General features: G+C 55.5%; 4 protein-coding genes and 1 non-coding gene across 10 annotated transcripts; 3 read left to right on the plus strand and 2 right to left on the minus strand.

Annotated features, from left to right (window-relative positions):
• The first annotated feature begins 4,015 nt into the window (after positions 1-4,015).
• On the plus strand, positions 4,016-34,967 carry SDHB (succinate dehydrogenase complex iron sulfur subunit B). Its single transcript, XM_078452323.1, has 8 exons — positions 4,016-4,148; positions 14,464-14,591; positions 25,076-25,161; positions 27,689-27,825; positions 28,457-28,573; positions 29,671-29,772; positions 31,004-31,126; positions 34,746-34,967. The coding sequence occupies exons 1-8, from the start codon at positions 4,074-4,076 to the stop codon at positions 34,821-34,823; spliced, it is 846 nt and encodes a 281-aa protein (XP_078308449.1). The 5' UTR covers positions 4,016-4,073; the 3' UTR covers positions 34,824-34,967.
• Positions 34,968-41,331: 6,364 nt separating this feature from the next.
• On the plus strand, positions 41,332-60,544 carry ATP13A2 (ATPase cation transporting 13A2). 4 transcript variants are annotated; one of them, XM_060626113.3, is made up of 29 exons: positions 41,332-41,597; positions 47,953-48,047; positions 48,149-48,331; positions 48,667-48,725; positions 48,894-49,008; positions 49,270-49,349; positions 50,520-50,597; positions 50,778-50,847; positions 51,614-51,748; positions 51,838-51,904; positions 51,993-52,124; positions 52,958-53,113; positions 53,589-53,699; positions 53,798-53,844; positions 53,930-54,118; positions 55,017-55,223; positions 55,720-55,815; positions 55,895-56,054; positions 56,154-56,274; positions 56,419-56,543; positions 57,264-57,424; positions 57,549-57,665; positions 57,792-57,871; positions 58,183-58,314; positions 58,424-58,520; positions 59,328-59,551; positions 59,634-59,785; positions 59,878-60,047; positions 60,141-60,544. In XM_060626113.3, the coding sequence occupies exons 1-29, from the start codon at positions 41,588-41,590 to the stop codon at positions 60,273-60,275; spliced, it is 3,504 nt and encodes a 1,167-aa protein (XP_060482096.1). In that variant the 5' UTR covers positions 41,332-41,587; the 3' UTR covers positions 60,276-60,544. The 4 variants fall into 4 exon arrangements, with proteins under 4 accessions (XP_060482096.1, XP_060482097.1, XP_060482095.1 ...); XM_060626114.3 differs by having other exon boundaries at positions 41,333-41,597; positions 51,641-51,748; positions 58,183-58,335; XM_060626112.3 differs by having other exon boundaries at positions 41,334-41,597; positions 58,183-58,335.
• On the minus strand, positions 47,716-47,849 carry LOC132674086 (small nucleolar RNA SNORA16B/SNORA16A family). Its single transcript, XR_009608398.1, has one exon. It is a non-coding gene; the product is annotated as a small nucleolar RNA SNORA16B/SNORA16A family (small nucleolar RNA).
• A 3,802-nt stretch (positions 60,545-64,346) lies between the features above and the next one.
• MFAP2 (microfibril associated protein 2) lies at positions 64,347-70,408 on the plus strand. Its single transcript, XM_060621150.2, has 9 exons — positions 64,347-64,478; positions 66,720-66,795; positions 67,830-67,919; positions 68,144-68,170; positions 68,268-68,348; positions 68,462-68,506; positions 69,301-69,388; positions 69,578-69,651; positions 69,893-70,408. The coding sequence occupies exons 2-9, from the start codon at positions 66,759-66,761 to the stop codon at positions 69,994-69,996; spliced, it is 546 nt and encodes a 181-aa protein (XP_060477133.1). The 5' UTR covers positions 64,347-64,478; positions 66,720-66,758; the 3' UTR covers positions 69,997-70,408.
• A 1,145-nt stretch (positions 70,409-71,553) lies between these two features.
• On the minus strand, positions 71,554-117,798 carry CROCC (ciliary rootlet coiled-coil, rootletin). Of its 3 annotated transcripts, none has more exons than XM_078452326.2 (37): positions 117,148-117,798; positions 116,428-116,569; positions 115,023-115,177; positions 110,347-110,532; positions 110,167-110,250; positions 110,006-110,067; positions 109,748-109,913; positions 109,032-109,138; positions 104,509-104,745; positions 103,708-103,804; positions 102,951-103,034; positions 102,279-102,512; positions 101,336-101,535; positions 99,263-99,445; positions 97,790-97,934; positions 97,001-97,147; positions 96,328-96,558; positions 94,955-95,148; positions 94,556-94,683; positions 93,237-93,406; positions 91,243-91,422; positions 90,357-90,491; positions 89,894-90,037; positions 89,235-89,473; positions 88,383-88,542; positions 86,711-86,878; positions 84,673-85,045; positions 78,521-78,690; positions 78,283-78,403; positions 77,816-77,979; positions 75,983-76,198; positions 75,103-75,327; positions 74,579-74,728; positions 74,064-74,264; positions 73,727-73,858; positions 72,911-72,982; positions 71,554-72,089 (listed from the first exon to the last, which is right to left on the minus strand). In XM_078452326.2, exons 1-37 carry the CDS (start codon positions 117,205-117,207, stop codon positions 72,003-72,005), a joined length of 5,949 nt encoding a protein of 1,982 aa, XP_078308452.2. In that variant the 5' UTR covers positions 117,208-117,798; the 3' UTR covers positions 71,554-72,002. The 3 variants fall into 3 exon arrangements, with proteins under 3 accessions (XP_078308452.2, XP_078308451.2, XP_078308453.2); XM_078452325.2 differs by having other exon boundaries at positions 72,803-72,982; XM_078452327.2 differs by lacking the exon at positions 110,347-110,532 and having other exon boundaries at positions 71,554-72,982.
• Positions 117,799-122,232: the final 4,434 nt, after the last annotated feature.

Below are 122,232 nucleotides of genomic sequence, written 5' to 3' on the forward strand. Positions count from 1 at the left end.
CAGTCTTCCCATCCCGATTAGCATAATCTCTTCTCTCTAATAATTCAAAGCTCTCTTCGGCCTCTTTTATTCCCCCAGCTGGGCTTCCTACTGCCAGTTTAAGGCTTACACTTCCTTCCAGATACTAATTCATTTACTCCTGCCCATGAGACGACCATGATTCTCTCCCCCCATTTTACGCCATAGGAAAGTAATGCACCGAGACACTAAGTAAGTTGCTCGATGTCACACAGCAAATGTCTGATAAAACAGGATTTGAACCCCCAAAGGCCGGCAGACTTAAACACTCCCCCTCCTTGCTCTCTAGAAGGTCAAAATCGCTTTTAAGTTTCTTCACCCCTCTGACTTGAGCTGTTTGCAGTAAGCCAATAAATAGTCACTACCAATGAATATTTACCACTGATTCCTTTTTCTGCATTTCATTTACACGGCTCTGTCTCTGATAGAAAGAAGTGTTCAAACTTCAGATTCGGCTGGAAAGGAAGTTGTATCACGTATTGCGTTTACAAAGCACACACCCACACACGGCCCGAGGACCAAATTAACTGCTAATTGGAGACTACGCTGGTGATGGGGCAGGCAGACAGGAGGGGGACAGAGGTTAAGCAGGGTGGGTGAGCTCTTTGTGTGTGTGCATGTGTGGTGTGTGCTGTGGTGTGATGCTATAGGGCCCAGCAACGTGACAGTCCCCAGAAGGCCCTGGGCCACTCGCTAAGTCCCAGCAGCTGAGCTGACTTCAGCTGTGCGAAACGCAGCCCCATCTGGACTGGGAGTGGCTCGTGACTTTTGCTCCGGGAGTTCCACAGAGGCTGCTCATGAAATTGGAGAAGTCTGTAGCATATGATTGTCCCCATCCCACTCGGAGAGAATATTTTGAGAAGTCTAATTATATGGTGGGGTTTGGAGGGAAGAGGGGCTAGATAAGCCCTTTCTAAGGGCAGGATGAAAAGGGCTATTAGGGAGGCTTGGGCAGTTCCGTGAGGCAGGGGCCCCCTCTGCAGGTGGACCAGACACAGTAGCTGCAACCACTACGTTCCCAAGAGCCCGTGAACCACTGTGTTCCTTGGGTGGCAGGCCCAGAGCCCAGCCGTCTCTCTAACAGAGGATACCGACCTGACCTCCCGGCTGTGTGACTTACATGAGGCGTTGACAGTCTCTGAGGCTCAGCTGCCTCAACTTGAAATGAAGGACATAAATCCTTACCTCGTGGGGTTGCTGTAATGATTAGACAGAGAAAACGTCCCCAGAGTGCCCTGCAGAGGGCCTGGTACACAGGAGCAGCTGTGCACCTCTCGAGGTGGCCGCTGACCTGGAGACCTTGGAGGCCATGCTGGGGGTTGGTGGTTGATTGGATGTGGCAGGGGGAAGAGTCAGGTGCACACTAGGTTTCTGGCTTAGAGATTGGGTAGACGGTGCTGAAAAGAGAGATGTGAGCGCCTCAGGTGGTATGTATGATTGGGGACAGGTTGAGTTTCAGAGGCCATTGGGACACCCAGACAGATGCTCAGGAGACAGCTGGACAAAGGGCGGGAGGGGGTCAGCCAGAGAGATGGAAGAGTGACAGCCCATTGGTCGAAGGAGCATGAAATCCTAAATTTTGGATGGCACGGATCCTAAGTCCCACCACAGAGATGAATTGGGGTGAGGTGGGTTTTTCTTGGAGACAAATAACTCTCCCAGGCAATAAAATTATCTGATATTTCTCCCCTAAATCTTACCTGATAAATCTCTTTTGGGGGGTGGGAGGGCGGGGAGGGTGGGTGATGGGTATTGAGGAGGGCACCTGTTGGGATGAGCACTGGGTGTTGTATGAAACCGATTTGACAATAAATTTCATATTTAATAAATAAATAAATATATATATATATATATATATATATATATATATATAAAATAAAATAAATCTCTCTTTAATCCTTGGCCCTCTGGTTGGGGGTGGGGGAGGGGAATCAGTGCAGGTTGCCCTAAATCACAAGACACTAGAAATAGAGTTGATCGTACAAATGACAGTGGATACAACACAATGCTCTTGGGGTTTAATTTTTAACTCTCGAGTGGATTTCCAGCCCTTGGGAAAGAAAGCACTCCTGATGCAAGATTCTCACCCCAGATTGCTCACCTTTCTCATTACCCAAAGACTAAGAAAGTCTGTAAAATGGGGGCGGGGGGGAGGGGGAGGAGTTATTCCAACTGGAAGGGTTGTTATGAGGACAAAGCAGACTGTTTATGTAAACACATTTGTAAGCGATGAGGTTCCGCATAAACTTAAAGTGACTAGCCAACTGTTGAAAAGCCATACTTCACTCGCTAGACAAATGGAAACTGAAAAGAAAAAAACCTTGGTTCTCACCATGAGGATACCTAGGGAAGATCTGTCAGGAGCTGGCCATGAAAACCTCTAAGCCGTGCAGCTGTGCCTTTCTGGAATCCCAAAGTTCAGGGCGGAGGTGCAGCCGCCCAGGAATTTGTTCCTCCATAACTCTGAGCTCCCCAAATCCCCATGAAGCCCAGGAACGATGTGACTGCAGGGCGCGTGGGCCCATTGGCACCAGGAGCCCCTCCATAAATCAAGGTCTCACTTCTGCTGGCCTCAGATGGCTCTTTCCAAGGTGACCTGGGTACAGTAAAAGAGTTATCACTTATCTAGGAGTAGCATCGACCTTGGAGACAAGAGTCGTGAAAATGCCAATGGGCCCCATTCTTTAGGAACGCGTTCCTTGGAGGGAGAGGATGCTCTCCCTTCATCTCAGAAGACGATTCAGCCAGGAGGAGTTAGAGAGAGGGTGATAATCTTCCCATGATTCCATCCAGGTTGGGTGGCCCAAGAGGCCCTGGGGCAGACTTGGAGAAGCCCTATTCCAGTGCTGGGTCAGCCCCAGTGGAAAGCCAAGGTGACCTCAGCCTTGTCAATAGTCACCGCCAAGACAGCGCCCCAAGACAGTCACATGAATCCCAGAACCCTAAATCAGCTGGCCCAACACCCTGATGCTACAGGCAAGGAAACTATAGGCCAGAGATGGGGAGGGACTTGTTCAAGGTCACACAGCCTTGAGAAGATTCAAGGTTAGACCCAGGGGTCCAGGCTGTTTCTTGTGACCTCACTACACACCTCCTTTAATGAGATCAGACAGCAGTGTAGCTGGCTGGTTCCAGCCCAGGGCTCCAGAAACTTAGCCCCAACAAACCAATTTGCCTGGCCATCTTAATTTCCCCAGCCGCATCTACATGAGCTGTGAGAGGAAACCAAAGACTATGAAAAGATGCCCTTCGTATGTCACAAACAAGCAGGCAGAGAAGGGAAACATCATTCCTGACAAACACAAGTACCTGGAAAGCTAACTACCTGCATAAACGCCCCAGGTGACCCAGGAGACCATGTGACTCGGAAGACTGAGGTCATCAAGCCCCCAGAGGGAGGCTGGTCCTGGGATGAGCCACGGAGAGGTTGGGGAAGGCAACTGAAATACCCAAAGTGGAGACTTCATGCACAGACCTCTCCCGTAAGACTGTTTTGGGTCTTAAGTGAGATGATGGATCCCAATGCTAGGCGTATAGCAGGTGTTCAAGCAATGGATTCTGCTGCTAAATGGCTAAGTAAGCCGTGCTGAAACCAGGACAGTCTCGGGCAAACAACACCGCGTCTGACAAATGTCTGACCAAAGCCACTAAGCTCATCACTAAGAGATGAGTGATACTACTGACAAATTTTCAGGAAGAAGAGGGGGCTAAATACGGACTGCACTCCCGATCGGGTGGCTCCTCCCCGCCGTCCTCTCAGCCCCACCCGTCCCAACACTCCCCGTCTCCGACTCCGCTCCCTTCTGGGAAGGTCACCTTAGGAAGGCGGGAGGTTCATTAGCATGCGCCGCGCACACCGCAACTGCGCACGCTCGCGTTGGCTTTCTCCGCCTTCCCTCCTCCCACCGGGGAAACTGGAACCGCCTCCCACTCGGCGGCTCCTGCCCGGCTAGCGGGGCCTCGGTGGATGCCGGCTGGGCGCCGCGGTGCTCGGCGGGACGACGGCGGAGAGCGACCTCAGGGTTAAGGGGTGGGGCTTGACGTCAGGAGCCAAGATGGCGGCGGCGGCGGTCGGAGTCTCCTTGAGGCGCCGGTTCCCGGCCACGGCCCTTGGCGGAGCCTGCCTGCAGGTGAGCTGCGGGGCCGGAGGAAGAGGGCAGGCATGAGAGTCATGGAGGCAGCCTGGCGCTGAGGGGGCCGTGGAGGAGGGCGAGGGAGCACAGGACAAGGCCACAGGGAGTGGAAGGACCCGCTCCCGCTGTGTCGCGCGCGGGTTTGGTCCTGGAGCATCCCAGTCCGTTATCCTTCTGCGCCTCGCCGCAGCCCGGGAGTTTATCAGGGCGGAGACGATTTTTTTTTTTAAGTTAAGGGGAAAGTATTCGGGGGGGGGGGGGGTCTTGAGGTGCCCAAGGTCATGTGGCAAGCGAGTGACTGTTGTAGCCGAATTCGAATCCAAACGTTTGGGCTCTAAGCCCGTTCTCTGTCCTCAAACTAGCCTCTGTGGAAGACACAGGGCTGCGGGAGTGGGAGGAATGGGAGCTGGGAATCGAGGTCTCTCCTCCAGGGTGCAGGGTTGGGGGCTCAGTAAACAGAGACTGGACCGGAATTAATAAAGGGCAGAGGAAAGGGAAAATGGAGGCAAATCAGATCCCTGAAGGATCTGGGCCCTTCCCGGTGGGGGTGGGGGGCTGCGGGAAAGGTGCCTTAAAGCAGCGTCGGATGACACTGACTCAGTGTCCCTGTCTGTAAAGGGCTTACGACCGTACCAAGCGCAGAGTTTTGGCATGGATCCCATAGGAACTGAGCCTGGTGCTGCCCTTATTTACTACTCAGTTTGCGGTGATAAGTTTCCCCACACCCCTTGTATTAGGACTCTACACAATTATCTCCATTCCAAATGGAAGATTTATTTGGAAGGGGAAGGGAAATTGGCATTGCACACATAAGGAACTAAGAATTTACAAATCCTTTTTTTTTTTTTTTTTTAACGTTTATTTATTTTTGAGAGACAGAAAGATGGAGCATGAGCGGGGCAGGGGCAGAGAGAGAGGGAGCCACAGATTCTGAAGCAGGCTCCAGGCTCCGAGCTGTCAGCACAGAGCCTGACGCGGGGCTCGAACTCACAGAGCGTGAGATCATGACCTGAGCCGAAGTTGAACACTTAACCCACCAAGCCCCCCGGGTGCCCCTACAAATCCCTTTGAAGTCTGTCTCCTCCTCTCAGCTCCTCAACAACCCCTGCAACGTGGGTGAATAGTAGTTCTTACCTCCTTTTTAGAAGTTTCAAAACTGAGGCCCCAGAGAAAATTTTTTTACTTGCTCAAAATATCACAGCTGCAAAGTGGTAGATCTAAGACCAAAATCCAGCTTGTTTGTCTGTTTGTTACATAATATGGGAAAAACTCTTAGCCCAGATCTGGGCACAGGGGAACCAGAAATACTCTTGCACTGACACGAGAATCTCTCTCATTTTAAATACAGCCCTGGCTGCATAACACAGTGCATACGGCCTGCCTTCAAATGCTAGTTCTTTCCAATGTGCTGTATATGAACTTGAATGAGTCATTTTATAGTCTTTCTAAAAAGGGGAGATAGGGAAGGAGGACTGCCTATCAGAGCTGGAAGTTTGTATCCGCTGAGCATATTAATGAGTAGTAATGACCTTGTTTACCAGGTCCTTTCATAGTTGCTGAGCAAGCAGTCAAGTTGTGAGAGCCCCACCAGTGAGAGCGAGTTCCAAAGCTCAGGTCCCTCTTCCATGAATGAGTTGAGCAGAAGGTTGGTTTCAGGTGAGGCCGTTGCAGGGCCTCCTGAGGCTAGAGAAATAGAGAGCTGCCTCCTGTCCACTCCCCCTCGTAGCAATGTGCATTCATACCCACGAAAGTCACCTCATAAGAGTCCCGAAATGAGCTTGGTGTATTATCTGAGTGATGTTGAGGTTCCTCGGACTCTAAGACACAGTAGAATATGGCTCTTCTGAATTCCTTTCATGCATTAGTCTGCACTGAACCATAGTTCTGCCTATAAGTGTTTAGCTGTAATGTATTACCTGCAATTGTATTGCCTTATTTCTTCATCTAGATTGTGAATTCCGTTAGGGCAAGTACTGCCCGCTTTCATTTGTGTGTATCATTGTTCTGAGCACTGGCAGGTCTTAGGATGCCCATCTGCCAATCAGAAACTGATGATATTGCCAACACTGAAAAGCAGAAATTATTTTCTGGGCTATGCTAGAAGGTTGACTCTCCAGTTTATAAGGTAGATATTAATACTCCCTACCCCTATACAAAAGACGGCTCTGTGGGGCGCCTGGGTGGCTCAGTCGGTTAAGTGGCCGACTTCGGCTCAGGTCACGATCTCGCGGTCCGTGATTTCGAGCCCCGCGTCCGGCTCTGTGCTGACAGCTCAGAGCCTGGAGCCTGTTTCAGATTCTGTGTCTCCCTCTCTCTCTGACCCTCCCCCGTTCATGCTGTGTCTCTCTCTGTCTCAAAAATAAATAAACGTTAAAAAAAATTAAAAAAAAAAGAGGGCTCTGTGCTGCCAGCATGGACCCTGCTTGGGATTCTCTCTCTTGCTCTCTCTCTCTCTCTCTCTCTCTGCCCCACCCCTATTGCTCTCTCTCTGTCTCAAAATAAATAAACATTTAAAAAAAAATTTTTTTTTAATATCCACCTGGATATCTGATAATACATCACAAACTTTGTTGGCCCAAAACCCAGCTCCTAGTACCTACCCCTCACCACACACAGCCCCACTCTGTCCTTCCTTCTCAGGTGATGGCACCTCCATCTTCCATGGGGCTTGGGCCAAAAAGTGCAGTCATCCTTGCTCTTTGCCCCGCTGTCACATCCAGTCTGCATGGAAATCCTATCAGTTCCTTCTTAAAATGTATTCAGAAACTTACCACTTCTAAAAAAAGGCAAAAACAAAACAAAACTTACCGCTTCTTACCATCCACAGCCACCAGCCTGGTTCAAGCTGCCAACATCCCTTAGCTAATTACCGTATACTGTAATTCTTGTGTGGTTTTCTCACTTTCATCTTTGATTCTCAACACAAACCAAAATAATCCTTTCAAAGCTTAAATCTGACTCTGTCACTCCTCTGCTCAAAACCAGTATTTTCTCATCTTACGGTAAAAGCAAAAACCATTACAAGGTCAGGGCACCTGGCTGGCTCATTCAGTACTGCACGCGACTCTTGATCTTGAGGTCATGAGTTCAAGGCCCATGTTGGGCATAGAGTGTACTTAATTTAAAAAGAGAGAGATAGAATATTCTCCAAAGTTGGAATCTCAAATATACAACTCATTGAGTGCATTTAAAGAAATTTGCTAGGGGGTACCTGGCTGGCTCAGTCGGTAGAGCATGAGACTGTTGATCTCCGGGTCATGAGTTCCAGCACAGAGATTACTTTAAAAAAAGCGGGGGGGGGGGGGGGCGCCTGGGTGGTTTGGCCCGTTAAGCTTCCAGCTTCAGCTCAGGTTATGATCTCGTGATTCATGGGTTCGAGCCCTGCATCGGGCTCGGTGCTGACAGCTCGGAGCCTGGAACCTGCTTCCAGATTCTGTGTCTCCCTCTCTCTCTGCCCCTCCCCTGCTCATGCTCTGCCTCTCTCTGTCTCTCAAAAATAAATAAATGTTTAAAAAAAAAAAAAAAAAAAAAGAACCTTACAGGATCCTATGTGATCTGGCTGTCCCATTAACTTCCCGATCTCCTCCCCCATTCCTGCCCCTGTAGCTCACTCCATTCTCAACTACACTGACTGCCTTGTTGCTCCTCAAACACATTTTCACCTCAAGATTTGGGCTCAGTGTCCCCTCTGCCCAATTTGCTCTTCCCCTGAGTTGGGTATGGCTTACTTACTCACCTTTCAGGTCTTTGCTTAGCTGTCACCTTTTCAGTGAAGAGTTCCCTGACCACCCTCTGCATCGTACTTATCACCCCCTGACATTACTATAGATCTTATTTGTGTGTGTCTCCAGTCACCATAAGCTCCATAAGGATCAGAGTGTGTGTGTGTTTTGCCCTGATCCCCAGGGCCTAGAACAGCCCTTGGAACATATTAGCCACTCTGTAATTATTTATTGAACAAATAAGTGAGTGTGTCTGGGCCAGCTACTGCGCAAGATCTTACTAATTGTATGAATTCAGTGTCCCTTGGATTTGTTTGAGGAAAGGAATTATCTTTGTGCTCTTCAGTATTGGATTTGCATTTTCGCCACATGTATAATGGGTAAAAGGTCGGGCTTTGGAGATTAAAAACAAAAACAAAGAAACCTGTGTTTGAATCCTGGCTCTTTTGGTCTATGATTTTTATTTTATTTTTTATTTTTATTTTTATTTTTATTTTTTACGTTTATTTACTTTTGAGAGATAGAGACAGAGCATGAGCGGGGAGGGAGCAGAGAGAGAGGGAGACACAGAATCCGAAACAGGCTCCAGGCTCTGAACTGTTGGCACAGAGCCCAACACAGGGCTCAAACTCCCAACACCTTGAGATCATGACCTGAGCCGAAGTCGGACACTTAACCAACTGAGCCACCCAGGAGCCCCTGTTTTTTATTTTTATTTTAGAGAGAGAATGAGCAGGGAGAGGGGCAGAGGGAGAGAGAAAGAATCCCAAACAGGCTCCACACTCAGCACGGAGCCAGACGTGGGGCTCAATCCCACAACCCTGAGATCATGACCTGAGCCAAAATCAAGAGTTGGACATTTAACCAACTGAGCCACCCAGGCGCCCCATTTTAATTTTTTAATGAGAATAATAAAACTTCCCTTTGTAGAGATGTTATAAAGATTAGAGACAATTTAGTACAACATTTCTTACACGGTAGGGGCTCAGTGAATGAAAGCCATTATTATTTTTTTTTTTTTTTACTTCTACTAGAACACCGACATAACAAATGTTCACGTTTCTCTATTGCATAAATGTATTTGTTCTTATCACAGCTGCCATAATCCTGTGGATTAACTCTTAGTGCAGCTCAAGACAAGCAAACTCCTTCAGTTTAGAACCACAACCACCTCTGGTAATTTTTATTTTTTGCATCTTCTCTCCTCATTCCTGTTAGCCGCCCCCCCCCCCCCCATTATCCCTCCAAGTGTTGTGTAAAACATGTTTTTAACTCAAAATAAACTTAAATTAGGTGTTTTTTAAAGAATGAGTTATGTGTTGGGACACCCCAAAACTTACATTTGGGGTTCCTCATGGTGCTCTGTTGTGATGCACCCTTGTGGTTTCTTGCTCACATCGTTCACAAGATAAGACTTCGTAAATGATGTCTAAAAAACCTAATCACTTTTGGGAAGATCTGCATGATCAAGTCTAGACCTTTGTAGTTTTGTAGAGTGGATATGAAGCAGACATACATATTAGAAAGAGTTGTTAAGGTGAGGACCCGTTGCACGAATCCACGGTCACCTTTGGCAGGTTTTGTGGGAATGAGACCAAGCTTGATAAGGCCGGATGCCTGTTGCCCTCAGACAGTACTTTTAAATCAGGCTTCACGGCCACGAAGCTGTAATTGACAACCTCAAAGTCCCAAGTTTTTTTGAAAGTCCAAGCTTTACCAATATTTTAGTGTAAAAAAAAAAAAAGTTTCTTTTTTAAGGAGTTAGATATTTTTTTAAATGCATTTTATTTTTCTCCCTCTCTCTACCACCTACCACAGGCAAGGCAGCCACCCACTCTGGGAAATAATTTGGTTATTTTGTAAAAAAAACGAGATATGCAGCTGTCCTGGAATCCAGGAGTTACCTTCCTGGGCATTTATTTATCCCAGAGAAGTGGAGATATGTTCACACGTACTCGTTATAATTTCATTCATAATAGCCAAAAACTGGAAACAGCCCCGAGGTCCTCTAGTGGGAGAATGGCTGGACAAACTAGGGTCCATCATACCATGCAGCACTACTCGGTAGTAAAAAGAAACTACTGTTGACGTGCACACAACTTGGATGAATCTCCAGAGAATTCTGCTGAATGGAGAAAAACCAATCAAAAGGTTCCATACTAGATGATTCCATTTATATAACATTGTTGAAATAACAAAATTACAGGAGTGAGAGACTAAGGGGGGAGGTATGAGGGGAGTGGCTTTGATAAAGCAATCCCAGGGGTCTTTTCGGGGGTGGGAATGCTCTGTGTCTTGACCGTTGATATATCAGTGCTGATGTTTTGAGATGGTGCTATAGATCGGGACTGTTTTCATTGGGGGAAATTGAGTAAAGGGTATGAGGGGGTCTCGTTATTAATTCTTAAAAATGCATGTGATTCTATATCTCAGAATGGAAAGTTTAATTTTTTAACAAAGCAACAGACTGGATATATGCGACAGCATGAGGGAAATCCAGAAGCATTATATTAGGTGGTAAAAGCTAGACCCAGGATGCACTGTCTGATTGCATTTATATGAAATTCTGTAAAAGGGGGCAGGGGTGCCTGGGTGGCTCAGTGGGTTAATTGTATGACTTCAGCTCAGGTCAGGATCTCGCGGATCATGAGTTTGAGCCCTACATCAGACTCTCTGCTGTTACCGCAGGGCCCACTTTGGATCTTCTGTCCCCTGTCTTTGCCCCTCCCCTGCTCGTTCTTCTCTCTCAAAAATTAATAAATATTTTAAAAAATGAAATTCTGTAAAAAAATCTGTAGTGATAGAAAGCAGATCAGTTGCAAGGGGGAGGGAGTGGGCACTGATTGTAAAGGAACACTAGAGAACTTTCTAGGTGGAAGTGTGCCGTCATAATTATGGTAGCAGTTATACCACTTTATTAAAACTCTTCAAACTGTACACTTAAAATTGGTGAGTTTTATCATAATGAAGTAGACTTTATCATCTAACCAAAACGAGGTGAAGCACTAAGCAAGCAGAAGCCTGCTGGAGTATCTTCAGTGATCTTTTCTTTTCACTTCCTTCACTTTGTCTTAAGTGCCACAAGGTGGCGTTAGCCAAATGTTCCTGTTTTACAAAATGGAGTCCCTAGGGACGCCTGGCTGGCTCAGTTGGTGAAGGGAGCGACTCTTAATCTTGGAGTCATGAGTTCAGGCCCTGCAGAGAGCTTTTTAAGAATAAGTAAAATAGGGGCGCCTGGGTGGCGCAGTCGGTTAAGCGTCCGACTTCAGCCAGGTCACGATCTCGCGGTCCGTGAGTTCGAGCCCCGCGTCAGGCTCTGGGCTGATGGCTCGGAGCCTGGAGCCTGTTTCCGATTCTGTGTCTCCCTCTCTCTCTGCCCCTCCCCCGTTCATGCTCTGTCTCTCTCTGTCCCAAAAATAAATAAAAAACGTTGAAAAAAAATTAAAAAAAAAAAGAATAAGTAAAATACAGTAGCATGGAATAGAATCCTGCTAAAGAAGAAAAAAAAAAAAAAATGGAAGTCCCTAATGGAAGATGTTCTTTTGTAGAAATGACTTTCCTTTTATTGCTGACGTTAGCCAGCCTGGTGATAAAGGAAAAATCTGCTTTTCTCTTCACCTTCACTTTCATCTTCCCATCTTTCCTTTTTTCCTCTTGGTAGCTGATGTTTATATTTTCAGCCTCACTTAATTTGGGACGTTTTTTGCCGGCAAGTAAGAAACACCATCGCACCTCTTGTAATTACACCATTAACCTCCCCAGTTTTGTCTGTTTTTACCAGTTTGTAAGAGAGTTAGCTGACCTGGGATATAGTCTGTGTGTTTCTGCATACAGACCAGGGGCTCAGCTTCTAACTGCCGTTGGACTGACAGGATCCCTGCTCTGCTCCCAGGGTAGAGCCAGCGGTGGCCGCCTTGTGTGTTCACCTCGAGGGAAAGGTCTTCAAGGACTGTGGAATGGGGACAGCATGTTTGCATTTGCCTAATGCTCAATTTTTGCTTTGTACTTTTTTCTTTTTTTTTTTTTATTTAATTTTATTTTAAATTCCAGTATAATTTCTTGCGTGTGTCTTCAATTTTTCCTAACCACGAATTGAAATGCTATACACAAAGGCCTGGACCAGGTATGCTAGAAGATGCAAAATAGAACCTGTTCCATTCTGTGAATGATTAGTTTTATGTGTCAGCTGGGCCACAGGGGGCCAGATAGCTGGTCAGACATTTTGGGTGTTTCTGTGAGGGTGTTTTTAGAGGAGGTTAACATTTAAATCAATAGACCCAGTAATGCAGATTGACCTTCCTGATGTAGGTGGGCCTTATCCAATCAGTTGAAGGCATGAATAGACCAAAAGGCTCCCCTTCCTCCAAATAAGAAGGAATTCTTCCTGCCTGACTGCTTTTGAACTGAAACGTCGACTCTTCTTGGGTCTTAAGCCTGCTGGCCTTTGGCCTAGAACCACATCATCGGCTCTCCTGTTCATGGACCTTCAGGCTTTGACTAGATTTACATCATTGGCTCTCCTTGCTCTCCGCTTGCTAACTGCAGCTCTTGGGACTTTCTATCCTCTATAATCATGTGAGCCAATTTCTCATAAAAAAAAAAATCTCTTTTTATGTATATGTATATGTGTATATATACCTTTCATATGTATCATGCATTTATATGGATAGACACACTATTGGTTCTGTTTCTCTGGAGAACTCTAATACACATGCCCTCAAGGCATTGAGACATAAAAAGGAGACAGAGCCAAGAAGAAACCTCCAGATATTCACAAATGACTAGTACAGTGTTCAGGAGCATCGGCTCTGGGGTCAGACAGACTTGGGTTCCAGTCATAACTCCTCTTGTCAGCTGTGTTATCATGGGCCCATTGCTCAGTCGCTGAGCCTCATTTTTCTCATACAAAGACTCAGTGGAGTAATTAGTATAAAGCATTTACTACAGTTCCTGGCAATAATAAATTGTGGCCTTAAAAATGAGTGTGAATTGGGGCGCCTGGGTGGCTCAGTCGGTTAAGCGACCGACTTCAGCTCACGTCATGATCTCACAGTCCATGAGTTCGAGCCCCGCGTCAGGCTCTGTGCTGATAGCTCAGAGCCCGGAGCCTGCTTCAGATTCTGTGTCTCCCTCTCTCTCTGACCCTCCCTCGTTCATGCTCTGTCTCTCTCTGTCTCAAAAATAAATGAACATTAAAAAATTTTGAAAAAAAAAAATGAGTGTGAATTTAAATATAAAACTTTTGAGCAACAGCACCCTTTTTGTAAATATGTTATGGGGAAGCTGTTCTGGTGAAGGACGGAATTAACCAGAGACCAGCCCTCTTAACCTGACCCTCTCATAGCAGCCTCTAAGGTGGTAGCACTCTGGAGTTGCTGAGCTCACCGTGTGAGACCCACTGGCAGAGATGTAAGTGTCCAGGAGATGGGATAGAATCATCATGGAGAACAGGACTCGGGTGTTGGTTAGTTCCCTACATGGGTTCTGTTTTACAGTATTCTTCACCGTCTTTCCTGCTGCAGTGCTGTGAGCTGAGCGTTCGTGTTCCCCCAAGTTCAAACGTCGAAACTCTAATCCCCATTATGATGCTATTTAAAGATGGAACGTATGAGAGGGAATCAGGGTTAGATGAGGTCATGAGGGTAGAGCTCTTACGATGGGATTAGTGCCCTTACACAAAGGGGAAAAGACGTGAGATCTGTCTCTCCGCCACATGAGACAGCAAGGAGGTGGCCATCTGTCAACCAAGAAGAGGGTCTTCGTCAGACACCAAGTCTGCCTGAGACCTTGATCTTGGACTTCCCAGCCTCCAGAACCGTGAGAAATTTGCCGTGTTTAAGCCACCCAGTCTTTGATGTCTTGTTACAACAGCCCAGACTGATGGAGACACCTAATCTAGAAACACCGGCATCTCGTTTTGACAACCGCAGTAGCTTTCTACTGGTCTCTCCGCGTGTTGCCTGACAATTCTTCCTTTGTAGCCAGTGATATCATTCTCAAAAATAAAAATGATTATGTCATCCACCTGATAATTCGTTCTGGCTTCTCATTGCTCTTAAGGTAACATCAGAATCTTGACTTCCTCACATTTCCCACTCCTCCGACCTTACTCAAGCCCCCCTGACTCATATTCGACTTTTCTCCCAGATGCGCTGTGCTCTCCCCCATCCAGGCCTCTACACGTGTTGTTCCCTCAGTTTATAACACTCTCTAATCCCTACTCACCCAGTCTCAGCTTCATTATCATTTATGGGGCCTTCCCTGATCTCTTGTACTAATGTAAGTCTTTTCTGTATTCTTCCCTCTTTATACTTTATCATAAATATTTAATTTCTCTCTTGCTTAAAGTAGATTCCGTGAGGGCAAAGACTGTTTCGTTAAGTGCTATTTCACTAGCCCCCAGCACCATGTCTGGTACATGACGTGCTAGGTGCTTAATATTTGATGGCTATTGAATGCCTGTTGCAAGAAGACAGTAACGTGTGGGTTTATAGCCAGTGCTGTAGTTTATAGCACCAGCTAAACAGTAGGATTTGTCTTGCATTTTAATAGCTTTTTCCCCCCCTTCTTGTGAACCTTTTCGATTTCAGGCCTGCCGGGGGGCACAGACAGCGGCAGCCACAGCTCCCCGAATCAAGAAGTTTGCCATCTACCGATGGGACCCAGACAAGACGGGAGATAAGCCTCGTATGCAAACTTATGAAATTGACTTGAATAAGTGAGTATCTCTGTGAGAGCTAGATGTTTGCTAAGTGAAGGTGAGCTGTTGATCCGAGTCAGGGACCTGCTTTTCACATCCGCGGAAGGTTTAAAAACAGATCACCCAGTGGCCCTGGAATTTATCGTCTCTTTTTCATATGAATGAGGTAGGCACCTGATTCGAAAAGATAATTAATACCAGGAAGAATAACTTTTGTAAAATTCCTTTCCTTTCCCCAAATCAGAGGATGACAAATTTCTTTTTTTTTTTAAATAAAGTTTATTTCTTTCTGAGAGAGAGAGAGAGCACGTGCACATGAGTGGGGGAGGGGCAGAGAGAGATGGAAAGAGAATCACAAGCAGGCCCCACACAGTCATCGCAGAGCCCGACGTGGGGCTCGAACTCCCGAACCATGAGATCGTGGCCTGAGCCGAAATCGAGAGGTGGACACTTAACCGACTGAGCCACCCGGGCCCCCCCAGAGGATGACAAGTCTCTAGGAGTACTGGTAGAGCTGGAAGGACACCGTAAATGTCTCTGGAATGGTAATATGACAAGATAGCGATGCAGTTAAAATAGTAGCAGAGATCCATACCTCTGTATTATTTGTCTTTCTGTCATATCAAAGTGCCACAGACCTAGCGACTTAAAACGCCTGGATTTATTACTTTTCAGTTCTGCATGTTAGAAGTCTGGGGAAGGTGTCATCAGACCATGGGTCAAGGTGTCAGCAGGCCCTGTTTCTTTCTGGAGACCGGGGAAATCCGCTTTCTGTTCCCTTGGGCTGTTGGCAGAATTCAGTTCCTTATGGTTGCAACACTGAGGTCCCTGGTTTCTTGTTGGCTGTAAGCTAAGGGCCGCCCCCAGGTTTTAGAGGCCATGCACCCCGCAGCTCATACTCCCCGTCTTCAAAGCCAGCGACAGCGGGGTGAGTCCTCACCTCTTTCTGAACCACTTTCATCATCTTCCACCCCGGAGGACCTCCACAGGCAGCCAAACGGAAGAAAATCTGGTGAGCTGGGCTCCCCAGCTCCCCACTGCACCACCTCTCCCCTCTCCAGTGTAATCAGAACTGTCCTATTTCATAATCTGTTTTATTTGTAAATGAATAAGGACTTTATGTGTTTTGAACAAAAGCTTCCGTGGCACAAAAAAAAAAGATTTGAAAACTATTCTAAATGCTTTCTTTGACTTTACCAACATGTAAGTTCTATTAAGCACTAGAGTTAGTTGATATATAACCTTGTCAGACAGACACTTACCAAATACCCAACAACCAAAAGTGATTAGTAAAATGCGTGTTAAAAACAAAAAACTCTAACTACTTGGAAGTTAAAAAGCACTCTTTTAAACAACTACTTTTATTAAGGAATCATTTCAAATATTGTTGGATACTTGGAGAATAAAAACAATGCAAATCAAAACCTACAGAATGTGGCTGAAACTTCAGAAGAGTTAAATTCATAACTAACTTTTTAATGTTTATTTATTTTGAGAGAGAGCACAAGCAGGGGAGGGGCAGAGAGAGAGAGACTCCCAAGCAGGCTCCGTGTTGTCAGCGCAGAGCCTGATGCAGGGCTCAATCCCGTGAACCCTGAGATCGTGACCTGAGCCGAAATCAAGAGTCGGACACTTAACCGACTGAGCCACCCAGGTGCCCCCATAACTATTTTTTGACGCTAAAAAACGTAAAGAGTAATTGCATTCTTCTCCGGTTACGGCAGGGTAGCTTTCATCGTACTAACCCTCAAGTAACAGCTATAAACTCTGGACAGAAGACAAGCAGTAATGACCTACAGGCACAGCAGAGTGACCAGAGACACTGGGAATGAGTTGACACTTGGAAGAACAGAATGTTACTGGGTTTTACACTCTGTGACCTGAGGGCAAGCCCCAGTGGAAGCAGAGGTACAAGGCCAAAAACACGGTAAAACCACAGTCTTACTTACTAGCTTGATGTTGTATAGCTACCACAGTAACCAGTAAACGAGGGGGCAGTCCTGGAAAGAAACATAGAGGGGGAGCCCCAAAGTCTGTTTGTGAACTGCCCAAGTCTGAAGTTCAGCCCATAGTAATTACTGCTTTAAAAAAAAACACAAAACAACTCAGGGGCCCTTGGCTGGCTCAGTCGGTAGAGCATGCAACTCTTGATCCCAGGGTCGTGAGTTTAAGCCCCACATTGGGCATGAGGTGTACTTAAAATAGAAAACTATTTTAAAAGGATTTTTTTTTTAAATCGATACTCTGTAGAGAAACACAATAAAATCCAGAGTTGCCACGTCATTTATTCACAAAGTCCAGCACATAGTCCAGAATTACTAACCATATGAAGAAACAGTGAAACCTGACCCATACTCAAATGGAAAGACCAGCAATGGAGGCCACCCAGCCCTGAGCAGTCCAGGTGTTGGAACTAGATGTGGATTTTAAGGAGTTATCCCTATGCTCGTAGATAAAGGAAAAGATGCTCACGAGCTAGAAAATCTCAGCAGGGAAATAGAAACTTGTAAAAAGAACCAAATGGAAAATCTGGAACTGAAAACAGCAATATCTGAAATAGAAAATTTACCGGATAGCAGATTGAAGACAGCAGGAAGATTCAGTGACCCTGAAAATACATTAACAAGAATCACGTGTTCTTGAGACTAAAAAGATTGGAATGATATCAGAAGGTTTAACATATGTCATTGGAGTCCCAGAAGGAGTGGAGAGAGAGAAAGGGCAAAAAAAAAAATACTTGAAGAGCTAATGACCAAGAATTCCCCAGGCTGGTGAAAGACATAATTGACACATTCAGGAAGCATGAACTTCAGACAAGGTAAATACAAGGAAAACTACACCCAGGAACATCATACTCCGGTTGCTGAAGATCAGAACGAAAGAGGAAATCTTGAAAGCAGGAACGATAAAACACATTACAGCCTGGGAAGCGATACAAATGATTGTTTACTCAATAATTGTAGATGCCAAAGGACCATGAACCGCCATCGCTTCATTACTGAAAGAAAAACACCGTCAGCCAGAACCCTGTACTCCGCAAAATGGTGAGGATGGAATGAAGACATTTTCAGGTAATAAAAAATCCAAGAATTCACAGCCAGAAGACCTGTACTAAGTGCAGTGTGAGAAGTTGTCTTGCCTGTTGAGAAGGAAGAAAGGAGAAGGAACGAAAAGCACTAGCTATGGTAAATAGGAAACCATTTTTCCTCTGAACTCCATTAAAGTATACATATGACTGTTAACAACCTAATACCGTGTTGTGTAACAGACCGCTTACACAGATGTAATGTGTGTGATGACCAGCATAAGGGCTGGGAGTGGGTTGACCTGTAAGGTTGGAGGGTTCTTACAGTACATGAAATGGTACAGTATTCACTCGAAATAGGTCGAAAAGTTAAGGACACATTATAATTCTAGAATAACCATTTATTAAAACGCAGAGTGAGATAGCTAAAAGCCAATATATAAATTAAATGGAATTCCAAAACTGCTTACTCCATCTAAAAATGCTACTTAAAGCAGGAAAGAAAGAACAGGGGCAAAAATGTTGGGACAAATAGTAAAATGAGAGAGCCAAATCCAACCTCATCAATAATTATATCATTAAAGGCATTAAACACTCCAATTAAAAGGCAAAGACTGTCAGAATAGATAAAAAGCAAAACCCAATTTCATGCTACTTATAAGAAATACACTTTAAATATTGTTAAAAACAAAACTAAGTAAAATTTAAAGATCTTACTGGCATGGGGCACCTGGGTGGCTCATTCTGTTAAGCGTCCAACCCTTGGTTTTTGGCTCAGGTCATGATCCCAGGGTCCTGAGATCGAGCCCTGAGTCAGGCTCCACGCTGAGCATGGAGCCTGCTGAAGATTCTCCCTCTCAGTCTGCCCCTCCCCTGCTCACACGCTCATGCTGTCTCCTTAAAAAAAAAAAAAAAAAAAAAAATGGAAAGGGATGTCTGGGTGGCTCAGTGGATTAAGTGCCCAACTCTTGATTTCTTGGTTTCGGCTCAGGTTAAGATCTCACAGTTTGTGAGTTCGAGCCCACATCAGGCTCCGTGCTGATGGTGCACAGGCTGCTTGGGATTCTCTCTCCCTGTCTCTTTGCCTCTCCCCTGCTCCCACACGTGCTCTCTCTTGAGTGCACACGCGTGCGCGCTCTCTCTCTCTCTCTCAAAATAAATAAATAAACCTTAAGAATTTTTACATAATTTAAAAATAATTTTTTTTTAACTAAAGACAGATCATCTGAACATTATCAGTCATCTTGATCTAATTAATATTTTTGAGACACCACACCAAACAGTTGTAAAATACATGTTCTTATCAAGTGTGCAGGGAACATTCACTGTGATGCTGGGCCATAAAACAAATCTCAGTAAATTCCAAAAAATTAGGATCTTCTAGAGTGTATTCTCTGACCACAATGGAATTCAAATAGAACACAGTAACAGGGGGCACCTGGATAGCTCGGTTGAGCATCTGACTCTTGATTTTGACTCAGGTCATGATCCCAGTGTCCTGGGATCAAGCCCCATGTTGGGCTCCATGCTGAGTGTGGAGTGTGCTTAAGATTCTCTCTCCTGTCCCTCTCCCCTTCTCATGCGCACACTCTTTCTCTGTCTCTCTCTCTCTCAAATAAAAAGAAAATATGAATAGTTCTGTATTCACTATAGATATGAGATGCGTTGTCAAAAACCTTTTCATGAAGAAAACTCCAGGCCCAGTTGGCTTCACTGATGAATCATGAAACATTTAAGAAAACTCCTAATGCCTGTTACATCCTTTCAGAAAATAAACAAGGAATAATCACTTCCCAGTTCATTTTAGGAGGCCATCAAAACCTGACTCCAAAATCTAATGGAGACGTCTCATTACAAAAAGGAAGGCTATGGATTGGTATCTTTCATGAACATAGACACAAAAATTCTCAAGATTTCAGCAGATCAAATCTAACCATCTATAAGAAAAGGATAATGCCTTAATAACCAAGTTTGGGCTTGTCCCAGGGGTGCAGAGTAGTTTTAACATTGGAAAATCATGGGTGCCTGGGTGGCTCAGTTGGTTAAGTGTCCAACTCTTGATTTCAGCGCAGGTCATGATCTCACTGTTTGTGAAATGGAGTCCACACCAGCCTTCAGGGTCCGAACTGGGTGTGGAGCCTGTTTGAGATTCTCTCCTCTCTGCCCCTCCCTGCTCACAGTTCCCACTCCCACCCCCACCTCTCTATCAAAGTAAGTAAACATTTAGGAAAATTGGAAAATCAGTCCGTGTCATTCACCTTAGTAACAAGATAAAGGAGAAAAACCAGAAGTCTGCACACTTGAAAAAAGAAGGGGAGCTTCCTCGACTAGATAAAGAGCATCTATGGAAAATCGACAGCTCACTATGAAATAGTTAGTGCTCTGCCCATAAGGAACATAGCAAGGGTGTCCACTCCGCTTCTGTTGAGTGTTCTACGTGACATTTGAACAAGTGCATTAAGGGCAAGTTAAAAATAAAGGGCATGAAATTTGGAAAGGAGGAAATAAAACTGTCACCAGTCACAAATAACATCATTGCTTACATAGAAAATTTGAGGGAATCTACCAAAAAAAAAAAAGAAAATTCCAGGGAATCTACAAAACTACAAGGACATAAGTAAATTTAGCAAGGTTGCATGGTACAAGGTCATGCAAAAAGGGGTTTTTTGTTTGTTTTTTTACTAGCATCAGCCATTATAGAATTTTATTGGAGGTTCTAACCAAGGAAATTAGGCAAGAGAAAATAGAGCAAATTGAAAAGGAAGAAGGAAACTCTTCATAGATGACATGACCTTGTATATAGAAAATCTTAACAAATCCACACCAAGAAACTATTAGATCTAATAAACTAGTTCAGCGAGGATATAAGATCAGTATATAAAAATCAGTTGTATTTCTATAAACTAGTCGTGAACAGTCCTTAAATAAGAAAATGGTTCCATTTACAATAACATGAAAAAGAATAAAATGCTGAGGATCCAACTTAGCAAAAGAAATGCAAGACTTGTACGCTGAGAACTATAAAACATCGGTGACAAGAAATTAAAAACCTAGGGGCAACTGGCTGGTGCAGTCTGTTGAGCATCCGACCCTTTTTTTTTTTTTTTAAGATGGTATTATACATTCCCTTTTTTTTTTTTTTTTTAACCCTTATTAAAGAAAGAGAATGCAAGTGGGGGAGGGGCAGAAAGAGCAAGAAGCCCAAGCAGGCCCCTCACTGTCAGTGCAGAGCCCACTGCAGGGCTCCAGCTCAGGCTGTGAGATCATGACCTGAACTAAAAATCAAGAGTCAGATGCTTCACCGACTGAGCCACCCTGGGTGCCCCAAGTGTCCCAGTTCTTGATTATGGCTCCAGTCATGATCCCCAGGTCAAGGGATCAAGCCCCACACTGGGCAACACACTTGAGTGTGGAGCCTGCTTAAGATTCACTCTCTCCCTGGGGCGCCTGGGTGGCTCGGTCGGTTAAGCGGCCGACTTCGGCTCAGGTCATGATCTCGCGGTCCGTGGGTTCGAGCCCCGCGTCGGGCTCTGTGCTGACAGCTCAGAGCCTGGAGCCTGTTTCAGATTCTGTGTCTCCCTCTTTCTCTGACCCTCCCCTGTTCATGCTCTCTCTCTCTCTGTCTCAAAAATAAGTAAATGTTAAAAAAAAAAAAAAAAAAGATTCACTCTCTCTCTTTGCCCTGTTCACTCTCAAATGGGGGGGGAAGAAAAAAAGGAAAGAAATTAAAGACTTAGATAAATGGAAAGACATCCCATGTTTAAGGGCTGGAAAACAATTTTTTTAAGTAGTCTCCGCCCAACGTGGGGCTCAAACTCACAAGACTGAGTCACATACTCCTCCAACTGAGCCAACCAGGCGCCCCTGGAAAACAATCTTTTTAAGGTGGCACTGCACCCCTAAATTGATTTACACATTCAACACAATTACTGTCAAAAGCCCACCAGTCATTTTTGCAGAAATTGACAAGCAGATCCTAAAATGTATATGGAAATGTAAGGGACACAGAATAGCCAAAAAAATCTTGATTTCTATGTAAAAATGTTATTTGCATCTTTGTATATGATAAAGGAGAATTTAAGCAAGCTAAGGGTCCTTCCATAGGAAAACAGGTGATTACTGTCCTTTATTGGAGATGTTGAATGAAAAAAGCAAGGTGTTATTATATATATTGCTTTTTTTAGGTGTGAGAAAAATATACCAAACTCTTTAACAGTCCCTAGCTATTATGAAATTTAGCAGGAGAGATCACTTGAAGGGAGGGCTTTGGCTTTTTAACTTGATATTTGAAATTTTTGTAAAAATAAAGAGGATTGCTGCCATTTAAAACATGCCAGGACAAGAATAGACAGATCATTTGAATTTTTTTAAGTTGCAAAATAAACTCTACTTCAGTGAAATTCTGTTACAGAATACCAGAAGGAAGTACCATGAATCAGAAGCAAAAGAAGGTTTAGTCAGTCAGTGATTTGGGGCAATTGATTAGCAGTTTTTGTAATTTGGGGGGAATAATTTTAAAATGCATGGGGTGCCTGGGTGGCTCAGTTAAGCTTCCAACCTCAGCTCAGGTCATGATCTCACAGTTCATAAGTTCGAGCCCCTCCCCTGCTCGTGTGTGTGCGCGCGCGCTCTCTCTCTCTCTCTCTCTCTCTCTCTCTCTCTCTCTGTCTCTGTCTCTCAAAAATAAATACACATTTTTTTTTTAATGTAAAATCTAGAGGGAAATTCTAGTCTTGAAACGTCAGGAAGGGGTTTAATCTTTTTAGATTTAAAATTGATAGTACTGGGGCCCTGGCTGGCTCAGGCAGAGGAGTGTGTGACTCTTGATCTTGGGATTATGAGTTCAAGCCCCATATTGGGTATAGAGATTATTAAAAAATAAAATTTTATAAATACATACATACATTAAAAATAGTGATAGTATCATAAGGGGAAAGGGTGGTCAACTGTAACATGTAAGCATTTAAATCTGTGTGGTTTAAAAGTTCCATTACCAAAATTAGAAGTCAAATAGCCAATTGCTGGTTATGGGCTGGAGGTGAGGGAGGGGCAGGATTCGCCACTGATAGAGTAGATTGGTGGTATAAATTTGGTCTTTTCCAGGGTTTCTGGCTCCTAAAACCCTTGTGATCCAAAGTGATAAGAGCTATAGGGTCATCTTTTGTTATAATAGTTTTGGTTTTGTTCCCAGTTCCTGAAATAGCTCCGGATAAATACTGAAGGTGAAATGGGCTTGTATTTTTTATTCATGACAAGCCCCTTTCAGCCGCCTGAGTTTACTCTAATGAGGTGGTTTCTAGAAGTCTAGATAACCACAGGTTGGGTTGGGGGCTGATTACTAGGGAACCAACCCTGTGTTTAGACTGTTGGAACCCTCTGCCCTACCCCTTGACCTGAGAGGGAAGAGAGGTTAGAGGTCAAACCACCGACCAGCAGCACCATGTAATCAATCATGCCTGTGCCGTGAAGCCTCCATGAAAGGACCCGGATTGTGGGGTTCAGAGAGTCTGGGTGCGTGAACTCGTGCAGGTGCAGGGAGAGGGCACGGAAGCTCTGCTCCCCTTCCTGGGCACCTTGCCCTGTGCACCTCTTCCACTTGGCCATTCTACTAAATCAGAACCTAGTAAATTACCTGTTTATCCAAGTTCTGTAAGCTGCTCTAGCAACTGTCAAACCCAAGGGAGGGGATCATGAGAATCTCTGATCCACAGCCAGTCTTCCAGGGGACAGCCCGAGCTTGCAGCGGGCAGCGGGTGTCCGAGGACGGTGGGGGTGGGGGCCGGGACCGAGCCCTTCAGCTGTGGGATCTGATGCTGTCACCGGCCAGTGGTGGTGGGGCCAGATTGAGTTACACTGTGGGGACACCCAGCTGGGGTTGCAGGATCGCTCGGTTCCGGAAACCACACGCCTGGTGACCAGGAGTGTCAGAAGTGAAGTACTGGGAATGATGAGTTTTGGAGCTTTAAAAAAGATTTTTTCCTTTAAAAACAATTCCTAAGATCTCCTAAACAAAGAGGCAAAGAACATGGGTGGACCGAGTCTGTAGCATAGTCGACTAGAATGAAGGTGCCTCGCGGGCAGGGTTTTCATCTGTTCTCTGGTGTATGTCCAGCAGCCAGCGTGGAACCTGGCACAGCACACTTCCAATAAGCAGCTGGAGCGTGAAGACACATCAATGGCTTTATGACAGATACTCAACCACTGAAATACTCAAAGATCTCAGATTAAAACGATAATACTTCTCCATTCTCAAAATAGCAGAGGTTTTCAAAGGGTGGTTCCCAGTGTTAGCAAAGATAGGGTGACAAGGGTACTTGCATCTTGCTGATAGAAATACAGATAATGCAGCCCTGTTAACTAATCTTGTTGTGGTGATCATTTCACCATATGTACCTAGGGGCGCTTTTTTTTTTAAGTTTATTTATTTTGAGGGCGGGCAGGTAGAGACAGAGAATCTCAAGCAGGCTCTGGGTTGTCGGCACAGAGCCCAACGCAGGGCTCAAACTCACAAACCATGAGATCAAGACCCGAGCTGAAATCAAGAGTCCGACGCTTAACTGACTGAGCCACCCGCGCGCCCCAGTATATACGTATATTAAATTATGTGCTACGCTATCATGCTGTGCACCTTAAATTTGCATGTCATATGGCAATTATAGCTCAATAAAGTAGAAAAAAAAGAAATCTGGATAATGCTAAAGGATATCGGGGCGGGGCATATTTTTTAAAAATCCCATGCATAGAGCAGGACTGGGAGGCATGGGCGTGACAACCAGGAAATAGGTTTGTTGAGCACGTGACTGTGCCAGATACTGTGAAAGTCGCATGCTTTTATTTCATCTTTGTAATAATCCTGCGATTTAAGTTTGGGTTCCATTTGACAGACAGGGAAACAGGCTCAGGGAGAGTGAACCGTTCATACAACTGCAGCCTCTGCACGATGATGATCACAGTTACACTGAGCGAATGTGGCAGGCACTCTGTCTGACTGTCCTGTGTGTTAATTCACCTGCAGCGGTCCCGTGAGATGTAGGGGCTGCCTCTGCTTCGTAGGTGGGAAGCTGATGAAGCGGTTTGCCAAGAACCTGGCGAGTGGCCGAGCCAGGGTTCTGACCAGGTTCTCAGACGCCAGGCCTGCGCCCCAAGTTCCAAGCCCTGTGCTGCTGCCCTTCCTCTCACCCCACTGCCCCCTCACGCATGGGCACTCGCAGTGCTTTGGAGTAAGGGGGCTCTCTCTCTGCTCCTTCAGCTTTCCTTTTCCTAGAAATGTATACGCAGCGTGACTCTGCAGGACTTACAATGTGTAAGAATACACAAAAATAGAACAATGGAAAAATTCCTGAGTGTGACCTCAGAAAGCCAAAAGGGTAAGAGCAGCTAATATACACAGACGTGTCAGGTCATATTATAATAATGAAGTGTAGGTACATTGGACTTCGCATCAGTACGACTGGAGTGTCTTGTTGTTTTTGGTCAGATGTGGTCCTATGGTGTTGGATGCTTTAATCAAGATTAAGAATGAAATCGATTCGACTTTGACTTTCCGACGATCATGCAGAGAAGGTAAGTATCTCCTTCCTTATTAGGCTTTAGACCCTTATGCTTGGTGCCCGGGCCGGCCACGACTGAGACAGCTACCCAAACAGCTGGCCATCCGCCGGGTGACCTTGCTGTGCGTCGCACTTCCTTTTCTTGGGTAAATGTGTCAAAAATTCGAACCGTAGTACAAGCTCTGGTTTCTGAATTTTCTTCCCGTCAGGAGCTTTATGTCACGCGGTCACTGCATCCGGCGGTCCCCGTGAGCTGTCACACCCTCAGGGACCAGCTTGGGTCTGCTAGCCGGCCACTTCCGCATCCCTGCCAAGCTGTTTCGCCCGGGGGCAGGGGGGCAGGGGGGTACGGGTGTGCCCCCACCCCCAGCTCCCAGCATTACGCACGCTCAGAGCAGCTGCTCAGTAGGAACATTCTGGGTGGGAACAGAGTTTCCCACAGTGTGCAGCCGGTGTCGCAGGAGCTGATTTCCAGCAGTATTCAGACCCGCGTGTTTTACTTTAATAGCCGTGTGTTTATATGATACGTTAGAAAAATATAATTACTAATGACAGTGTAACAGTGGTAAAGTTTTTTAACATAAATCTAAGTAAACATGAGTTGATTTTAAGAAAACCCCTAAATCTTCAGTGGTACGTTTTGAGTACCAATCACAAAAGTCACAGAGGGATGCTACGAGGGCTGACTGGTCCCGATGGCCGTGGAGCACAGTGTGCGTGCCCGGCTCTGTTCTGTTCACTTTACGCGGAATAGACCAGCCCTATTAGTGTTTACGCTGAGGTCCGGGGAGGTTAAGGGACTTCCAGAAAAACACAGATAGTTGGGGAGCCAGGAGTCCGCCAGATTTGTCAGATTCCAGAACTGCACTCAGGCGGTACGGTCTGCTGGCCAGGCTTGGAAAACCTGAGAAAACGAAACAGAGGGTAGTGTGGGCTAAAACAAGTGATTGAATCTTCTTCCTAAAATAACCTTTCCTAAAAGGGAAAGTCACTATAGATATTGGCCCATCACTTTTTAATCTTCGTCCTGCTGTACATTTCAGGTCATTCAGTCCTGCTTCTAAGACATCTGCTTTGATTCATCTAATCTTACAGGATGGGATTTAGTGTACCAAATGCTGACAGATATTACCATAGTTTGGCTGAGTCCTGCTGTTCAGGGAACATTCTGCTGTAATTAAACACCAACCTTCCCCATGTAAGTCCTGGCAACACAGGAAATATAGATGCTTTTCAGTAACCTTTCCCCGTAAGACTTTTTCAGAGCCAAGAATATAAGCTGTGGCCCATCTGGACTAAAAACTACGAAGCAGAATGATATTAATTACCACTCCTTTCTCTTCCCTTGTTGGTAAGAGAATTTCTAGGGGAGCCTTTTTCAGAGAAGAAGAAAATTTGTTTATTTTTGAGAGAGAGCAGAAGTGGCTCCAGGCTCTGAGCTGTCAGCACAGAACCCAACGCGGGGCTTGAACTCACAAGCTGTGAGATCATGACCCGAGCCGAAGTTGGATACCTAACCGTCTGAGCCACCCAGGCACCCCAGATTTATTTTTTAAATTGTATGCCATCGCTTACAAAAGCATATTTCTCTGCTGGGATGCCAGGCTTACATAAATATATTGACGACATTCAGTCCCCTGGGGAACTATAGGAGTATTTGCTTAAGACACGCTTATTAAGATTCACAGAAGGGAGTGGTCTTACTAAAGTGATAACCCAGTGCACGTCTCACAAGTAATCACATTTCTCTGGCCTGATCTTCAAAAGACAGCTTCAGAGAAGTGGATTCATACTGCATAGTCATCTTTAAACTCTGAAATACCTAGGAAATTTCCCTACACGGGACGTGAGTCCAGGCAAAGAGAAGTCTCACTTTCAGGGTCCTGCGTCAGCACCTTATTTTTGCTGTGCTTTGGTTCCAGTTAGTTCATTCTTCTCCTTGGAAGGTCAGTGCTCAGCCAGTTTACGTGGGTTTCATATCCCCAGAGCCGCTATGCTGCTAGTTTTGGTGAAAACAGAGTAAGAGTTCTATGTGGGTGATCACACCCAGGCCTAAACCGGAAGATGATATTTTGCTTTTGGTTTCTGTCTGTTAGAGTTTGAGTTCAAGTAACAGGGAGTTTAAAAAAAAAAACTTTCCCCCCCCCGGAAATACATGAATCGTGGAGCTAGGACTGATGTGGGCCCTCTGTGATGCCCCTGGAAATACATGAATCTTGGAGCTAGGACTGATGTGGGCCCTCTGTGATGCCACCAGTGCCCCAGGCCCCTTCTGTCTCCCAGCGCCATCTGTGGCGTGTCGATGCCAGCCTCAAGGTTACCTCACGGTCCCAAAATGGCTTTTGGAACTGCGGCCGCTAGATCTGCATTCCAGGCAGAAAGATGGAGGAGAGGGAAAACAGCATCACCTCCTGCCCCAGTGGATTCTGTGTCAGTGCTGCCCCTGATGGTAGAGGAACAGCATTCCAGAAAAGAGAGTTTGAAGCTGGACCGCCTGAGCGGGGGCGGGGAGGAGGTGTTAAATGCATTCTCTCTATCAGGCATCTGTGGCTCTTGCGCGATGAACATCAACGGAGGCAACACTCTGGCTTGCACCCGCAGGATTGACACCAACCTCAGCAAAGTCTCCAAAATCTACCCTCTTCCACATATGTATGTGATAAAGGATCTTGTTCCCGTGAGTTTCTGCCTCCCTCCCTCCCTCCCTCCTATCCCCGCTTCTGTCTCCTATCCCCCCCCATCCCTCCCCCTTTTTTATCTTCAGGGGAGAGGGGAAGAGGTGTGTGTGAGAGAAAGAGAAAGATATGTTATCAGTTCTTTAGGGCAGGCTTTTTCCCTGAGTTAAGGAATTTGAATGGTGGAAGATAAACCCACCTAGAAGATTCTCCAGCAGCTCATTTGGTGAGGATTGTTTGGGAATAACTGGGCACAAGATTGTAGAGTTGGAACAGTCCCAGAATCAAGAATTTGGCCATAACTACAAAGAATTCATGTGGAAAATCCCAGTGGGGAAGGCAACACTGGTTACGCGTTGGACTTTAATTTCTGCCTCCCCGTGTTTGACCACCTTCACTGGAGGGGCTATGGGATTGGAAGGCTTCCTGAGTGGGTGAAGGAGAGATTTCCGAGCCACAATTAACGCTGACCATTTCTCCTTCTGCAGTCTTTGCACAGATCCACGCCGAAGTGAGTCAGACTTCTGTAGGATCGGGAGGGAAGTAGGGATTGTCCACGAAATGGGGTGAATAAGGAAGCTAAGGAGTGGTGGTGAAATCTGACCCTTTTTTCCTTCTGCCTCTTAACCTCAGGACTTGAGCAACTTCTATGCTCAGTACAAATCCATTGAGCCTTATTTGAAGAAGAAGGATGAATCCCAGGAAGGCAAGCAGCAGTACCTGCAGTCCATAGAAGATCGTGAGAAACTGGTCATTAGTCCCCATTTATTGTCTTGCTTTGAGGAATCTTGTTGCCAAGATGCTTGCCAGGAAGTGTAGCTTGGGGGGATGGGGTGGAGAGTGGCAGCATGGGATCGTGCGGACCGTTTATTTAGTGTGTTCTGGAAGGAAACTGCAAGAGCATCTGTCCAGGGGCTGGACTGCCATCCTCTCGGGACCACGTGGGCAGTGTGAACCCACAAGGGCCCACAATGGACCAGGGGTCTGGAGCAGGCCCACACTGCCTAGAAGGGCACGTCATTACCGTGTTGCAGGATGTTTGTCTTTTTCAAAAGAAACCTGTATGCAGATTACCAGGTTTTTCCAAGTTGACGCCCCCATCGGAGGCTCTTTGACACTCGGGGGCAAATCAGACACGTCCTGGCCGTTGGTGGTCCTGCTTCCACCACCTGTTTTGCAGACAGGAGCAAAGGAGTTCATGGCAAAACTGGGACTAGAACCTTGCTGTTCTTTGCTGACACCGAGAGTCCAGGGATTGCTGGGCAGGGTGGGGGACAGCCCTGTCACTCTGAGTTCCAGTATCCAGGCTGTGAAGTTTTTTTGTTTTGTTTTTTTTTTAATGTTTATTTATTTTTGAGAGAGAAAGCACGAGCTGGGGAGGGACATGGAGGGAGGGAGGGAGACGGAATCCCAAGCAGGCTCAGAGCTGGTCGGCACAGAGCCCGACGCGGGACTCGAACTCATGAACCTTGAGATCATGACCTGAGCCGAAGTCGGACATTTAACCAACTGAGCCACCCAGGTTTCCCTGGTTGCTTTTCTTTGTTTTGCTTTTTGGGGGGTTTGTTTGTTTTTAGGTAACAGAGGTGGTGTATTAAAGGATAAGTACATTGTACATGGCCTTCAGAACTCTGGGTTCTAATCCAGCAAATGTTTACATTTTGGTTCCAAGATCTCTTTTTACAAATCTGATACATCCCTACAAGCCACCCCTAGGATTTTGCCAAGAAAACTCACATGCAAATAGTCGCTTTGTTCACGTGCCGACCGCCGACATCACATTCAGTCAGCTAGAAACCCAAGTCTCTCCGGCCTTGGGCCCCTGAATGCCCTTTCCCTCCGCACAGGACGGGCTGTATGAGTGTATTCTCTGTGCCTGCTGCAGCACCAGCTGCCCCAGCTACTGGTGGAACGGAGACAAATACCTGGGGCCTGCAGTCCTTATGCAGGTAAGGTGCTCCTTCGTTGCTCTAAGAGAAGTTAAAACTGAGGCATCCAGAAGTCCAAGAGGACGGTGGGTTGTTGGAAACCAGGATGCCAACGGGCGTCCGTCACAGGCAGGGCAATGGGGTGCCTGGACTTCGCGTGGTTTCAGTACATCTTCTGCAAGATACCTCGTTTCTGTGTGGTGAGGGTCACCCCGAGGCAACGCACGCCCTGCAGATGTTAAAACGCATTCCTTGTGCAGCTGTCTCTTGCTTCCCCACGTGCCCGCTTTCCCCAGACCACATCTGTCAGGCAGCCCCCCGTCTCCCTCCCCGGGGAGTTTGGACGTGCAGGCCGGAGAGAGAAATTTGACTGAGGGGCAGCCTCCCAGCTGTAAGATTGGCACTTGTTTCCAGGCTGATGAAAACCTGGAGTCCTGGGTTTAGGGGTTGCTTGGAGAGGAGGCAGCACGGCCTTTCTGGGCACATCACTGCATGTGTACTCACTGCAGGGAAACTGCCTTTGTTCCTTCCCATAAAGCTGTGCTTTTTAAGTTTCTGGGCAGTGCTTTTCTCAGATTCTCGAGCAGCTCAAAAACACCAGTTCTCATTTCTCATCTTCCCACAAAAAGGGAAGCTCCGTGCGGTGTGACCACTTAGCAGCATTGATTCCCATCCACATAAAAGATCGAACGACGAGGCCCGTTCGTTCACCGTTGGCACCCGCACCATCGCTGTGAGGTCCTGGGGAACGGAGCCCCCTCCGCCTCCCTGCGCCAGCAGCCCGTGCTCGGGCGGTTGACCGCCTTCAGCCGGCCCAGGCCAGGCTCCCAGATGGGCTGGCCAATCACGGGAGTCTGTCGGTGGAACAAATATTAAATATCCTCTCTGGACAGAGATCTTAAGTCATCAGTCTACGGGAGACCGTGGGTAGGTGCTGTGAAGGCGGTTCCCTGACTCAGAAGCTGGGCATCCAGGAAGCCAATGAGCGCCTTGAAGTGATGAGGGGGCGGTGCCTGCTCGCATGTAATTAAGCACCAGGGTACCAGGTGCAGTGTGGCTCAGAAGTTGGGGGGTCGTTAATCAAGGGGGTTACCGAGGGGGGGGGGGGCTTGCCTTGAAAGATGGCAGGACTTAAGGAGCAGAGACGAGGCCCCTAAACTGAGAGACTCCCTCCCTTCTGCACCCCTGCCTGGGGCTTTGAGCTGTGACGGGTTAAGCTGCCAGCTCAGCGCCTCGGCCCCCGGTTCCCCAGGCCTATCGCTGGATGATCGACTCCAGAGACGACTTCACGGAGGAGCGCCTGGCCAAGCTGCAGGACCCGTTCTCCCTGTATCGCTGCCACACCATCATGAACTGCACGAGGACCTGCCCCAAGGTAGGAGGCGCCGGCGGCCCTCCGCCCTGCCTCCGGGCCGACGTGTCCAAAGCGTCCGAAGTGCCATGTGCGGTTCCCTCTGTGTCCCTGTGCCTCCGTCTCGCAGCGTCCTACAGCCAGTCTGCTATGCTCTCGCAGCCAGCCCGTTCGTTCTTGGGGTCTCTTCTCGGTCTCAGCTCGAGCTCACCTAGCTTTCCCTCCCCTTCCTGCTCGTCCTCCCACAGCCAGTCTGCTATGCTCTCGCAGCCAGCCCGTTCGTTCTCGGGGTCTCTTCTCGGTCTCAGCTCGAGCTCACCTAGCTTTCCCTCCCCTTCCTGCTCGTCCTCCTGCTTCCTGGACTCGCCCTGATTTCAGCTCCGGCCATCCGCCTGTCTTCTCTGCGTTTCTGTGCCACATCCGAGGCGCGTGGCCCGCTGTGGGCTGGCTGCCCTTCGGTCCAGGCGGTGGGCAGGGAGCAGCCCGGGCCACGCAGCTCAGAGCATGGCTGCCCCTCGAGCAGAGACTATAGGCAGTGGGGTGAGTGTGTGAGCAGGCAGCAAGATGGAAACCGGGATAACCAGCCAGCAGCTTTAAAGAAAGCGTGGGGGGAGGCAGCCGAGCTTAAACAGGACATCCAGGTGGGTAATTCCCTTCCTTTTTTTGCCTGACACCCGTGTTTCCAGGTGCCCGTCTCTGCCACGGTGCTTCTCGTGGTCCATCAGCAGTGGGGCCTGGTAGGGGCCCCCAGGCGGGGGTGAGGCTCTGCCCCCGGGACCTCTAATTTGTGGGGCAAGTTAGACCACTGACGTGCTCAGAACAGCTCCTGGCACAGTGAGCGCTCAGTAAATGGGTCCACAGACGGGTGCCCGGCCTGTTCCAGACTCAGAGACAGCAGCTCCGGGGGGCACTTGGCTTCTGGGTGCATTCCCTGGCGGGCGTCTTTGCATGACACATGGGAGCAGACAAGAACGGAGGCTGTCTGGAACCCATGGGAGGACACACAGGCCCAGATTGTTTGAACTGGAAGGGACCCTTTTACAGACGGGGAAGCCGAGCCCGGGCAGGAGTAGAGAGGGCAGCGACCTGCCAAGGTCACTGTCGGGGCAGGGCAAGGCCAGAAAAGCAGGCCCCCTGCCTCCCAGACTAGCCTCTTCCTGCTGCCCCAGATCAGGTGGGCTCGGGTGTGCTGACCCCCTAGTCCTGTGGTAAGCGGAGGCGGGCAGGGGCGCCGTGGACGCTCATCCCTCACCCCATCACCCCCTCCACCTCCCCAACGCAGCCTATGTTCCCCGCCTCTCGTGTGCCTTTCCAGAGATTGCACGCTGTACCAAATGCATACAGGGCCTGTTCAGTCCCAGTCACTGCCTTTACCCCTTAATTTATTTTCGAGATCATTCCATAGCAGCCTTGGAAGAGTGTTCTCTCTCCTTTTCTTTCCTTCTGAAGATCTCTTTTTTTCTTTCTCTTTTTCTCTTTTCTTTCTTTCCACACATTTCTCCCCCTCCCCCACCGCCACCCCCCACACTATGGAAGTGCTTTATTGGCAGTAGGGTCGAACATACAAAAGGTTCTCAGCGGATGGGACCAGGCAGTCACGAGGCTAGGTGACACCATGAGTGAGGAGAGGGAGGTGGCTTAAAAGAAATCCCATCATCTGGAGCGTCCTGATCACAGCACTCCACAGCAGCCCGTGGGTCTCCTCCGACCATCCTGTTCCAGGGCTTCCCAGGACAGCCTCCTTGGCCTCGGGAGGCGTCATAGTTACTCGGCCCCACCAGAGTGGGGACTGCAGGGCGGACAGCACCGGCTCCATAGCCCAAGATTGGGGGCATCAGCCCCCGCGGAGTCCAGTATGGAGAGGGGAGTGCCGGGGTCAGGCCAGGGCGGAGCATCTGGGCAGGGCCAGCTGGCCAGACGGGCTTGATCTCGGGCAGAGCCGGGTGCTTGGCATCAGTGAGAAAGTTGTTAAAAGGTGCCACCTCCTGGAAAGAGGATCTCTTTTGCATTGTTGGTGGCAATGCAAGCTGGTGCAGCCACTCTGGAAAACAGCATGGAGGTTCCTCAAAAAACTAAAAATAGAACTACCCTACGACCCAGCAATGGCACTACTAGGCATTTATCCACGGGATACAGGTGTGCTGTTTCGAAGGGACACATGCACCCCCGTGTTTATAGCAGCACTATCGACAATAGCCAAAGTATGGAAAGAGCCCGAGTGTCCATAGATGGATGAATGGATAAAGTGTGGTGTATATATATACAACGGAGTATTACTTGGCAGTCAAAAAGAATGAAATCTTACCATTTGCAACTACGTGGATGGAACTGGAGGCTATTATGCTAAGTGAAATTAGTCAGAGAAAGACAAAAATCATATGACTTCACTCACATGAGGACTTTAAGAGACAAAACAGATGAACATAAGGGAAGGGAAACAAAATGTAAAATCATGGAGGGGGACAAAACATAAGAGACTCTTAAATATGGAGAACAAACAGAGGGTTACTGGAGGGCTTGTAGGAGGGGGGATGGGCTAAATGGGGAAGGGGCACTAAGGAAGCTACTCCTGAAATCATTGTTGCACTATATGAGAACTAATTTGGATGTAAATTTTAAAAAGTAAAAAATAAAATAAATAAAATAAATTTTTTAAAAAAGTGACACCTCCTGGGAGCCTAAGTTAAGCGTCCACCAGACTCAGGTCACAATCTCGTGGCTCGTGAGTTCGAGCCCCGTGTCACAGAGTCTGCTTGGGATTCTCTCTCCCTCTCTACTCCTCTCTCCCCCTCTCTCTGTCCCTCACCCTCCCTCTCCTTCCCCCTTCCTCCCTCTCTCCCTTTCTCTCTGCTTCTCTCCCCCCTCAAAATACATAAGTAAACTTTTTAAAAAGTGCCACCTCCTTCTTCACTCCCTCAGTTTCCTCTGCACGATTGTTGGAGCTGCGTGTGCGTACAGATTCAGGCCCCTGAGAGGGCAGCGCCACTCCTCCCCCCCCCCCCCCCCCCCCCCCCCGCCCAGGTCACGGGTGTTAGAGGTACCAAACTTCCACTTCCTGCTCAGGGCCCGTACGACCCACACTGTCATTTCAAGGGTAGAGTTGTGCTCCTAGAAAGACGGGGCTCTCTTCTCACCTCGGCTGCGTCCTTGTGTCCCTGCTGAGGCGGCCGGCGCTCACTGGGCTCGTCATGGTGCCTCCTGCGGAAGCAGGGTTACTGGCCAGTCAGGCTGCCACGGGAGCTTGGGAAGGGTCCCCAGGGAGGGCCCTTCCTTCCCGGCACCCGTGAGGGCTCTCGTGTGTCCACGGGAACGCGTAAGAGACTGAAGGCTGCCGGCTGGTTGGGACGCCGGCCGTGGCCGTGGAAGAGCTGCCCTCTCCTGGACGTGCGTGCATCTCGAGCACACGGCCCCCGTGGGTCTGCGCAGGGGGGCGGGAGGGGTCACCGGAGCCGTCCGGCCGCTGTGAGGCGTCTCCAGGTGGACACCGGAGAGCCCTGAGCCCCAGCCCCTGGCTTTGAAAGGATGAGATTCGCATCGCCTTGCTTTGACCCCAGCCCCACTTGAGGGGGGTTCGCCCCAGGCCCTGGGTTCTTCATTCATTCTCACGTACCCGTTGGTACTGATTCTCTTTTCTTCTCTCAAGGGGCTGAATCCAGGCAAAGCTATTGCTGAAATCAAGAAAATGATGGCCACCTATAAGGGGAAGAAAGCGTCAGTGTAACTGTTCCCGCGCTAACCGCGACTTAACCGGCCCAGCTGGACATACTTTATATCCAATTTGAGGTCTTGATTTTCCATGAATACAGCATGTATAATAAAGATTCTAAGAAAGAAATAAATGCTATTCTACTTTATTAACAAAAAAGCACGCCTGTTCCTTTTACTTGCTGAAGAGGGATGCACGGGTGCCAGAAGGAAGGGCCCTTATCCTTGAAGAGGGCCCGACCCTGGAACTGAGCCCCTGGGGGTAGGGCGGGGTCCCGGTGGACAGACCTCCTGGGCCTGGGACTTGTTCCCTTTGCCCTTCCCCCGTGGGACGCCCTCAGGCAGCTTCCTCCTCCTCCTGGCCTCTCGGTCTGCCCAAGTGGGGGTGGGGGGGGGTTGTGACCCTGCCCGCCTCCCCCCTGCTCCCTGCAGGAGGGAATGTGTGCGTTCACTGATGGGAGCTCTTGTCCTACAGCCTCCCGGGTCCTGAAGCTTTCAGTATTAGAATTACTTCGAGCCACGTCTTGCTAAGTCAGTTAGACGCCTCCAGCACAGAGCAATGACCGGGATCAGCTGTGACCTTGAGTTCCACGGCTGACCTCAGGAGACCTCTCCAGGCAAGCACGAATTCCCAACACTGCCAGAATTCCCAACACTGCCACCTTGGCTGTAACACTCTACCACGAAGGCAGCAACACTCACTGAAAAGACAGATGGTGCAAAAAGTGCGGCAGGTCGGAAACGGAAAGCCCCGCAAACACCCCGAGTCCCACACCGCCTCCCCAACTGACAGCTGAGGCACTTCCTTCCAGACCTTTCTGCCATGACAAATGGGCGTACAGAAAGCTTTCCCTTCAAAAATAGAGTGCAGGGGCCCCTGGGTGGCTCAGTCAGTTAAGCGTTGGACTTCAGCTCAGGTCACGATCTCACGGTTCCTGAGTTCAAGCCCCATGTCGGGCTCTGTGCTGACAGCTCAGAGCCTGGAACCTGCTTCAGATTTGTGTGTCTTTCTCTTCCTCCCCCACTCGCACTCGGTCTCTCTCAAAAATAAAGATTAAAAGAAATTTTACGTTTTGTATTTATTTTTGGGACAGAGAGAGACAGAGCATGAACGGGGGAGGGACAGAGAGAGAGGGAGACACAGAATCGGAAACAGGCTCCAGGCTCCGAGCCATCAGCCCAGAGCCCGACGCGGGGCTCGAACTCACGGACCGCGAGATCGTGACCTGGCTGAAGTCGGACGCTTAACCGACTGCGCCACCCAGGCGCCCCTAAAAGAAATTTTAAAAAGTGTATATATACTCACACACACACACACACACATACACATACAGTACAATATGGGTCGCCCAGGTGGCTCAGTCATTGAGTGTCCAACTTCAGCTCAGGTCATGATCTCCCGGTTCGTGGGTTCAGGCTCCACGTCCGTGCTGTCAGCACAGAGCCTGCTTGGGATTCTCTCTGGCCCTCTCTGCCCCTCCCCCACACGTGCGCTCATGCTCTCTGTCAAAAATAAACATTCTTCATAAAAGATTTTATTTTTTTAAGATTTTATTTTTTAAGTAATTTCTTCACCCATCATGGGGCTCAAACCCACAACCCCAAGATCCACGGACTGAGCCAGCCAGGCGCCCCGAGAATTACTTTTCTTTCTAAGGCTGAATAATACTCCATTGTGTGTAGATGCCACAGTTTGCTGGATCCATCCATCCCTCAGTGGATACTTGGTTGCTTCCAGGTTTTAGCGATCATCAATAATATAGCAGCTTTCTATTCTCACCCCACAATATATAAGGGCCTCTTTGGTGCTAATAATGATCTGCCTCAGTGTGTGTGTGTGTGTGTGTGTGTGTGTGTGTGTGTGAGATTTATTGTCCACCTTAGCCTTTGGAACCCCTGGTTAAGTGTTTGGTGGGGCAGGTGCACAGTGATTCTCTACTGCTGCCCATTTGGGCAAGCCCTCCTTACATTCAGGAACACTCCAAGGCTGCTTTTTAACTCACAGCAGTGAGATCATCCAGGAAACAAAGGCCTCTTGCATCGTGAGGCAGGCAGCCAAGAAAAATGTCTGACTCACCCAGGATGAACCTTTAATGAGCATTGGTGGCTTTGAAAAGGGACAGTTCAAAAGCACTAGTCTTGTCTCCAGCATTACTCATTACGAGAGGCGAGGGGCTGGGGGGGTAAAGATGAGCAAGATACGTTCCCTGCCATCCCTGCCAAGGTCGCCAAATTAAAACACAAACACACACACACACACACACACACACACACCAAAAAAAAAAAAAAACCACAAACATTGTATTATTAGAAATTCAGAACAGGGTCCTCACCCTAAAGTATAGCATCTCAGATGCTCGACCACCCCAGTGAGACCACACGGGTAACCCAACCTCTGGTGTTGAAGCCTAAACCCGGAAGTGAGAACTGAAAACCCCCCGGGGCAGCCCCCATACCTTCCATACCGTTGACACCGATTCAGCCTCGGGGAGGTCACATTCCTTGGATTCATGGATAATTTGACTTTGCTTCTAATATCTAGGTCTGCAGAGAAACATAAGTTTTTCCCACGAATAACATGATGGCTCAGAAAGACGAGCTCTGCTCCCCCAGCTGCTGGTACGAGGCAGTGTCCTGGGAGTTGTCACTGCAAATCTGCCTCAGGGCACGTCAGATTTGTGGCTTCAGGGCACCCCGTCTCCGCCGGGGCCAGATGGGAACACGGTACCAACCGATAGTTGTATTGACTGTTTATTTCATCTTTCCCTGGATGGCATGCAGGCAACCATTCTATTTTTAACAGTCACAAAGGCTCGTTCTAATAAAAACTGCAGACCTGAGCGGAGAGACGGGAACCTGTCCTTTGTGCTACTTCTGTGCCCCGATTGTGTCCGGACGATGTGCCTTCATCTGCAAAAGTAATACTGTGGAATTCGTCCAGTTTCTCTAAGACTGAACCCAGCCACGTCTTCTTACCTGGTCGTTGGGCAACTTTCACTTCTGTGCCTCTCTTTTCCTATCTATAAAACAGGCACTGGGGCGCCTGGGTGGCGCAGTCGGTTAAGCGTCCGACTTCAGCCAGGTCACGATCTCGCGGTCCGTGAGTTCGAGCCCCGCGTCGGGCTCTGGGCTGATGGCTCGGAGCCTGGAGCCTGTTTCCGATTCTGTGTCTCCCTCTCTCTCTGTCCCTCCCCCGTTCATGCTGTCTCTCTCTGTCCCAAAAATAAAATAAACGTTGAAAAAAAAAAAAAAAAAAAAAAACAGGCATTAACAGCATTCGCCTACTAGAATTGTGGTTCAAGTCTCAATGAGAATAAATGTTAAGTTCTTACTCAAAAAATAAGTATGTGAGGTGATAGATGTGTTAACTCAATGAAGGGAATCCTTTATACCTCAAAAAAGCTGAAAATTTTTTAAATAAATACTTAACATTAGTTTTCAAAAAGATGGGGCACCTGGGTGGCTCAGTCGGTTGAGTATCCGACTTCAGCTCAGGTCACGATCTCGCGGTCCGTGAGTTCAAGCCCCGCGTCGGGCTCTGTGCCGACGGCTCAGAGCCTGGAGCCTGTTTCGGATTCTGTGTCTCCCTCTCTCTGACCCTCCCCCGTTCATGCTCTGTGTCTCTCTGTCTCAAAAATAAATAAACGTTAAAAAAAAAAAAAGATAAATGAGAAAGCATCTAGCCTGCAGTAGAGCAAATGCTCCAGAAACACAATTCAACTGATTGGTCTCAACTACCCACGACATGCAAGGCCCACTCGGTGCCACGGGGACCACACAGGCCTTCTATTCCTGGCCCCTTGGACTTGACGACCCGGGACGTTTCTGACACGCCTGACCAGAGTGAGGGACCTCCCTCCCACTCAGAGGATGGTTTTTCTGGGCGGAACCAACAACGCTCATTTCTCATGTCCCACTGACCACTCGGTGCAGGGACAGAGTGCCACCAACAGACCCCAACACCCAAATTCTCTCTGGCCCTTCTCCTTTTTGCCCAGGAGACTGTAAGACAAATTGCTGAAACCCCACTTCATGTGTCTGGACGGCCATCATCTTGTCATGGGTTCTGTCACTAGGTGAGAAAATCCGCTTTTGTGGCAAAAATCTAGCAAAGCTGGAGAAATTGAGAAGTAAGGCAACGCTCTAGAATCAACTGGCCCAAACTAGTGACTTCTCAATCCTTTGGCCACGTGGACCACACATATGTTACGTCTTTCTCGCCAGTCCCCAAGGGAGCAGCAGCCCTGCAAGGAAAGTTCCTTGATGGGTCCTGACCCACAGGTGCCTGGAGCCCAACCCACAAACCACTCAGAGGACCACACAGGGAGAGCCACTTCCCCAGAGGTAACCCCAGCAGATGGCAGAGACTTCCACATCCTCTGTGGTTTGGGAAGAAGCTTCCTCTGGCTTCCTGCCCCATGAAGGCGATGGGGAGAGCGGCAGGTGTGCCTCCTCCCTAGATGGGCGTAGAGGGTGGAGCCTCTTCAAAGCCAAGCAGTAGGAAGGGGGGCGGGGAGTGGGCGAGGGAACCAACCTTGCAGTGCGGGTATCTGAGCCCCCTGCTCTTATGAAGCTTCTAGCCCAGCGCCAGGAGCTAAAGAAAGCAACTGGCTTCTACCAAGCACCTGCTATCTCTCTTCACCCTCTGAGCCACGAAAGAGGCTCAGAGAGGGAAAGTGCCTTTTGTAAGCTCATACAGCTAGAAAGTGCCTGATGCACATCCCAACCCAGGAGAGGTGTCACAGCCCAGCCCCAGCCCCAGGACCACACTGCCTCTTGGCAAGGCCATGCTGGCAGGCCGGTTCTCCACACCCAGCCACTGTGCCTGCTGTGGGGGTCTGGGCTCCCCGGGGAGGACGTCCGTCGGGCATATTGAGCTAAGCCCTGGGGGAAGAAATGGGGACTGTGAGAAGTTAGCCTGCCCGCACTGGAAATGTCATCGGCAGATGACACAGGACTTATCTGAACTGAGTGAAGCCAGCCGCGTCCCCCAGGCGGTCAAGCTGCTAGGCCAGCAGCCTCCCAGCTCGGTAAGTGGCTCCACTGTCCCCCATCCGCTCAGAACTAAACCCTGGAGCATAGCTGATTCCATACTCCTGCACGTTCTGGTCCCACCCATGAGAGGGTCCTGCCAACATCTGTCCCTTTAGCAAATGGACGTATCGAGCTCTTGCTGTTTCAGACACTGTCAAGGCCTTCCCTTCTTTCCCTTCTCCAGAAGGTGCCATCCTACACCATAACCCCTCATCGGAGCTCTGGCTTCTTCCAGCCCTTTCCATGACAGGCAATTGTTGGAGTTTTCCTCTGCCTGCCTTTGGCTGTTCCCCGTGTCTGCTTTATTCACCATCGTGTTCCCAGCTTCTAGAACCGCTTGGCACGCCATAGATCGTATTGGATAGATGACAATTGGATAGATGACACATTGGATAGATGACAGGTCCCATCCTTGGCCCTGATATGGTCGTTCCCTGATTTACTCCAGACCCTGGGGGTCTCTGACTCACCCTCTGCCTTTGGAGGTCCTTGGTCCAGAAGCCACCGACCCCAGGGTCAGGGGACGCCATGTTGGCAGTGTCACAAGCTGCATACAAGTATGAGGCCTCCGTGCGTGTCCCACTTGTGCAGGTGTATCCGCAGTCATGAGGTGAGGCTTCTGAGGCCTGGGTTATACCTCCGCTATTTCTCCGGCATTTTAGAGGCCTCTCGTGCATCACTGCAGTCTCCCCGTGCCCACGCCCTATCTCTGAGGGGCGTATCTGACCGTGTGAGTCTCTGGGCGGGTGTGTCTTCCTTCTTTGACATTTAGTGAGCCGTGCCAGCTACTGTCCCAAGTGTTTGATGTCTTTCCTCATGTGAGCCTCACAACGCTGTGAAAGCAGGCATCGCTAATGTCATTGCCATCCCGTAGGTTAAAAAGGGAGGCCCAGAGAGTCAGGTGACTTGCCCAAGGTCACCCAACCTGGAAAAGATGGAGGCCAGCTTGACCCAGGCTGCATAGCCCTTGACCAGTATCTGGGGCCCACTCTGTGCGTGCCGTGCGTTGGTAGGGGGTTGTCATAGCTGTGTTTCTGAGCATCACATCACCGTTGCATATGTGTGTGTTGTCTCTACGTGTCACCTCCGTGCGTGACTCTGTATGCGTGTATCTGAGGTTGTTGTGTACCTGTGTGTTGTTGGGCCAGAGCTGTCCTGTTTCCCTGAAACAGACCCCTGCCTCTGTGGGTGCATCTGTGTGGGTGCGCCTGAGGGCTGCTGTCCTCTCTCTAAATGTCACACCTCTGTGTGTGAATCTGGGTGGCGTGGGAGGGGTGTTGTGCACTGGTGTTTGTGTGTCTGAAGGTTACCGTCTCTGAGTGTGTGTCCGTGTGTTCACGTGTCTGAGGACTGGCCGTCGGAGTTCCTGACAGTCCCTGTCGGAGCCCCCCCGCCCTCCTCTGGGTCTGTGTACCTCGGGCGGTGGATCCGCCTCTACGCGGGCGGCGGAGGCGGCTCGGACTACAAGTCCCGGCAGCCCGCGCGCGGGGCGGACGTGGGGCCGCAGTGGGCCGGGCGGGGCTTGGCTGCGCTCACACCCCGACTGCGGCACCGTCCCAGCCGCGCCGGCAGCCGGCTCCCGTGCAGGTGCCTCGGACCACCTCGCGCCACCGGACTTCTGCCCCGCACCCCACCCCCCGCCGCCTCCCGCCTCCTGCCTCGCGCCCCCGCCGCGGGGCATCGCGACGCCCGGGCCCGGGCCACGGGCCGCAGCGCCGGGGCCGGCGATGAGCGCGAGGAGCCGGCATGAGCGCAGGTGAGTCCGCGGCTGGGGCCTCCCCGAACTGGGCGCGGTCCCCGGGCCTCCTGGGCCTCCTGTCGTCGCGCCTGCCGTGGCGCGACACCCCCACCGCAGGCTCGCAGGCCAGGGGAACGACCTCCGGAGGCATGCCCGCGCCCATCCTGGCCCCCTCCTGGGGGAGTCGGCGCGGGGACCCTTCCCAGAGAGGCCAGGAGCCCGGGGATGGCGCCGCGCGGAACCGTCGCCTCCCTGCTTTCCAGCAGCCCTGGGGGCTGTGCACGAGGGTGATTGGCGGCCCGCGGGGAAGGGGCGCGGGGAGATGCCCCACTCCCACTGGACTCCCTCCCGCAGTGACGGATGTCCAGGGCGGGGGAATAGGCCGCATGAATGGGGAAGATGCGTGGACGCCCCCGCATCCGGGGCCTCTGGGTGCTTACTCCTCTTGGATGAATGAAGAATGAATGAATGAATGGGGTTGGAGACGCCAGGCTCCCGAGTCCCTGGGTCAGAGTGCCCTGGACACAAAATGCCACTCCTGCCTCAGGCCTCCAGAGGAAGCCTGTCAACACCCCGGGTCCGAGGACCACACCCTGCCTGTTACCCTTCCCAGACCACGTGTCCCAAGCCCACCCTTTTCTGAGTATAAATTAAATCCCACCTTCTGAGAAGGAGCCGCTCTTCTCCGGGAGGGGGAAGGTCTCATCTCCATGTCAGTCACTCAGGCCTCCGCAGAGGGCCCACCAAAGGTCGAGCATCCTGTACAGCCGCAGAAGGCTCAGTTCTGGGCTCTCCCTCCCCACCTCCCACCTCTCTCCCCACCTCCCACCTCTCTCCCCACCTCCCACCTCTCTCCCCACCTCCCACCTCTCTCCCCACCTCCCACCTCTCTCCCCAACCACCGCTGCCACCCCACCGGAAGCTGGGAGTGCACCGGGGGTGAGGAAGGGGGAAAGCTGAGGAAAGATACCCTCCGAACACCAGACCCGAAGATCGGATTACTACTAGCAGGCTGTTCCTCTCCCCCCTAGCCTGGCAGAGGAGAGGAGCTTCTGGCCACGGGGGAAGCACAGTGCAGGAGGAGGCAGTGCTGCTGCCCTGGGCCACTGCCAGGTCACCAGCAGGAAGCTGGGGCTTCCGCAGGAAACGAGAGGTTCTCAGATGGCTTTGCAGCCCCTTCACTCTGGAGTGCTGGTGGCATTGCCCCAGGGCTGCAGAGTCAGGCTGGCTTCAAGTCTAGTCTTGACCACCCATATCTGTGTGACTGGACATATTAATCAACCTCTCTGTGCCTCATTTTAAATGGGATCCAAATCCATTGCTTTCACGGTGCGGCTGCGAGGATGAGCTAAGAGGAATGTGTTCCTGCAGAACCACTCATTTCCAGCTTCTGCCCTTTCGAGCTGTAGGTCTCTGGGCGAGGTATCTTGAAGCTTTGTTCCGCAGTTTTCCCTACTGTAAAATGAGATGATGATTGCCCCTCAGTCACTGTTATTCAGAAGAGCAACCGAATCATCCTGAAAAGTATTCTCATCCCGCACCGCACAGACCGCTCTGGGCCAGCCTGAGCTGGCGATACTGAAAGAGATCAGATACTGCCCTGATCCTCCTGTGCCATTCCTGGGGAGCTGAGATGTGACAGGAGATCAACAGGCACTTGCCAGTGTCTTGACAAGTGTCCTGCTGGAGGGAAAGAGTGCCCTAGGCTTGATCTTGCTGGAAGACCAGAGTTTTCTAGGCTAGACTTCTCCATAGATCTGACTTCCTCCTTCAAGCCCCTCTTTCTTTCCTTCCTTCCTCCCGAGGTTGACTGGGAGAGCATCCCGTCCTGAAAGGAGGGGTGTGTGATGGCACCAGGAAGAACTTCCCAGAGGGAACGGTGTTTGGGGCCTGGGGGGAGCGAGCAAACAAGGGTGCCACAGGGTGATCTCTGGCAGGGCCCTTCAAGACGAGGCCCGTACTTCTGCACCTGGCAGCTGACTGGCCCAGAGGCAGGGGCCGGTGCTGTCATGTCAGCGAGACGTGCAGGCGTGCCTCGGCCGTTCGTTCATTCAGTAAACGGTTCCAGAGTCCCAGCCTCGTGCCAGGCACTGGGAGCCGGAGGGGGACGCCCGTGCAGGCCTGATGCTGTGATGGCTGCCAGTGGGTGTGGCTGAGGCGGACAGAGAGGACGGGGGAGCGAGACAGATCCTTTCCAGCTGCGACAAGTCGGTGGGCAAACTGCCTCCCCAGGACTCAGCCTTCGCACCTGTTAAGTGGGGTAAACGGCAGGATGAAAGCAGATCAGGGAAGCGACCCGCTCTGGGTGGCCCGGCGTGCCGCAGGCTTCTACCCCATCCCCAGCCGAGCAGTTAGCCCGGAGAGGCTGTTGAGTGTGGACCGGGGAGCAGGGGACGCTGTGGGTTTCAGACGGGGTGATGAGGTTAAGGTACTTGCCTCACAAAACACAGCTTGCCTGTAAGGGAGCCAGGGGCTCGGACGAAGACAGCTGTGAGGACGGTAGGGCAGTGGTTAAGGGCGTGGACCCTAGGGGCGCCTGGGTGGCTCAGGCCGGTGAGCGTCCGACTCTTTGGTTTTGGCTCGGGTCACGATCAGTTCAAATGCATCGGTTCCACGCGTTTGAGCCCCGCATCGGGCTCTGTGGTGACAGTGCGGAGCCTGCTTGGGATTTTCTCCCTCTCTCTGCCCTTCTCCTACTCACACTGTCTCTGTCTCTCTCAAAATAAATGAATAAGCTTAAAAATTAAAAAAAAAAAAAAAAAAAAAAACACGGACCCCTGCGCGAGACCGCCTAGATCGGATCCCGCCACTCACCGGCTCTGTGGCGTCTGGGCAACTTACTTCACCCCTCCCGGCCTCAGTTTCCTAATCTGTAAAACAGGGATAAAAGGAGTCCCCTCTTCATAGAGTTGTGGTGAGGAATTGAGTGAGTTAATGTGTATAAAGCCCACGGAACGATGCCCGGCCTCTGTCAACCTCTTATCACTCCAAGATGCTCTCTGTTTCCCTTACACCTCGGACCAGCCGAGATCAACCTTAAAGGAGAAACTCCCCACCCTGCCCCACTCGGGGAGCAGTTGTCTGGCAGAAGAGATGGCTGGGGTTCTGGTAGCAACTGGGACTGTCCCCTTTTGAAGTGGGGCGAGAGAAGACTGTGGCTTTTTGGGTGGCCAAGGACCTGCGAACCCAGCTTGCCAGGCTGTGTCACTTGCCCCAAATGCCTGCTTCTCTGCCCCCCCCCCCCCCCCAGGCCCGGAACCCTAGTGATCACCACCCCCAGGCCACACCAGATAGCAGAGGGCCCTCCGCTGTGTGTCGTCTGCAGGCTGCTGTCGGGAAGGGAAGGAAGTGATGCTCTGCTAAGCCTCACTCACAAGCTGGACTGGGCTGGGACCAGAGAGTGAAAGGGACCATCTCAGGAGACCCGGTCTGGGACCTGTGTGAACCCCAGGGAAGAAGGCTGACCTGGCCTCCTGCCCTTCCGGCTTTGAGACTGTTGCCGGCCAGACACCCAGGCTGTGTGTGTGTGTGTGTGTGTGTGTGTGTGTGTGTGTGTGTCCCTGTCCCTGAGCTGACACTCCATTTGTGTTCTGAGTCAGCCAAGTGGACAGGGCAGGGGAGGGACTGGCTGGAGGTGGGGCTTGTGGGGCTTAATTGGTTGTTGACTCATCAGGTTCGGAGAGGCCTAGGGAGGTGCAGGCCATGAGCCCTGGTCTCTGAAAGTGCCCACATGGGCCCCCAAAACACAGGATCTGGCTCCAGCTTCCTGGCTCCATCATTTACCTGGGGCTCTCTGTCCCTCCGAGCCTCAGTTCCCTCATTTGTACAATGAGAAAAATGAGTCGGCCTCCTCGCGTTGCTGGAGGGTAAAGGAGCGAATTCATAGGGATGCTCCCAGTGGGTCTTGTCTCCCAGGAAGTGCTTATTGACTGTTGGCTGCTTTTTATAGTCATTACCATAGTAATTATTATCCCCGTCGTTACGTGGCGATATGGGGGCTGGGGTAGGAGATCTGCGTGGCCTGATGGGGACCCGTGGCCCCAATCCTCAGGGTGTCCTCCGGTGGTCCAGCAGAGGGAGAAAACCCTGGAGTCAGCCTGCCTGGACTTGCATCCCGACGCTACCGTGTACTTGCTGTGTGATTTGGCCAAGTGACTTAACCTCTCTGAGCCTCCTTTTCTTCTATAGAAAGGGGCTAATAATTGAGCTCCCATGGCAGGGTTATCGTGTCAACCGTGTAAAAAGGGCCAGGAGCAGAGGGTATGTGTGTACAATGGGCCTTCGGAAGCGTTGGCTGTTTGGAAAGCTTCAGAAGCCCAAGTGTTTGGGGAGAGAGCAGCTGAGGGGCTGGGGATGTTTATGACAGTGGCAGCGGCCTGGGACACTCTGGGCTCATTGGTGGAAACTTCTAGGCCAGGGCTGTGCAGGGCTCTTCTGGGGAGGGGAAAGGACGGGAGCTTGGGAAACCTGCAGCCCGCCCCCACCTGCCCGGCCCTCCCATCCCCCTAAGCGAGCTTTTCCAGAGGCTCCTGCCATTGCTCTGGCAGGTCTGGGGAGGGGCCCAGGCACCTGCATGTCTGAACCCCACAAAGGCTGCCTGACAGCGGGAGCCGTGAGCCCACCCCGTCTGCAGCCCTGGAACCTTCACTGCCTGCCCGCCCTGCCAGGACCACAGCTCTACAGCTGGGGATACAGAAGTAAACAGAATTTCTGCAATAGAGCCACCTAGTGCTGTTCTCTGAGGCTTAGTTCTCCCATCTGTAAAGTGGGGGTGATAGCCCTCCCTTTGCAGAGGTTAAGTGAGGAACCCTGGTAACTGCTCAGCTGGGACACAGCATCTTCTCTTTGCAGCTGAACCCTCCTCTCTGCCCACCCCACCCCCCCACTGGCTGGGCTCCTCCCTCCCCTCACCCCTCCCCAGTTCCCCTTTGCAGTGGAGGCCCCTTTCCTGGCTGCCATCAGAGGCGGGCCTGACGTCTTGGCTTCTCAGCATCTCCTCGCTGCCAGGACTCTGCCGGGCACGGGAGTTGACCAAGGAGGAGCAGCCCTGATCCCTGCCCTCAGGGTGGGGACCAGACGGAAAAGAGGGGCACATAGCTCCCAGGAAGCTACCAGCTAGATGTGTGAGGACGGTGTGAGCTCAGGGTGCCTCCCCCCAGGGCCTGTCCCCCACCCCATTGTGAGCCGACACCCAGCCAAAGAGAGCCAGACGCACAAAGGAGCTCGACGTGGTGAGTGAGAACCAGTAGAACAGCCAGATCACTGCTATTAGATCCGTCAGACCAGTTTATAAAACAGCGATGCTTTTTACTTCAGTCTTTTATTGGTCAGGCCGGGTGATTATGGGTTCACAGTTGGGAGAGAAACACTAGGGGAATGAGGGGAGCTTAATCACAGACACAGCTTTGTGAGCAGCAGACCTCACTTTATTATTATTATTTTTTTAATGTTTATTTTTGAGAGTAAGCGGGAGAGGGGCAGAGAGAGAGGGAGACACAGAATCTGAAACAGGCCCCAGGCTCTGAGCTGTCAGCACCGAGCCCGACGCGGGGCTCGAACCCACGAACCGTGACGTCATAAGCTGAGCCGAAGTCGGAGGCTTAACCGACCGAGCCGCCCAGGTGCCCCAGCAGACCTCACTCTGAACACAGCATCAGCAACAAGCTAGCGTCTGCAGAATCAGACACTGCCAGGAAACCTGGGGGCAGCCAGGTCCTGAGGGGGTTGTGCTCCGTCGCGGTCCTGACCCCAGGATCCCCACTCACGGAAAGCGCCACTTCACTCATGCCAGAACCTTCGTCTCGCACAGCTGTGACTACAGTTGTCTTGAATAAGCTTATGGCCCCCTTCTTGTGCTCCTCAGCATCAAGGTTTGACTGCCTTTGGTGCTGGTACTGACACCTTAAGCTTTTCAGGGCAAGGACCCAAAGCACCACACAGGTCTTTTCCAGTACGTGTCCAGCCCGCTCCCATCTGCCCCTCCGGACGGGTCCTTGGTCTCAGCAGGCGAGTTCTCGAGAGCCTCCTTCTGGTAACTATATGCGAGACCCCACCCATGGAACGTTTCTCCTGACCTCTGGAAACATGCCAGTTTTAGCAAAGGACTCTGTACCCAAGAGTTGGCAGGGACAGCGGGGACTGTCTTTTCCCAAAATGTTGCAGGTCAGTTACGGCAAACAGAACCGTGACCGTCAGGGAGAACAGCCACGCCGGCTCCTTTTTGACCACAGCGGCTGCATGGAAACAGCCGCGGCTTCTGTAGGGGCCACAAAATGACAATGCTTGTTATGTTTAAAGAAACAGGAGCAGGAGGAGCCCCCCCCCCCCCCCGCCCCACCCCCCTGGCCGTGACCTCTCTCCTTTGTGCCCACAGACAGCAGCCCTCTCGTGGGCAGCACGCCCGCCGGTTATGGGACCCTGACGATAGAGACATCTGTAGATCCCCTCAGCTCCTCAGTTTCATCCGTGGTACGTGGGCGGGTGTGGGCAGGTGGGCCCCCCAGACCCCCCGGCTCCTCCTCTAGCCCGCCCCGCCCCCACCTCGGCCTTCTCTGTCGGCGTCTCCGCAGAGGCTCAGCGGTTACTGTGGCAGTCCATGGAGGGTCATAGGCTATCACATCGTGGTCTGGATGATGGCAGGGGTCCCTTTGCTGCTGTTCCGCTGGAAGCCGGTGTGGCGGGTGCGGCTGCGGCTCCGGCCCTGCAACCTGGCCCGCGCCGAAACACTCGTCATCGAAATAAGAGACAAAGAGGTGAGTCCCTGCCGGCAGGGGCAGAGGAGAGGGTGGGGTGGGTCTGGCGCTGGAGAGGGCCCGATGCAGGGGGAGGAAGGCGATGGATCCTGCTCGGGTTCTCAGCCCGATCCGGCCCCGGAATCTCTGTGGGACCTGACACAGGTTGTCCTTTCTGGACCTCAGCTTTCCCATCTGAGCAGTGGGTAGAAGGGACAGGTTAAGTGGCTCCTGAGAGGAGGATCATCTACGTCCTTGATCCCTGCCTTCTCCAGCAGGGGCCACAGGGTGGGCAGGGTGGGGCCTGGGAAGGGAGGAGTCTCCTCTGGGACCAAGTCCACGCCTCTGTGTTCCAGGATAATTCGTGGCAGCTGTATACTGTGCAGGTGCAGACTGAGGCCATCAGTGAGAGCAGGTGAGGCAGCCCATCACCCTTCCCAGAAGCCCCTGCTCCCCACCGGCCTCCTCCCACAAAGGCTCTGACCCTGGTGCCGTGCACCCCAGGGAGGGACCATGGCTCCGTGGGGATGGGGTGGTGCTGGAACGTTCCAGAGTGCCGCAGTAACCCCCACACCCCTCCCAGCCTGGAGCTGCCTGCCCAGGTCCAGGCGGAGGACGGCCGGAGCCAGGCGGCTGTTGGGGCAGTACCAGAGGGTGCATGGAAGGACACCACCCAGTTCTGCAGGAACGAAGAGGCAGTGAGTGGACAGCTGGGTCCGCACAAGTCCTTACCCGTCCCTGGGCCTCACTTTCACGCTCTATACGGCGATGGATTGGACTCCACGCTCCCCAGGCACCTCCGGTTCCATTGTCCCAAATGTCCCGGATGCCGGCTGAGCACCTTAACACATCCAGGCCTCCCTCCCTCTTTCCTGTGACTCTGGCCTCTCTACCCCTGCCCTCCCCACCCCCCAGCTCCTCTTGGGGCTGCTTTCCAGCCTCTTCTCTCTCCTATGCAGCAGCGGAAGCTGCGATACTACCTCTTCCGGGGCCAGCGCTACGTCTGGATCGAGAGCCAACAGGCCTTCTGCCAAGTCAGGTAGGGGTCAGGGCCGGCACGCACACGCCGATGCTGGGCTGGGCAGGAGGGGTGGCATGAGGTGGCCCGGCGGGCTCCCCGCAGCTCTGTGCTTTGGTCCCCTGCGGCGTGAGCGAGCCCCTGAGCCTCTCCAGGCCTCAGAGTCCCTGTAACCGGGACATGAAGAGAATCCATGCCTCCTAGGGTTATCTTGAGGGGGAAATCTGTAAGCTTCATGTAAAGTCTGGCTCAGCCTCGGGCCAAGGGGGTGACACCAAATCAGAGCTGAGGCTCTGGACTGGGACCCTCCATTTGGGGTCTCGTCCCTGCTCTGCCACCTACTTGAGAAATGGGATCTCACAACACATCTTCAAGTGCAGGGAGCTTGTGTGGAAGGTGATCCCGGGGAACACTGGGGGGTGTGGGGGGAGCAGGAGGTATCATAGGGAGCTTGGTCCCCTTGGGGATCTTCTCGAGCCAGTGCGGAGCCCGGGGTGCCCTCACCCGAGGAGCGAGGAGGCTGGGGGTACTTCCCATCATCCCCCACCCCTGCCCCACCCGTGTTGGCGGCTGGCTCCTGGCCACGGACGTGAATTCCTTGGTGCTCCCCGGCTCGCGGTGGAGCACCCTCCTGCAGCCAGGAACAACCCGCCAGTGAAGACAGGTGTTTGCAGTGCCAGCTGCGTCTGCAGAGGTGGGCACCCCGCGGATGGGGGGACGGGGCCAGCCCCTGCCACAGGAGGAGAATAGCACAAATGGCTGACGTGTTCGTCACGACGTAGGTGCCAGGGACTAGCCACGCGCTTTGTGTGGCTTCTATTTTATTCCACCTGTAGCCCTGTGAGGCGGGTGCTGTCACCATCCCCATTCCGCAGGGGAGGAAACTGAGTCACAGAGAGGTTGAGTCGCTTGATGAAGGCGTCATCATTGTAAATGATACTCCTGTCACTAAATAAGAGTGGTTCTTGTCGGTATTAAATGTTATCAATCATCTCTCATTGTTCTTCCTCGGCGAGGTAGTTTGGGGCCAGTCAGAGGGATGGAAGGAGAAAGTTAAGCCCAGAGTTTGTGAGGAACCTGCCTCCTCCTAGGAGCTCAGTGGGCCCGAAGGGACCTGGAGCCCCAAGTCCCTGGCCTGCAGGGCACCCGGGTCCCATCACCTATCTGAGTAACCCCCCCACCCCCCCGCAGCCTGCTGGACCACGGCCGCACCTGTGACGACGTCCGCCGCTCCTGCTCTGGCCTCAGCCTCCAGGAGCAAGCCGTGAGGTGGGTGCTGCCCTGGACCAGAGGTTCCCTGCACTCTGGGGACCCCTGTCTTGCTCCCCTGAGTGTGGCCTTGTCTGGGTCTCGGTTTCCCTGGCTGTGAGATGAGGACCTCTGTTGCCCTTGGAGGATCCGGCCGCCGCTCCCCCCCTCCATCTTTTGGCCTCGTCACCTCTCTTGCAGGAAGACCATCTATGGCCCCAACATGATCAGCGTGCCGGTCAAGTCCTATCCCCAGCTGCTGGTGGACGAGGTAGGGCTGTCCCTGGGCCTCGCCCCAGCTCTGGCCTGGATGGGCTATGTGACCCTGGCCGGGGGCTTGGCCTCTCTGGGCCACTTTCCAGTGGCAGACCAGAGCAGCCGTCCCCTTCTCCACAGGGGAGAGTCATCTCAGACCCAGCCCCATCAGCTCAGGGCCAGGACTTGGAGGCTCTGATCCAGGCTGAGGCTGGGAAGAGAGGCCCGGAGGCAAAGCCACAGGGGCTGGGCTTCTCCTGCGGGTGAGAGCCGTGACTCTCTGTGCTTAAGCCGCTTTAACCGTCTGGCAGCCATGGAGTAGGGACACTCGGTTCATATGCAAAGAACCCAGGCTTCAGAGGGGTGACACGGCATAGGGGACGAAGGGATCCCTCTGAGGGATCTGAGCCCTCTGAGCCAGAGGCAGACGCCCCTGAAGGGGAACAGACTTCAGGAGTCTGGCCCGATGTAAACCCCAGGCAGCCACTCGGGAGCTGTGTGGTTTGGGGCAAGTGACTTGACCCTACTGTGCCTCAGTTTCCTTGTCTGCAAAATGGAGTGAGGGTAGCATCCACCCCGTGGAATTGTCATCACCATCGGATGGTACTCAGACGCGGCGCTTAGCGGGGGCCTGGCATGGAAATGCCCGCGTCCTCCCTAGAGCAGAGAAGCCGGGGGCTCGAGAGCTGTCCGGATGGGGCTGAGCAGGGAAACGGCCCGGCCCGGGTCTGCGCTGGCCCGGGGTCACGGGCCCTGATGCTGCCTCCCCGCCCCTCCCCCAGGCACTGAACCCCTACTATGGGTTCCAGGCCTTCAGCATCGGGCTGTGGCTGGCGGACCGCTACTACTCATATGCCCTTTGCATACTGCTCATCTCCACCGCCTCCATCTGTCTGTCACTCTACAAGACCAGGAAGGTGAGTGGTGTGAGGGGGCCGGGGCGGGGCAGGCGGGTCCCCAAGGGGGCCACCGCCTACCCACTCCCCGCGTGTCCCCCTGCCCGCAGCAAAGCCAGACTCTGAGGGACATGGTGCAGCTGTCCACACGGGTGTGCGTGTGCCGGCCCGGGGGAGGTGAGCGCTGGGGAAGGGAGGGGGCAGGGCGGGGGGGGGGGGCGCCCTGGGCCGTGCTGAGGCCCCCTCCGCTTGCCCGCACCCGCAGAGGAGGAGTGGGTGGACTCCAGCGAGCTGGTGCCTGGAGACTGCCTGGTGCTGCCCCAGGAAGGCGGCCTGGTGCCCTGCGACGCTGCCCTGGTGGCTGGGGAGTGCATGGTCAACGAGAGCTCGCTGACAGGTCAGCCCTCCGGGTCTTCCTCCCCTGCCAGCAGGCCCCTCTGCTCGCATCGGGGACATTGGGGTTTTTCTTTTGTGCTCAAGTCACAACCCCGGGGTCGGGTCGGCATTTGCTAATCCTACATGCTCAGGCACTCAGTAAGAGATTGACCCTCGGGGCACGCCTGGGTGGCTCAGTCGGTTGAGCCTCTGACTTCAGCTCAGGTCATGATCTCACATGTCGGTGGGTTCAAGTCCCTCGTGGGGCTCTGTGCTGCCGGCTCAGAGCCTGGAGCCTGCTTCGGATTCTGTCTCTCTCTCTCTCTCTCTCTCTCTCTCTCTCTCTCTGCCCCTCCCCTGCTTGCGCTCTCTCAAAAATAAATGAACGTTAAAAAAAAAAAAAAAAAGATTACCACTCTGCCGGACAGCATGCTCGGGGCTTTGTAGAGGTTTAGTCCCCACGCCCCACCCTGTGGTTTATTGGCTTGAGTTATAAAAGGAGTACAGCTTGTTATAAAATAATTCCAACAGAATGAGAACATCCTCCCCACCCCCTGCCCCCCAACTATGTGGACACGAGTGCACACCCACTTTCCCGTGTTCCCCGCGGGAGGGGTCCCGGTACCTGGCTGGCACACGGCCTTGCAGCGTTGCCTGACTGTCTCTTTTAGGTCTTTTGCCCTCTCTCAGCCTCAGTGTCCCTCTGTGTAAAATGGGGGCAGTGGTTTCTGCACACATGGTTCCCAGAGTTAAATGAGACCTAGGGCTTTAGGAAACAATTCGGTGCTTCACTCTGGTCGGTGGGAAGGAGTGGCATGGAACCCCCTCACCAGCTTCGTACCGCGTCCCTTCCAGGGGAGAGCGTTCCAGTGCTGAAGACGGCCCTGCCGGAAGGACCAGTGCCCTACTGCCCCGAGACCCACCGGCGGCACACGCTCTTCTGTGGGACCCTCGTCCTGCAGGCCCGGGCCTTTGTTGGACCCCACGTCCTGGCAGTGGTGACTCGAACAGGTGGGAGTCCGGGACGCAGGGAGGGATGCTGGGCTCGTGACACCAGGCAGGGCGGGGGCCATCTCCGCTGCTGTCCTACCATGGGACCTGAGACAAGTCCCACTGCCAAGTTGGGGTTGGCTGATGTGGGCAGGGATGTGGCCAGCAAGGAGGAGCCCACCCCTCCGGAAGGGAGCAGCCCCGTATGACGCCGGCAGGTTCTTGTCGTGTGGGAATGGGACCCGGTGTCACCAGATCTGAGTGTTTCAGCACAAGCCACATATCTGAATTTTAAGTGAAACCACCCACTTTATAGATAACTGTCCATTCATTCCGGTTTTACTGAGCCCTGTGAGCGCCGGGCCATCACGAGGAACCCCAAACTGGATGATTCCTAATCCTGGGAGCACCACATCTCACAGCCCCCAGGCGCGGTGGTGGAGGGGAGGGGCCAAGAGGACCCGTCCTGACCCTCGGCCTCCCCGGCTCCCCCCAGGGTTCTGCACAGCCAAAGGGGGCCTGGTGAGCTCCATCCTGCATCCCCGGCCCATCAGCTTCAAGTTCTACAAGCACAGCATGAAGTTTGTGGCCGCCCTCTCTGTCCTGGGTGAGCGTCCCCCTGCATTCCCCTCTGCTGGTGGGACGTCCCAAATCCCGTCCCAAATCCCGTCCCAAATCCCGCTGAGTCCCTTGCTGTCTCCCCAGCTCTCCTCGGCACTATCTACAGCATCTTCGTCCTTCACCGCAACCGGGTGAGTCTCGGGGGGGCCGGGTGGGGCCCGGCAGCGGGGACCCGGGGCCGGCCTGGCCCTTGGCGTTCACGGTGCCTCCTGCCAGGTGCCTCTGAATGAGATCGTGATCCGCGCTCTGGACCTGGTGACGGTCGTGGTGCCCCCCGCCCTGCCAGCCGCCATGACCGTGTGCACGCTTTACGCCCAGAGCCGGCTCCGGAGTCAGGGTATCTTCTGTATCCACCCGCTGCGCATCAACCTGGGGGGCAAGCTCCAGCTGGTGTGTTTCGACAAGGTGGGGGCCGCAGGGCAGGGGGCCCGGGCGCCACGGCCAGGCCTCCGCACCCGTGTCTCATTCGGCAACGCTGACCAAGGGCCTGCTTGGTGCCAGATCCTGTCCTGGGGGGGGGGGGGGAACCCTTAGAGATACCACCCCCCCACCCCCCACCCAGGTCCCAGCCGCGTCAAGCTCACGGCCTGGCGGATGAGCTGTCCGAGATCATTCAGGCTTTTCCCCCGTATTGCTCTCAGCGCTGAGACCCAGCAGAGACCCCACGGCGATGTCCCCCCACCAGAAAGCACAGAAAGCTGCAGACGATGTGATGGGCTTGGGGAAGGAAGTGAACGGAGTAATGGGACGGGTGCTACTTGAGGTCACTCCCTCAGGGAGATGGCAGTGAGGAAGTCTTCGCTGGGAGGCTGGGCCACTGGGGCAGGGCCGGAGAAGCTGAGCAGACCACGTGCCTGAGGCAAGAGGAGCAGGGGGGAAGGGGGCAGGGTGAGATGGGGGGGCGCCCTGGTCGTCAGAGGCTGGTGAGCCCCGTGGAGGAGTTTGGACATTAATTATTCTGAGGGCACCGGGGGCCACAGAGGTTTTAAGCTGATCGTGTTCACAGAGCTCCCCGGCTGTCCCTGGGCCGCGGGAACACAGCCTGGGGCGTGCAGGCTGGCGCCTGCCTCGCTCATCCATTCAGCAGGTACACCGAGCGCTGCGTGTGGCAGGGCCCCTTCCTGGCACCGCATCAGATGGGTGATAGGGCAGCAAAGGGGCCTCGGGTGGGGACCCGGCGGCAGTGGTGCCAGACAGAGGAAGTGGGGGCTGGGGAGGGCGACTCTGGGGCGTGGGCGCCCAGCACAGCCGCACACGGCTCAACCCGAGGACTCACCACTGGCCCGCCCCTTGCCCCCTGCAGACGGGCACCCTCACGGAGGACGGCTTGGATGTGATGGGTGTGGTGCCCCTAAAAGGGCAGGCGTTCCTGCCTCTGGTCCCGGAGCCCCGCCGCCTGCCCGTGGGGCCCCTGCTCCGAGCGCTGGCCACCTGCCACGCCCTCACCCGGCTCCAGGACACCCCGGTGGGCGACCCCATGGACCTCAAGATGGTGGAATCTACTGGCTGGGTGAGGAGCAGGGCAGCCCCTGCCTCTGGGCAGCTGGGCTCTAACGGACCCTGCCCGGTCTCCGTTCCAGGACGTCAGGTGGTGTCCAGTGTGCCGCCGTCATTAATAACAATGTGGCCAAGCCACACACGAGCACCTACTGTGTGCCAGCACTCCGCTGCACAGGCCTTGTCTCGTGCTCCTCCTGTAGCCCAGGAAGGAAGCTTCAAACCTGCCTCACAGGGAGGAAGGATCGGGCTGAGGGAGATTTGGAATAACTTGTCCCAGGTCACCCTGCAGCTTGTAAGTGGCAAAGCCAGAGTTTGAACTTGGGTCCATCCGACTCCAAAGCCCGCGCTCTTGACTTCCCGTTCCATCCAGTCTCCCATGGAGGAAGTCTTCCTCCAATCTGATCTGAATCCCGCGCCGCCTCCCTCCGTGGGCCAAGGATTGGCCGACCCGGGGCCAAGCCGGTGCCCAGCCCGTCAGATGCCAACCTTCTCTGCCCGCCTCGCAGGTCCTGGAGGAGGGGCCGGCCGCAGACTCGGCATTCGGGGCCCAGGTCCTGGCGGTGATGAAACCCCCGCTTCAGGAGCCCCAGCTGCAGGGCATGGTGAGTCTCGGGTGTGCCTGCGGGGCGGCCGGGGTGGGCCCCACAGGCCGGCCCTTCAGCCTCCCCTCCGACTCTGCAGGAGGAGCCCCCGGCACCCGTCAGCGTCCTCAGCCGCTTCCCGTTCTCGTCAGCCCTGCAGCGCATGGACGTGGTGGTGGCGTGGCCGGGGGCCGCGCAGCCGGAGGCCTATGTCAAGGGCGCCCCTGAGCTGGTGGCAGGCCTCTGCGACCCCGAGACAGGTGCAGGGGGCGGGCCACTGACGGGAATGGGGTGGGCACCCGGCCTCTGCCCCTGGCCCCGCCCCCCCCGGCCCGGTGACACCTGCCTGTCCCTGGCAGTGCCCACGGACTTCGCCCAGATGCTGCAGAGCTACACGGCCGCCGGCTACCGCGTCGTGGCCCTCGCCAGCAAGCCGCTGCCCATCGCGCCCAGCCTGGAGGCCGCTCAGCGACTGACCAGGTGGACCGTCCCCTGTCCCGCCCCTTGGGGACTGCGCACCAGGCCCAGGCGTAGGCAGCGCCCTGGGAAGGTGTCCTTGCCCGGTGGCTGGCAGAGGGGCCTTGGCCACCGCCTGACCTCTGACCCAGCTCTGGCGCCCTCCAGGGACACCGTGGAGCAGGACCTGAGCCTCCTGGGGCTGCTCGTCATGAGGAACCTGCTGAAGCCGCAGACCACGCCGGTCATCCGGGCTCTGCGGAGGACCCGCATCCGCACCGTCATGGTGACAGGTACCCCGGGCAGCAGGGCCTGGGTCAGGAGGGCAGAATCTACCCTGTCACGGGCAGAGGGAAGGGCGCGCCGCGTCCCTTCTTTTCGGACCCCCGCTTCAGGCCGGGGCTTTTTCAGACGTTTCGTGGATCTTCACAACGTCCCTCCCAGGGGGTAACTGTCCCTCCATTCGATGGATGAGGCAGGCGAAACTCGGGGGGGGTAGAATGACCTCCAGAGAGTCCCGGGGTGGTGCTGATCAGCCTGGGTTCCAGCCCGGCTCCAAGTCCCGAGTTCCAGCTCCACCTGTAGGAAATGGGGGAAGTTATGTCAGCCTCGAAAGTGGTGACGATTTCATGGGGCAAGGAAGGAAAGACTCTAGCCAGGGCAACACGGAGGAGCCCAACAGGTCTGCGTCCTCGTCCTGGTCCTCCCCACCCTCGCACGCACACGCTCGCACGCACACGCTCGCACGCACACCCGCCAGCAAGGTCCGGCAGCACCGAGTAGTGTATGTGGAACTTGAAACCCGGGTGCCCAGTTTCCCCTAAGCCCTTTGATACCTGGTTTTCTAGAAGAGGAAAGTGGGGTTCAGAGACGTTGATGTACCTGCCCGAGCTCACCCAGCCAGCCGTGATAGACACACTGTGTCTGGCCTCAGTTTTCCCATCTGTAAGTGTCAGGGTGAGGACGGCCCCCCAGATAGCACCTGGGCCCTGACCTCGTCCCCACGCTCCTAGGGGACAACCTGCAGACGGCCGTCACCGTGGCCCAGGGTTGCGGCATGGTGGGCCCCCAGGAGCGTCTGGTCCTCATCCACGCCACCCCCCCCGAGCGAGGCCGGCCTGCCTCCCTTGAGCTCCTGCCACTAGAATCCTCCACGGCTATGAACGGGGCTAAGGTGAGGCTGAGCCGGGGTTCCAGCCGCACCCCCCACCGATGACCCCGCCCCCGCGTCACCTGACCCGGGCCCCAGCTCTCCGGGGTGGGCAGGGGAAGCTGAGCGGAGCTTCCTGGGCCCCCAGGATCTCGGCCAGGCCGCAAGCTGCACCTTGGAGCCAGACCCCCGATGCAGCCACCTGGCCCTCAGCGGGTCCACCTTTGGTGTCCTTATGAAGCACTTCCCCAAGCTGCTGCCCAAGGTAGGGCTGCCCCCAAGCCTCACCCCTGGTCGCTCTACGCCACCCCATGTTCTCCTCCCTCCTCGTGGCTCTCCCGCCCCCAACCCTACAGCTGCCCCAGCCTCCCCTGTCTCCCTGTGCTCTCAGGTCCTGGTCCAGGGCACTGTCTTTGCCCGCATGGCTCCTGAGCAGAAGACAGAGCTGGTTTGTGAGCTCCAGAAGCTTCAGTGAGTACATGTGGGACCCGCAGGGGGCAGCTGGTCCGTGGTGGTCGTGGTGGTGCACGAACACCTCAGGCATTAAGGATGATCCTCACCCTCCGGGAAAACCCAAGCAGCTCTCCTGGGTCCGTGATGCCGGAAGCAGTAACTGCCCCTGTTTGCTGAGCCCCTGCTGTGTGCCGGGTGCCGTGCAGGCAGCAGGGACCCGGCCAACCCCACCTTCTGCCAGCAAGCCCATGGGAGGGGAGGGGCGTCACTTCACAGACACGGAGGCTCCTCACCGGCTCCGGCCATTCCTGCACACCCCTCTGCGTCAGGTACTGCGTGGGCATGTGTGGGGACGGCGCCAATGACTGCGGCGCCCTGAAGGCGGCCGACGTGGGCATCTCACTCTCCCAGGCCGAGGCCTCTGTGGTCTCGCCCTTCACCTCGAGCATGGCCAGCATCGAGTGTGTGCCCATGGTCATCAGGTGAGGCGGGCAGGGGCCAGTGGGCCAGGGCTCATCGGGGCCCGTCGGCCCAGCCCGGGCCCCCTAATGCCCATACCCTGCTACCCAGGGAAGGCCGGTGTTCCCTCGACACGTCGTTCAGCGTCTTCAAGTACATGGCTCTGTACAGCCTGACCCAGTTCATCTCCGTCCTGATCCTCTACACGGTGAGTAGTGATCTTGCCGCCCAGAGCAGGCCCACGGCCAGGACGCTCGGCAGCGTGGCTGGGAGCCCAGCGGGTTCTGGAATGGACGGTGCCGTCTCCCATCCTGCCCTGCCGCGTTCTGGCTGTATGGCTTGGACGACTCCTGAGCCCTGGGTCGCACAACGCCGAGCTCAGCACCCGGCACACAGTAGGTCCACAGAATGACCTGGCGTGCTGGCGTTTCGCGCCTGCCCTCCGGGAGCTGCCGTGCCCGAGGGAGACTGAGGCAGAGCCCAGGCAGGGACCGAGGCAGGCGTGGGACGGAGAGCCAGGGTCGCTGCGCCACGGGTCCACCTGTTTCCCTGCTTGCCCTGGCCGAGACCTTGGCTGTACCCGTCACACCCTGCCCGGAGGGGTATCTCCCCGCTCTGCTCTGAGCACACGCAGCTCACCCCCACGGAAAGGAGGTGACCCCACCGGGCAATGCAGATCTCGTACGAGCCTCTGTCCCTGTGTCCACCAGGACCTGCGTCCTCTACGGGCAGAGCCGAAGCACCCCCTTCAGCCTGGGAGGGAGCTCCCCGTGGGTAGGAGGAACCTGCCCTCTCAGATTTAGGCCCCCCTGCCTTCTCCCTCAGACCGGGAGAGGGGCTCCCCGAAGGCGGTGCAGTGTCTTCTCCATCAGACTAGGCGCTTCCCGGAGGCAGGAAGGCGCTGCCTCCCCATCAGGTTTTGGGCGGAACGATTCCCTTCCCATCGGACTGGTTGGGCGCAGGTCTGGTGCCCCCGCTGCTACCTGCCCCTCTGCCCTCCCTCCCCTGCTGGCAGATCAACACCAACCTGGGCGACCTGCAGTTCCTGGCCATCGACCTGGTCATCACCACCACGGTGGCAGTGCTCATGAGCCGCACGGGGCCGGCGCTGGCGCTGGGGCGGGCGCGGCCGCCGGGGGCCCTGCTCAGTGCGCCCGTGCTGAGCAGCCTCCTGCTGCAGGTGGCCCTGGTGGCCGGCGTGCAGCTGGGGGGCTACTTCCTGACCGTGGCCCAACCCTGGTGAGTAGCGAGTCCGCCCCCCAATCCCAGCCCAGCCCCCTCCTCCACGCTCGTTCCCTGACCCCGGGCTTCGCGCCCCCAGGTTCGTGCCCCTGAACAAGACCGTGCCCGCGCCAGACAACCTGCCCAACTACGAGAACACGGTGGTCTTCTCGCTGTCCAGCTTCCAGTACCTCATCCTGGCCGCCGCTGTGTCCAAGGGGGCGCCCTTCCGCCGGCCGCTCTACACCAACGGTGCGGCAGCGGGGCGGGGCGGGGCGGGGCGGGGCTGGCGTGGGTGGAGTGGGGAGGGGCCCACCGGCCTGACGGACTCCCTCCCCCTCCAGTGCCCTTCCTGATGGCCCTGGCGCTCCTGGGCTCCGTCCTGGTGGGCCTCCTCCTGGTCCCTGGCCTCCTGCAAGGCCCGCTGGGGCTGAGGAACATCGCTGACACCTGCTTCAAGCTGCTGCTGCTGGGCCTGGTGGCCTGCAACTTCGTGGGGGCCTTCATGCTGGAGGTGGGGCGCACCCTCGGTTGGGGCTGGGGGGGTGGGCTTTCAGGGTGGGCTCGGCCGCAGCTGCCCCTCCCACCCTCTCCCTGTCCTCCGCAGAGCGTGCTGGACCAGTGCCTCCCGGCCTGCCTGCGGCGGCTCCGACCCAAAAAGGTCTCGAAGAAGCGTTTCAAGCAGCTGGAGCGGGAGCTGGCCGAGCAGCCTTGGCCACCGCCCGCCGAGCCCGCGAGGTAGCGCGGCCCCGTCCGCACACCGGACGCCGATCTCCCTGCCTCTGAGCCACCGACTGGGGCCCGTCTCCGGAGACGCCACCGCCACCGCTCGTGCAGCCCGGAGGCTGGCAGATGTCCTGCTCCTGCCCCAGGTCTGCCCGGCCCAGCGTTCCCTGCCCTCGGCCGGGGAAATGCTGTCGTCCCCAACTTCAGACCTCCCGTGTACACATGACAGCTACCAATGCCCCCAGAGCCTCTGTCAGTGGAACAAATAAAGTCATGATATTTTCCTGGCACGGCCGTGGCTGTCTCCTACGTGGTACCGCTGACCGGGTCCCCGGCTGGGAGCCCCTGGCATGTGTCCGCTCTGAGCACCTCAGGTCACGGTGGACGACTCCCCTCTCCGGGCCTCCGTCTCCTCGTGGGACAGTAATGCTTTCAGGTTGAGCAGTGCCTGGTCCTCCGTTAAGTATCTGGGGTTTTGTTTTTCTCTCTTTTTTTAATTTATTTATTTATAATAATGAGTGGGGAAGGGGCAGAGACGGGGAGAGACAGAATCCCAAGCGGTCTCCGCACCATCAACCTGGAGCCCGATGCAGGAACTCAGGAACCGTGAGACTGTGACCCGAGCTGAGATCCAGAATCGGAAGCTCCGAGGCTTAACCGACTGTGCCACCCAGGCGCCCCTCCAACAAGCATTTTGTACGCATCGTCTTTTAATCCTTACGACTGCGGCATCCGATTCCCCTTTTGCAGATAAGGAGACTAAGGTTCAGAGGTCACACAAGTTGCCGGAGGTGGGGCCAGATCGCCTTGACTCCAGTACCCGCTTGCCACGCTCCTGTGCCAGCCCCGAGGAGGCATCTGACTGGGGCAGTTCCCTCCTATCCGCCACCCACCCCCACCCAGCATCCTGGGCCGTGTTTGTGGTCCAGGCTCTGAGCCCATGTCTCCCAGCCCGAACCACGTGCACTGTCCCCCGGGGAAGGGTGGGTGCTTCTGACCTCATCCCATCAGTGGGACCCTGGCCAAGCCCCACTCTGGAGATGTAACTCGGTCATCCGAGTGCTGGGCAGAAGAGAGTGGGAAAGAAAGACTGCTTCCTGCCCTCCAGAAGCCCCCCGCCGACCTCATTCCTGGGAGTCCTGGGACCATCCCTGGCCTCCCCTTACAGGAACCGAGTAAATGTTGAATCAAACTGAGCAGAAAGGATGTGGGGTGTGAAAAAGCAATTTTCTTTTTTTTCGGAGTAGAAATTTGTTTTTGTTTTTTTTTATTATTTTAATCTTTATTTTTGAGAGAGTGAGAGAGAGAGTGAGAGCAGGGGGGGAACAGAGAGAGAGGGAGACACAGAATCCGAAGCAGGCTCCAGGCTCCCAGCTGTCAGCACAGAGCCCGACGCGGGGCTGGAACCCACAAACCGTGAGATCATGACCTGAGCCAAAGTCGGACGCTTAACCGACTGAGCCACCCAGGAGCCCCTATTTATTTTTTTTTAATTTACATCCGAGTTAGCATGAAAAAGCAATTTTTAAAAAAATTTTTTTTTTAACGTTTATTTATTTTTGAGACAGAGAGAGACAGAGCATGAATGGGGGAGGGTCAGAGAGAGGGAGACACAGAATCGGAAGCAGGCTCCAGGCTCTGAGCTGTCGGCACAGAGCCCGACGCGGGGCTCGAACTCACGGACCGCGAGATCATGACCTGAGCCGAAGTCGGCTGCTTAACCGACTGAGCCACCCAGGCGCCCCGAAAAAGCAATTTCTGACATGAGGCACATCCACAGACCTCCTGTACCGGGCACGGAGTCGTCAACCAGCAACAGTTCGGGGTGGTGGAGGCTGGAGGACCCGGGGAGAGGCTGGGTTCGAATCCCTCAACCGATTGGTTCACGCATTTATTGGACAGTCATGTGCCAGGCACAGGTGCTACCACAGTGTACAAAAGAACTTGGCCTAGGGGAGCCTGGGTGGCTGCGTCACTTAAGCGTCCGACTTCGGCTCAGGTCACGATCTCGCAGTTCATGGGTTCTAGCCCCGTGTCGGGCTCTGTGCTGACAGCTCACAGCCTGGAGCCTGCTTTCGATTCTGTGTGTGTGTCTCTCTCTCTCTCTCTCTGCCCCTCCTGTGCTTTCTCTCTCTCTCTCTCTCTCTCTCTCTCTCTCTCTCAAAAAAAAAAATAATAATAAATAATTAAAAAAAAAAAAGAACTTGGCCTCTGCACATATACCTTGTAACCTGGTGTGAGAGGTGAACAGACAGAGCGAATCTCCAAGGTCATGAGAGCACCCACACCCACTACCCGCTCCCCAAGTATCTGCCGCCTCTGCTTGGGTCCTTAGGGCCAGGGGAGTGGGTAGAAGCAGCACAGAGAATCTGGGGGCCAGGACGTGAGAGTGGCAAGCTCTGGGGCCTCTGTTTCCCCTTTTTGTCAAGTGTAGGGAACAGCATTTCTGCCAGGTGTTTCTGCCTCTCCTACCCTAGAGGGACTGTGCCTGGAGCAGGCAAGGGCTAAGGGAGGGCAGGGAGGGCTGTGCTGGCCCCCAGGGCCCCCAGGGCTCCAGGTAGCAGAAGCCCCTGCTATTCGGTGATAGACCCTGGAGAGGGGGTGGCAGGTATTCATTCATTTGCCAAACCAGCACCGGGGAGCAAATGATACACGAGACATATCGAGGTCCTGCCTAATAGGATTCAGAGTCCAAGGGCTAGGCGGTTGTGGGGTGCCTGACTGGGGGCAAGGAGACCCCCACGTCCTCCCAGCCTGAGCCCCTGCCCCAGGTTCAGGCAGGGCTGAGGACTGGCCCAGAGGCAGGAACCTACCCCACCCCCCACGCGGGCTCTCCCGGGAGAATTGAGTGCACGTTCATTCATTCCGTTAATGTTCACCGAACAGCTGCTCTGAGCCTGGCGCTGTGCCTAATGAGCATCAACAGGGATGAGCGAAAACAGACTTTGTCGCCGTCTTGCTGTCTTCGTGTGGCGCACAAGCTCATGAGCTCATCTGGGAGAGGAGCAGGATTCACATGGTCACAGACATAGGGCAGCACGACAGCTGTGAGCAGTAGAGCAGAAAGTGCTCAGGGGTGGAACGGGGAGAAAGGGAAGGCTCCCCTGAAGAAGGGAGGGTTTGCTCTATAACCGGGAGGAGGCAGACCTCACCAGGGTTCCAAGAGGAGGAAACAGCTTGAGCAAAAGTCCTGGAGCAGGCAGAGGAAGGGGTTTAGTGAGAGATTACCAAAAGGCCATTGTGGCTGCACGGAACCAGGAGGCAGAGCCAGACGGGAGGGGAAGGGTAGGATCCTTGGGGGCCACAGGGGAATTCAGCCTTGATCCCAGGTACCATGGAAACCAGCAGAAGCTTTAAGCACAAGGGGGCCAGTGTCAGAGGTGGGTCTGGAAGGGCAGGCCCCACTGGGGAAAGCCTAGATTAGAGCTTATTACAGAGTCCAGGCAAGAGCTAATGGTGGCTTACAGCACAGCGGAGAGAGCGGCCCCATGTGAAAAAGGATTGTGAAGCAGGATTAGAGGCCGGGTGCTGGATTGGACGCAGGGGCTGAGAGCAAGAGAGGAAGCCTGAGTAATGGAAGGGTGCGGGGACTGCTCCCTAGACGGGAACCTCTAGGACAGCCAGGTCTGGGGGAGGGTCAGGGGTCATGAATTTGGAGTTGGATCCTTGGAGACATGCACAGGGCCAGGCCTGGTAGCCTGTGGCCCGAGGTCTGCAATGCAGGTTATGGAAGCCAGCCCCCAGCCTGGAACTGGCTAAGAATACCCAGAAGGCAGAGCCAGAGAGGCAGGAGGGAAAGCAGGCCCGGAAGGCTGTCCCGGACGGTAGGAGAAGCCAGAGGGGAGAGCTGAGTCGCGGCGGGTGTATCGCCTTTAGGAGCCTCAGTTTCCTCCTCTGTGAAACGGGGTAACACGTCCTCAAAACCCACCTCACACTAGACTCCAGCCCAGACGTGCCGAGGAGGCTGGAGAGGCGTCCTGCCCGCCAGAGGTCGGCGCAGACGTGAGGACGGCTCCTGGGGCGCCTCCCCCAGGGCCGCCCCCGAAGCGGGCTGGAGACCCGCACGCACGGCGGGCGGGCGGGGCTCGCGTTAGGACCCAGCGGCTCCGGGGCTGGAGGGCGGGCGCCGGCCCGTCGGGGGCCCGGAGGGGGGCTCAGAGCGGGCGCAGGGGCGGCTCCGCGGGCGGACTCGGAGCGGGCGGCGGAGTGACCCGGCCAGGTAGGCGCGGGCCTGGCGGCGGGAGCGGCAGGGCGGCACTCGGGAGTGGGGGGGAGGGGGTCCCGGGGGAGGTGGGGGGAGGCAGGGGTGTAGGGGTCTGCGGGCCCCCAGGCCTGGGGGCGGCTGCCCGAGTTCCCGAACCCGGGGCCGTCTGAGCAGATGCTACGAGGACACTTGGGGGGTTTGGGGTCGCTGGGAGGGGGGCCCGTTTGGGGGCGTCGGGGCCGGGGTTGGGGGGGGGGGCTTCCGTTCGCCCCGGGAGGCTGGACTTTGGCGAGTGGGGTGGGGGCGTCGGCCGGAGCCGCCGGGCTAGAGCGGCGGAGAGAGACAAAGGGAGACCCGAGACCGGGAGGGCGTGGGGAGCCGCCGAGCAAGTTCCGTGGCTGATTGTTCCCAGCTGTGCGGCGGCGGCCACATCTGGTCCCCTCCGGCCGCACCGCACCGCGGCTGGCCTCCCCGCGGGGCGGTGTGGGGGCCGGGCTCTGAGTAGGCCCCGCTCATTCCCTCCTGCCCACGAACGCCTCGGGGTGGGGTCCCCAGCTGCGGAAGGGGCCAGAGGGGGGCCGCCTTCTAGGCAGGTCCTGGCCTCCCCCACACCCCAAAATCGACAGTCTAGACAGCAGTGCTTGGAGATGTGGCCCCGGGGGAGGATCCAGGACTCCCACGCCCCTTGCCCTGGGGGCCCCTTGCCCCCAGTAAGCCTGGGCCTGGGTGCCAGACCTTCCAGGGGAGGAAAAGACTCCATGCGGGAGGCTGTGAGGCCTAGGAGGGGCTTTGGGGACAGACAGCCCCCACCCCACCTCTTAAGGCCTCTTAGGCCCCAGCTCAGGGCCTCCTTCTGAGTGGTGACAGCTCCAACTGGCCTGGCTGCCACTAGCCCCGTGGGGACAAGGAGGGGATGATGAGGCCTTGCGGGGGGGAGTTACAGGGAAAGAGCTCCAGGTCTTTGGGTCCCTCCTACTGAGAGAGGGCCAAGGGATTTCGGGATAGGAACACCGGGAGCCCGAGGTCCCCTGCCTCCGGGGCAGCCTGAGTGGTGGGTCTCTTCTCCTCCACCCCACCCCACCCCCACCTCAGTAAGGAAGGGAGATGGTAAATGTATGAGCCGGGCAGGGGGTCCCGGAGGGTTCTGGATTGGGGGCGAAGAGGGACAGATGCCCGAGCGTCCTTCCTCTCTCCTTAGACGCCCTGTGGCAGTTAGGTCTCCAGTTAGCCGTCTGGAAGAAGTCCCTTTGTGTGGTGGGAGGGGCCTTCCTGGATGGGTGAGCCCATGGACTCTCTCCCAGCGCTCCAGGCGGAAGGCTGATGCCTGCCCCCCCCCCCCCCCCCCCCCCCCCCCACTGAGCTGGGACCTGTAGACCCTGCCAAGCCCACTGTGTGGCCAAAGGCTGGAGTTCTTGAACTTCCAGAGCCTGGTGAAGGCTGAGGGCCACTGCCCTCTCCCCCCAGAATTGCGCACACAACACTTGTCATACAGTGTTCAGGGGTTCAGAGCCTCTGGGCTGGGTGACATCACTGTCCCCTCCAGCTCTGCCCTTCTAGGATCCAGAGAATCTCTCCTCAGACTCCACCCTGAGCGTTTCCTGCTGCTGCAGACAAATAGACCTTAGTCTCGTGAGTCTGTGATGAAGACAGCCAGGTCTTAGGAGGCCTGGAGGCCTGGCAGGAGAGGAATCTTCTGGGGGTGGGAGCCCTGCCCGGGCCTGGCTGCCCTTCGGCCCCTGGGGCCCATGCATGCATGTGGTTCCCCGCAGAGCAATTGGGAACAGGTGGTGGGGTTGGCAGACGCTGCAGAGTCGGGGCTATGATGGTGGCTGAGAGGGGCTGGGGTCCTGAGGATGGGCCTGGGGTCAAGGGTTTCCATGATCAGTGCGCCAGACACCGGGAGGTGCTGAATCGGAAGCGGGCACGGCTGCGGGCCAGGAGAGCAGAGTCAGAGCTAGCGGGGGGCTAGAAACGTGCCCTCGGTGAGAAGGGCAGGGTGGGTTCCGTCCGCTTGTAAGATCAACTCTGGAGCGAGGTTGGGGGCCTTGTGACTCGGGACCTGAACACCCAGGGGGCCCTCGGGGACAGCAGATGTAGACCCGGCCCCCGCTCCGCCCTACTCCCGGCACTCCCTATGCCTGGCTTCTGTTCCCAGCACCCCCTTCTTCACCGGGCTAGATGCGGGGGAGCAGAGGTGGGCTCCACAGTCCTGGGTGAGTGGGTCCAAGCTACAGCCCGCCCCCCCACCCCCTCCAGCTGTCCTGACACCAGCCCAGACTGCCTCACCGCGTAGCCATGAGAGCTGCCTACCTCTTCCTGCTGTTCCTGCCTGGTAAGTGGCTCCTGGGGTTGGGGGCTCCCCTTGTGTGGCTGGGGGTTGGGAGCTGGCAGTGAGCCTTTATTGTGCCCTGTGGCCAGCACTCAACTCCCCGGTCCCGGGACCTCCTGGACCACAGACTGTACTGGCCAACCCCTCCCAAAGCATGAGCCTCCCCAGCCCTCACCCCAACCCTCCACAGCAGCAGCCAGGCAGGGCTCTGGAGAGTGGGCACACACCCAGGCACCAAGAGTCCGTGCCTTCCCTCCCTTCCAGGAGGAAGCCGATGTGTAGGAGGGGGAGGCGCCCAAGGCAGGGAGTCTGTAGGTCCGGGTTCCAGACCCATTTGGGACCCAACCCCAACCCCAACCCCCTCCCCACCCCCCCACCCCCCACCATGCAATCTTGACTTTGGAGTGATCCCTATTGGTGAAGTGAGGAGTTATCCATAGGGATCGAAGGCCCTGCCATAGCTAACATTTATTCATTTAACAGATACTGAGTTCCTACCATGTGCCACGCACTGGGCTAGACCCTGGGGTACAATGATGACCTGGGCAGACATACCCCTGCCTTCTTGGTGCCGCCTGTCTAGAGAAGGGAGGCTGCTATATCAAGTAGGCGTGATAAGTGCCAGCGTGTTGAGCATGAGGTTGGAAGTAAACAGAGGAACTGGATGGAGAGGGTGGGTAGGCCGGGGACGGCCTTTGGGGCAGAACTGAATTTTTAGCTGAGATCTGAAGGAGGAGAAGTTACCCAGGATCACAGGCCTAGGGAAAGTCGAGTGCAAAGGCCCTGGGGCAGACAGGAGTGTGCTGAGTTCCAGGAACAGCCAGGAGGCTAGCAGGGGAAGACAGGCCAGAAAAGGTCTGTGAGGTGCCCAGGAGCCGGCTCTGTAAGGGCCTCTGTAAGGGTCGAGGAAGGAGTTTGGATCCCTTGGGTTGTAGGATCTTAGGGTCTCACCGGCCTGCCCTTGGGACCTCTACCTGTCCTCCCAGAAGTGCTGTCCTTCCCTGCAGGGCACCCCCTCATGCTTTGCTTCCTCACAGCCGGCCTGCTGGCTCAGGGCCAGTATGACCTAGACTCTCTGTCTCCGTTCCCGGAACACGTCCAGTACACCCACTACAGTGACCAGATAGGTAAGGGCCTTGCCCCCCCCCCAGCCCTCCCCACACCCGGCCACATCATCAAGGCCTGGCTCCCAGGTGTGCACGACGCAGCTGGGGACCAGGTGGGGAAGGGTGGTGGGAGTCATAGGGGGTGGTCCTGGGTGTAGCCGTGACCTCCTGTCCCCCCGAGACTGGGAGCTCGCCTGCCCCCCCCCCCCCCCCCCCGGCAACTTCACATTCATCTTTGTTCTTAGACCAACCGGACTACTATGATTATCAAGGTAAAGGGCTGGGGTGGGGCAGGCGGCGGGGGCGGGCAGCTGAGCGCTGGGGTGGAGAGATGGAGTGGACCCCCTTGTCGCCTGCCCCCCGACTCAGAGGTGACTCCTCGGCCCCCTGCGGAGCAGTTCCAGTCCCAGCAGCAAGTCCGGCAGGAAGTCGTCCTGGCCCCCACCCCAGGTAGGCTGCCGGCTCCTGTCAACCCTGGGAGCAGCGGGTCTGTGCCGGGGCAGGGCTGGTGCCCTGAATGGACCCCTCTCAGTGATGTCTGCCTGCTCCTCTCCTGACACCAGCACCAGGAAATGCGGAGACAGAGCCCACGGAGCCTGGGCCTCTGGGTAAGAGCTTCCTGACAGCTGGAGAAACAGAGGCATGGCCTCAGCAGCGGGGGTAGAGCTGATTGCCGCGCTGATGGGACAGAGACAGACAAGCCTTTTGCTTTTGCCGGGCCGATGGCAGGGTCGGGGGCTTGCAGACAGGCCAGTGCTTTAGGCAACCGCAGGGCCCCCCGGGAAGCTCTGGGAGACGCCCCCCTTGCCCCCCCCAGTTGGTCGCAGCCTCAGGAAGGGCCCTCCACCCCCAGACACTGGGAAGAGGGAGGGAGCGTGCTGGGGGCTTCCTGCCTGCCTGCCAGCCAGCAGGAGTGGGCGGTGCTCGTGGCCAGCGAGGCAGAGAGGGGACCAGAAGCCCAGGCCAGCTGAGCCAGCCCCCGTGCCGCCCCCACCGAGAGCCGGAGACGGCCAGACCGTGCAGGCTGCTCTCGCTCCCGTGAGCTCAGTGTCCGCGTGTGCTCCTCTGAGCCCGGCCCAGTTGGTTGGTGTGGACTTGGGTGACCGTTGTGTGTGGGTGCGGTTGTGTTTGAGCTTATGCCTGTTCAGGTACATGCTTCCAAGCGTTGCAAACTTGCGCGTGTATGCATGTGTTGTATAAAATCGGGCAGCCCTGGGAGCCCCAGCAATGCTGTCTGTGCTTGTGTGTGTGTGCGTGCGTGTGCGTGTGCCTGCGCCTGCGCTGTGCCAGAGGGTGCAGGGTGGACCTAGACCCTGCGATGAGAGCCAGTCTCGGTGGGCATCGTTGGGGGCTACGCCACGCCCAAGCTGCGGCCCCTACTCTGATCCTGCCCGTCACCCAGACTGCCGCGAGGAACAGTACCCGTGCACCCGCCTCTACTCCATCCACAAGCCCTGCAAACAGTGTCTCAATGAGGTCTGCTTCTACAGGTGAGCACAGGTGGGGTTTGGAGGGCAGGGCAGGCAGCCACAGTGCCCCCCGGCCCGAGGTGGGACTGTAGGGGAGCATGAACCCTGAACTGAACTCCGCTCGCGTGAGCCCAGGCCTAGGGGCGGGGATGCGTGGAGCCCCCCTGGTGGGGTCGGGGGTGACCCCGCCGTCCCGGCTCCACCCCCCAGCCTCCGCCGCGTGTACGTGGTCAACAAGGAGATCTGTGTCCGCACGGTGTGTGCCCACGAGGAGCTCCTCCGAGGTAGGGAGGCCTGCACCCCCAGACCTTCCCCCTCCCCACACCCACTCGCCGCCCTTCTTCCTGTCCGTCCACCTGGTGTTTATTAAACCCGTGTTCTGCACCACGGCCACTTTCAGGAGGCTCCTGAACTCCCTCCCGGCTGCTTCTCCTCAGAACATTCCCTGTCCCGGGATCGGGAAGGGGCCGATGGTTTCCCATGACCAGCCTCTCCCTGACCCCGACTCCTTGCCCCCCGCAACAGCTGACCTGTGTCGGGACAAGTTCTCCAAATGTGGCGTGATGGCCAGCAGTGGCCTGTGCCAGTCCGTGGCGGCCTCCTGTGCGAGGAGCTGCGGGGGCTGCTAGGGCGGAGCCAGCACCCCAAGCCCTGGGCCTTCCTCAGATCCGGGGCCCTCGGGCCCTGCCTCACCTGGTGCTTTTCTCCCCAGCCTGACATTCCTTTTATCCTGTAAAAAGTTAGTGGACTGTGGCCCTGGGGGTTTGTCTCAGGCCCCTCCCCCAGTCTGTGGCCACCTCTGGGGCACAATGGGGGCTCCCCACGGCCCAGTTTTCGGCCCCGGAGGAGGGGCATCCCAGGCCTCTCGGTGGGACCTGGGCCTCTGATGTGCCTTCTCAGTCCCTCCAGGACAGTCCCCTGCCCACCAGCCCCTTTGAGGTAGGCTGTGCCCCTCACCCCAGCCGGTCTGCTTGGACTTCCTACAGCTCCCGGGCATAGACCACCTTTGTTTTATACAAAATTAAAATTGTTTTTACAAAAGCTTTGGTCATTTCTCAGTTGGGAGCACAGAGCGGGTGGCCAGGTGTCTCTGACACTGCCTGTCCTCATTGAGAGGCTGCCTGGCCCCTTGGGGAGAAGGGACCGTTCAGGTGACCTGTGGCCTTGCCTTTGCGGTCCCAGTCCTGCCTCCTCACCCACCAGCTTCAGCTGACCCCCCCCCCGCCCCCAGAAAGGTGGATCATGACCACTGTCCCCTCCAGGTCCTGCGTTGGGGGCGGGGGTGGGGCACTGCAGAGGGCTGCGTTGGAAATAGAAGGTTCAGGGATACAGCTTTCTCACTGTCTGGGCTGCTCAGTGAGGGCGTGAGTCCCCTGTCATCAGAGGCATGCAGGCCAAGACGGGAGGCCACCCATGTGGAGGCGCAGAGGTGTTTATAGGGTATAAAGCAGGTCATGGGAGGTGTGCTCTGAGATCCGCCTTTGGGGGGGAGGGCCGCGAGTTCGGGGGGGGCAGAAATAGAGGCCCAGTCTCCACGTGAGCGATCAGCGCGCAGTCCCGTGTGCCTTCCAGACAGGCCCATGTGGCAGGCACAGGTAATATCGCCACCTTACGGACAGGAAGCCCAGAGGCATTAAGTGACCCACCGAGGAGCCACAGCTAGAAGTGGCAGGGCGGGGGGCACCACCCGACCCCATCAGACTCCACGGAGACGAGTACTTCCTCCTCGGAGACCCTGAGCACCTGCCACGTGCGCCTCCTCATAACCACCCTGTGAGGCACGTTCCCAGTTTACAGATGAGCAAACCAAGGCTCCGAGAGGTCACGCAGCTTTGCTAGGCTCACTCAGCGGAGCCAGGGCAAGACCCACGTTCACTCCCAGGCCCGCACACTGCCTGAGAGGCCTGCCACGGTGCAGAGGGTGGGCCCAGTCCTAACGAGGGGCCAGAGAAAGGGGCCAGAACGCTGTGGCTGGAAAGAGCCGGGCTGTGCAGTTTGGGCCTCAGCAGCCCCGTCTGTCACATGGGATGGGTGGCGCGGGACCCTGGAGACCTCCCCACGCCAGCATCCTGTGAGGCCGGAAAGTGCCACGGGCCTTTCCAAAGACCCCATCTCCCCCTGCACCCCTGCCCCAGGCCCCCTGTGTCTCCCCACCCATCTCTCCAGTGGAGGAAGGCACACTGAAGTAAGGGGACACATCTGTACAAACCATTTTTAGAAAACGGGGTCTTTTGTTACAAAAAAACAACAGTTCTGAACAGTTAACGTTGTAAAAAGGTATAAAAATACAGGGACTCTGAGGAATTTCCTGACAAACACTCTGAACTAAGGCGGGGAGATCTCTGGGAAGCCGGGGGAGAGGGTCTGGGTCTCTGACTCCCAGGCACCCCTCCTCTTTCCCATGAGCCCATGCTCTAGGGCCAGCCAGGGGCAAGGGGGGTCTCCCCGACCCCCTGGCTTTGGCTCAGACACTCAGGTGACCTGGATGCTCATCCCAGGGGTGGGGACTGGACTGAGGTGGGGCCCCGGATGCCGCTAAGAAGCTGCTACCGGAGTCCCTGGCATCCAGCACGGCCACCTGTCTCCTCCCTACCCTGAGCCGAGCTCTGGGCCAGGGGGCCACCCAGGAAGGGGCTCATTCCCCTGGGGGGCCGGAGGTTTGGGGGAAGGATGCTGAGCTCCTCCGGAGCTCCTGCTGCAACTGTCCCTTCAGTGTGGACACCTGGGAAGAAAGAGAAAGTAGGGCCAGCCTGGTCCCCAGCCTGATGCCAGGGAAAGGGGCATGTGGCTGCAGCCGGGACCCCAGAAGGGACCCAATCCTGCCCGCTTCAGGAAAAAATGGGTCTTATTAAATAACACCAGAGTGCTTCCTACCCCTTCCGTCCCGACCCACGTGGCAGCTGCTGACTGCTCCTTGGCATCTTGTCAGGAGCCACCCGTCCCCACTCTCATCACTTAGGCAGGCCTGGCACCAGCCCCACCAGGGGTGCCTGTGACCCAGGCCTGGCCCTACCCAAGCAGCCTTGTCCTGCACACGTCAGGTCAGGGATGGCTGGGAAGGAGTCAGGGACTAAGCAGGCCAGGAAGGGTCATCCCTGGGACTTCTGTTGCTCTAAGGAAAAAGGCCCCCTCTTTCCTCTGGGATGGCAGCTTGTCGGGATAACCTAGGCTGGGGCTGCTGAGGCCACGTGTGCCACCCAGGAGACAACAATGAGGACAGTAGAGCCACAGCACGGGGACGGAGTTCCGGTGACATCACTTGAGCCCGTGTCCAGCCACGACGGAGACCAGCACAGATCCCCCTGGACCACTTCGGTCCTAGGTGCCGCCGACTGCTCCCACCCGAGGTCACAGCCAGCCCTCTCCCGCTCCTCCCCCCGAGGGCGCTTCTGCAATATCCTGGGGCGGGGCCAGAACCCGGCCAGGCCTGAGCACCTGCTCTTCCAGCCCGCGCACGCGCTGCCGGTGGGCCCGCTCCCGAGCCTCCAGGGTGCGCTCTGTCTGCACCTGGGCACTGCGCAGGCGCTCCACCTCCCGCTCTACCTCCCGCTGCTGCTGCTCCGCAGCCTCCAGCCGGGCTGGGCTCTGGTCCTGCTCCAGTGCCACCACCTGGGCCTGCGGGAAGAGGAGCAAGTCAGGGGTGTGGCCCTGTGGGGGGGGGGGGGGGGGCGGGCACTCCCAGGAATGGGAGCCTAGAAGGCCCCTCAGGACAGTGCAGGCGGGGGGAGCAAAAGAGATCCTGGTTTGTCCCCCATGTTCCTGGCCCCCCCGGGTCCGCGAATCCGGGGTCAGGGTACCTAGTGACCCCGCTGACAGGCGTGCACATGCGCACACCGTGCACACACGCGCAGACATAGTCAAACGCGGACACGCCCATATTCGTACCGGCCCCAAAGCAAGCGCGGAAGTACTTAGCCCCTGGTCACAGGGATGCGTGCCTACGAGCAAAGCTCCAATACTCCTACATCTACAGACAGGAAGACTTCGGTACAGGAAGATACACACACACCTGGAACACGTTCCTGACACGCAGACTTGTCACATCTGTGCACAAGAGTCACGTTACGTGCAGAACACTCCCATGCACGCTCACGCCTCCATGTTCCACAACACGCAAGCACACAGGCTCACTCGCTAACCGGCATCTCTCTCCTCTCCACTCTGGGGAGGACCCCCTCCCTCTAGGACCTTGCTCTGGGCTGTGCCCTGCAAGAGTCTGGGCTCGTGGGTTATGGAGGTTGAGGACCCTGGGCCGGCTGAGCCATCAGCAGCTCCTGGGACGGTCTGGCACTCAGGCCTGGGGCAGGGGTGGGGCCCGGGTCCAGGGCTAGGGAGAGAGGGGGTGGCCGGGGGCTGGACCTCCAGCAGCTGGATCTGCCTCTGGGCCTCAGCCAGCTCCAGCTCGGCCCCCGTGAGCGTGCGGTCCAGGCGGCCCTTCTCGGCGCTCAGCCGCACCGTGTCCTCATGGCTGCGAAGCTTCTCGCGCTCCACCTAGGCCGGGAGAGGAGGAGGGCGTTAAGGCACCCGGGGGAAGGTGGGGGGGGGGGGCTCCCGTGAAGAGGGAGGGGCGCAGAGAGGGGTGTTAGGTTAGAGGCAGCAGGAGCAGGGGCCGGAGGGCACCTGAGGCCCCCGGCCCTGGGGACGTAAGGCCAAGACCCCGAGGAAGTGGGGGGACAGCGCCGGTGGCTCAGCCCACCTTGTCCAGCATCCTCTTGAGGGCCACCCGGTCCTTCTCCAGCCGCAGCGCTGACCGCTCCACCTCCCGCTTCTCGGCCTCCAGCTGAGCGAGGGCTCGCTGCAGGCCGTCCAGGCGCTCCTGGAGCAGCCGCCGCTCCTCCTGCAGCTTCTGGACCGCGTGCAGGGCCGCCACCTCCCCCTCCTGTCGCTGCCGCAGCACCTGCAGAAGCCGGCAGGCCCCTAATGCCTCCGGGCCTCGGTGCGCGTGCATCTGAAGCTTGGGGATGGTGAGGCCAGCCTCGGCCCCGCAGGGGGGGTTGGTGAGGCCCCCATCAGAGAACTATCACCCGAGGCCACGCTGTTCTCTGAGCCTCAGCTTCTCCATCTGCGTGACGGGGGCGCGGGTCGAATGAACCACGCTTCCTCACGGGAGGCCGGGCCCGGGTTCGGGATGAGGTGGGGATACGGAAGGTCCCGCTGCATCCTGAGGGCCTCGGCGTCCCGGGGACAGAAGGGGCCCATCGTGGCCCTCACCTCCTGAAGCTGTTGCAGCTGGCCCTCTGCCTCTGCCCGCTGCACCTCCAGGTCCGCCAGCTCGCCTCGCATCGTCTGCACCTGCTCACTCAGGGAGCTGCTCTGCTTCCGGGCCTCCGATAACGCCTGCCGAGCGGCCTCCAGCCGTTCCTGGGGGGCAGGGGCGTTTGATGCCAGGATGGAGCAAAGGCTCCCCTCTACTCTGTACCTCCGGGTCAGGGTTACAGCCCACAAAACAGCCCCAAAATCTGGAGGGCGAGGCAGACAGCAGGCCTGGCCCACTGACCTGCATGACCCCGGATCTGGGTCCCTCAAGCCTATACCAGTAGGCGTATTCTTATCGCCCCCGCCCACCCCAAGCCCCCTCCTATTGGCCAATGCTCCTACTGGGCCCACCCACCTCAAAGCGCTCACGGACTGGCTCCCTAGGGTTCCCAACTGACTGTCCTCCAAGGGCCCCTCCAAGCCTGCCCTTGTTGGCTCTCACTGGGGCCACCCCCAGCCAGGCCCTGGAACCCCCGTACTTGGAGAACTTGGCGGTCATGTTCACAAGCGGTCAGGGCCTTCTGCAGATGCAGATTCTTGTCCTGGGTGCTGGTCAGGTTGGCGCTACTCTGGGCCAGTGCTTCTGACAGGCCCTGCGCCTTGTCCCGCAAGGCCCCCTCGCTCTCTTCCATCTTGACCAGGGCCCCGTTCAGCCGCTCCACTGTCAGCTGCAGAGTCCCCGCCTTCACCTCACTGTCTGCCACCTGGCAGGAGGGCAGACAGGACAGTAAAGTGGCTCTGCTCTCACCCTGGCCTCCAGCAGGAACGGTGAACCCAAGCCAAGCTCCTCCCACCCCTGCCTAGGCCTTCATCATCGACCCTCGTTGTTCCCATGCGCTCCCACTGGCTCAGCCCACTGCAGCCTAGGCTCCGTCCCACTGCTGGTTTTAACTACCCTCACCCGGAGTGCCACAAACCCGGATGTCCCAGACCCCAGGGTCTCCTCCCCTGCCAGGGAGGAGAAAAGGTAACCACCACAATCCAGAAATGTTCTGTGTTCTTGACTTTGGTGGGTGCCCTTGTAGGACTAGCAGAGTAACTGAACGTTCTAGTTAGAGCTGAGCTTCCTGGCAGCCAAGGCAAAAAAGGGACATGAGTGAAACCTATATCTCTAACTTGTCCCACATGTTTGCTAGGAATGAAGATTCTGGTGTCAAAGAGTCCTAAATTCTAATTTCGGCTGTGTCTCTTATTAGCTATGTGATCTTGGGTGATGGCAGCCCCTGTCTGTCTGTCTGTCTGTCCACGAAATGAGGATGATGCTTGCCTCGGGGTTGTTGGGAGTATTACGCAGTCCCCGTAAAGCACCCGGCACTGAGCGTGCGGATGAGAAACCCGCAAAGGGTAATGGGGACCCACCTGTCTCTGCAGGGAGTCCACCCGATCCTGGAGGGCCTGGGCCTGGGCCTCACGGTCACTGAGGCCCAGGCGGCTGCGCTGCAGTTCCCCCTCGAGTGAGCGCCGCTGCAGCTCAAGCTTGATGGTGCGGCTCTCAGAGGCATCCAACACCTCCTTCAGACGCCGCTTGTCACTCTCCAGCTTCACCTCATTGGCCTTCATCTTGCTGATCTTCTCCTGCGGGTGGGGGAGGGGTCAGGCCCCGGCCGCCCGGCCACCCCCGACCCCGCGCCTCCCACACCCCGTCAGGACCCTCAGGAGAAAGTGGGGAGCAGCCTTGAAGAGGCTGGCCCAACCCCTCACTGTGTGACCCTTGCGAGGCCCTCCACCTCCCCGCATGTTCACAGGCTGGGTTGGCCTGAGGATCCCAGAGCGCTTTCTGGATTTGGCTGATCTGGCCTTTCTAACAGGCTCTGTGATCCAGGGTGCTCCCTTCCTGCTCTGTGGCCCTACCGCACATCTGTGCAGTGAGGAGACTGCACGGGCCCAGCGGTACCACGAAGTGTTCGCAGAGCCCCGGGGTGGGAAGGGAGGGTGAAAAGGCAGGTTCCAGGGCTTCCCTGTTCTGCTGCATCACTCCCCAGAGCCAGGCCCAGAAGCTGCATTGTGTGATCTGAGTCAGGTAGGAGCCTTGGGCCCCCCTGGTTTTAGGGCATGATGTTCCTCCCTCCCCCACATGGGGTCAGACAGTAAAAAGAGGCTTGAGGAGTAGGGAGAGGACGGGAAGACAGACTGAACGCCCCCCCCCAAGCCCGGCCCCCTGCCGCCGTGCTCAGAGCCCCAACTCTGCCATGTCTGGGCCTGGCAGCCCCACTCTGGCCCCTGCCCAGCTTTGTTCCTGGCCTCCTCCCGCGGCCCCTGCGGCTGGGCCGGAGGCCAGACCTGGAACCACAGACATAACAATCCAGCTCAAACTTGACCTGGAGCCAGAGACAGGGGGTGGGCTGTCGGGGCAATGATGGAGAGCTGGGGAGGAAGGGGGAAGGAGTGAGGGGACCTTTGGCATGAGAAGGGCTGAAGGCTTCGGTGGCCTGGACTGTCGCCCCCAGGGCCAGGGTGTCCTGCCCCGAGCACACACACATGCGCGTGCACACACACACACACACACACACACACGACACGTGTACACAGATGTCCCCCAAACACATATAAAAACCCCAGAACACCACTCATGTGGCTATACAGAGACAAAGGAAACCGACGTCCCCTGAACACCATATGTTAAAAGCATTCACGGGGCGCCTGGGTGGCTCAGCCAGTTCGGCATCCAACTCTTGATTCCGGCTCAGGCCATGATCTCACAGTTTGAGGGATCAGGCCCCGCATCGGGCTCTGCGCTGACAGTGAGGACCCCACTTGTGATTCTCTTTCTCTCTCTCTCTTTGCCCCTCCCCTGCTCGTGCTCGCTCTCAAAAACAAATAAACTTTAAAAAAAAAAAAAAAAAAAAAGAGCACTTGTGTATCGTCTCTGGGAGACGATTGCTGGCCTCCCTCTTTTACGCAGGAGGAAAACGAGACCAGGCAGGCAATAAACAGCACGGCCGGGACTTGAACAGACTTTCTTCTGTCAGGCTCAAAAGCCCAGGCCTTTTCTTCTGCAGCCTAGTGACCTCAAGGAGGAGCGAGTGGGTGCAATCTGAACGGGCTTCCGGACAGAGTCACAGGCGGCTCACTTCAGTGGGTGCTGCAACCCAGGCAGACGGCAACGGAGACGCACACGGTAGGACTCCCAGCCAGCCATTCAAGCACAGGCGGACGCCCCCCTGCCCCCGCCGGCCCTCAGCTCCCGTCTACCTGGCTGGCCCGGAGCTCACTCTCGGTGGCCTGCAGGCTCCTCTCCAGGGCGGCCACCTGGTCCAGGGCGGCCCGGCGCTCCCGCTCGCTGCGCCGCACATTCTCCTCCTGCAGCACCAGCTCTGCCTGGGCCCCACTCAGCCGCCCGTCCACGCGGCGTCGGGCTGCAGCACCCCTGCCCCGTCAGGCCTGGCCGGGCGCACCCCAAGACCCGAACCCGGCCACCAGGTGCCCGGCCTGCCCTCTGCCCGCCACAGGGCCTGCCTCTCCGAGTCCTTGAGGGTCTGCCGGTCTGCACACGTGGAGTGGAGCTGACCAGGGAGGGACCCCCAGAGGAGACGGCCCCCCATTCAGGTCACGGTGGGCAGGGCAGGGACGGAGGAGCCGCTCAGGCCAATCCCACACGTCCCACCTCAGCGGCTAAGAGCACAGAGAGCAGGGAGCCGGGGGTGGGGGATCAAACTCACCTTCTGCACCGTCGGCCACAGCCTTCTGCAGCTGCCTCGCCCGTGAGGTGGCACTGTCCCTCTCAGCCTCCATCTCAGCCAGCTGTCGACTCAGGACACCGGTCTGGGCCTGAAGCTCATCCTGCGGCCCCGACGTGGGGCGGGGGAGGAAGGGAAGACCCCTGTTCTGACACCTGCAGCCCCTCGCAGGGCCCTCAGCCACCCGGTTCCCTACCCAGCGGCTCACACCCAGCCTCACCCGTTGCCTCTCGGCACTCCGCAGCTCCTGCAGGAACTCCCGGAGGGCCCCCCGTACCGCCTCCGGGTCCAGGTCTGGGGATGCCGGGGAGGTGGCAGGTCCTGGGGATGGTGGCTCGGACCCAGGGCTGCGTTCCAAGGGGCTGGGGCTGCTGAGCCCTTCGCCGCTTCCTGGGGGAGGCGGCATGCTTAGGGCTGCGGGAACCTGAGCCTCTCAGGCCTGGGTGGTGCCTGTGGGCTGCTCGCACACCTCACCCCCCCCCCCCCGAGCCGCACCCAGCAGCTTGCAGGAGCTTCCCACCTCATGCTGGCCCTCACCTTCTTGCTTAACCCTTCCCTGGTCCCAGGCCCCTTAGAGTAAGCCCAACTTCCCTGCCGTCGTGCAGAGGCCCCGTTGCTCACCCTAGCACAGCCCTCTCACCTTTTACAAGCTGTCCATTCCACATGACCCTTGGCTCCCAAGTTCTAGAACATTCCCTCTTCCGGGACCAGGGCCTTCATGCATGCTGTTCCCTTCTCTCCCCACGGCCTCTCTTTGCCTGGCCCATTCCATTAGATCTGCTCCCCAGACGTGTCCCTGATCCCAGGCTGGGTCATGAGGCTCCAAGGTCTGCCTCCCCGCCAAGACCAGGGGCACTGTGAGGGCTGCACACCCAGGACCCAGTCCAAGGGTGGACGTTCCACCACCTCAACATCTCCCTGCTTCCTATCTGCCAGGCACTGACCGCCTATCCCACCTTCACGATAATTCTCTGAGGAGTAAGAACCTTCACAGGCTGGACGCACTCAAAGCAGTTAAGCGATCTGCTTGGTCTCAAAGCTGGGAAGATCCCACAATGGGATTTAGAACCAGGCAGCCCTACTTCCAGGCAGAGAAATGCAGTCTTGTCTGCTTGAAGTGGCCGGAGGGGCGCACAGAGACAGGGCGCCACCTGGAGGTCAGCATCGGAACCACAGGGCAGGGCGTCAGCCTGCCCATAGCATCCTCCTGCCTTCGCAAGGGACACCTAAGCTGCCCCACAGCTCTGTCAACAGCCACAGGACCTGGATCAGGATGTCTACCCACTGCCCCCAAGGGCCCCTACCACAGAGTGGCCTGCAAGGATTACTCAGGCGTGTCCTTTGTCCTCACGTCCTCACCTCCCACTCGTCTGTACCTGTTCACTGCCCTGTGCCTGCTGTCCCCTCGGTGTTCACAGGGGAACTGCCAGTCAGGCACTCGTCCCTCGTCCTCGCCCCTTACTTCCACTTGTCCCTTGTCCTCAGAGTCTCCTCTCCCACCCATCCTTCCCCCACCTACCACCTCCTCACCGGGGCTCTCCATTTCCCACACAAACACCCTACCCCTGCCCTTGCTGTATCTTTAAAAATTTCTGGGGCGCCTGGGTGGCTCAGTAGGTTGAGCATCTGACTTCGGCTCAGGTCATGATCTCATGGTTTGCGAGTTCGAGCCCCGCATCGGGCTCGGTGCTGACAGCTCAGAGCCTGGAGCCTGCTTCGGATTCTGTGTCTCCCTCTCTCTCTGCCCCTCCCCTGCTTGCACTCTGTCTCTCTCTCTTAAAATTCTTTTTTAAATTTCTTTGCTGTGAGAATATAAATAACATACAATATGCTTTCCTAGCCATCTTTTTTTCAGGTGCTTAATTTTAATTAAATAACATTTAGTAACATTATGGTTAGCAGGGTGTGTGTGTGTGTGTGTGTGTGTGTCTTAAGAAATCCTTTCCTGTCCTAAAGCCGTAAGGATATTTTCCTATGTTGTCTTTTAAAAGCTACAGTTTTGCCTTTTGTATTTAATCTTCAAATCTACTTACGAGTGCCTGGCTGGCTCAGTCAGAAGAGCATGCGACTCTTGACCTTGGGGTTGTGAGTTCAAGCCCCACAAGGGGTGTACAGATTACCTAAATAAATAAAAAACTTAAAAAAAAATGCAGTGCATCTAACTGAAATTGATGTTTATCTAAAAGGTGATGGAAGGGTCTCTTTCTTTTTTATTTTTCTGTATGGATTCTCAATTATCCAAATACTTTTGGGACTTTTGGGAAAGTCCATCACAGATCAAGCTTCCAACACAGATCAGGTTTCTTTGGACATGCAGGTCTGGTCCTTGACCACACAGCCAGTGTTGGTCTCAGTGGCACAGCACCTGAATTACTAAAACTTTATATTAACTTTTATCTTTGGCAAGGCAAGCCCCTACTCCTAGCCATCTAGTTCTTTTTCTTCAGGAGTGTGTTGGCTTTCTTGGCCTTTGTTTTTCCATAGATGTTTTAGAATTGGCTTGTCAAGTTTCACACACACAGAAAGAATTTTGCCGAAATACCATTCAATCTATAGATGAATCTGGAAGAACTGACATCTTTATAATAGTGAATTTGTTGATACATACAATCATTTCTCCTATTTAGGTTTCTTTCAACGTCTCTCAACAACATTTATGGCTGTCTCCATAAAAGTCATATTAGATTAGAATTATTTTTTCCTTGGATAGTAGACCTTATCTGTAAAGTCATCTAGATCTGGTGTTTTCTTTGGGGGAGAGATTTCTTAGTGCCAGTATAAATGATATTTTATCAATTCTGCTGTTGGCAGTAAACAACAAACGTGTTCTGCTTCTGTTGATATAATAAAATATAATTAACTTTTGTATGTTGATCTTGTTTCCAGCAACCTTACTAAAGCTTCTTACTTGTTCTAACAATTTGTTGTAGCTTCTCCTGTATTTTTTTACAAATTTTTTAACGTTTATTTATTTTTGAGAGAGAGAGATAGAGCATGAGCAGGGGAGGGGCAGAGAGAGAGGGTGACACAGAATCCAAAGGAGGCTCCAGGCTCTGAGCTGTCAGCACAGAGCCCGACACGGGGCTCGAACTCACAAACCATGAGGTCATAACCGGAGCCAAAGTCAGATGCTTACCTGCCTGAGCCACCCAGGTGCCCCCTCCTGTATTTTCTACATAGAAAAATCACGTGATCTGTAAATAGTGGCAGTTTTGTTTCTCCCTTCCGGAACCTTAAAACATTAATTCTATGTTTCTTACCATAGTGTACTGGCTAGGACCTTTGAGACTTCCAGTACAATATTAAATACAGGAGTCAAATGTAATATTTGCTGTAGGGTTTTGGAGAACTAGTTTATCAGCTAAGGAAACCTTTTTCTAGTTTTCCAAGAGTTTGGATCATAACTGTATGTTGAATTTTATCAAATGCTTTTTCTACATCCATTTTGGTGGCCTTTTTTTTTTTTTTTTAATTTTTAACGTTTATTTATTATTGAGAGACAGAGCGTGAGCAGGGGAGGGGCAGAGAGAGAGGGAGACACAGAATCGGAAGCAGGCTCCAGGCTCCGAGCTGTCAGCACAGAGCCCGATGCGGGGCTCGAACGCACAAACCACAAGATCATGACCTGAGCAGAAGTCAGACACTTAACCGACTGAGCCACCCAGGCGCCCCAATGTGGCCTTTTTAACCAATTATATTCACATTGTTATGTGACCATCACCACTATCTGTTCCCAAATCTTCCATCATACCTATTTTGGGTTGAACTATGTCCCCCCAAAATTCATTAGTTGAAGCTCCAACCCCTGGCACGTCAGAATGTGAATTTATTTGGGAGTAACCTTTTTGGAGACGTAATTAGTTAAGAGGAGGTCATAGTGGGGATGCCTGGGTGGCTCAGTCAGTTAAGCACTTGGTTTCAGCTCAGGTCATGATCTCAGTTTGTGGCTTCTAGCCCCGTATTGGGCTTTGCACTGACAGTGTGGAGCCTGCCTGGAATTCTCTCTTTCCCTCTCTCTCTACCCCTCCCCTGCTCTCTCTCTCTCGCAAAAAAAAAAAAAAAAAGACAAGGTCATAGTTGAGTATGGTGAGCCCCTAATCCAGTATTATTGGTATCCTAACACAAAGGGGGAATTTGGATACACACACAAGAAGGCCAAGTGAAGCTTGGGTCCTGCTGCCACAAGCCTAGGAACTATAGGCAGCCAGGAGAGAGGCCTGGAACAGATCCTTCCCTAGAGACTTCAGAAGGAGCATGGTCCCGCTGACACCTTAATCTGGGACTCTGGCCTTCAGAACAGGGAGACACAGACTGAAGTTTAAGGTACTCTGTTTTGCAGCCCCAGCAAACTGACAGGTACGGCCTCAAACAGAAACTCTGTGCCCACTAAGCAGTAACTCCCAAGTGTCCCCTGCCCCCAGTCCCTAGTGACCTCTAATCTACTTCCTACCTCTATACATGTGTCTCTTCTAGGTATTTCCCGCAAGCGTCCCTTTGGGACTGCCTTTTCACTTAGCATAATATTGTCGAGGCTCATCCCTGTTGTAACACAGATCAGAATAGCATTGCTTTGTAAGGCTGAATAATATTCCTTTGTGTGGCCACGACACATTTTGCTTATCTACTCATCTGTCGATGGACACGGGTTGATTCCACCTTTTATGATGCTCTGAATGGTTGGTGTACGCATATCTGTTCAAGGCCCCTTTTTCAGTTCTTTTGGTTATATATCTAGGGGTAGAATTGTTGGGGCACATGGTAATTCTAAGGTTTTTTTTTTTTTTTTTAACCGTTTATTTTTCAGAGAGAGACCGAGCACGAGCAGGGGAGGGGCAGAGAGAGAGGGAGACACGAAATCCGCAGCAGGCTCCAGACTCTGAGCCATCAGCACAGAGCCCGACGTGGGGCTTGAACTCATGAACCACGAGATCGTGACCTGAGCGGAAGTTGGATGCTTAACCAACTGAGCCACTCAGGCAGCCAGTGAATCTAAGTGTTTTGACGAACTGCCAAACTGTTTTCCACAGCAGCTGTGCTGTTTTACATTCTCACCAGCAATGTCCTTGAATGCATTTGTCCTTGCCTATTCTCCAGCCCTTACTACCACCCAGAACATTCTCTATTTCATCTCTATATCACATTTATTGTCTGCTCCTCTCCCTAGACTAGAAACTCCCTAAGCGCAGAAACGCGAGTCAGTTTGTTTACTGCTCCATCCCATAGTGAAGCTGTCTTTAGCACCCAGCCAGCGCTTAATAAGTATTCCATAACTGATCGAATGTGATCCAGGGGTTAAATCTGGATTTGAAGAGGCAACAACTCAGTATCCCATAATGAATTGCCCACAGTGCTAAGATTCCAGAGGTTCTATTCTAGGCCCTAAGAGTCAAGATAGAATTATGTCAGGCTGAGACAAGGATGCTCTCCAAAGGTGTGCTCACACCTGCCATAGCACAGCGCTGACTTTCCCAGAGTCATCCACGGGGCCCTGGGAACAAATGGGACTGGAACGATTTCTGAAGGAGTTGCTGGAAGAGGTTTTTGGCCGGGTAGGTAACTGTCTGGCTGTGATGCTGGGGTCACAAGTCTAGTGTGGAGGGGTATCAAGCTAGGGGTGGGAGACTGATGGAGAGAGGGAGTGAGGATCAATTATAGAGGACGCAGCCTCAAAGTCTCAGAGGAGTCAGGGGCATTAAGAACAAGCACCATCAGGTGCGCCTGGATGGCTCAGTCGGTTGAGCGTTGGACTTCAGCTCAGGTCATGATCTCACGGTTCCTGGGTTCAAGCCCCACGTCCAGCTCTGTGCTGACAGCTCAAAGCCTGGAGCCTGCTTCGGATTCTGTCTCCCTCTCTCTCTGACCCCTTCCCCACTCTCTCTCTGAAAAACAAACACTTTAAAAAATAAAAAAAAAAAAGGGGCGCCTGGGTGGCTCAGTCAGTTAAGCGGCCGACTTCGGCTCAGGTCACCATCTCGCGGTCCAGGAGTTCGAGCCCCGCGTCGGGCTCTGTGCTGACAGCTCAGAGCCTGGAGCCTGTTTCAGATTCTGTGTCTCCCTCTCTCTGACCCTTCCCCATTCATGCTCTGTCTCTCTCTGTCTCAAAAATAAATAAACGTTAAAAAAAAAAAAAAAGCACCAGCACCTCCTTTAAAAATGAAGCAACCAGAGGAACACAAATCAGCGAAGGGGAAGAGCCTGGGCAGAGTCCCCAGAGGGAAGGAAAGTGATATGGGGCGGGATTGAGACTGGTCCGTTAAAGGAGAGGCATGGCCCAGACAGCAGCCCGCTCTCAGGCGGAGCCGACCTAACCGGGGGCGTGGCCAGAGTGAAGCCCGCCCACCGCCCCGCCCTTTCCCTCGTGGCTCCACTCACCTCCAGCGGGCGCGCCCCGGGCCGGCGAGCCCGGCGAGGGCAGCGGGGCCGGGCTGGGAGTGCGCCCGAGGCCCAGGCCCCGACGCAGAGCTGAGCGCAGGCCGCCCAGCTGGGTCTCGGCTGCGCGCCGCTGCGCCTCCACGCGGGCCAGCTCGGCCTCCAGGCCTTGCGCCCGGCCCTCGGCCGCGCTCAGCCGCAGCCCCAGCTCCGCGGCTTCGGCCCGCACCGCCTCCAGCTTCAGCTCCAAGCTGCGGGCGTGGTCCAGCTGCAGCTTCTCGGCGCCGCGTGCCTCCTCCAGGGAGGCCAGCAGGCCTCGCTCGCGGGCCCTGAACTCGCCCTCCTGTTCCTGCAGCTTCCTCTGGGCTCCCTGGAACTGGGTCGGGCAATGCCGGGAGGTGGGGGTCAGCAAGGCCACCCCCAACCCGACGCCCCGCCTCCCAGGCCCAGCCTGGAGCCCACCCACCCAAAAGTGGCTGGCACACCATCTGCTTCTTTAGTGGCCTCCACCCAGGCAGTTTGTGCGGGAATATCCATGGGAAAGTGGGAATGAACTACTAGAATCTTTTTTTCTCTTCTTTCTGTGTACATGCCTTGTAGTATATACAATTTATTAGTAATAAACTAACAGCCCACACTTCCCTGGACAGGACTTATCAGTGCCAGGGACTAAGTACTTTCCCCAAAAAACTTTACCACCATGAATCATCTCCATTTTACAAGGGAGGAAACTGAGGCACAGAGCAGCTGTGCCAAGGCCAAACTGCTAGTAAGCTCGGAGCCAGGATTCAAAGCCAAGCACAGTAGCTCCAGTGGCTGTTTTCTTTCTTTTTCCTTCTTTTTCTTCCTTCCTTCCTTCTTTCTTATGTTTTTAATGTTTATTTATCTATTTTTTTTTAATTTTTTTTTAAACGTTTATTTATTTTTGAGAGAGAGAGAGAGACAGAGCATGAACGGGGGAGGGTCAGAGAGAGAGGGAGACACAGAATCTGAAACAGGCTCCAGGCTCTGCACGGTCAGCACAGAGCCCGACGCGGGGCTTGAACCCACAGACAGCGAGATCATGACCTGAGCCGAAGTCGGCCGCCCAACCGACTGAGCCACCCAGGCGCCCCTAATGTTTATTTATTTTTTGAGAGAGAGATTGACAGAGTGTGAGCGAGTGTGAGCAGGGGAGGGGCAGAGAGAGAGGGAGACACAGAATCCGAAGCAGGCTCCAGGCCCTGAGCTGTCAGCACAGAGCCTGACACGGGGCTTGAACCCACAAACCATGAGATCATGACCTGAGCTGAAGTCGGACGCTCAACCAACTGGGCCACCCAGGCGCCCCTCCAGTGGCTGTTCTTTCAACCATTAGGCTGTACTGTCAGTGCACATAACTTATCAATAAACCACACAATGAGGCATGTACTAAAAAATTATTTTCTGATGGAGTGCATGATCCCACACACCCCCCTCTGGTTTAGAGGATAAATCAACCGCTCACAGCCATCAGTTTCACTAGAAACCACCATTCACAGAGCCCCTGGATGCCAGGACTTATGCTAGGGCCCCCAGCCCATCAGTGCTCTGAACCACAGAGAGGTTAAGTGATTTAGTCAAGGTCACACAGTAGATGCACTAAGGTGAAAACAGCCAGAAAAGCAGAATGGGAAGAGTATAGGCTTGGGAGTCAGACAGACCTGGGTGGCTGTGTGATCTTGAGTAGACCCCTTGACCTCTCTGAGCCTAAGTGTCTGGTTCTCTGTGAAAAATGGGGTAAGAGAGCCTGCCTCATTAGGCTGCTGAGAGAATCAAACAAGCTTATGTCTACAGAGCTCCCCCTACCCCCCTCACCCCTGCTACACAGTTCCCGCAGCTATTATTACTATTATACCTGGAGAAGAATCTCAAGGAGTGGAGGACAGGAACGAGTCCTCGGAAGTGATGTCTCAGAATGACTCCAGCATTGGAGTCCCCACCCGCTTCTTGACGGGGGGAGGAAACCCAGGGCACCCCCCCAACTGCCTCCTAAGACCCTCCCCATCCACACCCGAGTTACCTCCTGCCGAACGGCCTCCAGGCTGGCCTCGCCCTTCAGCAGCTTCTGTCGGAGGCCCAGGGCCTCCCGCCGGCCCTCCTTTTCTGCCCGCTCGCCCAGGGCCAGGCGGCCCTGCAGCTCCACCAGCTCCCGGCCCAGCCTGGTGTTCTCACCGTCCAGCACCTTCATCTGTGAGAGAGAGCAGACAGGTAGGACCCAGCATCCATTCTCGGCATCCACAGCCCCTTCTAGCCCAGGGTGGCGAGGGCCCGTTCAACTCTGCCCCTATACCTTGTCCTGTCCAGGCACAGGGAGCACTCAGGACCCAGCGCTCCAGGGACACAGACATTGAACACCACCTCGAATCCACTGGGGACCTGCTTCAGATAACTTCACCGAGCTCCAGCCATGCCAGGCACCTGGACACCAATCACCTCCATTTATTGCCTCACTGCAACTACTTATCATGGGGCGTGCTGGACCCACATCAGAAAAGGAATTCTGCAGGGCAGGAAGCACAGGCCTCCTGGTCACCTTCCTCTACAGTGATGCCTGACCTACGGAGTGCTTACCATGTGTCCACATCTGTTCTCAGCGTTTCGATTGTACGAACTCATTTAGTCTCACATAACTGTCTATAGGGCAGGTACTGACATTATCCTTATTCAATAGATAATGGAGCCTAGAGAGGAGAAGTGACTTGCTCAAAGGCACACAGCCCACAAGCAGCAGACCAGGATTTAATCTCAGATGAGCGGAATACAAAGGTATGTTCTAAGCCCCCATTTCCCCACAGGAGCAGGTGGGGGGTAAGGCCCATCTACCCCATGCCGCTAGAGTGAGGGGGCTGCATGCACAACACCCAGCAAGAGCCTGGCACATAAATGTGACTTCCTTTCAGACACTCCTGTGGCTTCCCAGGACTTCAACCCAACAGGAAGGCGCCCGAAGAGGTAAAGCGGGGGCCCTGGTGGGAGATGAAGAGAGTTTGGTAGTCACGCTGTGATATCTCTGGACGAGGTAGAGCCTAGGAGCCAAATGGGGCTCTTGCCTGTTCTGTAAGTCTTCTGGGAAAGCCTGAGCCAAGGACGGTTTTTACATGTTTGTAAACAGTTGGACATGGTTCATTTTGAAATGGTGGAAAGAAAATCCAAGAACAGGGGCGCCTGAGTGGCTCAGTCGGTTAAGCGTCCGACTTTGGCTCAGGTCATGATCTCACGGTTCGTGAGTTCGAGCCCCGCGTCAGGCTCTGGGCTGACAGCTCAGGGCCTGGAGCCCCCCTCGGGTTCTGTGTCTCCCTCTGTCTGCCCCTCCGCTGTTTGCACTCTGTCTCTCGCGTCGTCTCAAAAATAAACATTAAAAAAAAATTTTTTTTTAAAAATCCAGGAATATTATGTCTTACACGTGAAGAATGATATAAAATCGAATTTCGGTGCCCATCAACAAAGTGTTCATGGAACACGCGCCCACACGCGTACGTACTGTGTCGGGCTGCTTTCTCGCTCTGCTGGCAGAGCTGAGTAATCGCGACAGAGACCGTATGGCCCGTAGAGCTGGAAATAGTTACTGCGGGCTCTTTACAAGTGTTCGCCAGCTCCCCATCCCTCTCACAGGGTCTACACCTTCTGTTGTTCGTGGATTCCTCTGAGATTTGCACAAGGGGCAGCACGCGGCAAGGGCCCGGGGCGGGTACCTGCCGCCGGAGCTCCTGCAGCTCCCGGCGGGCTTCCAGCCGCGAGCGCTCCACCTCCTGCAGTCCGGCCCGCAGCTCCTCGGCCTCCCTGCCCGCGGCCACCCGGGCCTCCGCGAGGAGCACCAGCTTCTGCTCCCTGTCCTCGTTGGCAAGCTTCAAGCTGGAGTGGGGGGGAGGAGGCAGAGGGCAGAGGTCAGCAGCAGCCACGGGTCCCGGGAAGAGTGCAGGGTGGGGATCTACACAGAAGCCTGTTCTCCTCCGGGGCCTGGGTGGCTCAGTGGGTGAAGTGTCTGACTCCCGTTTCGGCTTAGGTCACGATCTCATGCTTCGCGAGTTCAAGCCCCGCGTCAGGCTCTGCGCTGACCGTGAGGCGCCTGCTTGGATTCTCTCTCCCCCCCTCTCTCTGCCCCTCCTCTGCTTGCTCTGTCTCTCAAAATAAATAAATAAACTTAAAAAAAAAAAAAAAAGTCTGTTTCCCTAATCCCTGGAGTTGGTCGGACTGGCTCTTGGCCTAGAGGTGCCCCAAGTGTTACTTGCCCCTCCTGAGCTAAGCCCTGTAGGGCCGGGGGCCAGGCCTGAGGCTGCCAGAGGCCAACAGGTGACTCCAGGGTTGGGGCTAGTCTCCAGGGTGACACCAGCAGGTGGGGTCAGCCGCTACCTTTCCCCTTCTTTCAGATGGGAAAATTGCCTAAAACCACCCACGTGGCCAGCTGTGGTTCAAGGGCACAGACTCCCCATCTGTGTGATTTCCCCAGAACCCTGGGGGTGAAGTCAGCTTCCAGGGACGTGATCCAGGGTGAAGGATGGGCCCGGTGAAGGACCGAGCTGGCCCCTGCCCCCACGTTGCCCCACCTGATCCGTTCGCTCTCAGCCTTCTTCACGGCCGCCCGCAGCTCCTCGTTGGAACGCCGCAGGGCCTCGCGCTCCTTGACGCCCTCACCCAGGCTGCGCCGCAGCTCGCTGGCCTCCTGGCGCTGGGCCTCACGGCCATCCTGACTGTCGCGCACCTTGCGCTGGGCCTCGAGCAGCTCCCGCCGCAACCCGTCACGGGAGTCCTCCAGCAGGCGCAGCTGCGTCCGAAGCTCTTCTGCCTGCGAGGGTGGCAGGTTGTCACGGGACAGGGTACGGGCCCTGCCGGAGCCGGCACTTGGCAGAAGCCAGCCTGCACCTGTATCCCCGGCCACAGGCACCTGCCCCACGGCTCTGCAGCGACTCAGACCACAGGTGTGAGTTCTGGTTCGGGGGCAGAGCGTGCTGGAGTTAGTGGTGTCTGGGCCTGAAATAATCATCCACCAGGATCTTTCTATGGAGGGACACCAAGAGGGCAGGGACCCCACCAGTGCCGAGTCCCAGACAGATACAACGAGTGCTTAATAAAGGCTTACCGCCTCCTTTCTACATTGGCTGTTCGCTCGTTCTCAAATGCAGGGACAAACCTTACACACTCTTCTGGGCCCCTAGGGGGCCAGGCCCCCCGCGGCATTTAGGGTGTGCTGCCCGGAACGGCTCACCTCGCGCATGGAGGACTCCCGCTGCCTGTCCAGGTTTCGGGCCTGTTCTTGTAGCCTCTTGGCCTCCTGGGCGTGGGCTGCGGCAGCCTCCTCAAGCTGGGCCCGTAGGTCCCGCAGCTCGGATGTCAGCGCGTTCACAGTGCTCTAGGACAGACAGGACTCCTCAGACTTGGTGCTCCCGTCCCCCTCCCCCGGCTGTTTCCAGGAGGGTCGGCTCCAAACACGGCCCTTCCCGCGGGCCTGCCACACCGTCTGCTGATCCCTTGATGCCCAGTGAGTGCTGTGCCCACAGCCGCTCTCTCCCTCAGACTAGGATTCACCGGGCAGAGTTGTGCCACCTCCCTCTCATGGGGGACCCCACGGAGGGGCTGAAGCTCCCCCCACAGCCTGGGAGAGGGGGCCCCTCCAAGCAGGGTCGTGCCTCCTGGCTCGGATGGAGGCCCACCTGCCTGGCCTGCCCTACCCGGTCCTGCTCCTGCCGGCTCTGGGCGTCTCTCTTGTGCCGCTCCAAATCCAGGGAGACGGCGGCCAGGCTGTGCTGTGTACCCATCAGCTTCTCCGACAACGCCGTCTTCTCGGACTCCTTCAGGGACAGGGCCTGGGCAGAGGCGGGGAGCAAAGGGCTTGGGGGCTCGGCTGGTCATGGGGGCACGCTTGGGCCCTTCCCCGACCCTGCCCTGGGAAATGTGCCCCCTGGGGGCTCGGTGCCTTGTCTGGGTCACCACAGGTGGACCCGGGGCAGCGGTGCGGACTCACCCCCTCCGTAGCCCCCGAAAAGGGCACGACCGCCATAACAGCAAGTCTGGACGTGGACACAACTTAGAAATCCTGCCAACTTCCCACGGTAATCCTGGCCCTTCGTTATTCCCCTTTTACAGATGAGGAAAGGGACTCAAAGAGGCAGAGTGGCTTGCTCAGAGTGACACAGCCAGTAAGGACAGGCCTGTCTCCTTTACGGTATGGGAAAGTCAGGAGTTAGCGCTTTTGAGGAGGGTTCAGCTGCTACACGTGGGCAACGCAGGGACCGCTCAGAAGGCAGCCCCGGGGACACCACGGCCAGCCTGGAGTGGCAGAAGGGAGGGCAGACTGTGGCTCAGCTTTCTGGGACCCAGTGCTCACAGTGCCACGAATGTGACAGCCGCTCCGGGAGTTCCCAGGCACGGCTCACTGAACGCGGTCTCGGCAATGTTTCACACACACCCCTGAAGTCCCCCCATCCTGCAGGTGAGGAAACTGAGACCCAGAGAGGGACTCCTAGCTCCCAGCTGCTGAGCGGCTGAACAGGGACCAGCCCCGGGAGAACAGGGGCCCCTGGGGCAGCAGCGGAGGCCACCCCGGGGCTCACGAACCTGCTGCTTCTCGCTCTCGGCCAGGAGGAGGCCCTCGTCACGCTCCTGCTGCAGGGCGGCGATCTCCTCGCTCAGCTCTTCCTTCTCTGCCTCCAGCCGTGCCAACAGCTCCTCTCGCTCCCGGTGCATCTGACCCTGCAGCTGGGCCCGCTCGGCCTCCAGCTCCCGCCACGCTGCCTCCTGCGGGCCAGGCCCCGGGCACGTGTGACCCGCAAGGCTGGACTCAGGCGGCCCCTCACCGACCTCAGGCCAGCGAGAGCCACTTGTAGCCCAGAACCTGAGCGGCAGGGCAGGCCACCAGGCAACTACAAGGTGGGGTGAATGATAAGGGCTGTGACGGGGTCGCGCCGGGGCTGTGTGCGCCCCAGGGAGCGGCAGGAACCTGGCCCGGGGGTCAGAGAACACTTCCCAAAGGACAGATGAGCCGCAGTCCCGTCAGGTCAAGAAAGAAACAGAACCCCAATCCCAGAGTCCAGCCCTGGGCCCGGAGGAAAGAGAAAACCCGACACACTGTATCTAAGGTCACCGGAGCTTGAACTACGAGGGGGACATGCATCAGAGCCATGGGCAGCAGCCAGGCCAGACCAGGCCCTGTGGGCTGTAGAGAGGGGTGGGCTGATTCTGAGAAGAGTCGGGGCAAGCCAGGGATGAGCTGGATCGAGGGGCGGTTTGGAAGCTGTGGAAGAGGGATGGGGATCGGGGCTGAGGTAGTGAGGGGCGGGGTGGGCTATGGGGAGCAAAGGGGGTCTGGGGATGGCAGAGCAGCCCGACAGAAGAGAACAGATGCGGTGATGTTAAGAGGCCAAGCCAGAAGGCACAGGAGGAGTCAGAGAGGACACAGGAGTCTGGCGCCCTGGGGACTGGGTGGATGGGTGAGTAGGTAGAACCCGCAGGCAAAGAAAGAACGGCCCCCTGGTGGTCCCAGGCGGGTACTTGGCCCCAGCAGTAGGCCCTAGCAACCTTGCGAGAAGTAGGCCCAGGTGCCCCTTCTTCAAATCTTTGCTGCCCCCTGCTGGAGAAGGGAAATACTATCCACCCAAATCTAAGACGACTGACTCTAGGCGTGATGGGGTGGCCCCTGAAGTCATAAAGCAACAGCCTGAACTGCTGAGAGACACAGCCCTGTCCAACACGGGGCTCTGGACAGTATCTTAGGCCATGGTAATAACAATCAGCGTTTATGGAGCACTTATGAACTGCCAGTCATTATTCCAAACCCTTTTTATGGATTATCTCACCTCACCTTCACAATACTCTATACTATCATTATCCCCATCGTTACAGGCACTGAGGCCGTAGGCAACCTAACCAATATATGACCAAGATCAGGTCCAAACCCAGGCAAAGAAACTCTAGAACCAGTGCTCTTAGATAGCTCTGTTTGGTCTTCTGGTGACCTGGCTCTTTGCCTAAGTGCTCAGGTCCCAGAGTGGTCTTTCGTATGCAAACAGCACTTCTTAGCAAATGAAAGTGTTTTCCAGGGGTGCTTAGGTGGCTCAGTCTGTTAAGCTAAGCTTTAAGCGTCTGACATCAGCTCAGGTCATGATCTCAAGGTTGGTTTGTGAGTGAGTTCGAGCTCCGCATCAGGTTCTGCACTGATGGTGCAGAGCCTGCTTGAGATCTTCTCTCTTCTCTCTCTCTGCCCCTCCCCCACTTGCACACGCGCTCTCACTCTCTCTCTCAAAATAAATAAATAAACTTAAAAAAAAAAAAGTGCTTTCCTACTATACATTAGATCAGCGTTTCCCAAATGTGGCTGTGGACCCCCTGCATCAGGATCACCAGGGCTGAACCAGATTTGGGGCCTGGGAATCTGCATGTTTGATAAGGCATCCCCAGTGGATCCTCACAGGTGCCCTCAGGGCCCCTGGGACAGGGATGAGGTTCCGTTTCACAGATTTGGAGACTGATGCAGAGTGAGAAGGGTGAGTTGTCTGAGGTCACGGAGGAGACACCGGTTCAGAGCCCCGCCTCCCCCAACCAGCTGCCCGAACCTTCTCTCGCTGGAGTCGTTGCAAGTCCTCCTCATGGGCGGCCCGCTGCTCCCGCAGAGAGGCCTGGGCTTCCCGCTCAGCCTGCACCAGCTTCTGGGCCATCAGCTCCTTGTCCAGAGCCACCTTCTCCTCTGTAGTTGTCATCTGTTGCCGTAGGCCCACCAGCTCCCCTGCACAGGAAGGGACAGCCTTGGGTCAGAACCTCCCCATGGGCCAGCAGACTCAAACCTGATGAGCCACGTGGGCAAGTTCCCAGATGATCGAGGGTCCCCCTGGGATCTAGGCTGAGTTCCCTTGGAGAAGCTCCCTGCTCTCTCTGGGCCTCAGTTTCCCCATCTGCCACATGAGTCTATTGGCCCTGTCTCCCTCCCTGTCGACTGCGAATGGCATCAAAGAAATGAAACGACATGAGGAAGACCTCCCTCCCCCAAATGGGGAGGTTAGCAAAATGGGGTTAGCAATAATGGGGTTGACTGAATTATTGACTGAATGCTTACAAGGGGTCAAACTCCTGGCTGAGCACATGAGAGATATATTCTCACCACACCTTCGTAACACACCTACGTGGCTTGTCTCATGCCCAATCTACAGATGAGGAAATGGAGGCTCAGGGAAGTCAGGTAATTTTCCAAAGCTGCACGGCTTTCCATAAGGCGTCTCCTTTAATGACTGATTGCGATAAACATACTTGCTGGGCTGTCAGCACTAATGGAGGTGACCATGGGGAAGTCATACCCCACTGGGAACAATCTAAAAACCATCTCCTGGGTTGGAAGCCCACCAGAGACTCTGTCAGCATGCCCCTTCCTGGTTCTGTCTGGCTCAGGTAGATGTGGACAGCAAAATTAATTTTTACGGCCCAAGTAGATGCCTGGTAAATGCTCGTTGAGTAAGAGGAACCCCTGAGTTGAGATACTGGGTGGGGAACGCGGAGGGAAGAGGGGCTGCGGGTGGGGGGCCGAGAGAGTCCGTGGCTCTGCAGAGAACTCAGACCTAAGTGCCCTGACGAGGACAAACAGCCACCGCTGGCTGAACCAGGCCCTGGGCCAAGGCCTTCACATGCTTTTCTCGCCTCATCCTGGCAACAGCTGTAGAGGAGGAGCATTATCACCTCTAACTGCCATTGAGGAACCTTCGGCCCAGAGAGGGAAGAGGCTTGCTCGAGAGAGCTCAGATCTAAGTAGCAAAAGCAGAATCGGAACTCCGGTCAGCCAGACTCCAGGGCCAGTGCTCCCAACCTCCAGAGCCCCCAGAACCCGATGGGTTATAGACCGGGCTGGAGCCTGGAGTTCCCTACCCCCGATTCGGGCCCCCCATACCAGTCAGGGTCTCCTTGGCCAGCAGCAGGGCCTGCCCGTCGGCTTCCAGCTGCTCCCGGCGGGCCTCGAGCTGCGCCAACTGCCGCTGCACCTCGAACAGGCTACTCTCCAGGGCTTCCTTCTCCAGGCTGCGGCACATACAATCCCTGAGGCCTTGGGACTCAGCCTCCTGGGCCCCAGGAAACTGTGGCTCCCAGGGCGTGGCCGGCCGTGGGCCAGGTGCCAGCCTACCTGCTCAGCCAGGCCCACGCTCCCTGGGGGGAGGCTGGGCCCTAGCTAGAACGTGTTGGCAAGCCTGGCTCCTAAGTAACTGCCCCCGTGGGCCAATGCCAGGGCGGGCCCAGGCAGACCCCCCTCCCCCCGTCCCCCCGGGACGGAGCCTAAGGCCTAAGGCCTTACCGCAAGCGTGTGGCCTCCTCCGACAGGGTCCGGCTTTCTCGCTCAGCTGCGGCCAGCTGCACCGCCAGGCCGGCCCGCTCTTTGGCCAGAGCCTCCTTCTCCCGGGCTGCCCGCTCCAGCGCCTCTACCTGCCGCTGCGTCTCCCTCCGTGCCTGTTCCAGCTCCTGCTCGCGCCCACTCAGCTGCCGGGAGAGCTGGCCCCGACCCAGGCACCATGAGTACCACTCCCCAAACTTCCCGGCTTCTCGTCAGGCAGCACCCCGACCCTGAGCCCGACCCGGGCCTGGCCTGGCAGGCGGGAGACCTGGATTCAACCTCAGGCTGTGTGTGCTGTGTGTACTTGGACAAATCACAGCGTTCCCCGGACCTACGATGTACATGCATACAAAATAAGCGTCAGGGGGTGCCTGGGTGGCTCAGTGCATCGTTAAGCGTCCGACTCTTAATTTTGGCTCAGGTCGTGATCTCACGGTTTGTGAGATCGAGCCCCGCCCTGGGCTCTGAGCTCACAGCACAGAGCCTGCTTGGGATTCTGTCTCTCCCTCTCTCCCCGCCCCTCCCCACTCATTTTCTCTCGTTCTCTCTCTCTCTCTCTCTGTCTCTCAAAACAAATAAATACAGGGGCGCCTGGGGGGCTCAGTCGGTTAAGCGTCCTGACTTCAGCTCAGGTCATGAGCTCATGTTCATAGGATTGAGCCCCACGTCAGGTTCCACACTGAGCATGAGGCCTGCCTGAGATTCGCCCTCTCTCCCTCTGCCCCTCTCCCCCATTCTCCTTCTCAAATAAAATAATAAGTGTCCTCACTCAGTTTGGGGAGTGCCAGAATGCTTTCTGTGCCTGAAAATTTCCAGAGGAGCTGAATACACAAAACAGAGCGGAGCCCTGGAGCCCTGTGTCCTGTGCCCCGTAGCCCATCGCCTAGAGGTCCCTCCCAGGAACCTGGGCTCTCCAGGACAGGCACTATATCAAGGCCCCTGGATCCCTGAAATCCTAAGGTGCCTTCCCGCTGGGTCCCCAAAAGTCTAAGATGCCAATTCAAAACTTCTCTACCTGGTATCGTATCATGAATTTTTACTGGGTGGTGATCCGTCTACCAAGTGCCTCCTCGACTGTGCTGTTCAGAACAACCCTTTGTGATGAGAACTATTAGCCCCACGTGACAGAGGGGTCAACTGAGGCATCGGGCGGTTGTGGAGCTTGCCCACGGCTCCCAGCTAGCAAAGGGAGGGCTGGACTTAAACCCAGAATCACGCTCCTAGGCCCGGGAGCTATCCCCTGGATGGGGATCCCCTGGATCCCAGGATGCAGGAGGCTGGGAGGCTGAAACCCCTTCCCCCTCCTTGCTCCCATCCCCACCCCCCCCTACACCCACCTGGGCCAGCTGCTCCTGCAGCCGGCAGCGCTCCTGGCGCAACGTGGGGAGCTGGTGCTCCAGGGCCTCCCGGGCCTGCTCGGCCACCCGCAGGGAGCCCTCCAGGCCCTGCTGTTCCACCTCCTGCTCCAACCGTAGGTGCTCCAGCCGTTCCTGCGCCTCCCGTGCCAAGCAGGCCTCCTGCTCCACCTGCCGTTGCCGGCCCAGCAGGGCCGCCTTTTCCTCTTCCAGCTGCGTGCAAGCGAACCAGCCGGAGGGTCAGCTCAGCCCCTCCACCAGCGGAAGGACCGCGGACGCCCCCTCCTCTCCACCCACCCACCCACCCATCACAGCCAGCCCAGGGGAGGCTCCCCGGGGGAAAGGATGTGGGGACACTGAGGAGGAGGCAGCAGGGAGGAGCGTCCATGGAGCTTCTTTTCTCTCAGACCAGGAGAGAGAAGACACAGACAGAGTCAGAACAGACACAGAAAGAGAGGCAGTGACCAGGACAGGCACAGATGGACCAGGCACAGGACAGGACCAGGACCTGTCCTGACAGGTACAGGGCCAGAGGTGTACAGGGAGATATGCAGCGAGGGTGAGGGGCGGGGGCCGAGGCTGGGCCTGGGGCACCTCAGTGAGTCGGGCTTCTGAGTGGGGCACACGGTGGGCGGCCTGCGGGCACACGGCATACCTGGGCGACGAGGCGGTTCAGACCCAGCTTGTCCTGGGCGAGGCTCTCGTTGAGGGCGCTCAGCTTGGACAAGGAGTCCCGCAGAGAGGCCTCCTCGACCCTCAGCTTGGTCATTGAGAGTTCGAGCTCCACGCGGCCGGCCTCAGCCTGCGGGGTGGGGGCCAGGGTGGCCAGAGACAGCCGGATGGGAGAGATGGAGAGAGGGGAGAGGCGGGGAGAGGCAGGAAACGACGTGCAGAGGCACGGAGATGGGAGAGGGTGGAGGCATGGAGGCGGGAGGGTGGGGAGAAACACCCTCAGAGACGGGGTGGGGGGCGAGGGAAAACACACCATGAGACAGAAAACAGTCGCTACAGGCCGGCTGCCTATGAAGTTGCTCAAAAGAAGCCACACACGGGAGAGCTGTGCGGGAGCCAAGGGAACCCCAGCTCTTGTAGGGCAGGGCGGGGGTCAGAGGGTCCCACAGAGCGGGGTCTAAAGGGACACTGCTCAAGACCCAGAGTACAGGGGTGGGGCAGGCACCCGCCAAGGACTGTGTCCCCAGCTCTCACAGACCCCAGGACCCGTGTCCAGAGGTGGGATGGGATGGCCTGAACAGCACTGCCCCAGACACATCTGGAAAAGCAAGGACATGACCACTAATAGAGGTCCGTTCACTTATGACTGGGGTCCGAGGACAGCCTGTGGTCTGGGGGGCCGGGATCAGCCTGTGCACAGGGTCAGAGGCCAGCCGGAAACAGGGGGCAGTGTGTGGCCAGAGGGAGAAGGCCTGGGGCCTCGGGGACCCACCTTGGTCAGCGCCTCAGCCACCTCGGCCTTCTCGGCCTGTAGCATGTCCCTCTGCAGCGTGGCACAGCTCAGCGCCTCCCTCACCTCCACCAGCTCCTTCGCCAGCCCTGAGCGCTTCATTTCCAGCTGCTCTAGCTGTCTGTGGCTGTGGGACGCAGGGTGGGCGGGTGCCCCACGTCACCTCCCTGCTCAGAGTCTCCCGCAGCCAGACGGCGCTGGCGCAGGCCAGGGACCAGGCCTGAGACGGGAGCCCTGGAGGCCAGAGCCTCACTCACAAGGACAGCCAAGCCCACCACTCTTGGCTCTGGGACTCTGGGACTCTGGGCCTCAGTTTTCACATCTGCAAAATGGGGTAACAGCTGCCTCATGAAGTTGTTATAAGGATATGTGATCTACTGAACATGAAATGCTTAAAACAGTGCCTGACATATCTCCCCAACAGTCTGCAGAAGCAAGAACAATATTCTCTACCACAAGGTACTAAACAGCACTGTTACTTATGCCTCAGAGGAGGAGGCAGTGCAGTGGCCAAGAGGTTAACTCTGAAGGCAGAACGCTTGGGTTCAAAGCCCGGCTCTTTACTAACTAGCCGTGTGATGACCTAGGTCAGATTACATGGCCCTTCTATGCCTCAGTTTCACCATCCACAAAATGGGGATGCGAGCTCCTACAGCAGAGTTGCCATGAGGGCTGAACACGAGAACCTCAGTGTAGGGGTGCCGGGGAGGCTCAGTCGGGTGAGCGGCCGACTTTGATTCAGGTCGTGATCTCACGGTTTGTGAGTTCGAGCCCTGCGTCGGGTCCTGCGCTAACAGCACAGAGCCTACTTGGGATCCTCTCTCTCTGTCCCTCCCCTGCTCTCTTTCTCTGAAAAATAAATACACGTTAAAAAAAAGGGGGGTGAGAGAGAGAACCTTAGTGCTTAAAATGGTGTCTAATACTTGGTAATATTAGATTACTCTTTCAATTTAAACAATGATATTAATTTTTTTATGTTTATTTATTATTGAGAGAGAGAGAGAGAGAGAGAGTGTGAGCAGGGCAGGGGCAGACAGAGAGGGAGACACAGAGTCCAAAGCAGGCTCCAGGCTCTGAGCTGTCAGCACAGAGCCTGACGTGGGACTCGAACTCACAAACCTCGAGATCATGACCTGAGCTGAAGTCGGACTGAGCCACTCAGGCACCCCTAAACAATGATATTAGTGTTACTACTGCTATTTTAGTTATCGTTGTTGTCACCGTCCACACTCCTGCCTCATAGCAGTCCTCTGATCCCCGGTAAGTGACTGTATCTCCCTGAGCCTCAGTTTCCCGAAACAGGGCTGGTGAGAAGACCCTTCCTCAGAGAGGTGCCACAAAGACTCCTCAAGACAGTAGGACGTCTGGGACACCGTCGGTCCTCCCCGGCCCCCAGGGAGGACCGTCGGGACTCCCAAGGTCCGTTCTGGGCAGGGGAGGCCAGAAGCCGCTCACCTGCGCTCGAGCTCCCTGCGAGTCCGCTCGCTGTCCCGCGCCGTGTCCTCCCGCTCTTCCTCCAGCCGGTCCCGCTGGCGCCGCAGCTCCTCCTGGGCCGCCTGCAGCTTCTCTCGCTCCTGCCGTAGCTCCTCGGCCTGCTGCTGGGCCGCCTGCAGGCTGCGGGCCAGGCTGTCCTTCTCCCTGGAGGAGGAGGAAGAGCCGAAGGCGCTGCTGGGGCGGCTCTCCCCGGCCAAGAGGGCCGTGCTGCTGTCCTCCCGTGAGCCCCGTCCTCTGACCTCTAAGGCACCTGCCTCCAGGAAGCCTTCCCCGACCCCGCCCTCAGCACGACTCACTTCATCCGCATCTCCCTGGAGCGGACTCTTCCCGTCAGAGGACACCGAGCTTTCCTTCTCCCCCCCAGCCCACCCAAGGGAACGGATGGAGGCACTGGCATGGCCCCCAACAACCCCACCAGGCCACGCTAGGCTCTCGGGACACACGGGCCAGTCTGTATGACCAGGAAATGCCCCTCAATTCTGGAAGGCCCAGTAGAGCTGGGTATGCCCAGCTGCACACGGTGGCCAGCGAGGGAGGGAGGGGACTGCAACTGGGAACTCTGGAGGTTCACAGAGTGTTGCCTCTTGCCCCAGTGCCACTGGTCACAGCAACGGAGCAGGGGATGTCACCCCTCCTTCCGAGCCAGCCGGGGTTCTTAGCTTGGGCATCAGCTTAGGGCTGATCGCTAGCATAGCCTCCACTGCCCGCCTCTTCACTTGAAGGGGCAACCGGTAAGTGTACCAGACACAAAGGCCGCAGTGGGTGGGAAAAACCATGTAACATGATATATGAAATAAAAATAGCAGAATGCAAGACGAGGAGTTCACCGTGAACACAGCCACGTATCAGGCCCTCCTTCCAAGGCATGGGGAGCCCGGGTTTTGCTCTCAGAAGGACCTGAGTTCCAATTCCTACCCCCAGCCACACTGCTGCGTCAGCTCTGACAAGTCTTTCAACCTCGGGATAGCCCCAGCTCCAACCTGCGGGAGTTTGATGGGAAGACTAACTTAAATAATCTGCCCAAAGCGCTTGGCAATGAGCCTGGCACATGGCAGGTGTACTAGAAGCCTTATCTACGTCACTGCCAGGAAACACAACGGGGAGCAGAGTCCGTGCTCCCTAACAGAGGTTAGGACAGGCAGGTGAGGCTGTGAGAAGGTCCTGCCTTCTTATTTCCCTTTCTTGTTTCTTTTTCTTTCTTTCTTTTTTTTTTTTAATTTTTAATGTTTGTTTATTTTTAGGAGAGAGAGAGAATGAGAGACAGAGCACGAGCTGGGGAAGGCAGAGAGAGAGGGAGACACAGAATCCCAAGCAGGCCCCAGGCTCTGAGCTGTCAGCACAGAGACCAACGTAGGGCTCGAACTCATTCACCATGAGATCATGACCTGAGCCAAAGTCGGATGCTTAACCAACTGAGCCATCCAGGCACCCCTCCCCTTCCTTTTTCAAACTTTTAATTCTGCAGTTACACTGAGGAGAAACAGCAAACAACAACAACAACAACAAAAATAACCAGATAGCTAAGAGTGGGTAATTTCTTGTCTCAAAGATCTCCAATGACAGAGTCTAAATGGCACTGTCATTAGAACTCTCTGGGATGATAGAAACGTTCTGTAGCCATTTGTGGCTACTGAGCTTTTAAAATGTGTCAAGGACAACTGAGGGACTGAACTTTTACTTTTTAAAATGTTTACCTAATTTAATTTTTTTTAATATTTATTTATTTTTGAGAGAGAGAAAGAGATAAGAGAGGGAGTAGGGGAGGGGCAGAAAGAGAGGGAGACAGAGAATCTCAAGCAGGTTCTGTGCTGTCAGCGCAGAACCTGACACAGGGCTCGAACTCACAACCTGTGAGATTATGACCTGAGCCGAAATCAGGGTCAGACATTTAATGGACTGAGCCACCCAGATGCCCTCAATTAATTTGAATTTTAACAGACATAGGGCCAGTTATGACCATGTAAGTGCAATCCACATGCTTACAGGCTCGGGCTGGCATTAGATCCAGGCCCCCACCTCTGACCTCTCAGGCACCTGTTCAGAAGGTCAATGGTGCCCCGCAGACGCTGGGCCTCACGCTGCGCATCCTCATGAGCCTGGGTGGCCCCGTTGGTCTTGTCCCGAAGACGCTGCAGCTGTTCCTCTAGGCTGCGGCGCTCACCCTCGCTGTCACTAAGCTGCTTCCGCAGGGTGCCCAGGAGGTCCTGGCTGGCCTCATAGCGCCCACGCATGTCCTGTGGCATGGGAACCATTGAGTCTGGGGGAGCCCTAGGAAGCTCCGGAGCGCCCCCTACTCTCTGCTCATTCCAAGAACACACCCAGCCTACTCTGTGGCCTAAGCCTCAGGCAGGAGAGTGGGGCTAAGCCCTCCAGACTAGGTTTCCGCTCCCGTTCGCTGTGCCCCCACCCCCCTTCCGAGTGCTCTGCCAGGGCTCTGACCGCCATTTCCTCAGACACACTGACCTAAGTAAGCTCCAGGCAAACCACCAAGCACATTCTGACCTCTTCCCGGTTCTGACTATCCCAGGGCTCCCAGGCTCCTCCCCTTTGCATTCTGGTTCTGACTCTCCCCCAGACTCCTCCTTGCCCCTAGCTCCCCCGGTTCCTCTCATCCTAGACTGGTTCCTCCCCCCCAGGCCTTTTCCCAGGGTCCTGGCTCTGCCTGTCCCGGAACCTCTTCTCTAATTTCGGTACCAGGACTCTAGCTCTGCCCCAGGCTCCGCCCCCAGCTGCCCAAGCACCTCCCACTCTGGACTCAGATCTGCCCCAGAGTTCTCACCCACCTCCATGGGACCTGACTCAGTAGCTCTAACTCTGGGTTTTGGCTCCACCCAAAATGCTCAGGCCCAGCCCAGGCTCCTCCCTCCCCCCCGCCCCCTCCTTAGCTCCACCCCCACAACACTGGCTCCGCCCCAGATGCCCCAAGTCCTGCCCCCGGGACTCTGGCTCCGCCCCAGGGCGCTGGTGCCCCGCCTACCTGGACCTGCAGCTGGCGCTTGTGCAGGGCCGAGTGGATCAGGGCGAGCGTGGAGGAGTCGGAGCAGGCTGGGGATGGGCCTCGGCGCGGGGATCGGCCGCGGCCGGGCGAGGAGCGTCGCGGCGGGGAGGGGGTCCGGGGGCCCGAGAGCCCCCGCAGGCTGCCGTCCGACGCGTCCCCCGTGCGCTCAGAGCCACTTAGCTGGACACCGCTCTCCATGTCCGACAGGACGGCCTGAGGTGGGGGGACCAGGCCAGTGAGGAGGGGGCCGCGGGTTAGTTGGACCAAGAAGCCCAGGCGACGCAGTGGGGTGGCGGGCGCCCCGTGTCCGGCTTCCGCGCTCCGCCGCACATTCTAAGCTCCCTTCCTACAGGTCCTCCCGATTCCACCCGCCCTGGCTCACAGGCCTCGGCCCGCCGGCTATTCTCCCGTGTATTGCCGAGACAACATTGGGCGATTCTCCCAGATGGGCCTGGAATTCGCAGCGCCTCCCCATCTCGGACTGGGGCTCCCCTCGGGGTAGAGGCCAGGCTCAGCTGGCAGGGGTGTCCAACAGCAGCATGGGTCCCCAGGGCCCCCAGCCGCTTGCGATTCAGCGCAAGGCCACCAGAGGACGTGGTGGCCCCAGACTGCCCGGGCCCTCCCTGCCCAGGGCTCCTTCCCACCTCCCACCTGTGCCAGGTCTCTCAGGGTCTGCTGCAGCCCCTCTCCGTCCTCTGTCTCCAGCGCCGCCTGCTCCTGGAGCCGCAGGGATTCCTGGAGTGGTGTGGGGGAGACAAGGGATGGTCAGGGTCTCTGCCCTAGTCTGAATCTCCACCTTATTCTCCCTCCCTGGCTCCCCACCCATCAGGTGGCCTCTAAGGCCCTGCTCAGAGGCCAGACGCTTGGTAGACCCCATGGCATCCCCCGTGCCCTCAATGCACAGACCAGGCCCCGAGAAGTGCAGTGTCACTATATAGGTCACACAGCCTATTGGAGGAGAGCCGGACATAGGACCCAGGCCAGGCCCCACACAGAAGGATGACCAACCCAGGCAGTACCCTTGAAGGGTGTCCCTCTGGTGGGGAGGCAGCTCAGTTCCTAGAGAAGGAGCCCTGTGCTAGCAGGGCACAAGCATCTTTTCAAGCCCCAGCTTATTGGCTCTGAGACTCTAGACAGTATCTCTCCTTGGGCCTCAGTTTCCTCATCTGTGTAATGGGGATCATGCCACAGGGCTGCTGAAAGAATGAAATGGGATAAAGGAGGTGAATGTACTTACCACTAAGCCTGGCACACACTAGGTGCTCAATTAATGGGGGGGGGGGGGGGAGGGTGAAACCAAATCGGAATGGAATGCTAGGGATGGCCCTAGCAAACATGGCCCTCATCTGTGGGTCTGGTCGGCCTCCCGATCCCACCCTGCCACATCTCAGGGTCAGGTGCATCTCACCAGGGCCTCAAGCTTCTCAGTAAGGGCCTTGTTGACTCGATCCTTCTCCAGATTCTGGTTCTGAAGGCGCTCCACTGTCAGGGCCAGCTCTGTCACTCTGGAAGAAGAGCAGTGACAGAGGTGAATGCGAGACCCACCCCAGCCTCTCCTCACACCCACCAGCAATGTGTCCTTCATGCTTTCCCAAACCTTCAGGGGGGACCCTCGGTTCCACCACCCTAACTGTGTGACCTTGAGCAAGTCACTTCTCAATGGACTTCAGATTGCTCATCTATGAAAGGAGAATGAGGGCACCTGGGTGGCTCAGTCTTTAAGCGTCTGACTTTGGCTCAGGTCATGATCCCACAGTTCATGAGTTCGAGTCCCACATCGGGTGAGCTCGTGCCCTGCTTTGGGTAAGCTCGAGCCCAGCTTCAGGTAAGCATGAACCCTGCTTCGGGTGAATATGAGCCCCGCTTCTCTCTCTCCCTCTCTCTCAAAAATATAAATAAATAATAAATAAATAAACAAACAAATGGAGAATGAAGTTGCCACTCACTTTATCTCTGGGACTCATCTAGATCGCAAGAGCTAGGAGCGTAAGTTCTAGCCTCAGTGGTTAAACTGCTCATAATGTGCCCTGGACAAGAGCCCCCTGAACCTCAGTCTCCCCCTCTGCCAAATGGGGTGCCTGGGAAGACTGGCTGAGCTCACACAGGGGAAAGGCCCAGCCCCGGTGAACAAACACTCGCTCTTCCCTGCGCCCCCAGACGCACACTCCGCAGGGAGGCCTGCCTCACGTGGTGCCTCCCAGGCACGCACCTGGCACTGAGGTTGGCCTTGTCCAGGTTGCTCTGCACCTGCAGCTGGGCCAGGTCCTTCTCCTGGAGCACCTTGTCCCGCAGCTGCTCATCCAGCTGGGCCTGTAGCAGTGTCTGCTTCTCCAGGGCCGCCTCTGCCCGGCTCTCGGCCAGCCGCAGGCCTGCGCTCAGCCCCAGGTCCGCCTCCTGGATGGCCCTTGAGGTCCGGGCCAGCTCCCCTCCCAGCTGCAGCAGGTCCCTGGTGGAGAGAGCACAGAAGGGGGATGGGATGGCGGGGTATAAATTAAAACCATCCCAGGATAGTTTAATAGTTTAACTATAGTATAAACTAAAGCTATCCCAGGATGTTAACAGTGGGATGCCACTATTGGATGGGAAAAAAAAAAAAAAAAGTCCCATAACACACAGTGTAGATGAGGCTATGGAGAAACAGGCTGTGCCTACACTGCTGGCAGGAGGGTAAGTGGGTGTAACCACAGCGCAGGGCAATTAGGAAGCACTCTGAAAAGTATAAATGGGCAGGTTCTTTGACCCACCGACTACACTCCTAAGAATTTATCCTACAGATATGGCCCAATGCAAGGGAAGTGACCTGTGTATAAAGTGATCCACTGCAGTACTGCTCATGTAAGAAATACCGGTGACAATCTATACGTGCATCAAAAGAGGGCCGCTATTGGGTGGTTCAGTCAGTTAAGCATCTGACCAGGTCAGGTCATGATCTCGTGATTTGTGGGTTCAAGCCCCGCATCGGGCTCTGCACTGACAGTGCTTGGGATTCTCACTCCCTCTCTCTCTCTCTGTCCCTCCCCGACTTGTGATCTCTCCCTCCCAAAATAAATAACTTAAAAAAATATTGTGGGGCACCTGCGTGGCTCAGTCAGTTAAGCATCTGACTTTGCCTCAGGTCATGATCTTGCAGCTCATGGGTTCGAGCCCTGCGTCGGGCTCTGTGCTGACAGCTCAGAGCCTGGAGCCTGCTTTGGATTCTGTCTCCCTCTCTCTCTGCCCCTCCCCTGCTCATGCTGTCTTTCTCTCTCTCAAAAATAAATTTTAAAAAATATATATTGATTTGTGTAAAGTAAAAACATAACTTAAAAATAGAAGTACCCTACGACCCAGCAATTGCACTACTAGGCATTTATCCACGGGATACAGGTGTGCTGTTTCGAAGGGACACATACACCCCCATGTTTATAGCAGCACTATCAACAATAGCCAAAGTATGGAAGGAGCCCAAATGTCCGTCGATGGATGAATGGATAAAGACGATGTGGGATATACTACATAAAATGGAGTATTACTCGGCAATCAAAAAGAATGAAATCCTGCCATTTGCAGCTACATGGATGGAACTGGAGGGTATTATGCTAAGTGAAATTAGTCAGAGAAAGACAAATATCATATAACTTCACTCATATGAGGACTTCAAGGTATAAAGCAGATGAACATAAGGGAAGAGAAGAATAATATAAAAGGGAGGACATAATATATAATAATTATATAATAATATAATAATTATATAATAATTATATAATTATATGATAATTATATAATATAATAATATAATATTATTATATAATAATATATTATTATATAATAATATAATACAATTATATAAAAATTATATAAAATATATATAATAATAATATAAAAGGGAGGGGGACAAAACATGAGATTCTTTTTTTTTAAATTTTTTTTTTTTTCAACGTTTTTTATTTATTTTTGGGACAGAGAGAGACAGAGCATGAACAGGGGAGGGGCAGAGAGAGAGGGAGACACAGAATCGGAAACAGGCTCCAGGCTCCGAGCCATCAGCCCAGAGCCTGACGCGGGGCTCGAACTCACGGACCGCGAGATCGTGACCTGGCTGAAGTCGGACGCTTAACCGACTGCGCCACCCAGGCGCCCCAAAACATGAGATTCTTAAATACAGGGAACAAATTGAGGGTTGCTGAAGGGGTTGTGGGTTGGGGGATGGGCTAAACTGACAAGGATGACACTTGTTGGGATGAGCACCGAGTATTATACATAGGGGATGAATCACTGGAATCTACTCCTGAAATCATTTTTGTACTATATGCTAACTAACGTGGCTGCAAATTAAAATTAATTAATTAATTAAAAAGGTCCACAACAAAATTGATCACTTCTAGGTAAGCAATGTAGATAGAAAACAATTGAAAATAAGTACACTAAAAATCTTAGCCATAAAAAAAAGAAAGAGGGCTACTATTAAATAAATCTGGCATATCCATTCAATGGAATACTCCGTAACCAAGAAAAATGCATCAGCTATTCAGAGCTTAAGAGGGAGCGACCTTGAAGTTATAACTATTAGGTGAAGAAAGTATCTTCAAGAACTCAAAGACAAAATTCTACCAAAAGTATAGAACAAGGAGGGGGGCAGAAAAGAGAGAGAGAGAGAGAGAGAGAGAGAGAGATCTGCTATATTTCTTGTATAAAATAAGGCTGGCAGGTCATGTAGGAAACTGGGAGGGAAGCATCTGGGCCAGAAAGGCGAGGGAGACTTTTCACTGTACACCCTTTTGAAATTTGAATTTTGTGAATATGTAAGTTATTCAAAAGTAAAATAATTAAATTTTTAAATGCTAAATAAAAATAATACATATTTGGGGCAACTGGCTGGCCTAGTCTGTAGAACATGCAGCCCTTGATCTTGGTGTCCTGAGTTCAAATCCCACGTTGGGCAAAAAGCTTAAAATATATATATATATATATATTACATTATACATATATATGCTATATATATTATATACACACACATATATATATATTTTTAGTATATCAGGCTAAATCCTTTCCTTTCCTGAATCAACTATACCACTAGGTGCCTAATACTAAGGAGAGGAAGTGCCTCATAGAAGAATTCCAGTTAATACACAAAGAAGTGACAGAATGGGACATTCATGATTTGGTGACCCCTGATGAGTGTCTGAGTCTTGGCACTGAGCATCAAGGGCCTCCAATGTACACAAAGAGAGGCACCCAGGCATTGGGGTTTCCTAATAGAAGAGCACACAGCACTTAGGAAGAAGTCTTGTTTAAAAAAAAACCAAAAAACAAAAACCTGAACCTGAATCTGATCAAGCCTTAGATCCAACATCCAATTTACAAGAAATACAAGGGACAAAGGTATTAAACACCACCTCAGAATCTAGACTATGGGAATCACTCAGGACAACTGTCCCAGTTTCCTAAACAAATAAATGAAAAGACTTAAGAGGCAAGTCAGCCAATCACATTTGGTGAGCATCTATGATGGGTCCTGATTCCAACAAATTATAAACACAAAAAGTGAAGCAAAACCATCTGTGACACTGATGAGCCAATTAGAAATTTGGACACTGAATACCTGATGACTTAAAAAAAAAATCATCTGGGGCACCTGGGTGGCTCAGCTGGTTAAGCGTCCGACTTTGGCTCAGATCACGATCTTGCAGTTTGTGGGTTCGAGCCCCACGTCGGGCTCTGTGCTGACAACTCAGAGCCTGGAGCCTGCTTCAGATTCTGTATCTGCCCCTCCCCTGCTCATGCTCTGTCTCTCTCTCAAAAATAAATAAACATTAAAAACATTTTTTAAATCAAAAAACAAATTTAAAAAAAAGAAGCTTTAACAAAAGATCATCAAATAAATAATTAAATAAAATTGTAACGCGAAAAAAGAAAGGAACTACTCTGCCTGTCTCAGCTCTCCCTGCTACCTCACTTGCTCAAAGATCAAGCAGGACCGAGCTCCCCTGCTGACATGGGCCTTTGAGGCTCTCCCAACCTGACCTCCCTTCCCCTGCCTTTTGTTCCAGACCCACTGGCTGCCATTTCCTCCTACCTCCGAGCCTTTGCTCACGCTCTTTCTTCTGCTTGGAGTGCCCCTGTCTCTGGTGGTTAAAATCCTACCCAGCCCTTGAGGTCGGTGCCAGTTCCACCTCGTCTATGAAGTGTTTCTCTGACCTCCCCAACCCTCCCAACCTTCTGAGCATCTGGGATAGTCTCTCTGCTCTGTTCACTCACCACTCACTTCCTCGGTCTAGAATTTGGGGGGTCCATATCTTTTCATCACTAGAGCTGGCGAGGTCTTGTGGCAGAAGGTGCACATTCTAGCAGATTAAAAGCAGGAGCTGTAAATCCTGACTAGGCCACTTACTTACTGCTGTGTGACCTTGGGGAGGTCACTCTACCTCTCTGAGCCTCAGTGCCCTCATCTGTGAAGTGAAGTGGGGAGTATCACAGCTCCTACCTCCTGGGACCCTGTCCATATCAGAAGACACGAAACGGCCAAAGAGCCTAGCTCAGAGCAAACACCTAGTACCTGCTGACTGCCATGACAGTGGTAGGAATTAACTATTACTAGTTGTCTCTGCATCTCTACAGGGCCTGGCACACAGTAGGTGTGTTAGGTTGGACTAAAGTTCAACTGCGGAGTTGAATTCAATTTAAAAAGCGGGGCTGTCTCCAGCGGCTGCAGCGTCTCCCCAGGCCGCCCCTCCGCCAGCCGGGCCTCACCTCTCGGTGGACATCTTCACCTCGCTGGCCAGCCGACGGAGCCCCACAACCTGCCTCCAGAGGAGGAGCAGGCGGCTGTGCTCGTTGCTGATGTAGGTGTTGAAGGACTGGAGGGAAGGCGGGCTGAGTGAGGGCCGGCCCCGCCTCCTCCCGGCCCCGCCCCGGCCCCGCCCCCTCCCCAGCTCCGCCTCCTCCCCCAACTCCAACCATCGCGGGAGACCCGGTCGTCGGTCCGGGAAGCGGGTCTTCCCCTGGGCCCGCGCCCGGCCTGCGCGCACCGCGCAGGCTCTCAAGCCTCCCTCTCGCACAGGGAACGGGTTGCAACGCCTCCACGGGCTGCGGCTGCACGAGGCAGCGCAAAAGGCAGAAAGTGCTGGAGCTAGACCTAGGTTTGCATCCCCGCTGCCAGCTGCATGACCGTGGGCGGATGACTTAACTTCTCTTTAAAATGAGGATGACAGCACCTACCACACACAGTTATTAGGGGGAACAGAAGAGAAAATGCATGCCAGGCATGTCGTGTAGGCTAAGCAAGGCCAGCTATTACGACGACAAACTGTTTACCTCTCCTAAAAGGCTCATGGGCCAGCAGGCCGTCCCTCTCTCTCTCCCTCTCCCCTCGGCTCCTTAGTCCTCACGACTCTACGGTGGCCCTTCCCCGCCGGCCAGCCTGGGACCCCGAGGCCCCAGTGGCCTCCCAGGAGCCCCGTGCCCACCTCCTCCTCACGCCTCCACGCCGCCTCCCGCTGCTCCAGCTCCTTACGGCTGCGTGTCCAGTCAGAAGTCACCTTGCGGATGTCCTCACTCAGAGCCTGGTTGGCCGAGTTCGCCTGGTCCAGCTGCTCTCGGAGCATGGAGTTCACCTGGGCCAGGCTGGAACTCCTGGGGGGGGGGGGGGGCATGAAAGGGACCGGTGGGCACATGGCAGGAGAGGCCAGCCCCACCAGCTAGCCTCCCTCCCTACCACGCCCCACCTCTGCTGCTCCTCCTCTAGGCGGATGAGGGCGCTCTCGAGGTCATGGCTGTGCTCTGTGTCCTGGGGGGGAGAAGTGGGGCATCAGCCTGGGCAAGTAGAGGGAAGGGACCGCCTAGCGCCCCGCGCCCCGCCCCCCGCCCCCCCGACGCCGGCACCCACCCTCAGCCGCTGCCGCTCCAGCTCTGTAGATCTCTCTAGAAGCTGTTGCTCCAGCTCCGAGCACTTCTTCTTGTACTGCAGGGTCTGCGGGTGGGTGGGGAGTGGAAGGTTAGCCCCAGGGGCTGGGGACAGGGCAAAGCGAGCACACGGGGGACAGGAGCAGGAGTGGGTAGCCCTGACCTTGGCCTGCAGCCGCTGCACAAGCTGGGCCTGCCGCTGCTGGCCTTCCTGGTAGGCCTGCAGCTTGCGCCGGTAGGAGGCCTGCTCCTCCTGCAGCTGCCTCCGCAGCTCCACGCTCTGCCGGACCAGCCCCGTGGGCTCCTGCGTTTCTGGCTCCCCAGACTCCAGCCGCACAGCCTGCTCCAGCTGCAGGGAAGGTGCCTGGGTGAGAGGCGCGGGCCTCTCGGGAAAGCAGGCCCAGAGCTCTGCAGAGGGTGCCAGGCTGGGCCCAGACCCACAATGCCTTGCAGGCATAGATGGGCAAGCCCGGGATGTGATGGCGCGCGTGCACAGGGTAACGCCGCTGTGCGTGGACACAGGCTGAACATGCATCGACACACAGGCAAGGCGTGGATGGACACATGCAGGTGGGCCCAGGAACATTTGCATGCAAAACACAAAGTTGCACCCGGAGATAAACATTACAGCCTTCGTGCACCGTGCACAGTGAGCCTCTCCGCCAAACACCTAACCCGCGGCGGTTGATTATTAGCTCCATGCCTATGTCTCCCCACCACCACCCAAAGCGTGCTCAGGAAAACCTGGATTTCTGTTCCCCGCTGTATCTTAGACCCAGAGGAGTGGCAGTGGCATGTTTGCGGAGATCATGAATTAATCGCATGAGCAAATGTGAATGCATTCAAGCAGAAGCAAAAATATACACGTGCGTATCTGAGCTTAGAGACATGCACACACATAAGGACAGGGGCGGTCTCAAACATCCCCAGGGTGACAGAGGTGAAGTCCCCACCCCACCCCTACCCCCACCCCGACACGCACACAGTGCTCTCTGTAAGAGGCACAAACTCTCTAACATAAGGCACGCTTCTTGCACGCTTATTAATACCGTCTCGTCTCGGCCCCAAGTTACCCCCACCTCCCACCTTGCGGGAAGCTGCCGTCAGCACCCTGCTCCACCCCCAGGCAGCTGGCAGCCCCTTCTTTGTCAGAGCCCGTGAGCACAGGCGGTGCCCCACTCTGGCTGAGCCTCCTAACCCCTTAGGCACCTGCTGGCCCTGGGAGGCCCAGCAGCCTCCTCAAGCTTTGGGGGAAGGGAGGAGGGAATGGGCAGTTGGGGGCGAGCAGGACTGAGAGAAGAGGGACACTCGTCAGGGAGAATCAAGGGGAAGACAGCCCAGCCCAGCTGACTCCGGCCCAGGCCCACACTCACCATCCACCTCCCCACTGCCTGCGCTGCTAGCCCAGGCCCGGCATTCGCGTGGGTTCCAAAGCTTCCAGGGTTATTTGCCCTGGCTAAATAACAGGCCCAGACCAGGCTAGCCCTCCGGGCCTATATTCACACCCAGGACGCCCAGGGGCCGCTCAGCCACGGACCACTGTGCTGGGGCAGGGCGACAGTGGACACTGGGGTGCCCCCCATAAAGAGGAGCCGGTGGGGACTTCTTGGGGGCTTCTGCCTGGAAGGCAGGCTGCAGGCCCGTGACCAGGGTCTGCCTGGAGCCTACCTAAGGCAGGTGACAGGCAGACTGTTTACATCTCAGCGCAGTGAGATACTATGTGTATCTGGCGGCGGCTGGGTGTGTTTTGGCATTTGTCTCCATAAGGGACCCCGTGTATCTCTGTGTCCAGGCCTTCAGGGGGACCTCCGCGAGGAGGCCTCTGTGGTCACAGGTCTCTGTTGCGGTGCAAGCACGGGGGTGCCCGTGTGTTCGTATGTTTTTATGTCTGCATGCAGGCCTAAAACATGCACGTGGGGGGGTCTGGGGCACGTGTCTGGGCTCCACGAGCGTCTGGGGCACGTGGATCAGCGACTCTAGGCCACGTGCAGGTACGCAGGCCTTTGTCTGGCCGTGTGTGTCCGTGAGATGTGAGACCACGTGTCGTGTTGTCCGTAGGATGGTGCATGTCGTCCGTGTGGCTGTGCATCTGGGTGGTACGTGCTGTGAACGGGGGGGGACTGTGCGGTGCCCGGCTGTCGGTGTGACTTATGCTGTGGCCGGTGACGAATCCGACGAATCTGAGCGCGTATCACCGCGGGGGACTCGTGTTTCCGTGTGACGTGTCTTGTGTGGGGTCCGATCGCGGCCCGTGCTCTGTGCGTTTTGCACACGGGGGCTGTTTGCTGCTGTGACGTGGAGGGGTTCAGGCCGTCGCTGGGTGCTCCGCCCGCTTCCCCCGTGCTCACAGCCAGACCAGGGCCACTCCCGGCCACACCTCACCCCTTTCCACAAACTTTACCCCTCACAAAACAGCCTTTCAGTTTTACTTATAATTCAAAAGGGAAAGAGGCGGTCACCACGCTGAGGATGAAAGAAGTTTACTGTCTCCCCTAGCAACCCCTGCCCAACTACCCGCCGTTCATTCACTCTGTCCAGGTTGCCATGGACACTGGGGGAGCCCAGGGGGTCTGTCCTGTGGAGCCCAGGGGATGTGGCCATGGCTTCCTTCCCATTCGCAGCTGCCTCGCCCAACACCTGCTCCACAGGGACAGGAAGATGGGGGGGCCTCCATAGGGACCGTGAGGTCCTCCTTGGAACCTGGGAAGTGGCCACTGGGAGCCTCTGCCTCAGTTTCTCTCCATGCGTCAACAGGACACAGACCTTGACCTTGCCTCCACTTGTTTTTCCCAGGGATGCTGCGGGGTTTAAAAGAGTGAACAACCTCACCGACTGGCTTCCAAAGCAGCCCGCATGTAACACTTATGGCCACCGGGGCAGGACCCACCACCGGTCCCCTGGGAACAAGTGGGCAGCAGGGACAGAGTGCCACAGGACTACAGAGCCCTGGACCAGGGGTCTCAACCCAACTCCACCACTGACCTTGGGCCTATCATGCCCCTGCTCTGGGCCTATTTCCCCATCTGTAATAAAGTGATCTTCAGACTCTCACGTTCTCTGTGAGCCCACCCCCCAGGACAGGCTTTGAGGTCATTCGTACCCAAACCCTGCCTGCAGGTGGGGGCCTCGCTCACACCATCTCAGACAGACAAAAGTGAAACACCAGGCCCCCTCTACATGCTATTCAGGGGCCTCCCCAGCCACGAGGGAATCTTCTAGACGAATACACCCCGCCCCCGCCACACACACACCCCAGCCTCTGACCTGCTGCAGCCCAGCCTCAGCAACATGTGTTAGCAGCAAAGAAGCCTGCCACCTCCCCCTCACCTCTCCTTTTCTGCCCCTGCCCGCTTGGGGCACCGTGCTAGCCACACTATGAGTCAGAAGTTGGCATTTAAGAGACAGCCCCCGGGGACCTGGCATCGTGCCAGTGGCCAAAAGATGAGAGGGCTAAACTGGAAGAGGGCTGGCTCAAGGCCCCGTCACCACCAACAATGTGGGATTCGGGCCAGCTCACCCACCACACCTCCTGAAAACTCTGGGAAAAGTAGCTCTACACTGTCCCCGGAGCTGGGGCCACTACGGGCCCCCCACCCTGTTCCTCTGCATGTCCCAACACGTCGGGAGCCTGTCCAGGCAAGCAAATACCAGGACACTGGCAGACCTCACAACCACAGGCACGAACACATATCCCTCTTCCCAAAAGGAGTATGCATGCCCCCGCGTGGACAGGCCCAGCCCAGGGGTCCTCGGCTAACCTGTCTCTGCCTCCCGCACAGGGCGTTCTGGGCCAGCCTCAGTCTCTGGGCTCCAGTCTCTTTGTTACATCCAGAGGATCATGTCCGAGGTCCTTCCAGCTTTCCAACTGCCCCCTGGAACTCCCAGCCCAGTCGTCTCTTCCTACACCCAGAAAACAAACCTGCAATGCACATCTGGGGCTGGGGGTAGAGAGACCTAGCCTTCACCGGCTGTGGGACCCCAAGCACGGTGCTCTCCCTCTTAGAGCCTGTTAGTTCCTCTGCTACACGAGCAGCATCATGGTCCCAAGCTTGGTGCATCAAACGTAAAGCACCCAGTAAGTGCCTGGCACACAGTAAGTACTCCATAAACAGTAGCTACGATTATGACTGTTATTACAACCCACACATCTCCCATCTAGACACTCCTTCCCCCGTGCAACTCTCTCCCGAACTTGCAGCCATCAACTCCCTAGCGTCACCTCTCACAAGACTGGGGGCCCAAAGGAGACAGCGCTCCCGGCCCTGGCCCACAGCGACCCCCTGCCCCGGGAGCCCCACAAGCCTGCAGCACAAGCCTGGGGAATGCGAATCCTGTCTGGACTTGGAGGCAAGCCTGGATTCTCTTTCCTTCCTTTGCTGGTCCTCAGTCCCACGGGGGGTGGCAGCAAGTCTGTGGTGGCCCCAGAAGGCCTGCAGAATGCTGCCTGGGCCCCCTCCACCTGCCTGCCTCCGTGTTCAGCCGCCGCTGGGTGGGCCCCAAGAGCCCCACCCATGGGAGCACAGAGAGACGTCCAGACACTCGAGGGGTGGCAGGGGTCTCTAGGGGTCTTACTCTCTGTGCTCCCACCCCCGGTGTCACCCCTGGTGACAGGTACTCTCAAGCCCACATCATACTAGCCTCCCCAAGACAGAAAACAAACTGGGAGAGCACAGTGATTTTCTCGAGGCCACTCGCGTCGGCAGGGCCACAATCTACACCCGGCCCAGCTGGACCCCAGGCCCACCTTCGGCCCGGGGCACAGGCCTGGCCTGGCTGTCTCCCTGCCCTCGCATCAGGGGAGCACGGTGGCCCAGCTCTCGGCCCCCAGGCAGCACCCACCCTCTCGCTGACCGCGTTGTACTTGATGGCCAGCTCGTCACGCTCCGCCCGGCTCTGGGCCAGCAGGTCCTCCACGCGGGACAGCTCCTGCTGCAGCAGCTGGTTTTCCTCCTGCAGCGACAGCACTGATGCCATCTCCGCGGCCGGCAGCGGGGCTGGAGAGGGACAGCAGGCACAAGGTTGGCTTCCTTCCCCCCCGCCCCCCCAGGTCCACACCCTCCCACAATAGGTGCTCTACAAACATCACTGGGCAGGAAGAGGGACTGGGCCCCTGAGAGAGGACGTCAGCACCAGAGCACGCAAACAGAGATAAGAACAGGAAGGTGGGCAAAGAGACAGGCCTAGGGCCAGACTCAGAGCGGATCCAAACACCGCTGAAGGGTGGCCCCAGCGGGCCTAGAACGTGCTGGAGGGAGGCTCCGTCCAGCAATTCTAGGTCCTTCTTTCTCCAAGTATTACTCTTCTCTGGGCCTCAGTTTTGCTGATCTGTAACCTGGGTGGAATTGGTAAACAGGAGACCAGGAGACCTACCAGGAGACCAGGAAGACCTCACTTAAGGGAAGGGCTTCATGTAACCTCTGAAGCCAGGGCTTCAGATAGTATAGGTCATGTTGGGAGGAGGAGGAGGAACAGGAAGAGGGGGAAAAAGGGAGAAGTCGAAGTGTCCCCCCGCCCTGTGGGCTCCCCTTCCATCCCAGGAGAACTGGACACACGCCACAGGTCTCCAGGCTCTTTCAGCCTGAGGTGAGGGTTCTCTAAGTCTCTCCTTGCCTGGGGCTCCCAGGGGCCCCAACACCACTGGTCGTCCCAAAGAGGTTGGACAAGGACTGTGGCGGAGCCCCAGAATCACCACCAAGGAGAGCTGCCCACACGCCAGCTGTAACTGAGTGTGCCCTCCCCAGACTCTCAAACCACACAGGAGGTTGTGGACGGCACCCAGCAGGAGGAACAGGGGCCCATCAGCCTCTCTGCCCTGCTGGGGAATGGACAGGACCATCCCTGGGACTTCTGCAGAGCCCTGAGCTAAACTGAGCTGCCCTCCCCCTGTAATCTGGGGTTCAGCCAAGCTCACACCTTCCCTGGGAGAGAACGTGGTGTTTGGGTCTAAGTCTCTGCTGTGGGCTGCAGGTGGGGGTGCTCATCCCCACGGTCTCTCAGCGTCACATGGAGAACGACTCTGGGCAAACTATACCTCTGAGCCTCCATTTCCCCATCTGTAAAATGGGTCCCTCCATCACAGGGTTGTGCCCGCCTCACAGTGAGTATTTGAGAAATGGAAGCTGCGGTCATTCCTGTCATTACGGCCGTGGAAGAGGGGGATGTGAGAAGGGGTGAGGTGCAGGCAGGGGATGTGAGAAGGGGTGAGGTGCAGGCAGTGTCTGTGGGGGCGAATGAAGAGGGGCACCTTGGTTCTCAGGCTGGGAGAGGTTGCGGGTGATGATCTCCCTGATGCGGGCAGGTAGGCAGGCGAGCTGAGAGTCCTGGGCAGGGTCCTGCTCGCTCAGGCCCTTCTCCCGGCCTGCCCTCAGGACGCTGCTCTCCAGGGTCTGTGGGGGGGGGAGAGAGAGAGTGTGAAGGGGACCGGGGGCCCTGGTCTCCCTGGCCTGGATGGGAGAGGAACAAAGTCCTGCTGCCCAAGATGTGGGGGCCCGTGAGACCCTCAGGAAGCCCCCATGTGGAGGGAAGCCTGGGAGCTACAATGGAAAAACGCCCCACGGGAGGGCACGCTTCAGTGCCTCCCGCCCCGGGAAGGAGGCCCCATGGAGGGCCAGAGAAGCGAACCAAACTGCATGGCTCACTCACAAAACCCAACGGGGCAGCACAGGGCTGGGGGCTCCAGTCCAGCTCCAACCCCACTGTGCTAGCAGATGTCACCTCAACCCTTAAATCTGGGAGCAGGGATCCCCTTTTCCCACAGGGCCCTGGGATAAGGGGGTCAAAGCAGTTTTGCTCTGAGCACCTCTGTACCCCCAGTCCGGCTGGGAGTTGCAAGCTGGGGCCCCCGTGCACCCTACCACCCACCCCTCCCACCCCATGACCCCAAGATGTACCTACCACTCATCCATTCCTGCTAGACCCATGCTCCCCTGCCCCGGACAGGGTGGGCACAGTCCTCGGGACCCACCTGGATAACCGTCTCCAGTGCCAGCTGGGCCTCCACCGATTCCTCCAGCCCCAAGCTCATGGAGGGGGAAGCTGTGGGCACCCCCCTCCAGGCCCTTCTCCAGGGCCCCAGAGACTAGCTCAGCTCTCCCACCCCACAGCCAGACCGCTGTGCTGAGCACAGGGCAGATTAGGCTTAAATCCGGCGGTGCCCCCCATGTGACCACCGAGGTGGGAGGGGTGAGGGAGGGGGAGGGGCTGGGGAAGGAGAAGAGGGGAGGGAAGAGAAGAAAGGGGAGGGATGAAGAGGGGGAGGGGAGGAAAGGGGGAAGAGGTGGGGGAGAAAGGGAAAGGCTGGAGAGAGGGAGGAGGAGGGACCTGAAGATGGGGGGGGTCCCCCCAACACACACACACACACACACACACACACACACACACAGTCCACCCTCCCCAGCTGCTGGGTCCTAGAGCCCTCCAAGCCTAGGGGGCGGGGTCAGCATCAGGAGGCGGGAAAGGCTAGTCTTTTGAGACCTCCTTTGCTGACCCAGATGGGGATCACGTGACTTGCTAAGAATGTATTCAAAGGGTGCTGGGATGACGTTTTCCCACATCGGGTTCGGGGCAAAGATCGCAGGCTGTGGAATCGCCCACACCCCTTTGCCTCCATTCCCCTCTCCTCCCCCCGCCCCCCCCCCCCACACACACACAGGCTGTGTGCCTCTGGGAAAGGAACTTTGCCTCTCTGAGCCTCACTGTCCTCTTGTAAGATGCGGATAATATCGGCTTCGATCTCATGGAGTTGTCTGGGAATTTAAACAAAAAACTGGGGTGTGCACAAAGAGTGTGTGACTCCGGCTCATACTAAGTATTTGATAAATATCGATTTCATTCCTTTGAAAATCCCAAATGTACAGTCCCTGTACCCCACGGCCAGAGGTCCACCCACCGCCTCCCACGGTTCCTGCCCTGTGGCAAGGAAGCTGCCTGCTGCAGTTCGGCCCGAAACTCCGGACTGAGCGGCAGATCTGGGGTCACATGGGAGTCCCAGCTCTGCCCCTCGTTGGCAGTATGACCTTGGACAAGGTACCTCTCAACCTCAGTTTCCTCATCTCTAAAACGGGACTGAAAGACCTACTACGCAGAGTCACTGACGATCGGGTGGCTTGAAAAGTATAAGGAGGTTAGAACCACATCGGGCACATAGCCAGCAAGGAGAGCCAGCAGTGGTGGGTCCTGTTTGCATGAGCATCACTCCTGCTACCTATGGGCCCCTCCGCCTCAGGGTGCCCTCTGCTCTACACACCATGTCCCACAGGAGTCATATTCGCATTATCTCATTAAATCCTCAACTCAACCCATTTCCCGATGAGAAAACCAAGGCTTAGAGAACTTAGGGCTCGTACCTGTTCAAAGTGACCCGCCACAGGGAAGCGGGAAGCCCAAAGCTCATGCCACTTGGCCCAGGCAGCCTCCCAATAAGTGCCCAAAGGCCAGGCATTTTCCCTTGAAGACTCTACCCCTGTGTCTAGGTCAGACCCAGGAATGCAGCAGGAACTGCAGAAATGCACATCAGTCAGGCTGGACCCCTCGCCCTCAACTAGGAGATCCGTTCTGCAAATGGAAAACCAGGAAACAGGGCACGCCAGGCCAAAAGATAAGCGCCACCGAGTTGCTGTGGCAACCAAGGCCAAATTTAGGCAAAAGTGAACTTGGCCAGGGGCAGAGAGCTGTCGCTACCAAACTCCGAGACTCCCATTTTCCCACCTCCAGACACCCTCCAGAAATCCCCTCCAGAGGCTGCACACCCAGAACCAGAGCAGGGGGCAGGCCACAGACACCCCTAGGCCAGGATCTCTGCCCCTGCTTGCCCGGCTTGGCAGAGAGGGGGCCCCAGATGTGCCTGATGAACTGAACGGAATTATTCTGTGCCTTCCCCCTAGCCAGTGCCCTAAGGGATAAGGAGAAGGGAGCAGGATGCCAGAACCCTGGGCACCGGAGGCCGCCTCGGCCCAGAGTTCTCCCCCTAGAGTCTGACTGGGTTCTCTAGATCCCAAGAAATCACATCTAAATCCTGTGTGTACGTGTCACTCTCCAATGTCCACAGCTTCCAATTCTCAAGACAACGAATTCCTCATTGGAAAAGTCTGGATGTTATAGCTTCGGCATCCAACTGCAATCTGGGCTATGCCTCCCCGCCAGCTGTGCGAGCTGAGCAGTGACTTCGCCTCGCTGAGCCTCAGTTTCCTTATCTGTAAAATGGGCTAATAATGGCACCTGCTTCTATCATGAGGCTTCAGTGAGGTGATCCACGCTTAGCTGTGCGCTTGGATATGGTGTGGCAGACGCTTCCGTGTGTTGAGCAAAACGTATTTCCGATTCTTCTCCGGAAATGGGACTCCCTTGCAGTCAGCTACGGCCATGTGATCACATTCCGGCCAGGAGAATTAAGATAAAAAGAACGCAGACCTGGCCCATGCAATAGCTCTCATGAGGAAACGCTTGTCTCCTTCCTTGTCCACCAATGGGAAGGCAATCGTGCTGAGGCCCTAGGGGATGCCAGAGCCACATGCTGGAAGGGTCTGGGTCTGTGGGTCACCACGGGGAAAGCCAAACACCCAACAGGACTTTTCATGAATGAGAAATAAGCTTCTGTTAAGCCTCTGAGATTTCAGAGTTTTGCTGTCACGTCAGCTAGTATTACCCTAATGATGACACATGCTGTTAAATAGTGGATAGTGTCGGGTCTTATTACCGTTATCATTACCGCCACTGATATTATTGGCTCGTCCCAGGACCCAGTCTAGAACCTTGTTGCCTGGCACACGGTAGCATGCCATGACAAGACTAAGGCTCACTGAAGTTAAATAACTTGCTCAAAGTTACCCAGTAGGAACAGCTGAAGCCACATGTGAGACCCAGGCAGGCCTGGTTCCGGAGTTTTGAACAATAACAGCAATGGCTACTATGTGCCAGCCACCAGCCTAGGTCTCTGACGTGTGTCACCTAAGCCACTGCCACCTTTTTGCCTGCCATCTTTTGCCTGCACTGGGTCTCCCTGCCTCTCCTCTCGTCCCTCCATTCCAGTCTATTCTTTTTCTTTAAGTTTATTTATTTATTTTTGAGAGAGAGCGTGAGAGCGAGCACAAGAGAGCAGGGGAGAGAGAGAGGAAGAGAAAGAGAATCTCAAGCAGGCTCCCAACCATCAGCACAGAGCCCAATGCAGGGCTGGAACTCACAAACCGAGAGATCGTGACCTGAGCCGAAATCAAGAGTCGGACGCTCAGCCGATCGAGCCACCCAGGCGCCCCAATTCCAGCCTATTCTCACACAGTAGAGACCACATCCCTCTTCTGTTCAGTCCCACCCCTCCCCCAACACACACACGGCTTCCTATGACACTCAAAATTAAATAACAAAATTCAAGGTCCTGCCACAGCATTCGAGGCTTACCCGATCTGGGCCCTGGTCCACTTCTCCCACCTCATCATCCCCTTCTCTCTTGCCCCTGCTCATCCCACTCCAGCCACGCTGGCTTCCTTGAGTCTCAGCCATACGTATCAGGCATGCTCCCACCTCAGGACCGTTGCACCTGCCATTTTCCCTGCCTGCAATCCCTCTTTTACATGACTGGCTACTGCTTGTCAGCCAGATCTTGCCTCAAAAATATCACCTTCTGAAAGGGCTAATCCTGACACGAAGCTAAAGTGGTCCCTGCCGGTAGTCATTCACCATTTTCTCTAACATGTATGTGGTCTACCTCCTCCAAGGACAGGGATCGAGCCGGCCTTGTTCACTGCTACCTCCGCAGTGCCTAAGGCCCTGGGCTCCATGAACAGCTGTTGAATGAATGAATGCATGCACGCAAAGAAACAATAATACAGGAAACTAAATGAAAACATTTGAAAAAGAAACAGTCCCCCTGAACTTTGGTGGGGGGTCACATAGGGCAAGTCCTGGCCATATGATGTCACCCACAGACTGGAATTCCAGGCGGACCCCAGGGAACACATATCCAGCACCTGCTGTGTCCCTGGAGCTCAGGGTAAAAACCCGACAGTGTCCCCAACATGGGACTGAGTGGGAAGGGTGCCTAGTGTCCAAGGGCTGACCCTCATCCCCAGGGCTTGAGAGAAAGCCTGGGGGAGTCCTCTCCCTGAGCGAAGTCAGGCAAACCCTCAAGATCCAGGGGTTCCGACTCCTGAGGTCTTTCCTGAACCCTGCTTCTGACTAAGGAGCCCGCCGGCCTGGCTATACAGCCTCGGGTCTGCTGCTAACACAGGACTTGTTTATTTATCGAGCACCTGCTGTGAGCTCAGCTAAGGAAAATAGCAAATCTCGGATGAAAACAGAAAGGTACCCTCATGGGCCCTCCCCCACGGTGTCCCAAGCTCCCAGACACGACCCAGCCCCAGAGGGAGCTGGCCTCTCGGGTTTGCATTAAAATCCGGAGCGAACCCGTTCAAAACGCCAACCCCAGGCCCCATGTTGAGAAACCCAAGGAGGGCCCAAATCCCTGCACAGGCCGTGCCATCGTGGGCAACCCTATTGACCGCTCCGGGCCTCGGTTTCCTTATCGGTAAAATGGGGCTACTTTGCGTTTTGCCGATCGCAGCGAGGGTGAAACGCCCTCCCGCGCGAGGAGGGCAGGGACGCTGCTGGGCCCACAGGAAGCCGCAGCCCGGGAGCCGCTGTTAGTGGCGACGGTCGGGAAGGGCCTCCCGCGGCGGCCCGGCCGGCGGAACGACGGGACCCGGGACGGGGGCGCCCCTCGGGGCCTCAGAACGCCGAGCCCCGCAGGCCGCCGCCGCCGCGCCCGGCCCCTGGCCCCCCAGAGTCCCGGCAGGGCTTGGAGCCGGGGACAGACAGGGCGCGTGCCCTGCCGGGGGGTGCGGGAACGCGGCGAGGGCGCGGGGTTTCTCCCGGGCCCGGGGACGCCGGCTCCGGCCCGCCCCCTGGCGCGCGCCCGCCTTCCCGCCCGCGCGCGCCGCCACCTCAGCCTCGCGGCCTCCGCCCGCCGCAGCGCGCGCCCGCGGCCTCCTACCTTCGCGCGCAGCCACCGCCACCGCCGCCGCCGAACGGGCCGGGCGGGGCGGGGCGGGGCGGGGCC

The sequence above is a fragment of the Panthera onca genome, chromosome C1 (assembly GCF_046562875.1).
Source record: "Panthera onca isolate mPanOnc1 chromosome C1, mPanOnc1 haplotype 2, whole genome shotgun sequence".
Classification (NCBI taxonomy): Eukaryota; Metazoa; Chordata; class Mammalia; order Carnivora; family Felidae; genus Panthera; species Panthera onca.

What these genes read in the sequence shown, in the direction of transcription:
- SDHB (XM_078452323.1), top strand. Translation starts at nt 4,074, where the DNA reads ATGGCGGCGGCGGCGGTCGGAGTCTCCTTGAGGCGCCGGTTCCCGGCC. An exon ending in CCGACGATCATGCAGAGAAG is followed by an intron (nt 25,162 to 27,688) that starts GTAAGTATCTCC and finishes TCTCTCTATCAG; the next exon opens with GCATCTGTGGCTCTTGCGCG. An exon ending in GCACGAGGACCTGCCCCAAG is followed by an intron (nt 31,127 to 34,745) that starts GTAGGAGGCGCC and finishes TCTTCTCTCAAG; the next exon opens with GGGCTGAATCCAGGCAAAGC.
- ATP13A2 (XM_060626112.3), top strand. An exon ending in TGGTGGAATCTACTGGCTGG is followed by an intron (nt 55,224 to 55,719) that starts GTGAGGAGCAGG and finishes CCCGCCTCGCAG; the next exon opens with GTCCTGGAGGAGGGGCCGGC. An exon ending in TGGGGGCCTTCATGCTGGAG is followed by an intron (nt 60,048 to 60,140) that starts GTGGGGCGCACC and finishes TGTCCTCCGCAG; the next exon opens with AGCGTGCTGGACCAGTGCCT.
- CROCC (XM_078452325.2), bottom strand. Translation starts at nt 117,207, where the DNA reads ATGAGCTTGGGGCTGGAGGAATCGGTGGAGGCCCAGCTGGCACTGGAG. An exon ending in CCCTGAGAGACCTGGCACAG is followed by an intron (nt 102,513 to 102,950) that starts GTGGGAGGTGGG and finishes CCCCCACCTCAG; the next exon opens with GCCGTCCTGTCGGACATGGA. An exon ending in TGTGGCCGACGGTGCAGAAG is followed by an intron (nt 77,980 to 78,282) that starts GTGAGTTTGATC and finishes GGGGTGCTGCAG; the next exon opens with CCCGACGCCGCGTGGACGGG.
- MFAP2 (XM_060621150.2), top strand. Translation starts at nt 66,759, where the DNA reads ATGAGAGCTGCCTACCTCTTCCTGCTGTTCCTGCCTG. An exon ending in GGACTACTATGATTATCAAG is followed by an intron (nt 68,171 to 68,267) that starts GTAAAGGGCTGG and finishes CCCCCGACTCAG; the next exon opens with AGGTGACTCCTCGGCCCCCT. An exon ending in AATGAGGTCTGCTTCTACAG is followed by an intron (nt 69,389 to 69,577) that starts GTGAGCACAGGT and finishes TCCACCCCCCAG; the next exon opens with CCTCCGCCGCGTGTACGTGG.